This window comes from Ictalurus furcatus, chromosome 1 (assembly GCF_023375685.1).
Source record: "Ictalurus furcatus strain D&B chromosome 1, Billie_1.0, whole genome shotgun sequence".
In the NCBI taxonomy this organism is placed as follows: domain Eukaryota; kingdom Metazoa; phylum Chordata; class Actinopteri; order Siluriformes; family Ictaluridae; genus Ictalurus; species Ictalurus furcatus.
This window is the reverse complement of record NC_071255.1, coordinates 29167110-29311288: the sequence shown is the minus strand read 5'-3', so window position 1 is coordinate 29311288 and position 144179 is coordinate 29167110. Positions and strand designations below refer to the sequence as shown.

Here is a 144179-nt window from a genome sequence, read left to right as displayed (position 1 = left end):
CCATCTTAGATCACTATCAGAAGTCCTACACAAAGTTCAATATAAAAGTAAACTCCAAGAAATATCCCTGGTTTGGATGATGATTCCCTCACGGATGTCATGAAAAGGCAAAATGTAATCACACAACTACTGATAAAGCAAAGTGCATTGTCGCAACTTCCACAAAGAGAAATCTCAGTCTTTCATGGAGACCCACTACAGTTCAGATCTTTCATACAATCTTTTGAGCAGACCATCGAAGAAAAAACTGACGATATGCAAAAAAGGTTAAACTACTTGGAACAATACACATCTGGAGAACCAAGAAACCTTGTCCGTAGCTGTTTTCATATGCCACCAGAAAAGGGATATAAGGTAGCTAAGGAACAACTTGAATGGCATTTCGGAAATAAAGTTAAAATCACATCTGCTTTCATGGACAAGTCACTGAGGTGGCCTACTATAAAGTCAGAAGATGCATCTAGTCTGAGGTCTAGTCTGCACTCTTCTTGAAAAGTTGTCATAACACAATGAGGGAGATGGCCTATGTAACAGATCTTGAAACACCCTCCAATTTAAAGATCGCTGTGTCAAAGCTACCATTTAGGCTTCACGACAATTGGGGAGTAGTAGTCTGCAACATCTACGACAAACAAAAGCAGAGAGCGACATTTGGAGATCTACTTGCATTTATTGACAAACAATCACGAATGATGCTGGATCCAATATTTGGAGAGATTCAAAGCCTGTTGAAGCAAACTTCTGAATCAAAAGGCCAGTACAAAGCCTACTCCAAAGCAAATAGTAAAGCAAAGGGCATAGCAGTTTCGCTATGACTGTTTCACCAGTGTCAAAGTCTGATCCATCAAAGAATGACAAGCAAAGTGGAAATACCATGAATGGTTCTGATGCATTTGTAAAGCCTTGCATGTTCTGCAATAAAAATCATCCAATGGAAGTATGTGAAGTATTTCAAAATAAACCGAACAAAGAAAAGGTGGAATTCTTGAAAGTTAAAGGACTGTGTTTCGGGTGTCTACAAAGAGGTCACATGAACAAGAATTGTAAGAAGCGGATGTCGTGTAATGTGTGTAAAAGGGGTCATCCAACCATGCTACATATACACACAAAGGAAACCCAACAGTCTCAGGATCACTCTAAAGAATTCTCTGGTTCCAATGCAGTCGTTTCTTTGGCAACTGGTAGCCATACTGGGGCCGGCACAAAAGAAAAGCTTCACGCCCTCGGTAAGAAAACAGAGATACTTTTGAAAACAATGGGTCAACAGAAACCAATAACTAGTTATAAAATATCTGGCATAGAAGTAGCAGCACTAGACAGTAACTCATTTCTCAAATTGCCTGACGTTTTCACACAAAAATCAATTCCAGTGACACACGACAACATTCCGAAATTGGATGATATAAGAAAATGGTCTTACCTTAAAGAGGTCGACTTGACTCCAATCCATGCAACCATTGGCCTATTAATAGGTGTCAATGCACCAAAGGCTCTAGAACCCTGGAGAATAATTAACAGTGGAGGTTATGGGCCCTATGCTGTTAAAACCCTTCTTGGCTGGGTTATCAATGGTCCACTCGGCCAAGGCAGGATCGAAAATGACAAGGATACCTTTGTTCAAATCAATAGGATATCCGTCGCTAACCTGGAAAACCTTTTGATGTAACGATATAATCAGGATTTCGTGAAAACAGCAGATGACAATCAGGGGAAGGATCTGGAAGAAGTCACTAATACCATCCAGCAGAACTTCTACGTAGATGACTGCCTGAAAGCAGTCAACAGTACAGAGCAAGCAATATTTCTGTATCAACAGCTAACAGAAGTATGCTCAAAAGGTGGTTTCCACTTAAACAAATGGATCAGTAATGATCGTGCCATGCTCTCTGCAATTCTTGAAGAGGATAGAGCAAAAGAAGAGAGAGCTCTGGATTTAAATAAGGAGCAGTTACCAATAGAAAGAGCTCTCGGTGCTCAATGGGACGTCGAAAGAGATGTCTTTACTTTCAGTATAGCAATCAAGTCCCATGAGGTAACCCAGAGGGGCATTTTATCCATCATTTGTTCAATCTATGACCCCTTGGGCTTTTTGGCTCCTATCATTCTTGTGGCAAAGAGGCTCTTACAAAGCTTATGTAAGACGAAATTGAGTTGGGATGAAAAGATCCTGCTCGACGTAGCTCAAACCTGGGAAGAATAGCTTCGCTCGCTCCATCTACTAGACACTTTCAAGGTAAATCGAAACTTTATTCCTAAAGGCTTTGAAAACCACATCTGCACAGCCGCACCACTTTTGTGGCGCTAGTGAAGTAGGTTATGGCGCCATATCCTACCTTCGGCTCACAAACGGTTTGGGTGAAGTTTGTGTGTCCTTTGCCTTTGGAAAAGCTAAAGTTGCACCTCTTAAGTGTACTACCATCCCCAGAATGGAATTGTCAACAGCATCTTAGCTGTATGTATGGATCACATGCCGAAGACAGAGTTACAACTCTCATTATCAGATTCCATCTTCTGGTTAGACAGCATGACAGTTCTGCAAACATATCTCGCAAACACAAGTAAAATATTTAAGACATACGTTGCAAATCGAATCTCAATAATTCATTCTCTATCAAAGGTAGAGCAATGGCGGCACGTCTCTTCAAAGGAGAACCCCGCCGATGCAGCTTCACGTGGCATATCAGTCAAAGCTTTTCTTCAGTGTAAGACATGGATCAAAGGACCAGAAATGCTTCGCAAATGCTCTCAGTGGCCAAAGACACTTGGAGGCATGGATATCATTTCAAGCGACAACACTGAGTTAAATCAGCAAGCTTCCGTTCATGTCACCTCTGCCAAGCCAATGGAAGAATCTTGTTCTACCAGCAAGTTGCTTTCATACTTTTCCAAATGGAAAGACCTCAAACGGGCTGTGGCATGGCTTTTGAAGGTCAAAGAGACACTTAAACGAAGATGTGATGAAAAGTAAAAGACGAACAATACACAATCTGACAAAACCATCCAAAAGAAAGCGTTGACTCACAGACTTTCAGTGGTGGATCTCAATAAAGCCAAAAAGGCAATTGTCAGTTTTGTGCAAAACCAGCACTTTCCTGAAGAAATCTCATGCTTGAGTAAAGGAAAGGTTTTAAAGAAATCCAGTTCTCTATACAAACTGGATCCAACATTTGTCAATGGCATCATAAGGGGAGGTGGTCGGTTAAGCAAGTCTGCATTACCCAAGGAGGCAAAACATCCCATTATCCTGCCAAAGGATTGCAACATCTCAGAACTCATTCTTCGTTTCATACATGAAAAGGTTGGACAGAGTGGAAGAAATTATATGCTTTTCATGCTTCGACGACGGTTTTGGATTCCTCGTGCCAATTCATTAGCTAGAAGGATCATTAGAAAATGCATGACACGTCGCCATCAGCATCAAAGAGAACAGAAGAGAACAGAAAATGTCCGATCTCCCTTCTGACAGACTATCAATGGACCTCCCTCCATTTACTCTGGTGGGAATGGATTATTTTGGACCTATTGAGGTAAGAAGAGGAAGGAATACTGTTAAAAGTTATGGCGCTATATTCACTTGTCTAACATGCCGTGCCGTTCATCTTGAAGTGGCCTATACACTTGATACAGATTCCTGCATTAATGCTATAAGAAGGTTTATCTGTCGAAGGGGACAAGTCAAAGAAATAAGATCAGATAACGAACAAACTTCGTGAGGGCAAACCGAGAATTGAAGCAGGCACTACAGAGCTTGAATCAAACCAAAATACAGAACAGTCGCTTGCTGGATGGAATAAAGTGGACCTTTAACCCACCTCACGGAGCTCACCATGGTAGTGTCTGGGAACATCTCGTACAACAGACTAAAAGGATACTTTGCTCAATCACTGGGCAACAAATGGTTGACGACGAAGCCCGCAGTATCATATTTTGTGAAGTTGAGGCTAATTTGAATGACCGACCAATAACACCTTCCAGTGATGATCCTAATGGTCTTGAAGCGTTAACACCAAATCACCATTTACTGTTAAAAGGAAAGCCCACTCTACCCACTTGTTTGATAAACAAGAAACCTACCGAAAAAAAGACGCTGGAAGCAAGTACAATACATCAGCGACATATTCTGGAAAAGATGGACCAAAGAATATTTCCCCATTATGCAACAGCGTCAGAAATGGAATAAGCCCCACTGAAGTTTCTTAGTCGGAGATCTGGTGCTCATTATCGACGATTCTGCCCCCAGGAATTCGTGGTCTATGGGGCACATTATAGAAACTATGGAAGACTCCAAAGGGTTTGTACGTACAGTACGTGTTAAGACACAATCCAATGAGCTTGAAAGACCTATTACTAAGTTATGTATTTTGCTTGAAGCAGAATGGGTTGTATGTAAATACGATGACTTGCAGGAGGTGCATAATAATGCATTCTGTAATGGATAAATTTGATGTTTAAATGTTGATTTACTCAGTCTATGAATTTTGAATCTTGGTCACAAGCTTTTGCCAACATGGACTATTCGAATGAACATTCTTTTTGCTGGCATCCCCTCTTTTTTAATGTACTATTTGATGGACTCTCTTTTTATACACACACACACACACTTGGACACATGCACTTGAATGGACTCTAATATTCAACCAAAATTTGCTAGCTATAAATCTGTACTGACCCGGTTGTTGCACAATACTCGAATGTTTCATGTTTATTCATGGTTAATGTATGTTGATGTTTGAATGGCTTAAATGTATGTTTTTGTAATTGTTTGTTACACAAAAATTAGTGGCCGGTATGTTACAGCCATTTTGCCATTTTTTGTGGAGTTGGAATTTGGGGTTGTTTTGATCTATTTGTTTGGGATTGTGTCGTGTTTTGTGAGGTTTGGTGGTGTGTTTGCTCCTGGGTCGGGGGTCACGTGTGGTGTGGGAGATGTATATGACGTGGGTTAACCTTCTGACACGGACGGACCGAAATGGAGAGCTGGGAAGCACACCTTTTTGACCACGCTCCTGCACGCCAATTCATAACAAGTAGTTTTCAACAAGTTTTCATTCATCATTTGTTTCTGTCAAGAAAATTAAAGAACTTTTTTATCAACGGTATGCGAGAGAGTGCATTAATCCAAACCTGGTTCCCACGTTTCCCCCGGCATCGAACAAATCGCCGACACACTTACGTTCCCTCACGCAATCTGCGATCGGTTACCGACCAATTGTGGTGCCCAGATACATGATCTGATGAATAAAACTTTTTGTGAAGTTATTGGCAAACTACAAAACTGTATGACCATGACAGATGTTTAAACAATTATTCCATGATTGTATTGAGTCACACAACCAAAGATCCACCACTAACCTTTCTTGAGTAGCCATCGATGCCCCCAAATATTACTAAGCCATATCTAAATATAAAAAAAGACCATTTCATGCACACAGTTACCTATACAGTTTTGATAACAGAATAAGCTATCAACATGTAATGTCAACAAATATAATTATTAATCTACCTGGTCAGCTTGTGGTTTGTGTTCATATGCACAAGGAACAGAGGTGCCCGAACTGAATATTGTCTTCTCACAATATCCAAGTTGTAATATTCTAGCAAGAACTCCATTAAATCTACTTTGTTCATAGAGTCCCAGACTCTGCTCCACTGGACACGATGACCAAGAGCTTTCAAGTGTCTTCTCATCATTCTGTAACTTGAGTGTGGTGATGTTGTTTTGATTGTAGCTACAAGATTGTCTAACTCTTCATCTGTCAGGTGACTGTATGTTCCCCTCACTGTAATGCCAAACTCTTGCATTCTCTGTTCAACTGTTCGTGTTGACATGCCAAGCAGTTTCGAAATGCAAGGTAGAGTCAGACCAATTTCAATCAATTGTCTAAGGTGCTGCTCAGACACAATGAGTTTGGGACGTCCCTTTGGTCCAGCCATTTCATTCACAACTGATGAGGTAAGTGTCCAGTCGACTAGAAAGAACAGAACACAGGGTTGAAAGATATTGCACTACCTCTTGAGGAATATGTTCACGATTTGTGTGTGAACTAATCAATATCATGCTATTTGTGCAGATAAAATATAAATAATCCAGGACCAGAGGCAAGCACTGCATGTCTTACTGTAGTCATGATAAAAGCCTCTCTAAAAGCAGCCTTAGCACTGCCTGTGAATATACACAAAATGTTCTGAAATTATCAAAACAAATTAAATTTAATATATATATTTCCTGAAAAAAATGTTGACGCATTCAATACTTATTTCCCCACTGTATACCCCTGTCACGGTTCTTAGTCACCCAGGTGTACTAAAAAAAAAGTAAAATATCAATGGCAATATACTTTAAATATATATTTCTCATATGGAAATTCATAGGGGTGCCAATAATTATTGCACACTTGCACAATTATTGCGCTGGAGAGCATGTGGGCGCGCGTGCACGAGCAAGGTGCGCGAGCACCTGCTTTTCGTATGTTGACAATCATGACATTGTGTACATTGGACACGTGCTTTTGTTATGTTTCTGTCTCCTCCTTGTTCTGTCATTGGCTGTTATTTCACATGTGTCTAGATTGGGGTCAGCCATCAGCAATTGACGCTGATTATGTTTGTATATATACCGCACGCCTCCCAGCACACGGCGGGGAATATTAGATAAGATAATTTATAGTAGGTTAGATTAGTTTAGATTCCACACGATAGTTTATCACAGTCATAGTCTTAGTTATTGTCCATGTTATGTTCCATGTTAGATTAGTGCACTTAGTCCACGCTGGTTTCTCCGCTCCCAGTTCCCGCTATAATTTATGTTTCTTGTTTTGTATATCGATCCTGTATTCCGTGACCGCGACCTTGATTCCTGCTTTGCCCCGTGTATGCCTGTTTGCTGATCGCCTGACCTTTGCATGTTTATGGATTACGTTTCTGATCACGATTTGGATTTACCTGCCTGTGTCTCATATTTAATAAACTGTTAAACTGCAATTGCATCCGTCCCTATCTTCGTTACGTCTCGAGACGTGACAAAAAGGTTCAACATTAAAGAATTTTTTAAAGCCTTCTTTGCTCATATTTTCCAAGGGTGCCAATATTAGTGGAGGGCACTGTACTATTATTTAGTGAGCACTGCACCCTAATTCCCTCCTCTTTCCCCATTCCCCTCCCACCCAGATATCAACCATAACTGGTGTAGTTTGCTAACATTTTGTGTCCATTTCCAAGATGAGTAATCAGGAGGGGGTTTCCCCAGTATTCAAGCTGGTAAATCTTGCTACAGAGTCCACTGCATCATCAGTGTAATACACAAGTGGGCATATTACGGCAGCTGTATTGATGGTTAAATTTTAGATTTTGGCTTGAATGACCCTTTAACTGCAAATTTGTAATGCTTTTTTGTTAAAATGTATTATAATGTTAGTTTGTAAATACTACAAGACATTTGGCATCAACAGTCATGATTTTGGAGTTTAAAAAGCAGGGCATGGGGCTTAGGTCTGAGAGGTGTATTTTGTGTTTTGGCATTGTGCTGGTATTTGGCATGGTTTTTACCTGGCAACAGTGTAATGATTGTTCACCTGGCATAAAAACAACAACAACAACAACAACAAAAAACATAAAAGCTCAATTGGACGTAAAACAAAAATATTGGGGGTGGTTAATAATTAAACTGGGATGCATTATTATAGGTGGTATAATTTTTATATTAAATAATTTAGTTTTTAAAAAACACTACTTAAGCATGATTTTAAGAACTCTATGGACTTATGTGGTTCTCCACATAATCAGAGTAATCAGAGTTAGAAACAATAATAATGTTAAACAGTTGCTATTTATAAACAGCTACTATATATAGTACCTACTTACTTACCTATCTACCTATCTACGTACAGTGCTGATAAAAAAGTATTTGCTTTTGATTTTTCTGTGTTTATGTATATCTCATACTAAATTGCCTCAGAAATTAAAACCAAATCTAAGATAAACCAAAGGCAACCTGAGTAAAAGTTGTCCAATACCAACCGGGCCTGTGTGAAAATGTATTTGCCCCTGTAATTACTAATTCCCCAAATCTACGAAACTGCATTCATAATGGGGTTCAGCCGTACTAGCCGCAACCAGGCCTGATTACTGCAAACCCTGTTCAATCAAATCAACACTTAAATAGAACCTTCAGCATGAAGTTGCAACTCAACAGTTAAAAGGTCTCACCCAGTAACACACTATGCCAAAGTTGAATGAACTTCCAGAAATTATGAGGAAGAAGGAGACTGAAATACATCAGTCTGGGAAGGGTTACAAAGCTATTTCAGAGGCTCTGGGACTCCAAAGAACCACAGAGAGAGCCATTATCTCCAAATGGAAAAACTTATCACAGAAGTGAACCTTCCCAGAAGTGGGCGACCTTCCAAAATTCCTCCAAGAGCACAACGAGTACTCATCCAGCAAGTCACAAAAGAGCCAAGGACAACATCAAAGGACCTACAGGCCTCGCTTACATAAATGAAGGTCACTGTTCATGACTCCACTATCAGAAAGACACTGTTAAAAAATGGCATACATGGAAGAGTGGTGAGGTGAAAACCACTGCTAACCCAGAAGAACATTAAGAACCTCTGAATTTTGCCAAAACACACCTTGATGAGCCTTAAAAAGAACAGCATACCTATGGTCAAGCATGGCGGTGGAAATGTGTGCTGTTGTGCTGCTTCAGGACCTGGGCAACTTGCAATAATTGAGGGAAACATGAATTCTGCTCTCTATCAGAAAATCCTAAAAGAGAATGTCCGGTCTTCACTACGTAAGTTGAAACTTAAGCACTGGATTATGCAGCTATACAGTGATCCAAAGCATAGTAGTAAATCCTCATCCTAGAAGTAAGTGAAAGACTGATCTCCAGGTATCAGAAGTTGGTTGCAGTTATTGGTGCTAAAGGTGGCACAACCAGATTTTAGGTTTAAGAGCGCAATTAGTTTGTCACATCAGTGATAGGTGCTGGATAATTTTATTTTACTTCAATAAAAAAATTTGAAACAAAAACAGTATTATGTGTTTACTCAGGTTGCCTTTGTTTTATGTTGTATTTCGTTTGAAGATCTAAGACTATTTAGTATGAGATATACACAAACACAGAAGAAATCAAAAGCAATACTTTTTATCAGCACTGTAAGTAGCTAGGTAGATAGGTAAGTGAGTATGTACTATATATAGTAGCTGTTTATAAATAGCAACTGTTTTACATTATTATAGTAACTGCTGCATAGGGGAGAACCGCATAAGTTAGAACCGCATAAGTCAGTCAAATAAAACAGAAGAAATCATGATGGGGCAAATTCTTTTTCACAGCACTGTACCTATATGTGACATGTATGAAATAAAACATGACAGGGCATGTTGTTGAAGGAAAATAATCAACAGTGTTTTGGTGTGGTGAGGCCTGATACTCTTACCACCCAGAAGTTGTTTATTTTCCAATATCACCATGTCCTAATGTATTTGATTCCTCTTATACAGCAGCAATTTTCCAAATATCATACATTTGAATGTATTAATGAATAAGACACCATGAGATCAAGCATTTACATTGAGTGAGTGAGTGAGTTATTACTTTTTCAACAGAAATGAAATGTTAAAAGGGAAAAAAAGGCTTGTGTGTTAGTAAAATAGTAGCATATTACTCTGCATAATAGACCACATTTCAGAGAAAACATAAGGAAGGATTTCAGGGATTACCTGCAAAAACAGAACAGCAGCAGTCAAACTCTCTAGAAGAACCATTCTCCAGGATGGTTGAAGAACTTAGCAGTCAATTTCCTTATTGGAAAAATGTACCTGAGCCTACTAAGGCATTTTTAAGGTCCACAGGTTTTTTATCAGTTATTCTACATTATTCATTTCTCTTTGTCATATAACAACACATTTATAATCTGTTTATTTCTAGATTTAAATTATCCATCATACGAGTCCCTGTGATTTATCCATTATTATAGAAACAATAATTTATTCGATTGAGCACATTAATATAAAGCTGTTATTTGTCTTATAGCCAGGACTACTGGAAGAGCTGCTGAAGAAGAATTCTACAGTGATGTGGTATAATTACATTTTAAAGGATAACTATATAATGTATTTGGCCTAGAGTACATTTTGGTTTGTAATTTTCTGGCTGGCTGTGCTTCCTCAAATATCACTCAGTGCAGGCCAGCTGGGTGTGGAAGCATGTATGCGTGAAGTGAAGCCTTGATCCCATAGCATCTGTTGTTGTCACCTGAAAAAGGTCATGAAGCAGAATATTGCACTTATTTTAAAATATATATATTTTTCTGTCTAAAGCTCTAGGAGACAATTGGTCATTAATATGAGTATTAAGGTGGGAGGTTGGGTGGACAGCTGTTGTAAAGGATGACTTAAACATGACTTAAACAAAGGATGGCTTAAACATGGTTATATATATATATATATATATATAACCATGTTTAAGCCATCCTGACAACTATAACATGCTCACTGTATTTTTTGTTAACTCTATGTTAACTCACTGTATTTATAGCAGTTGACATAGAACAACTCAGGTTTAAAAATGCAGGAATAAAATATGTGGTAAAAATTTATAGTGTAGCCAATACTTCATAAAGCGTGTCATGTCTTTTACAGAACATTCAAAAGTACTTTTTAATGCATAACAACTACAGGAATAAAATAAGCAGCTTGAAAAAAAAAAGAGAAAGAAATTGGATCATGATGTGGTATAATATAGAGACAATCTAAGCTAAATCCAAACTTTACACTTTTGTCTTTAATTTACTACTTTGGCATACAGTCAAGTGCATCTCTCACCTGAGTTTGAATAAGGGATCCAGAGCAGATTTAGAGATGAGATAATAGATTAACAATGCATCCAGCTGTGGATTTAGTTTAATCCTTCCCACTTGGTTTGTTTGAAATTAAGCTGTTGTAGATGTTTAGGTGTGTGTTTGTGTGTGTACTGGAAATCTAACAAACATATTGCTGAGAGCATTGTGAAATATGAAAGTATGACATATTAGCATTCCTTATAAATTTTGCATTTCTATTTTAGTTTAATGTTGATATTTTATTAATATGCACAAATCTGATCTTAAAGCAAGTGTTCACAATTATTGCTTTCATCTTTGGTGTATCTGTTTGATCAAACCCACATCTGATTTGCAGTTAAATAATCAAAATTAATATTAATATCATCAATAATTACTGTAATTATAGTAATAGAAGTGATAAATACAATAAACTCATTTTGATAATTACAACTGCATACACTTAAATATAGATATATAAAATATAGGTAATTAGGGTTAGGGTTTAGTGTCAAATGCAATCTGTAAATGTAAATCAGTTTAATTGAGTAACGTACACATTAGTGTAAAAGAGATACCATGAAGCTCTAACCTGGGTGTGGCGTCTTGGATAGACGGCTATTCAAAGACAGTTGGAGATCATTACATGTGTTTTGATGTTATTACATAATTTCATATCAATGCTAAAACATACTAGGTGTGATGTTCATTTTAGCAGTGGGTTTTTATTCAGTGATAAATTTGTTTTGTTTTTCACACAATTCCTAAAAATAGACAAAGAGAACCCAATTAAACAAATGAGACAAAAATATCATACTTGGTAATTTATTTATTGAGGAAAATGATCCCCTATTACATATCTGTGAGTGGCAAAACTATGTGAACCTCTAGGATTAGCAGTTAATTTGAATATGAAATGAGAGTAAGGTGTTTTCAATAAGTAGGATGACAATCAGGTGTGAGTGAGTGCCCTATTTTATTTAAAAAAACAAACAAACAAAAAAAAAAACAAAGGGATCTATCAAAGTCTGATCTTCACAACACATGTCTGTGGAAATGTATCAGGACAAGAACAAAGGAGATTTCTGAGGACCTCAGAAAGAGTTGTTGATGCTCATCAAGCTGGAAAAGGATATAAAACCACATCTAAATAGTCCACCAATCTACATTCAGACAGATTGTGTACAAATTAAAGAAACTCAAGATCACTGTTACCCTCCCAAGGTGTTGTATTTTGAATTGAATGCAGCTTTCTGAATGGTTTACTTTTATAATACCTGCATAAAGTAATATAAATTACAGTAGAAGTACACTGCCTGAGAAAAGTTTTATACTTGGAGTTTACGTTTTATTACAGTATAATCACTATTATTGCCACAGACCAAGTAAAATGATACAGAATAGCATATTAAATAAGGAAAGCTAAATTTTTGTGGAACTTATTAACTGGTCACTCTCATATCTTTATGTGACTCTTAATGAGTGCTTTATTAAAGGCAAGAGGATAAACCTGTTATGCCTGTACATAAAAGATTCAGACAGCGCTAGTATTAACTGTAAAACATAAATATGTGCTGTGCCTTATTAGAGCAATAAATAGAGCTACCGGTAGATTGTTCTAATAAAATATTATGATTTATTTTTACATTTAACTGTTCCCAATTCACTTAAGCATATTGCTTGGTTAGATTTTAAAATGTTATGGTATTTAAAATAAGGAGGTTGTTTACAAACAGCTAAAGCTGATTCATCACTCAAATCTCCAGTCATTTATAATTTTCATGAATTAGACACAGAGACAGCAGAGATAGTGGCAGATGCAGGTAGCTTTATTTAAAAATGGCATACAAATCCAAAAAGTTAGGCAAGGTTATAGACACAAAACAGGCATGTGAGGCCATGTACAAACAGGCTGAATCAGGCAAGACAAGAGAATAAAAAAACAGAAAACCAGAAACCAGATTAATAACCAGGATATCAGATGGGATGTAAGTCTTGGTAATGTCAGGTGGACACTTTGCAAAGAACTGCAGGCTTGTGTGAATTTATATAGGAGTGGTTATGATAAAGTCCATGTTTGTGTGATTAGTATGATGGCAGCTGAGAATGTGACAGGCCCCAATGCATTTTGGGGATTGTATAGTGTGATTCTGCTTCTGGTGACACATGTCCTTGTGCAAAGATTATTAATTACACAACAAAATCTAGAGCAGTCAACAAATCATAGTCCTTTGGAATTGTGGAGTGAATTTGTGATCCGTGAGACCAGTCTATATGTAAAATCTTACTAATATGTTTATACATGTATAAATGTACAGTGGGTGTGCCAATGAATAGCCATATAGTAAATAAATATAGAGTTGAACACTAGGAGAAAATAAAACAATTTTAATTTCCTGGCATTTATTTTCTGTGTATTTGTGTTTACTGAAACATTATGTTCTGTAAAATAGATTCAAAAAACAAAGCCAGTCAGCAAATTAAGTATGTAAAATGTTTTATGTGTTTAAGCTTACAAGATGTATTAATGGAGGTTACTACATTAATAAGTTCAAAGTTATTTTAAATACAGCTTTCTTGCAGGAAGTATTAATGTGAAAAAGCTGGAGGCCAGAGGCCAACAATCTAATACACATAAAATTAGAAAACAAAATTACAATGGATTGAAAACTATCATACGATCATAAAATGTTACCAGTATTAGTATATCTACAATCATGAAGGATACTATAGTATAGTTAATGATGCCACTGTTACAAGAGTATTATTATACTCAACTCACAACTCTGGATGCAATGTAATAAAAAAAGAGATGTGTTAATTTACTGTTTTATTTTATTTTTTTTGTGTTGTGAACTCTAAGACTGATGTTTACCAACACCTAGAGGGAAGGATTTGCTTCTCAGTTTGAAGCTACATGTACTTGAAAAGTCATGTGTACCTGCTAAGCTGATGTGAAGTCTTTTCCCTGTAGATGTTCAGGCAAATGTCAGCTTTGTTTTGTAAAAAAAAATAACGTTGGTTCATCTCCCATGTATGCTTCTAAACAATGTTTTGATAAAATTGGATTTATATTTTGAATTGCCTTTTTTTCCTAAGCAAATTACAAGAGCACTAGAACTTAGTGTTATAGCACACAAATTATGGGTTTCAGTTATTGTAATAAACACTTGAAATAAGCAAAGATTATCTGCTAATAGATTAAGATAATTTCCAGCTTGAAATTAATGGGCATGTTCAGAAATAGGCTTATAATATCTTATATAATAATCAGATATTTTTGTGACCCTAAGGGTCTGTCATCATGAAGAGCTGTTATGAAATATGGAATATCGACAGTTTTGAAATTCCAGCTAAGAATATTCTAAAGAAGTTTAAGCTACAATTACTGCTTAACAATTACTACTTAAAATCTGTCTGAATACAGATGTATAATCTTGGGCAGCACAGTGGCGTAGTGGGTAGCTTTGCTGCCTAACAGTTTCAGGGTCTCCAGTTCAACTTGGGTTACTGATTTGGAGTTTTACATGCTGGTGTCGGTTTGCTCATGGTTCAATGGTTTCCTCCCACTGTCCAAAGTCATGCAGATAGGTGGATTGGCTATGCTTAATTGCCCCCCGGTATGAAAGTGTATAAGTGTGTAAGCTTATTCCAGTGTTGTTGAGGCATTGGATCTTCCATGACCTTGACCAGGACAATGATAAATGATGTATTATTTTGTAAGCCACACAGTTATTTGGCATGCTAAATATCTGGAGCTGTCGGGAGACTCCACATCCTGTGGTGTGAAAAGTGTCATCACTGGCTGTGATTGCAGGGATGAGCTTCAGCCAATGAGAGAACAAGACATGGGGTGAGGTCACTGTGAGGAAGGGAAACCCACAAAACCTTTTTACTCCCCTCCAACTCTCTCTGTAGCACACACAATCCCTGCTGCCCATGTGCTAATGCATTCTTTCACCCACTTTCTTTGTCTTTTCCTTTTTGTGGTTCCTTCAGCACAAATCATTGAGCAAACAGCTCGTACCGCTTGTTTCTGTTCTATGTCCATCTTCAAACAAACAACCTGTATCGCGCATGGTTTTTGCATCATAAGAGCCTAAGAGTTTCTTCCTTGTTTGATGGCCAAGGCCTTGTTGGTTGCGTATTCATCAGAGCTGATGATTGCCTAGCAGGAAGGACTTATACAAAACCAGATTTATCTGATTTTTTTAAACTCAAGTACATGCATACATGCAGTCCTATAGGAAGGTATTGGGACAGCAAGGCCAATTCTATTTTTTTCACTATACATTGTCATTCAAGTCATTCAGGTTTGAGATCAAAAGAGGAACAACATATAAGAAGTTCACCTTTCATTCCCTGATATTTACACCTAGATGTGTTAAACAACTTAAAACTTGGCACCTTTGGAGGAAGACCACACAATTGTGTGCAAAAGTATAGGAACAGCTAGTCTTATAGTAAGCAGTGCTTAATATTTGGTTGCATATTCCTTGTTTTCAATAACTGCATCAAGCTGGTGACCCTCTGACATCATCAAACTGTTGCACGTTTTGTTTGTGTTGCTTTTCCAGGCTAGAACTGTAGCTTTATGAGGTGAAATGCATGATCAACTGGGTAAAGGTCTGGTGATTGGCTTGGCCAGTCTAAAACCTTCCATTTCCCCTACCTGATGACATCCTTTGTTGTGTTGGCAGTGTATTTTGGTTCATTATCTTGCTGCATGATGATTTTCCTCGCAAATGGATGCATTTCTTTGTAAATTGTTTCTGTAGAGTTCTGAATTCACTTTGCATCATGGTATGACCTTTATATTTCTGCACATGAAGTCTTCTTTGAATGGTAGATTGTTATACCTTCACCCCATGCCCTGTGAGGGTTGTTGGTCATGTCACTAACTGTTGTTGGGGGGGGGGGGGGGGGGGGGTTCTCAGCTGTCACAATGTTTCTGTCATCAACTGCTTGACATCAACTGTTGTTTTCCCTGGCCAACCTGTTCCATGTCTGGTTATTAGTATACCAGTGGTTTCTTTCTTTTACAGAACATTCCAAATTGTTGTATTGCCTATGTCCAATGCTTGTGCAGTAGCTCTGATAGACTTTCCCTTATTTCCAAGCTTCAAAAATGGATTCCTTTTCTTCCATAGACAGCTCTCTGGTCTTCATGTTCATTTTTTTAAACAACAAATACACTCTGCACAGGCAAAACATAGAGCTTAAACAATCAATTTAACAGCTGTTCCAATACATTCAGAGGGGACTGTACATTCATATATTTATACATACATACATACATACATACATACATACATACATACATACATGTGTCACAATTAGTCATATTATGATCTAATCATGAGAAATATTAGATCAATTTCTCTTATTCAAGACATTTTACTTCCTAAAATATCACTTTCTGCAGTGCAGGGATAGGATTAGTTTTATATTAGGATTAGATCTAGGGCTATGGATTAGAAATAGGGTCATGGTCTGCACAGAGTAAGAGTAAGTAAAAAGAAGGGCTTGAAAAGAAAAGGATTTATTGTTCTAACCAAAATGCTAAAAATGCAAATCCCCTCCATCGATAGAAACACTTGGATCACCTGAATTATCAGGCACAGGATTTATCGCGCTAGGACCTGAATCTGCTATAGCAAACGTATGTTCTTCATGCTTATTTCTGTTGAGGTAGTCCATGGAGCATAATTCTCCATGCAGGAAAAGGTTCACAGAGGATTAAACTCCCCTAAAGCTTTCCATTCCCGAGATGAAGAGAACAACCTTTTGAAATATGACCATAATTATTCTTTTGAGTTCTTTTGAAAACCATACTAGGAGTGGGCACATTTTATTTGTGAGTTGATAATGGTCAACCAACATTAACCTCTGATTTGAACCAGATTCTGGATATAGGCAAGTGCTGTAAAGTGTAGACTCTAAAATGATGAAAAATAAAATGACTTTTTGGCTCTTAGTATTGGATTATATTGAAAAAATTATGTATACTGTACCTATACTGTGCCCTATACTGTATGTGTTGACCATTTAGAGGTGAAACTGTTTGTAACTGAGGATATTATGAGTTACAAAAAGCAGCATGACATCTGTAGGGTTGTTACCTCCCTTTCCCCAATTACCTCTTTGTTCAGGGACTTGGGCTTGTGTTGGAGTGGAAGTTGGTTACTCACTTACTTACTCACGGTGAGATTGTAGCAGCTGGTCAATACCTTTCACTCTAGTTCAGATGCTACACTCCATTTCTACCAAAAGTGTCCTCGCACCAATGGAAATTCATTAGCGCTCATTTACATTATCATACTCTGAGGCCTTGCACGGCTTGTGAGCTTATGTATAGCTTGAGTATTTTGTGTGAGAGGAATTTATAGTAAAAAAAAGAACTGTTCCTGCTTCTATTAGTCACTTATAGATTCATTTAAAAATGCAACTAACAGACAACAAATTAGATCATTAATGTTACCACTGTTTGTTTCTGTATCCTGTGAACACATGTGCATTTATTTTAATGTTTATTGTTCTTGGATAGACTATGGTTTTACTGTTCTGTGGTAAAATCCTAAAATAATTCCCTCCATTGTATATTTGAGCCTCATTTACTGAAGTGGACGAAGGATGACCTCTCAGAATAGACCAAAAGAATAATGCTATTATCTGACCCTCTCACTGAAATTAATATAATTTGCTAATGTATTCCTTTCACAATAATATATGCCACAATTTTTCCATCTCTTAATTGGCCAGATGACATGAATAAATTGTTTAAGTTGATGCTACACTCTGAAAACCAACTAACCATTTTTTTTTTATTTTATTTTATCTGCAGCTGATAGAGTGCATTGTGTTCACACAAACTGAGTTCCAGTATACAATATATCTGTTAGAACAAAAAGCTTCAGAGTAAACATAATATTTTTTGGAAGGTTGTTCATTTATTTGTTGTGTGTGGTGTTTATGCAGAGGTGTGCTTATACTGTAGGGTATATTTGACATGGTATAAATGCAAACTTACTTCAGCACTGTAAGTTATTTTGTCCTCACACTTCTCTTGACTCTTCATTCAGTGTATTACAAAAAGGAATGCTGAAAGAAAGTGAATTCACATAATTTTATGTTTGCTGAAGACGTATGGAAAGACAGTGATTTAATAAAAGTTCAATACAGTGGCTTCATGCATGTAAAAAGGCAAACATTTACATGTATATGATCAAAAAAATGTATTATGTTTATTAATCCTGTTTTACTGTTTATATAGAAACCAAAATGATATTTATGTATTTGTTTACTCATTCATTCATTTATTCATTCATTCAATTACTCATCTTCAGTAACTTTTAGCCTGGTCAGGGTTGCAGTGGGTCCGGAGCCTATCCTGGGAATACTGGCCACATGTTGGGAATGCGCCCTGTATGAGACACCAGTCCAGGGGATTCAGTGTCTTGCCCAAGGACACTTCAGCATGTGGAGTCATGCAGGCCAGGAATCAAACCGCCAACCCTACGATTAGTGGACAACCCGCTCTACCACCTGAGCCACAGCCACCCACGTTAACAATGTTAACAATGTTAACAATAACATGTTTGTAAATGACACTCCATGTATGTAAACAGTATTGCTTAATTATTTAATAGTGAAAATAAAGAACCCTTTTATATAATTTAAATCTTAAAAATGTATTAAAATGGCACTTACGTTGTTACATGTGTGTACACACTTTTACTAGATCATTAACAACTATGAACAAAAGTTATTCAAAAGGAATGACAGTCCATGTAGTTGCTCATATGTGTACTTATGATTGCAATAGCCAGGCTTTCCTTTACTCTTACAATTGATTTATTTATTAATAAATGACCAGTAAAATATTAGTACATATTGAAAAACAACCAGGGAGTAGTATAGCTTTTATCCACTGTATGTATTTGATGATAAATTACTTTTAATGGCTTAGTTTTTAAAGTTTTTAAAGTGCTTGTATTGTCAACAGATGATTGTAAAATAGATATCTTTAGTTATAGTTATTTCTGCAGTACATTTAATTCAGTAGTCATGACCTTTCTGGAGTATCTCAAATGAAAGCTGCTTTTGTTTAGGTTCATAAAGAAATATAAACTTTATCTTTTTCTATACAAATCTTTTAGCAGTATCTAATCTAAAATTGAACTGTTTTTGAATTTGTTTAGTTTACATTACACATGTAGTAATTTCAGTTAATCCAATAGTCGAGACTTAATTGAATCAACAACCTTTGATCCCAAAATATTACAAGTGAAATTTGAACCCAACATTTCCAAAATGTCAATACATAAAGAAAAACAAAACACACTGGCTAAATATACCTTTGTGCATTTGGACATACCTAACCATACATGACAATAAACAAGCACTCAGATATACATAAGAATATAACCACCAGTGACATTATTGGTGGTTATACATATACATATTGGATCTGTCTGATGTGAATTTTATTCAACACATTTAACGTGATGTAGATTTATCAAAGTTTTACATCAGACTGGTCTTGTTTATCTTGTCATACACTTGAAAATGTCTTCATCCATAAAGTCCCTTGCATTAGCATGCATTTCATGCTCAGACGTCTTCTCTGTGGCTGAGAAATCAACAGTCTCATTGGACTTGAAAGTGTTCACCTTATGTGTGTTATTGCCTTGTCTTCCCCACCACACACACACACACACACACACACACACACACACACACACACACACACACACACACACACACACACACAGATAACCAGTCAAATGTTTGGAGACGACTGCATTTCAGGGTTTTCTTTATCTTTAGATTTTTTCTACTTTTTATTATAATAATAATGAATACATTCAGACCACACTCTATGCCCAAAAGTTTGTGGATGCCTGACCATCACACCTATGTGGTTCTTCCCCAAAGGTTAACATGTTTTCCTCACACCTCCAGGGTTGGGGGCTTGATTCTCGCCTCCGCTTTGTGTGCACAGAGCTTGTATGTTCTCCCCGTGCTTCGGGGGTTTCCTCCAGGTACTCCCGCCTCCTCCCCCAGTTCAAAGACATGCATTGTAGGCTCATTGGCATTTCCAAATTGTAGGTTGGCACCCAGTCCAGGTTAAGCAGAGTCTAGTATAAGCAGTACAGAAAATGGATAGACCTAAGGGGCCCAAATCTTTTCCAGCATGACAGTGCCCCTGTGCACAAAGTGAGCTCTATGAAGACATGGTTTATGAATTTTGTTGTGGAGGAACTTGAGTGTCCTTCACAGAGGCCTGAACTGAACCCCACTGAACACCTTTGGGATTAATCAATATGCAGACTATATGCCAGGCCTCCTCAACCATCATCAGTGTCAGACCTCACTCTTGTGGCTGAATGTCATGCTCCAACATCTTATGGAAAGCCTTCCCAGAATTGTGGAGCTTATTATAAAAGCAAAGAGGGACTAAATCTGGAATGGGATGTTCAGGAAGCACATGGGTGTAATGGTCAGATGTCCACAAACCTTTGGCCATATACCAGACTGAGAGATTATAAGCTAAGGAAACTTTTGCAGGTGTTTTGATTTAATTAGCTGATTAGAGTTCTTCTCAGATCGACATTTCTGTAGTATAATTTTTTTATTCTAATATTTTGAGTTACTGGATTTTTGATTTCCATGAGCTGTAAGCCATAATCATCAAGATAAAAAAAAAAAGATTGTCATATTTCACTTTATGTGTAATGAATCTAGAATATATGAAAGTTCCACATTTTGAATTAAATTGCAGAAAAAAATAACATTTCAACGATATTCATATTTTTTTAGATGCCCCTGTACTGTTGGAAATATCACACATAGAATTATAGAGTGAGCAAGAAAGGTGTTAAACAAGTCTGTGATGGACAACTGACACAACTCGAGACAGCAGACCCGGGGAGTAGTAACAATGAGCTTTATTACTTCAAACAGGGAACACAATGATAAGAAACAAAAGCTTGGCTGCTTTCCAGCAGCAGTTCTGTTGCTCTTTTTTTCTCTCTCTCTCACACATGTGCCACTCACTGACAGAGAGAGAGATAGAGAGCTTGTTAATATAAGCTACAAAACAATAAACTACAGGTGTGCCATGGTAATCAGCCATACACCGATGCTCCCACTGCAGACTCCAGCTAAACCATTACCCCCCCCAGTAAGTCTTAACAGTATTCCTACTGAAGTTTTCCTCACAGTCATATCAAATAGGTGTTTTACATAACAGAGTTAAAATGACTGTAAACTGATAAATGGCACTAATGTCAATGACTATGTAAAGCTGTACATTAAGGGAAAATAAAAAAATAAAAAAAAAACCTTTTAGCCACCAGCTTCTAATGTTACCATGACACTTATTGCAATACAAAGAATCCTTGTCACTGCCCAGGCAAACAGAAATGCAAAGAACAAACCAATTTCCACAATCTTTAGGTGTTTTCAAACTCTGGGAAATGCTGAGATCATGTAACCTGCCAGGGATTTCTTCTAAAAGATATTTTCTAAATTCTTGTTTTTAAACTGTTCAGTTTAGTTGAAATCTGGTGATAGGCTAAAACATCCGATTTACAGGATGTCATTTCACCTTTCAATGAACCCGCATGCCCTGTGTATGGGGGCAGAGTCAGCAGGATAAACATGCTTAAATCATAGGGTAAAGATGATCAGTCCGAGGAATTTTGTATTGATCTGCAGTGACACTACTGTCAAGGGGACAAGTGGACGCAAGTAATGTGAGCAAAATGGCTCCCACAACATAACAACAACCATTTTTTATAAAATATATGTACATACATTCATTTGAAAAAATAAGTACACCCCATGGAAATTGTTTCTGTTTTTGTTGTTGTTGTTGTTGTTGTTGTTGTTTTTGGTTTGTTTGTTTTGTACATATTTAGACAAGCAAACATTTGATTCTCTTTGAAACACTGGCTATTAATAAAGGTGATTCACTATCAAATGACACATAAAATTTACATTGTGTAGAAATTTTCACAGTTTATATAAACAAAAAATCTGATCAGTCACATGGAAAAAGTAAGTACACCCCTACACTTATCACACCTTCAAATCCATCAAATTTGAATCAGGTGTTCAAGATTGCGTGCCAGTGATTAGAACCTGTCTTATTTACACCCCTCTCATATCTCGTGTCTGGTGTTCCCTTTGCTGCTGAGGTGTGTGGTGTCATCATGCCAAGATCTAAAGTGTTCTATAAGGCCTTCAGAAAAAAGGTTGTGAATACCTATGAGTCTGGCAAGGGATTTAAAAAGATCTCCAAATTATTTGAAATACATCATTCCACTGTAAGGAAAATCATCTACAAATGGTGTAGATTTCAAAAGACTGCCAATTTGTCCAGGATTGGCCGTCCCAGCAAATTCAGCCCAAGAGCAGACCATCTGATGCAAAAAGAAGCCTCTAAGAACTCCAAAATTTCATCACAGGATCTGCTAGTAAGTCTTACAACTCTTGGTGTCAAAGTGCATGCTTCTACAATCAGAAAGAGATTGCCCAAATTTGATCTGCATGGGAGACATGCCAGGAAAAAGCCTTTGCTGTCTACAAAGAACATTCGAGCAAGACTACAGTTTGATGTATAGGCATGTATGAATGTATAGGCATGTATGAGCATATAGGCAAAGACCAGGATTTTTGGAATAATGTGCTGGACAGACTAATCAAAGATAGTTTTTTGACCACAGTAACAGCAGACTGATGTTTGGCACGGACCAAAGACAGTTTTTCAGGAGAAGCACCTCATACCAACTGTGAAGCACAGTGGTGCAAATCTTATGGTTTGTGATTGCTTCGCTGCCTCAGGGACTGGACTGCTTGCTTTCATTGACTCAACTATGAATTCTGCATCATATCAAAGAGTGCTTGAAGATAATGTGAGACCATCTGTCCAAAAGTTGAAGTTGAACCAAATGTGGACCTTTCAACAGGATAATGATATTAATCACACTAGGAAATCCACCAAAGAATGGCTCAAAAGGAAGAAATGGAGTGTTGTGGAATGGCCTAGTCAAAGCCCAGATTTGAATCCCATTGAAATGTTTTGGGGGATTTTAAATGGCCAATACATGCTAGAAAACCCTCAAACATTTTACAGATGAAAGAATATTGCATGGAAGAGTGGTGAAAAATTTTGGCAAGCTGATGTCATTGACTGGTGGACAATTATGCAAAACGTCTGCAAAAAATTGTTTCTGCTAGAGGGGGAACTGATAGATTCTTAGGCCAAGGGTGTACTTACTTTTTCCACAAAAGAATATTACATCTATTGATACTTCTGCTGATTAATTGATTTAAAAAGTTATTTTTCCCTGTGGTTTTGTTTCAAGTATATCAACTTCAATAATAGGCACCGTTTCAAAGATGATCAAATGTTTGCTTGTCCGAATATGTCAAAAATGCTAAGAATGATTTTTTTCACATAACTGTATGTATGTGCATTGTACATTAAGTGCAGTGTATTAACAGTATAACAAAAGAGAAGGAGATAAAAATAGATAAATGTTTCTTTATATAGAAATACAGTTATAGCATTATTGCATAATTAAGTCCAAAGAGCAATCAGTTTAATTTTCAGCATTTACCAATTTGGATATTGGTGTAGTTTAAACTGGACCTCTTTATAAATCATTAATGATTTTTCTCCCCAAAAAAGAGCACTATTTCCAGTTTTTACCTTGTTCTGGATTAACCCTTCCCTGCATATTGTGTTGCTTTCCTTATTGGAATCCAACACAAAGAATCCAACTCTCAGCTTATTAACGTGTTTACTGAGTAAATATAAATGCATTAAAGAAGTAAAAACACTAACCTGTGAGGGAGATTTACTGTCCGAATCAAATTCGTCTATCATTATATCACTCTGCATTGCATTTATATTAACTATTTGCCAAATATGTTTTTGTTGCTACTTGAACCCTGCTTTAATATTTAAGTCTGATAAATGAATATTAGCTTATTATATGAATATTAGCTTAGCCTATTAAAGCTCTTAACCTTGATGGTTATTGTGTCCCTCTCAGCTACAAGTTTGCAATACATGCTGGCCTCTTACTGTCAACCTAACTCACCTAAACACTCATGCCAGGTAATACACCTTCATCCCATCTGCCATCCAAATAGATCACCGTATGCTGGATGCCTTGTCACCACTTATTTCTACCTCAGCTTTGCCAAACACCTGTAGGCATAAACCAAGGGCACCTTTCAGACAGGCCGAGTGAGGGAGAGGGGTCAACACTCAGTATGAATCGATTAATCATTAACATCCACAGGCATGTGATTCACTCCCAAAGGATGTCACTATATCTGCTAAAAAGTGAATGTTTCTGCAAGGAGAACAGCTGTGACAGCATGGATAAATATCATGTCTGAGACACTGTAGTACACATGATGACCTGTATTATGATTTTTATTTTAAAAAATGTTGTGGTAAAAAGCTATTTATTTTACTTTACCTAACTATGTATTATTTCATGAGTAAATATGTGGTAATAAATAGTGATGTCGGCTACATTCTTTGCATGTTAGATATTAAACATATGCTACATAGTAACTTATTCAATATTCAGAGATGAGTCATCATTAAAGGAAAACCCCACCCTGAAGCATGTTAAATATGTTATATTCAAATATTTGTGACTTGCTTAGTGATTAAGGTTCTTTTTGGTCCAATTTGTTGATTGGTGCTGTATATTCCCATGTGCTTGGACTCAAAGTTCCAGAATTACAGCAGACTTGTCTTGGCTAGTTAGCGATCAACTAGATGGCAAGCATGATAGCATTCATGGCAGCATTATTAGCATGGAAGTTGAAGCTTTGGAATCAACTTTTTTGGAGAGCTGGACAGACTAAAAGTCTAAAGTGCTGCTGCATCAGTCTCTTTAAGTAGAGATGAAGCAAGTGCTTATTCCCACTGTCTTTACTATCACAGGTAGTTGAAGGAATTGTGGGTTATTTAGAAAACTGTTAAGCAAAGTAAGATTAATATGCAAGTCGTACAAGGTGGATTTTTTATGAGTACTAAAATTACACCCACTGGCATTCAGATCTCATCCACTACTCTTAACAGTTGCTCTGGAGATGCATATGAAGTTGCTTGGGAGATTTTGTCACAGCACAATATTTAAATACACTCAAATATACTTGAAAATATGGATTGCTATTCAAGGGCAATATTATAATAATAGTAAAATGAATTCATTAATTGTAATATATATATATATATATATAGAGAGAGAGAGAGAGAGAGAGAGAGAGAGAGAGAGAGAGAGAGAGAGAGGCCAGCAAATGAGAAAAATGCATTCTGAGACCTCTACACATCTTGCAGCATCTTGGAGCTGTGAAATGAATACGAACTGACAAAAAATTTCAAGTAAAGCACCTGTGTAGTGTCACTCTTTCCCTGCATAAATATTGATGTAACATTTGATCTTAAGCCAACTTAACTTGCCAACTCTGAATGGCATCTCTGCTTTCTTCATCTTGTTCTGCTACAGTGGAATAATTACCCACAACATATTAAGTATACATGTATAGATTTTAGATGTAATAACCTGGTGCACACGTCATACAGTAAGTACCTAGTAAATAATGTGAAAGAATACCAGGTACACTTCAGCACTATGATCTATATTATCAATAATAATTTTCTTTCAGGTGAAGGTTGAATAATTACAGAATGCTAAAGACATTACTACACATTTGTCATCTATAATGAACTACTCTTTTCAGTCAGATATGCATGTACTGTATATACTAAAGCATTTTAGTAGGATTGTCACTTCTTCTTATTTATTTATTTATTCAGGGACAGTGTCCATTTATAAACAGAATCAGATGTCATGATTGGAAAAGATAATAATATACAGAAATATGTCCAGCCAAAAACACACAACAAGCCATGTCTGATGCTTATGAGCTAACAAGTTACTACTGTAGAGCAAGACCAGAGGCAGGACATACAATTTAATTTTACAATCATAAAGTTATCCCTAGATATGAATCATCACATTTTTTCTTTGTTTTCCCCAAAAGTGATGAATTAGAATATTTTAATGAGAATATCTCCAAAACAATTTGTATCTACTTATTTTTTATATTTATTTTTAATATAGTATGTCAGTGCCCATTGTAGTAAGGGACAGATACAAAAAGCTCTGAAACACCAATGTTGATGTCAGGGCCACTTTAAACAGAAAAACCAGATAAAAATAACATAATTCATGTGCAATGTAATGAGAAAACCCCAAATCTCGTAGTTGGCCAAACATTTAATGTGTTACATTACAAACTTTTCACAAGTTCACAAGAAGTAATTCACATGTCAGCAAATTTGGTAGTTGTACAGTGTTAAGATTCATAAATAAGTAAAAGTATAACCTCTCAGGAGAATATCCCCTAAGGGCATGTCCGCTTCATGGCGCACAGCTAAGCAATCTGAGTGAAGATGTTGATAGTTCTGACACAGATCCATCCTTCCTCTTTATCTTACAGTATATAGGAATATAGGTACCCTGTCGACCTCTTTGCTATCGGGGTTTTATTTTTAGGCAGGGAGTGTAAAAGCCATGTCTGACCTGCAGTCTGTTTATGTTAAAGGTCAGGCATAGCATGAACCAGGCATTACGAGTTAGCACTCAACACCAATTTAGTAAATGTGAAAATTTGAGTGAATGTGATAAAAAAAAAAGTACAATTACCTGTGTGTGTGTGTGTGTGTGTGTGTGTGTGTGTGTGTGTGTGTGTGTGTAAAAGTGTTGATTAATTTACTTCTCCAGAAACAATCTAAATGCAAATTGGACCTCTCTCTATCTGTATGTTCCAGGACATAATGAGGTTTGCATTCAAATGGCTTGCTTGTGTTTCATTCGCTGAGAGAACAAAGTTAAAATTTAAGGGAATACCTCATGACAAACTGGAATTGTTGCCATGTTAGATCAGAGCAATGGTCATATATATTGTCATAACAGTCAACCTAGTCTTGCATATTAGTATGCATATTGAAGGTATTAGCTATTCCTCAAGCCTGGATAATTGCCTACAGTATAAATTTCAATCTGTGGAAATATAATAAATAAATCACATTATCAATTTTTATTGTTTGTGCTTGGTTTTTGTTTTCCACTACTGATAACTGATGCTGCCCCCAAACCCACAAATAGTTATTAGTCCATCCGGTCCTTATTAGATACTGACATATTAGATGAATTTTATTCCCTGTGCTTTCTCTCCCTGAAAATGTCAATGCTTAAAACATGAAAATTCAAAACCCTGTCTAGTATTTCACCCTCAAAAGCTTTAATGTATGCTTAACCAGATTGGTGAGGTCAAATCCAAAATTTTATTAGATTTTTGTCCATCTATGAGAGTAGTCCATCTCTGAAAAACCTCTTAACTGTGTGGGCGTGAATGATTGTAAGAGTCTGAACCCTTATGCCAGAGTTCAGCATTCAGGCCACATCCAAAGCGTCACCTCTGGCTTACTCACACCAGTATTGATGTTCAAAGCAAAGTGAGATGAGAGCTTTTGCACCTCGGTCGACTATACAGAGAATAGAATAGGTGAATAAAGTTAAATGTCAGACACACTCTTAACATGCATAGACTGATAATCTAATCTAATAAATAGATGTACCAATAAAGAGATGTAATAAAGAACCAGGCTGACATTTAAAAAAATTTGATTATATTTGAAGAGGATAAGGGCAAATAAAAGAGCAAATGTGGCAGTAAAATCTTTCTCGTCAGTACTTGAAAGACACATTTATTCACAGAAAATTTGTCATTTACAGGAAGTAGAACACAAATATGAATATAACTGCAATAAAAAAGTAGCAAGACTTCTATAACATCCACTAACAGGTATTTAGATGTCTTGATTTTAAAAGCAACAGCTATAAATTATAAATATCTCTTCTTACTTTTTAATTCCCATTTTCTATACTTTCACACCTACACCCCCACACATAAAGTGCTTGAATTGACGTTCAGAAGCAGAGAAGTGTCCACTTTCACAAATTACACTCTATTTTAAAGTGGTTTTCTCATGCAGTCCATATTTAACTTACAAGTTTTAAGGTCTATTTTCTAAATCTGAGCACTACCAACGACTCCACTACTGCCAGTAATGTTCCTAATCCAGTGCATACAGAAAAGTTATTAACATGAGACAATAGAGTTTTTCACACATTTTAAATTGTGCCTGCTCATACTGGCAATGGAAATAAACCAGTAGGGAAAATGCCTCTGGATATGTTAGCATTTCTATTTGTTCTGCACACAAACCATAGCCTCCAGACACCGGTGGCCTTCTTAGATGACAACCACAGACTGTAAACCCCAATTGCAATTATACTTGATAAAGTGTTCATGTCCAGAAGGCCATGTTACCTGCAAAAATGCAATAAGTGAAGAAAAAGTGAGTGAAAATGTCACTAATGCAGCATTTAGTGACCAAAGGGGAACTCTATAAATGGCAAAATCTCCTAAAATGCCATTTTGATCCCCAGCAGGCATTTCTTAACCCCTCACTGAGAGGGGTTAAGACACATCAGCCCTTAGGGCTGCAAAGAAGACTTTTTCTTTCAGCCAGAAAAGAGCACTATATCACCAGCATACAAGTTTATGCTAATCTTTTAATTATGTATGAATAAAGTAACATATTTGAAATAGTATATTTAAAGGAAAATACATAAAATTTGATCAGTGAAAAAGTTTTAAAGATAATGCAACAGGAAAGCAAACCATCTTCGTTCCATTATGTTTCTCTCCTCTTTCATACTACAGTGCTAGTTATTTTTGGTGACAGTGAAGACCTTCCACACACCACAAAATGTTTTCAACTTCTAGCCCAAAGGCATCATCAAATAGCACAAGCCACTGGGAGGAGAAAGTAACTGCCTGATTCTATCTAGATGTCCAAGCAGATGCCCTGATTACTTGGTGGATCACTTAAAATCACTCTGACATGCCTCCAACCTAATAAGTGCAACCAATTTCACTCTCAGGAATGATAAACCTCAGGCAACTAATGTTATTTTAAGTGAGATTTGTGCTCACCATGACTTTACTAATGCTGGGTTTTGGGGACTGTGAACCAAATGAGAGATTAATTACTGCACATACACTATGTGGACAAAAGTTTGTGGACACCTGACCATCACACCCATATGTGGTTCTTCCTCAAACTGTTGCCACAAAGTTTGAATCACACAATTGTCTAGAATGTCTATGTTTGCTGTAGCATTACAATTTCCCTTCACTGGAACGCAGAGGGTCAAACATGTTACAGCAAGACAACGCCCCTGTGCACAAAGCGAGGTCCAACCCTCAACCTCACTGAACACTTTTGGGAGGAACTGGAACTCCAAAATCTAGTGCAAAGCCTTCCCAGAAGAGTGGAGGTTTTTATAACCGTAAAGAGGAACTAAATGCTCTAATTCAAATTGTACAAACTCATTCTGTAATAATAGCTAATTCACAGGAACTTGAATGGTGAACGATTCACGTGATCTATGCCTACTAAGTCTTCTATATGGAATTGTTATGTATTCATGGGATATTTATGTACTGTTTGGAGTCTCCAGTGTCGGCCCTTTGTGTCAGTTAGAGAGGTAAGGCTGTTAAGTGATCACATGAACTAATTTGTTCCACGAATGTTCCATTAACATTAAATGGAACCATGAATGGTTAAAATGTATGATAATATATGATTGTGAATGATAATGTAAGAAATGTAAGCAAACTGCAGTAGTATAAAAGGAATAAAATGCTTCAGAACATAATGCTTACATATAACACTTTTCTTGGTCAGTGTACAATCCATATGTGTTATTTCATAGTGTTAATGTATATGTTATTATTCTAAAATAGAAAATAGTAACAAAAAAAAAAAAGAATAATGATAATAAATAAATAAATAAAATCCTTTGTATTAATTTTATTGAGATGCCAGTTTTAGTAGTGCCATTTGATCAACTGGACATTGTATTTGGTAGATGATTTTGTTCACATTGTTTATAGTTGCTTCTTTTTTCTTTACCTTCATCTGAATTTATAGTTTTGTATATTTATGTTTCTTCATGATATAATTACAAATCAGCTTAGACATATACATGCATAAACAAAATACACACACTGTGAGCATTTCCTATATTCTCTTCAGCAGCTGAAATCTGTTCGACTTCTTCCTCTTTCCCTTTGATGCCTCTGATACCTGTCTCATGGGTTCTGTCCACCCTCTCTCCATCCACTAAAGATTAGGCACCTTCATTAAAAGATGATGTGAAGACTCTGCCATGGGAGGCAAACTGACTGACTTCTCAATTCATCTTAACTTGTTCTATTCCTGTCTGAGAGCCAGATGGGAGCTGCAGGATGTGGTCTGATTCTCTAAGATTGCTCATGTTGTTTTGTAAGAGATATTAAGATATTACAGATGTTCATTTTAGCAATTTTAGGCATTGTTCTAATTCAGATCAGTTTAAGTTTTTAATGGCTATGTAAGATAAAACCATCATTAGCTTGCTATTATTTACAGTATACATATTCTATAATGTTTCTAAAACAGTTTTTGACCCCTGGTGAGATCCGAGGAATAATCTCTGTTCCACCTTAAAAACAGTATTTGCACCATGTGGGAAATTGATCCACAACTGGGGTTGGGCAGTGAGTAATGTAACCACCTACACTTGTACTCGGTCACATTACTTCCTATTTCAAGTTTTACAATGTTGCAGAAAGGTGTGTTGTGGTCTGCAGATGAAACAGAAGGCCTTCTAGCAAATACGTCATCAATTAGACCCCAGGTGACTGAAAAAAAACCCCAATTCTTTATGAATTCTATGTGAGCGGCGTTGATTGAGAGGCTTTATCTAAAATGCAGTGTTGAGCTAAGGTAAAGAAATGCTAATTAAACGAATGATCCATCAATATTGTGGCATGGTGATGCAGTAGGTGGCGTTGCTGCCACACAGCTCCAGAAACCCTGCATCAATTCTGAGCTCGGGTGTGGATTGGCCGGTATGGTATTGGCCGGTAAATTCCAATATGTGGATTGGCTATGCTAAATTGCCTCTAGGCATGAATGAGTGTGAAAAGTGTGTGTGTGTGTGTGTGTGTGTGTGTGTGTGTGTGTGTGCATGGTTCTGTATGGTGGACAGACGTATTCCCACCTCATGACCAGTGTTCCTGGGATAGGCTCCAGATCTACTGTGAAAATGACCAGGATAAAATGGCTATTGAAAATAAATAAATGAATTAATTATTGTTGCATGATTTTACAAACATTAGGAATGCTTAATTCAACCACATCTATGAGGCCATTATCTGTTAAATCAAACCTGCAATGATGGCATGTTCCTTCAGATGAGCCCAGAATCAGGCATTCAGACCACTTGTGAAACCATTCACAATCACCCCAGTTTAGATAATCTCAAACATGTACTCCAAAATAATTGAAGCAAGAAGCTGTTTTAAGACAGTGATATAATATGTAACATGTACACGTACCAGTAAATGTACCTCACCATATACCAATAATGTAACAGTACACGGTTTAGTTTTCACATGAGCAATAAATGGTCACTGCAATAAATTACTTATTGGATACAAGGTAGACTCTTATAACGTAAAACACTGAATACACATTTCAGCGCTGCCATAAACATAGACTAGGTGCACTAGGTGACATAGGTCACATAGACTAAGTATGACACAGTGAATGAGAGAAAATTATACTGGAGTTATTAAGTCTTACACATGGGTCCTTAATACCAAGTGAAATTCTGTAGCAGAGCAGAAACCCCATCAATTCAAAAAGAAAATAAAAAACCTCCTGAAGGAAAATCCCTGGAGACACAGTGGCTAATTGCACAGAGACTTTGACCTGCTGCAACCCAAGCATATAATGATTTAAACATATAATTGATTGTCTTTATATTCACAGAAATGCAGTCTACCTGTAGTTTTGCCCTTAAACACACGTACACACTCTGCTTTGGCTATCACACCTAAATAGTAGTGTAAGAGTAGTATGTTTGTGAGTAGAGATGCCTCCTTGTCCAGAACGGTTGAATGTTGGTAGTCCACATATTTTTTTCCTCCTCCTCTTCATGGAGCATGTGGTGCCACAGAGACCTGAGTTCCACCTCCAAGCACATATTTTATTAAAAGCTGCCAGAATGTGAACCAAATATTATAAAAAAGTGTCCTGATTTAAAAATCACCCCCCACACACACCTTCAGTGGTTTGTATTTAATTATGCACATATAGTATCATTAAATAAAATAACCTTAAGCAGCAAATTAATCACATGGAGGAGATAAGCTAGTGCACATTCATGGCTTATTGGCATTCAAGCTATGCAGCATCATGAAGCCATGGATACTCACCATGCTTAAAAGACAAAACAAGTTTATTTTTGGTGCATTTTAAAAGGACTTAATGCTAAGAAAAGCATCAAAGAAACACATATTTACCATAATGATGTAGTGCTGCTCGATTATGGCAAAAATCATAATCAAGATTATTTTGGTCAATATTGAGATCACGGTTATTAAACATGATTACTCATTGACATTGGAAACATCATGCATTTATTGAAGAAAAAAAAAGAAAACTTTTCATTGTATTTTTCACATTGGATTTCCTTGAATATAATTCAACTGAAAAAAAAAATATGTACATAAAATGTACAAAGTATTATAATATGTACAAAAATAAATACACACTTAAATAATGTAAAAAATAAAATCGATCACTATGCCTCAATGCACTAATGCTTGTTTTCTTGTTCTTGCAAACAAGTTTTTTTTTGTTTTTGTTTTTTTTGTTTTTTACATGTACTTCCCTTACTTATTCAAGCTATGGATAGATGCTTACATTCGTTTTTTATGCTTTTGCACATAATTTCAGTGTTTTCAGCACCTCTTTTTACTGTATTGATGTCTCTCTTGTAAGCTAGCGGAGCATGTCACGTGATGCATTTCGGCAAATTTTTCGCATTGCCAGAAATTAACTTTAAACTTCCCTAGCCAATGAAATTCTGCCTCCTGGTTTAGATTGGCCTGTAGTTTCTGCGTGAGCTCTAGAAAGGAAATTACCATATTTAGACCAGCTGTCATGATGCTAGAGGAAATTAGCTTTCCAAGGAAACCAAACGTTATTTCTTTTTGTTCCACATCGGACTCCTTGAACCCAAATTGTTTCCAAACATCTGAAATGGTTTTATCTTTCTTGTCGACCAAAGGCTCTCTTTCTGTCAGCTTGAACTAAAAATGCCACAGAGCGAGTTTGGCCTTTTAGGGAGGGGTGAAGGTACCGCTGTAAACAAAAATGGTATGCAGTTTTTAAAAACCACAAGACGAGAACGCTGCAAAATGGAATCGTTTAATGTCAATTCTTTTGTTTTTTGTTTTTATAATTGTCAGAGGCTATAATCAAAATTGAAAATTTGATTAATCGTACAGCCCCCTAATGATGCATTAACATAATTAACACAACCCCACACGCAGCAAGGAATCCAGCACTCATATAGTTAATTACCATGCAGTATGAAGCTTTAGCAAGACCACACTGCCTGACCTACACAGAAATAATCACAGAATGAAAAATAGAATATATTCACAAAAGAGAAATACCAAGAGTAGTATTCCAGTCTCAAGAATACAGCTGTAAGATTTCACCAACATTGTACTATCCAAACCAATAATTGTAAGGGGAAAAAAAACAGCATGGTAATATTGATGGGAGAAGTCTACTGTCAAGCATGGTACAAGCTGGCAAATGGGATACTGTATTTGGAGACAATTATTTTTTTCAGCCCTAATTGTAGTTAATGGTATTTTAACTGCTTATGTATTTAATATCAATTACCTGACTTATGAAATAGTCTCTTTTCCATTCAATTAAATTTTATTTGTATAGTTCTTTTAAAGATTCTTTTAAAGACATTCTTTTAAAGACATTTGCACAAAGCAACTTTACAGAAATTGGGATGTAGACTTAGATGATGAGCAAGCCAGAGTTGACAATGACAAGGAAAAACTCCCTGAGAAAAAAAAAGTCAGTGCTTTCAAAAGGACAAAACTGAGCTGAATAAATACAAAAGTTTTTTAGCAGCACATGGTCCATTTTTTTGTGTCTTCAGTAACCTATGATGATGAATGACAAAGAGATTTAAAAATTGTACATGTGCAACCTCATATATTTTTTTCACCTTTTTTTTAAAGACAATTTGTTTACATTTCATTTTAATGTTCTGTAGGGGTGGCAGTAATGCTGGAGATGATTGATGCTTTAAAAATGTACACGAAGAAAAATCAATACTTAATCAGACATTCTAAAGTTTGTTCTTCTGTCAAAGAGCAATGGCAGACTGCACTCTGTAAAGTCCTGTATGTCTTTCATATTTAAAAGTGAATTATTTAGCTTGCAAGTAGCCCATATTAGATATTATTGCAGACAATTTTTATAGTTCAATTTGATGACTAAACACTTTTAGATCTAATTTTGCTTTGTTTATATATAAGAAAGCTACAGTCCCACCAGTATTGTTTTTCTTACTTTGCAAATATGAACTCAGTCGATTAATGTTATGAGTCAGTGTTGTTCAATGTTGTCCTTGCCAGTGGCTCTTAATGCACTCCTGCATGGTTATGAATAACACTAGCTGTCAGTCACAGGCTCTGATTCACAGTTTCCCTTGCTGTCAGCAATAAAACAGCAAGATTCCTTTACCTCGCTAGTCCACCCGCCCCCTCTCAGCCTGAATATTTCAGTAGCAGGTGTCATATAAATCAATGCCTCACTTAAGGAAATCAATAGCATTTGATTAAGGTGGGGAATGAAGAGGGATGTGTTCAGGCTCAGTGTGCATGGCATACATATTTGGTTATCAGTTTCCGGTTTCTATGGTAGATTGAGAGGTGTAGGTCTGTAAATAAAACATTCATGAAAGTTATTTTAGCTTCCATGGCCTAAGAAACATTTTTACCATGCGCCTAATATTATGTTTGAACAGATTTACATCTACATTTATTAATTCGGAAAAGAAAGTTTTAGCTCAAGCAAGGCAGAATAAAAAAGCCAGTATAAAAATTACTGTGAGAAATAGTTAAGCTACCAATAATGTGATAGTGCCAAAAGGCAAAATACTACCTACAAGTCAAGTGTCAAGTCAATACTTTATTTTCATTTCAACCATATACAGCTGGTACAGTACATAGTGAAACGAAACAACATTGCTCCAGGACCATGGTGCTACATAAAACACAGAACTAAATAAGACCTACACAGGACTACAGAAAATGCTCATGTGTAAACAGCACAAGATAAAACAATAATTACTAAAACAGGACAAAAGGCACAGTAAGAGACAGTGCAGTGCCTACCAAAAAGACTTCTAAAATTACCCACAAATCATATAAAGATATAATATAGGTCATACACTGAAATCATTGTGAAACAGGACAGAAACTGTTAGTAGATGAAGCTCTTGGGAAGCTCAGCCTGGAGGATCTCATGGCACTGGCTGGTGTGACAGAGCTATAACTCACACTGACAGCAAGCTGGATCCCCTTGCCTAGCACTCTGTGGGCACTGAGCCGACTGGTGCCAGTGGCAAGAGTGTGCTCCTCCTCACATCAGCTCAAGCCAAGCAACAATATGGTTTAGTGCATCCAAGGGACACAACAGTTATTCTGGCATGATGCCCCATCTGCATAGGAGGATGTGACACTACTAAGAAACAATACAATATTACATTCTCATTTCCAGGAACACATTATACTTAGATATACTTATAAATAATTCCAAGAAAAAAAAAATCTTCTCTGCTACAGATTATATCCCTGTGCTGCTGAATTCTCAAACATCATTGGTCATAAGGTGTTGATTAATTTGCTATAACAGCAGCTCTGACAGTAATTCAAATTGCAGGTTTAATGTATACTAATGCATCCATTCTTATACATTGCTCTTTATATAGTGTCACGAGTCGTGGTCGAGCCAGAAGCAGGTGCAGATAATGACTTTTATTGAAGCAAACGTACTAAGAAACAGACACTAAGACAACTTGAAAAAACACTGTGGCATGAAACAAAACACTGAGACATAAACAACATGAGTCTAAGACAACGAAAGACAAGCAAACAGTGCAGACCAGGACTATATATACACACATGAGCGCTCATTAATAAAACGTGAATCAGGTGCAGGTGGTCATGTGACGTCTAGTGCAGTGCAGTGGCTGATGGGAAGTGGAGTCCAGAGTTTCTAGATACGTGACATATAGTAACAACTAATTCACAGGGACTTTTATAATAATTAAGTTTTATAATAAACAGATTAGAAAAATGTGTTGTAATTTAACAAAGAAAATGTTATAATTGTTGATAAATAGTGACACTTTCTGAAAGGAGTGGTTTATTTCACATTCAGGGAAGGAGTCTAAAGTGTCAGCATTTTGTAACAGTCAGTAAGTTTTCTGCAATGGAAAAGTCTTCAAGACAGAGGATTTGCGCATGACAACACATGACTGTTTTTTTTGTTTTGTTTTTGGTCTTATTAATGTCGAGAGAGAAAGAAAGGGAGGCTGATGAGGGAATTGCTATTTATAGATGCAATAATGTAAGTGTTATGTTACACAACATTAAAAGTAACTTTTAAAAGTTAAGAAATATGACGTTCTTTAAAAATTAAAATTTGGGCTGTGGTAAAAGAGGAAGAAAACACTTCAGGACATACTGTTCTAGAAAAATAATCAACTTTGGGGTGGTAAAAGTAACTCCACTTTACATAGGGCTGCATCACAACACCCTGGCACTGATGATTTTCCTATGAGAGCATTTCCCAAAGTGTTTTATTCTATCCTTATAGATCAAAACTAGGCCTATATCTACCTCAATCTATCTACCTGTGTGCTTCAAATCAATTTTGCATGTGTGCACATGTTAAACTTGGTAAACTTTTAACTTTTAATGATAATTTGCATTCATAAGATGGAGGCACTGTACCCCATTAATTGTCCAAGACAATATGGTCATGGTGCATTTCAAAGGCTGAAATAAGAAAATGTTCAAATGCCAAGAAAGGGCTTTTTTGGGTAAAAAAAATAAATAAATAAAAAAAATAAAAAAGAAAAAAGAAAAGAAAAAAAACCAGTTATTTTATATGCCATAAAAATATAGCCTTGGGAAGCAATTAAATCTAAGTGGGAAGTGTTTTATACCCTTTTTTTTATATAGGACAGTCTAATTATTTTGAAAATGATGACTTGTGCATGTCCCTGTTGTAAATCAACATGAACTTGCATGTTAAATTACAATCCTATTCCATTGAAAAATATTACTGTGCATTTAAGCCAAGAGCAGTTAATTCCTCGTAGAAATAATTACTGTGGGTATTACTATGAATAGATCTGGGAGGGTCACAAACTAATGTCACAGATTTCTGTACTGATGATACTACTTTCAAAAATCTAGATTTTAGCTTTCCATAGCTATAAAAAGAGGTGCATTATGGGGGTCCATTAAATCAGTTGCCTAACAACTTTGATGTAACAAGTTGTAAACAAGTTTGGTGTAAAACAAACAATTTATGATGTTATAAACACAAAATGTTTGAATTTATGTAACCAATACGCAGAAACTTGCTTGGGTCTAAGTGCTGACAAATCATACCAGCTGCCATGGTTGGCACATTAGCGGTACTTCTTCGATAAGAACAGCCTCTGTCATTTGTGTGGGCCCTCAGAACTACATTATGGCTTTATGAAAAGAACTGGTGTCATTATATTGCACTTTTCATTTTTCTCAATCAACCCCTCCATCAGGAATGTATTCAGCCATCTGAAACGCCATGTGGCCTGCTTAACAATCCCACCAGGACCACAGGCACACTTTTGTGCTTCAAGTAATTAATTTCTCCGAAAAAGCAGCGAACTCGATTGAAGATGTACGGAAAGATAGATTAGTCTTTTGTGCAATACTGGCGAATGAATGTATGGCCTTTGTTTTTGATTTGACTGAGATGAAGCCAGCTTTTAGAATTCATTGAGTGGGTAGATGAGGGCAGCTCCATCTATGCAGATAAAGATGATAGCGTTGTTTTAACCTCTTCAAAACTGCCTTTCTCCTCACAGGAATAGAAAGGAGAAATGAAATATATACTACAAAAGATGTACTTCCAAACCTGAATCACTACCCAACCTCATAAATATTATAAATAATATTTGGAAACATTTAATGCACACAGCAATTCATATACTTCAGCAAGTCAGTGTTATAGATGAATATTTCAGAATATTATTTCAATACAGTATATTGTGTAATGTGACAATCTATAATAGTACAATTAAAATTCCAATATGTATTTATTGGTTTGGTTGTTTGTTTGTTTATTATTCACTCATCTTCTGTAGCCACTTTATGCTGGGCATGGTTGTGGTGGATAGGATCGGGATAGGATCTGGATGCTATCCCGGAAACACTAGGCATAAGGTTGAAACAGACCCTGGAAGCATCACAAGTAACACAGAAGGAAAGAAAGGAAATGAACGAACGAATAGCATGATGCCACATTGGGTACACTGCTGCCTCACAGCTCCTGAGCTTGGGTTACTGGTGTGAATGAGTTTGTGAATATGTGTGTGAATGGTGCCCTGTGATGGACTGGTGTCCCATCCACCATCATGAGTTCAGTGTTGCCGGGATTGGCTTCAGACCCGCAACCCTGATCAGGGTAATGTAGTTACTGAAGATGAATGAATGAACAAATAAATAATTTTTTCACATATTATTATTATTATTATTATTATTATTATGAGTAGTAGTAGTAGTAGTAGTAGTAGTATTTGTTTGTTTTATATTTGTTTTTTTGTTCATCATAAAGAGTAGCTTCTGACATAATGAAACTCAATGTATACATTTTCAGTAAATTATATAGTTATTTAGAGTTATTTAAGTATTTGCCAATTAATAAATCGTTGTATTTAAAAATCAGCAACTGTTACAAAATTCTGAAAACCTGGAATGTCATCAAATTTACTAAAATTTCTGTATTCACACACAGAGTTTGCCACACATGTTATATCACTGCAACACATGCTGATCATTTATATGAGAGAGAATCTTTAGGGGAGAGTCTAAGGGGAATGATGATATTATTCATCAATGGGCATGGACTGCTGAAAATTCCCTTATAACATGCAGCTTCACTGCAGCTGGCAGCAGACATGATGCTGCATGGCCCAGACCTCATCAGCCTCAACATTCTCTCCTGTCTCAGTTTCTCACCACAGGCCTGCCTCCTACAAGACACACTCAAGAGGCAATGTTAAGGCAAACCATCATCTGTCAGATTTCCTCCATCTCTGCACTCCACTGACTACAAAGCAGTTTAACCTTGGGTTCAGAGTCCTTCAGTAAATAGGTGTAAATGCTGAAGAGGCGTCTACACGTTTCGCTGAGCAGTTTTCAGCATGAGTGCAAACGGGCCACAGTGTGCCAGCTTCTTGTGTCTAATGTTTTTTATTTTCCTGGGCTATGTGCCGTTGCTGATGATATCTCCTTTGTATGTGTGTTGCTTTGGGTTACTTTCTGAATACATTACCAAATCCTTAGCTCCCCCACATGTGGCAGATTGCTTTGAACATTACCGGCCAAAAAAAAAAAAACCTGTCTAACATGATCAAATGTATTGCCTGCAGTCTTTGGCTCTCCAGCAAATTTTCCCATCTCCCAACCCTGTATTCTATTTCCAGCTTAATATGCAAGAGAAATACATATTACACATGAGACCTGTTCAGATGCCACTGCGCAGCCAATATGTGGGAAAAATAGCATTTCATCCGACTCCGGCATGCAATTGTGGATGGAATGTCTGTGAAATGTGTAAATAATGCAATGGAGTATTCTTTGGACTATCATCAGTGTTTAATTGGATATGTAGCATGTATGGTCGATTTGTTCGGTTAGTTATCTTGTTTATTGATTGAAATGGCAACTGTTTCAGCAGCACAAATTTCTATTTTTCTTAGGTAACCTAATGGAAATTTGATGGTGGAGTTTTTCATTCAGGCTGCTTCCATCTGTCGCTATGTAAGAGAAGGGGTGGAGTGGGTTGATTATTTCATTTCCTGGCAGATGCTCCATGTAGGGCAGTGGCCGTAGCTTACTTTCAGCATGTTACACCCCCTTCCCAGGAGTCTGAAGCTTTGGAGGCATGGCCTGGCTGTGGGCTGCTGCTGCTGCTGCTCCAGGCTAAATCAGAGCAGTCAGCCCTAAAGATGGCTGGCCCATCCCTCTCTTTTTCCTCTCATCTAACATAGTGACAGAGCTACAGATCAATCTGTATCTTTGAAGGTAATCTTTGAAGGCAAAGCTGGAGAGACAGCCTCATTCCCCCCTCAATTCTGCACACAGCACTCTGCCAGGCCTAGAATGCATCTCCAAGCTGTCTCATTAGTCGTTGAGCTTCTCCTCAGGTCCCACAGTGCAGGTGGAACCAATTTCCAGTCACTGGCATGCTCCAGCAAAAGTTTTTACCAGCCTCTTCACTTGTGTCTAGCTTGTCCAATTTTTTGCAAATAACATGTGAATGCAAACAACATTCAAATAAAGTTCCAAAATTCTATAATTACCCTAAAAGAAACCAATCAAACAGCCCCATGAAAGGATATTTAACATACAGGTGCATAAATGTGCTTGAAGTCTTTGTGTTAAAGTAGTGATTGATGTCTATTTTTAGGGACTACCAAGGTTATGTGTGCCTACAAACAGAATGTAAACAGATACTGTGAGATTAACATGTAATACTCCTTGTGCACATACTGCTTTGATAAAATATCTAAATAAATTCCTAATCGTGGTCTTTGCAGTTTGGGCTTCGGAAACATTAATAACAAAGGCAATTATGAAAATTGATTAACTTTCTCTTTTCATTTAAAATTATTAGTAACCCTATATTCATGCTACTGGGCATGTAGTGACTGACTTTTTTTTTTTTTTTTTTACTTCAAATCACTATACAATTTATACACACCACTTTTGTTTAAATTGCATTTAATCTCTACACTATCTCTACACACTCTGCTTCCTCTTGCTAATTTTTTTTTTTTTCTCTGCACACGTCTAATGAGAGGACATACATCACTTATATATGCCTTTTATTTTTTGTTAATTCGTCAAAGAGTAAATGTGAAGTAATTACAGGCAGGAATTGAAATAGAATTAAACTTCAATGTCATACCTCTTTTGCATAGATTTGAGAAATTCCATTTAAATGTTGCTTGTCGCTTTGTCGCTGACAGCTGTCACTGAAATCATGGCTCCGTCTGTCACATGTACAATGAAAATGGATGGTTGCCTGTCACTTTGTCTCTTGATATTGTGAACATACGGTTAAGGTAAGGCAGATACTGGACTTCAGAAATGTAATTACCAGTGACATTGGCAACACCCTCAGCTTTCACTGTGTTCCTATCTTTCCAGAATCCTAAAAGTATCTTCTGACATGATTAGATTGACTATAACACACCCACCAGATAAATAAGTGTCCAAAATTTGTTTAAACACCACTCCACTGAATGACATTGCTTAAAAAAATGTTTGTGAGTATCTCTGCAACAGAAATAAAAATATATCTTTTGGCAGAATGAAATTGTAAGTGCAGGAAGTTGTATTTAGTATGTTTGTCATTTTGTCTGCTAAGTGACCTATCACAGAATGGAAAGATCCCTGTAAGTTTAGCAAATTTCCTCAGGTGTGTACAAACTGCTGAGTGAATGTCACCTCCTGTACTCTTTGCCTCTGGGACCTTTGTGGAAGTAAGCTGAAACAAACAATTTGTTTCTCTGACCTTTTCTGATTTAAATTGTGATTCAGAACAGGGCACACACTATTGCATGTATGAGAGTTTCTACAAGAGGAATCAATGGGAGGAAACGAGCTTAGGGACTGTGGTGTTAAGAGGGCCATGCGGAATTGCAGTACAGTGATGTCATGAACCAGACCCCAATGACACACTGTGCACTTACCTGGTAGGTCGAATGAATGATTTGGAAAATAAATAAATGGAATGCTCAATAATATTTAATTTAAAATTAAACATTATTTTGATTTACTTTGCTCTTACATTTTTTATATATATTTATATGTATGTGTGTATGTGTGTGTGTGTGTGTGTGTGTGTGTGTGTGTGTATACAGTACTGTGAAAAAGTGATTTCTTCTGTTTTTGTGTACATGTCATACTAAATAGTCTTAGATCTTCAAACTAAATGCAACCTGAGTAAACATACAATACAGTTTTTTGTTGTTGTTGTTGTTGTTTTTTAGGCAAAAAAAAGGTTATCCAACACCTATCACCCATGTGAAAAACTAATTGCCCCCTTAAACTTAAAACCTGGTTGTGCCACCTTTAGCAGCAATAACTGCAACCAAACGCTTCCGATAACTGAAGATCAGTCTTTCACTTACTTCAAGGACTAGGATTTACTCCTATGCTTTGGATCATTGTTTTGCTGCATAATCCGGTTGCACTTGAGTTTCAACTTACAGACTGAAGACCGGACATTCTCCTTTAGGATTTTCTAGTAGAGAGCAGAATTCATGTTTCCCTCAATTATTGCATGTTACCCAAGCCCTGAAGCAGCTTGTCTGTAGGTATGATGTTCTTTTTGTGGAATTCTGTGTTTGGTTTACGCCAAATGTAACGGGACCCCTGTCTTCCAAACAGTTCCGCTTTGGACTCATCAATCCACAGAGCATTCTCCCAAAAGGTTTGAGGATCATCAAGGTGTGTTTTATCAAAATTCAGATGAGCCTTAATGTTCTTCTGGGTTAGCAGTGGTTTTCACCTTGCCACTCTTCCATGGATGTCACTTTTGCCCAGTGTCTTTCTGATAGTGGATTCATGAACAGTGATCTTTATTGATGCAAGAGAGGCCTGTAGTTCCTTTGATGTTGTCTTTTGTGACTTGCTGGATAAGTAGTCACTGTGTTCTTGGAGGAATTTTGGAAGGTCGGCCACTTCTGGGAAGGTTCACTACTGTTCACTGCTATCTCTCATTTGGAGATAACGAGTCCCAGAGTCTTTGAAACAGTTTTGTAACCCTTCCCAGACTGATGTATTTCAATCACCTTCTTCATCATCATTTCTGGAATTTCTTTCAATTTTGGCATAATGTGTTACTGGATAAGACCTTTTAACCAACTTCATGCTGTTGAAAAAGTTATATTTAAGTGTTGATTTGATTGAACAGGGTTTGCAGTAATCAGGCCTGGTTGCATCTAGTCCAGCTGAACACCATTATAAATGCAGTTTCATAGATTTGGGGAATTAGTAATGGGGCAAATATATATATATATATATACACAGGCCCAGTTAGTATTGGATAACCTTTTTCCTTCAATATATAACATTATCATTTAAAAACTGTATTTTGTGTTTACTCAGGTTGGCTTTGTTTTTATCTTGGGTTTGATTTCATTTCTGAAACAGTTTAGATATACACTGTCATGTATCAGAGAGGGAACTTTGAACTACAGTTCCCAGCAGCCACTGCACCTCAGTACATCACAGTCACCTTCCCTGCTCGGTCGGGGAGGTCGCTCCGCCTTCGCTGCTCGGTCGAGGAGGTCACTCCGCTTTCCCTGCTCTTCCTACTTTATTAAAGTAATTCTGCACTTGCATCCATCTCCGTCTTGAAAACGTGATCTACACAAAAACAGATAAAATCTGAAAAATACTTTTTCACAGCACTGTATGATAGGCCTATAATGCCACTGAAAAGCAAAGGTAAACATAATTTCTCCTGCAATCCTTAAATTATAGCTTAATGTGCTAGCCTAACGCAGTGCTTCTCAAAGCACTTCTCAGAGACCGTAGAGGTCTGTCAAGCATAGTTAGGCATTCCATGATTTAATATTTTCATACAGAAAATCACAATCCACCATTATGAAAGTCACTGTTATTGAGTTCTTACTGTTATTAGCAGGTATTACTGGTGATTTCAATTGGTTTAATCCAAACCTAAGTAACTGTAAATGACACAGGCCTATAAATAATGTTCACTTGGGTTTATTGTGGTGTTTTCTTAAATAAATAAAAAATTCTAGTTCTCAGATAAATAGGCAGAATATGACTGTACACATTTGAATGACAAGCCTAATAATTAAATAGTTGGATTACTATGTGCATTAAAGTTTGAGAATCCCTGGCCTAATGTAGCATAGCCAGCAAAATGGTCAATGGGGTCATTCAGTTTTTAATGATAAACAGACTAGTGTAGTCAGGTTAGATATGTCAGAAATAATCTAATTAGCCTAATGGTTTAGCAGATAAACATCATTAGCAAATTACCACTGTATGAACGTACAGGAATTATGTTTTAAATAAATTAAATACATTTCTTAAAATATTTTGGCAGGCATAAAGGTAATTGGCACAGAATTCCCTAAAGTGCTGTATGATTTGTTTTGTCTTTGTTTTGCCCAATTTTTATTTATTTATTTATTTATTTATTTTAATTAATGGTGTATTCTTGTTCATGGGTAGCCAGAACCATGCACAAAATAATTCAGACAAGGAAGCCTCTTTGCAGAGAGATTTCAGATTGCACAATAAGAGCCCACTGCATTCACAGAGCTATATACATATATAAATATAGTGTGTGTGTGCTATCAGGGTATAAAAGCAGTTTAGCTGAAGCGGTCTAAAAATTGCTTACAGGAGCAAGCAGCTTACTCCATTGATCCAAAGACAGCAGTTATCTTTAAAGAGGCCTTAGAATGTCTTATTGACGTATGTATAGGAAATAGTTCACTTGGCTCTAGAGTCGAGCATTTCCCAGGTAAATTAAAACTGCCATTATAAGCCCATGATTGCTGAAACACGTGACTCTAGCCTTTTAAATATATATATATATATATATATATATATATATATATATATATATATATATATATATATATTTATCCTCTCACGCAATCTGCGATCGATTAGCAACTGACGTTTAGTAGTTCCCACTCAGCGTGGCGCAAGGTCCTTTTCCAGAACCTTCACTCTAACTGTTCCTCAGTGGTGGAATGAACTTCCAACCTCAATCCGGACTGCAGAATCTCTCATCATCTTCAAAAAACAGCTTAAGACCCACCACTTCCATGAACACCTAACCAACTCATTAAAAAAAAAAAAAATGGCACTTACACCTCTACTCTGTGCACTTTGCTTCTTCTGGAACTCAATTAATGGATCTTGTATGGTAGCACTACTTGTATTGTTCTCTGCTTCATATATCACTTTGCTTGTATTTTTCTCATTTGTAAGTTGCTTTGGATAAAAAGCGACTGCTAAATGAATAAATGTCAATGTAAATATATATATATATATATATATATATATATATATATATATATATATATATATATATATATATATATATATATAATCTTTAGGTTGCAGCTCTCCAGTGGTGGGAATGCAAATGATTGTTAGGAATAATATTAGTGAAATGTATAAGAATATAGAAATGCACTTTCTTTCTATTTATTTAACAAAAGTAAGTGAATAATTATTCGAATCAAAATTATTTAGACTGTTTTGAGTGTTCAGTGATATTCACATATACTGTACATGCAAGTACATATAGATTCCACTCTTTGGAAAATCCCTTCCTTCAGCAGCTCCTTAGATGGACATTCCAGCCAAAATCAAACATTTAACCATCAATGCATCTATTGTAAACATGCCTACTTGTGTCTTGTAGCACTGATGCAGCAGGCTTTGTAGCAAGAGTTCCCAGTTTGAATACTAGGGAAACCTCTTGATTATGCATCTTGAAAATTTGACAAACTTCAGTGGTTATGGTGGATATTTGGGTGGGAGAGAAATGGGGGAAGAGGAGGGAATAAAGTGCAGTGCCCACTATGTTCAGGGAAGCCAGATAGCTAGTTGGCTACTCCTAATAGAATGGTGCAGGAATGAGTCCTAAAACCCGAAAATGGGTTAGAATTTTAGCACTTCTGGTTCCATCATCACGAATCAATGGGATTGTTTAAATGGGTTTTTGGTTAAATGCCTGAAATAAAGTTCAATATATTTTCACATTTTATTCTACAACATAAAATACATCAGTTATACCCCACTTGTGATTTAAAAAAATAAAATAAAAAAATTAAGCTTTTATGTGTCTTGAAAAAGACGGCTGGTAACAAGTGGCTAAACGGGACTACGGCGGTTGTCGGACATTAGAAAACTCATCTACTACAACCTCATTGTGTTTATACTTGTGCTCTTGCAAATTATTCCAATTTATAGATTAATTTATAGTATTTTTATTATTATACAAAAAATTACCATTTTTATTTTTAAATAAAGATTGAAAGAAGCTTAGTGGTGGTGACGTTGAAGACATGTGACCGTGGTGTAGTTTGTTTATAGCCTTTTTATTAGCTTTTTCCTTCTGGTAATTGTATTTAGGCTTCAAAATTCACAAAAATTGTGTTCATTTGTGAAGATTACTTTGATGAGCAAAACGTGTAAGAATCATAAACCTTTGTTGGTCACAGAGCTTAATCCAAAAGCCAGTGGAAAAATCCTATTGGATTTTTACCAGGGGAACCAGGGTGATGCTAACTTCTGCATTGGCCTACAACAATACATCATCCCTGCAGCACTCTATAAGCAATCACTTTGGTTTGTAAGCTAATTTTTTCAGTGGAGCAAATAGAGAAATGACTCAACAGATGAAGATTTTTTGAGTTACCGTTACAGTGGCATCCAACCATACACTGTTGAGCCAGAATATACCGAAGAAGAACTGCACCAGAGAGAAGAGTAACAGGAGGCAAGCGGAGAGCAACTGTAGGTCTTTCAAAATGACACTGAGTTAAATAACTGAAGTTAGCAACAGCACAAGTAGCTACTATAATGTTGGCTAGTCATGTTACATGATTATTCACCTTTTGTGTTTCCAATCTTACTAGCCATCTTACTAATAGTTATATGCAAGCCATGCATTTGTTAGCAGAGATTAGTGAGCTTTCCTACCCAAGTTTGGTTCCTTTTGTTCTGGACATATGGAGCTTTTCTGCTCCTTATTTTGTACTAAATACAAATGGAATTTTTTTAGCATCTGCTTCAGCACAAGACCCAGTAACTCTGCTTCCTAATCTCTTTTATAGTCTTCTGGTTTGAAGCACTGTTTGCACACTCGTAAATATGTCATTTATCGGTGGTGTAGAGACATCGGCTTTAGTGTTTGTAAACAAAAGACTTCTAACCTGGGTAGAAATACTTGCTTATAACCTGACTGCAATATCTGTTGAGGATTTAATTTAGGAATCAGATTGACATCAGATGAAATCTTATCCACATATTATGGATTAGCACTACAACAAAGTCCTTTCTGTATATAAACAGTAGCTGTGATTAAAAAAAAAAAAAAAAGATTGAGATAACTGAGAATGTGTAAGTATGTTACAGTTACCTATCCTAAACTATTCATGATAGTGTGGTGAAAATACCATGCAGGCACCAACAAATTAGCAATAATAATTGAATTAGCATTTAGATTAAAAAGATGAGTCATTGTTTATCCATAAAGACTTAATTGAAAACTAAATTATTATGGGGTTAATTCAATTTTGACACTTGAAATTGCCAATTGGACATTGAACTTGGTATGTAATCCTGGAGATTGTTTAGTTACATAAAGAAAAAACATAAAGCTGTATATATTCCTACATTTTCTTTTGTAGAGAAGAAACTGAAATCTAATAAAAAGAGAATGCCTCCTTCAGGCATACATGTTTATCCTCCTTGAAAGACTTCACTGCCTCACAACTTAAAGTGAAGCTTCTAACAAGAGCTCAGTCACTGAAACAAATATCTTTGTTCTCGAAACACTTAACCTAAAAGCGTCTTCTGTCTACATCTAATGTATTATTCATGTGTGTATACCACATTTTTTTGTATTTTATTCAAAGTTAGTGCACGCTTTCAAGGAAGTTTGATATTGGGGGTCTTAGCAACTGCTTTTATATTGTAAGTAACTATGGGTGCAAGCATTTGATATTTGGGGGAAGTTAATGAAACATGTTAAATATTTCAGTGGGTGTGAGTGCATAAAAGGCACAATTATCTGCATATTCCCCACAGTAATCACTAAACACACTTTAGCTGCATGTTGCAGGGTTGTTTGTATTCAGAAGTACACTCTCTTGCATGTAATGGAGCCAGGGGTGAGGAATTGTTTACACTACTCCCATGTCTTGCTTTGTTTCTTCCATCAATTGAGTTCAGGCTGCTGTGATGCTATAAGTGGCATCAGGAAATATCATATATTTACCGGAAGACAGCAGTTGGATCGAAGGCATCAAGCAATATTTGAGCCCTGTGGAACACACAAATCAAGTTTCAAACTCATTCCTCGTTGATGTGTAAAAGTTCAGCCTGTGACTCAGATACAGTGTGGAATTGATCTAGACATTTTAATTGTTTCAAATTTCTTTGATTATAAAATTTATGTTAGTTAACTAGAAGCAGATTAGAAAAGTGCATTGAAATTACTGAAAATCTTTACACAACAGACATTTATGGTATCTTTATTTCTCACAACTATACTTATTTTGAAATTTGTATATGTATTTTGAGGAAAATTAAACTATGTGTCTTAAACCACAAACATTCTCAAAATAAATAAAAAATATTTTATGTGTTTTTTTTTTCTTTTCTTTTTTTTTTTAATAACGAACCTTGTTGCTCATCCTCTACTGATAAACAGTGGGCAGAGCTATCACGTTGTGTGTACTGTCATTGTTGTACACAAACAAGAGAAAATTGCATAGACATGCAACAAATTATTCATAGTTTTACTTCTTTGTAAATTAATTAATAGGTGGGTTGAAGGAATTAAGGAAGGAAGGAAGGAAGGAAGGATGGTTGGGTAGATGGATGGATGTAAAATACAAATAAACTTAGCTCAACAGCTGACCAAAATGGCCATGTTATAGAGATATTTTTTGTTTATTTTTATAATTCTTTATACATTTAATATACTTTACAGCTGAGTGGAAATTGTTGTTTTTTGTTTGTTTCTTTGTTTTGTTTTTGTTTGTTTTGTTGTTGTTGTTTTTTTTTTGGGGGGGGGGGGTCACAATGGCTTAGGGTTAGCATGTTTGCCTTGCAGCTCCGGGGTTGGGGGTTTGAATCCTGCCTCTGCCCTGTACAGTATGCAATAAGCTTGCATGTTCTCCCTGTGCTTTGGGGATTTCCTCTGGGTACTCCGGTTTCCTTCCCGAATCCAAATACATACATTGTCAGCTGGTTGGCATTTTCAAATTGTACATAGTGTGTGATTGGGTTTGCGATTGTGCCCCAAGTTCTCTGGGATCCAGGCTAAGTAGGATAAGTGGTACAGAAAATGGTCTGCACTTATATAGCGATTTTTTAACCTTAGTGGTTCCAAAGCACTTTACACTGTTTCTCATTCACCCATTCACAAAAACACTCACACACCAAGGGTAGCAGAGCTGCCATGCAAGGCGCTAGCTTGCTATTGGGAGCAACTTGTGGTTCAGTGTCTTGCCCAAGGACACTTCGGTATGTGTAGTCATGTGGGCCGGGAATCGAACTGCCACCCCTACAATTAGTGGACAACCCACTCTAACACCTGAGCCACAGGTGGTCATTCTTGAGTTAGATAGAACCATATAATACAAATATCATGATTTTTCTATTAAAAATCACCCAAAACCCATAGCCTGCATATCTCAACATAACATAGTAGGAATCTTTTTGAGACAACCCTTGTGGGTTTACATTCATGAGATGACAATTTTGCTATTAGTACTCTGCAAGGAAACAAGCATCCAGGAGCACACTATTATTTCCAAAGGAACCTGCACTTGTGGTCTGGAACGAAAAGTAAAATATCATTCAGAAACAGAAGAAGCATAGACAAAAACATTGGAAGAAACATGAGTTGAAAATGCCAGAGAGATTTGCAAACGATCCTAAACAAACAGTAGGAGAGGCAGAGGAACACAGCTGTCAGAATGTGTGTGGTGGTGTCAAGCTTGTACACATAAACTGGTGGGAACTGCATGGAAGAACATGTAATTAATTATTTACTGATGTGTTTATTTACTTTACACTTTTAGGGTGTGCAAGTGAGAAATGAACTGTATGTGGCTATACAATATACCAAATTTTGATGTGAATGAATGAATAAATAAATAATTTTATATAAGTATAAAATAAACAAAATCATTTAGTATGGAATTACTCTATCCATATTGTTTTATTCCTGCTACCTTTAACCGCCATCATACAGCTGTCTATAGTTACTAACCTTTATTAGTGCCATTAGTCATGTATGTCTTAATTCATACAATATACATATTGAACTTTCCTACTGCTCTGGATGCTGTGAGCTGTCTTTAATTTTTCATCAGTGATGGTAGCAAGGTGACATAAAACCCAAAATGCTGTCAACATAAGGTTGTGACACCTGGATACTCTGATAAATGCATATTACTCTGAATGTCTTCTCTGAACAGTAGTAAAGGTGCAATAAGCATTGCACTGACTGGAAGTACTAAAATGCTAACATTTTTGAAGTTTGAGTAAGTTATTTAAAAAAAAAAAAAACTTTTGTGAAATGTTGTAGCAATTGGAAAAGAAGCTGTAAAAGCAATTGGTTTTTATCAGATAATCATATACCACCAAAATCCTAAAGCATGCTGAAGCGTTTAATCCCCTGAAGCTTGGATTGGAGCTGGCATCATGTGTTACCCACTTCAGCACAGGGGGTATGTTTTCATTCACTCTAGCTATTGCCAGGATTTTTAAGGCACAGATAGTTTCCTTGTATTATACTCCCACTTATGTCTGGATGCTAAAAGCATGGAAAGTGAAAGCGAGGCACTGATTGATGTGCACAGATGCCCAGCAATGCTCTAGTCATTAATGCTCTATTGATTAATGTGTGTTGCAGGCCTTTGTGGTAAAGGAGTTTGAATGTGTCTTCTTTTAGAATAACAAAACAGGATTGGACAAGTCAAAAACATGAGCTGGATCTATCAATGAAGGTTGGTCATGATATTATATGAGTGGGCTAAAATCTAATCTCTATTAACAGCTTGGCAGTTAAAATATTAGGGTTGAACAATGCATTATATCAGAAAGTCTCACTGGTAGCATAATAAGAACGATGTTGGGCAAATTGCTTCACACATGTAAAGACAGATTGGTAGCTGCATTTTTTATTTGTTTATTTTTTCAAGTCTTTGATGCCCTAGTGGATTCCTCCATGTTACCAAACATGGTACACCGAAAAGTTGTAACCCGTTCATTGACACAAAAAAACAAAAAAACACTGAATATATAATGGTCTGTCTGTCTGTCCTTTTTATGTAATTTGTGTTGTAAATTATCCACCATACTATATTTCACATGTTTTCACTGCTAGTGATGTGTTATGTGAAATGGACTGAAAAATATCAGCCCAAACAGACATTCAGAGATTCGAGGTGTATTTGTCCGGTGCGTATATGTATCCGGTACAAAAGTGCAGTGAAATGAGATACAGCTACTCCAAAGGTTGTGCATATCAAGCAAGAGCTCTAAATACACTATACAGACAATATACCAATGGGTATAGGGGTAAAGGAGTAAGGACTCTGTGTGTGTGTGTGTGTGTGTGTGTGTGTGTGTGTACGTGCTTGCGTGCATTCATGTTACATGCAGAGGAGCTGAAGAGAGTTGGTGGACAAGATCTATGGGGTGTTTCACTCTATGTAATAGGTTGTATGAATCTACAGGCTGGGCTAGACAGAAATCAGCCCCAGCCTTGTTTGTTCATACCATTTTTATTACCATCAGAGGTGCTCTTGCACTTGGTTCCACAAAAGTCCAAAATAATCTGATGATGACAAAATTAAACCTTATATTGATATATTTTTATCTTCAAAACTCAGGCCAGGCTTGGACCTTCTAGTACAGTTATTTCAGTTCAAGTTCAAGTGGTTTTATTGTCATTTCAACCATATACAGTTGGTACAGTACACAATGAAACGAAACAATGTTCCTCCAGTACCATGGTGCTACATAAAACACTAACCACATGAGATGACACAGAACTAAATAAGATCTACACATTTCTACATAAATTGCACGTGCAGACGTGTGCTAAAAACACAGGACAGTACATTAGCTACTAAAACAGGACAATAGGCACAGTAAGTGACAGTGTAGCGCCAAGAAGTACACAGTTTTAGTGTGGAAGTGTCTGATATAACAGGTAGTGCAGAAGATAGGTGCCAAGGAGTAACAATAAATAATTTAAAAATGGTATCAATGTAAACATAACATGCTATGACTGAGTATTCAGTAAATTAGCTTATACCAAATATGGACATAGCAGTTATTGCGGTAGCAGCCAGGTAAAGTGTATATAGTGACAATAAATTAAATACTATATTTTTATAATACAGTAGCAGCAAAAATGCAACAGTGTCAATGCAGAAATGTGAAAATATTTCATTGGGAAAGGGATGGTGTTTATTCAGAGTGTGTGTGTGTGTATGTGTGTGTGTGTGTGTGTGTGTGTGTGTGTTTGTGTGTGTGTATGTGTGTGTGCGCATATGTGTCAGTGCAGTCTCTGAGTATTGAGGAGTCCGATGGCTTGGGGTAAGAAGCTGTTACACAGTCTGGTCATGAGAGCCCAAATGCTTCGGTACCTTTTTCCAGATGGCAGGAGGGTGAAGAGTGTGTGTGAGGGGTGTGTGGGGTCCTCCACAATGCTGGTGGCTTTGCGGATTCAGTGTGTGGTGTAAATGTCTATGATGGGGGGTGAGAGACCCCGATGATCTTCTCAGCTGTCTTCAATATCCGCTGCAGGGTCTTGCGATCCAATGAGGTGCAATTTCCGAACCAGACAGTGATGCAGCTGCTGAGGATGCTCTCAATAGTTCCTCTGTAGAACGTGCTGAGGATGAGGGGTGGGAGATGGGTTTTTTTCAGCCTTCGCAGAAAGTAGAGACGCTGCTGGGCTTTCACGGCTATGGAGCTCGTGTTGAGGGACCAGGTGAGGTTCTCCGTCATGTGAACACCAAGGAATTTGATGCTCTTGATGATCTCTGCCATCGATGTTCAGAGGAGAGTGGTTGCTCTGTGCTCTCCTGAAGTCAACAACAATCTCTTTTGTTTTGTCCACATTCAGAGACAGGCTGTTGGCTCTGAACCGTCCGTTAGCCGCTGCACCTCCTCTCTGTATGCTGACTTGTCGTTCTTGCTGATGAGACCCACCACAGTCGTGTCATCTTCGAACTTGATGATGTGGTTGGAGTCATGCATTGCTGCACAGTTGTGAGTCAGCAGAGTGAACAGCAATGGACTGAGCACACAGCCCTGAGGGGCCCCCGTGCTCAGCGTGGTGGTGCTGGAGAAGTTGTTCCCGATCTGGACTGATTGAGGTCTCCCAGTAGAGAAGTCCAGGATCCAGTTCCAGATGCAGGTGTTCAGGCCCAGTAGGTTCAGCTTTCCAATCAGGTGCTGAGGAATGATTGTGTTGAATACTGAACTGAAGTCTATGAACAGCATTCGAACGTAGGTGTCCTTCTTGTTCAGGTGGGTGAGGGCCAGATGTAGGGTCGTGGCAATGGCATCATCTGTTGAGTGGTTGGTGCGATACGCGAACTGCAGCAGGTCCAGTGAGCAGTGTCTTGATGTGCCTCATGACGAGCCACTCGAAGCACTTCATGATGATGGATGTGAGTGCAACGGGACGGTAGTCATTGAGGCAGCCACTGGAGACTTCTTCGGCCCGGGGACAATGGTGGTAGCCTTGAAGCACATTGGAACGATGGCGCTGCTCATGGAGATGTTGAAGATGTCAGTGAAAACATCTGCTAGCTGATCTGCACATCCTCTGAGCACTCTGCCAGGAATGTTGTCTGGTCCAGCTGCCACTGGACTGTATTGATATACAAAAAGATACTTGCATATTCACAGAAACATCTTATCGCAAAGTTCTAACAGTAAAATCATCGGAACCTTGCAAATCTTTAGATCTAGTAATGACCTAGTAAATGTGATGCTACATTCCAACCTTTACCACAAAAACAAACTTTTGATGAAAGAAAAAAGGAATAATTCAAGGAAATGTCTATGATCAGAATATAAAGGGAGAGCAGTGAAAGTTTTACACACAAGAAAAATAATCAGTGTTTTGTTGACTCTTAAAACCTCTGATACCAAATTCACCCTGTTATTGCTTCATGCATTTATTGATTATGTATCACAGTGGAGACAGCACGTAATATTCTAGCTGTTTATTCTTTGAGGTTAGTAGATTGGCATTTGATAATAAGGCCTGTAACAAGGGTCATAAATTATGGATAGCCAAAGCCTGCAGATAAACAAAGCTACAGCTTACCTTGGAGGACCCTGAGTCATAATGATGTGATGATGTGTCTGATACTTTGCCATGGCTCATCCAGATCAAGTTTCTGATCCAGAGTTGTAGGACATATAAGACATTAACGATGAATCAAAGCTGGGAAATATGGCTGGAGAATTTATTGAGAAAATGTGGCAAAATATTGTGACATTTGCTACTTTGTGAATATTTGGTACTACACGTCTTCATCTAGATGAAATTTAATAGAATAAAATAGAATGTATGTGTTATATACTATATTGGACAGCATTTGGTACTATCACTGGCTCATAGCAGTACCTTCCAAGCTTATTAAAAAATCCCTTATACACAGTTTGTATGCACAGTTGGTACATGTCATTTCTCAGTATTTTAAATTTCCGGCCTTAAAGAAATTGCTTGCTGGGTCATTTGCCTCCTTAAGCACATTCCTGGTCGTAGGCAGGTATTGTATATTTGCTTGTTTGAAAACAACAAAGTAATCAATACAAATGTTCCAAACATTAAACTATAGAATCCTACACTTTAGAAACTACAGGAACCTTGTTAGATTATGTTTTGTTACAAAGCTAGGTGTATCATCTAGTATAAATCTGAAATGATTTGTCCTTTGGAGATGATACAACTGAGAATTGAGCTGCTATACACACTGCACTCCATCTGGCCCAGCCATACTCTAACAATAAAGCTGTATTGATTAGAATTAATGATGCTTGTCACACACTATATAAGTATATCAACAGCAAACAAAAGACCCAGTCGAAGTGATGTTTGCTAGTGAATAGCCCAAGGCATTTTGGCATATTTTAGCGAGAGCTAATTCAAAACAACTACATGAATTGTTGTAATATGTATAGACTGCTGTAATATGAATTATATGTTATATGTCTAACTGTTAAATAAAGAATATACTCTAATTATTTATGACAGGAGGTCAGTCCTCTAGATTCTTAATTGCCCCTAAGTGTGAATGTGTGTGTGCATGGTGCCCTTGCCCTTGCCTTGCTCCCAGTGTTCTCAGGATTCACTATTATACTAACCAGGATAATTTGACTACTGATAATAAATGAACAAATGAAGTATATTCTGTAGTGACGTAACGCCTATGTGCTCAGGTCTATGCCCACAGCATTCTCATTTCCCGGAATGCTCAGACCTTTTAGTTTCTTCATATTCTTAATGATTTGCCAGTGTCTACAAAAAAATCTTGCATGTTTTCTTTCATTCCATTCACCAAGCAATTATACTACATTTGTTTCATTTTTGAATTTGCAGTGTTGAGAGAAAACACTTTTTTTTATTATTACCCTGTATTTAGACTGTATTTTAGTTTTCAGCAAATTGTCCAAAATCAAAACGGACTGAGAAGAGAAAATGAGAGAAATGTAATGCACTTTAAGAGTTAAGAGTGCAATTAAATACCATTGCGAAATGTATACTGTTCATTTAAGCTGCTCCCCTTTTCTTCTAGAGACACTGCCTTTCCAAACAGAAGTGCCCCTTGAAGTGTCACACTTCTGTGGATAGCCATGTTTATAACCCTATAACGTGGGATTATACAGCCATGGTGAACAGCAGGTGAACAGCAGGTAAAAGAGGTGCTTGCGAGCGACCTCTCTCCAGCAATGTCAGCAAAATCAAGGGGGGTCAGCTTTGCCATCCAAGCCATGTAAGACCACCTTGGCATTGGTCGGCAAAGCCTATGCAGAAGCAGGTCTTGCTTGTGGGTCTCAGCATACAATGGCAGTGTGGCAGGCCTACCAGGTAGACCTGCTGAACTGTGAAGGAAGTTCAGAAGATGAGTGTGGCAGCCCACCTCCCCCTGCAGAAAGCCAGAGGACCGGGAAGCCACAGTCACAACCTGCTAGTAGACTTGATTTAAATGATAATCAGTGCTGAAAAGACAACAGGAAGTGGTCCTAATGGGCCGCGGAGAGAGGTATAAGGGGACGAGAGGTTGTTAGGGCAGTTAGCCCCCAGTATTACTGTAGGCCTCCCCTAGCCAATGTCATCCCAAGTTTTCAGTTTCTCTGGTCAAAAATCTGATGTTTTCCCTCAAACAAAATGTGGAAAGTTAAGGTCACTAAAGACCATCTGGCAGCGTGAAAGCTACTGCCAAATGTATCTCCATGGATTCTATCCTCCATAGAAAAGGGGACCGGGTCCAGTTCATAGCTCGACCCCTCCCCCCCTTGCTCACCACCGTAGTCAACACAATGCAGAGCCTTACATTGACCCAGGAAGTAGATCTCTCTTGGACAAAGGGGCCGTAGAACATGTACCTCTTCTCTGAGGGAAGTAGGTTTTACAACCTATTATTTCCTGGTCCACAGAACAGACAGGGTATGCGCCAATTTTAGATCTGCGTCATCCCAAACCGTAGTCTTCTGACATACAGGATCAGGATGTTGACGCTCAAACATATCATTCCACAGACTCCATTTGAAGATTGGTTTGTGACGATAGATCTAAAAAAGATGCATATTCCATTGCCCATTCACAAAAGGGGTCTAGCTTTATCCCCTTGCACCCTTGCACCATCACAAACTGCATGGATGCCATGTTGGCTCCTTTGCAAATCCAAAAAATTTTTGTCAGTGGGTGCAGCAACGTACATTCGGGGCAACCGGAATGTGGGGGTAGACATCCTGTTGAGGCAGGGGATGAGACCCGGGGACTGGAGGCTCTATCCACAAGTGGCAGAGATTTGGTTGACACCTCAGCGGAGACAACACGCTGCCCGCTGTGGTTTGCTCTCACTCCTCCCACACCAAAAAAAACAAAACAAACAAAGGTTAGGGCTACACACCATGGTACACAAGTGGCCAAGGTCATGTCTATATGTCTTTCCCCCAATTGCTATGCTCCCACAAGCTCTAGCAAGAGTTCTCCAAGCTCGTGCTATGTCTGCTGCTAGTAGCACCAGATTGGCCAGCTCAAATTTGATTCTCTGATATAATATCTCTGCTGGATGGCACTTCCTGGGAGATTCCCATTTGCAGGGATCTATTGTCTCAAGCCAGAGGGTTGGAACCCTCAGTCGGAACGATGGAATCTGTGAGTCTGGCCCCAGCTCATAGATTCCAGTCTTCAACCAAGATTGTAAAGACCATGTTAAATTCTAGAAACATCAGTTAGACCCAATAAACTGTGCTATGGCTGCAATTCCAGAGTTCTTACAGGAACCTTTCTCAGCAAGGCTGTCTCATTCTACAATTAGGGTCTACGTGGCCGGCATTTCGGCGAGCCACGCCCCTATTGATGGAGCCTCTGTGACACGCCATACCCTCAGTATGACTGAGTGGGTATACTCGTTCCCACAACGTGAAGCTTACGCAATGTTAAGTTTCCATTCCCTTCTCAGGGAACAGGGTGACATGTGTAACCCAGACGTTTTTGTTTTTTTGTTTTGTATTAAAACATCAAACACAGCAGGCGACAGCCAGCAAAGAAAATAGATAGAGATATTAGAGATATTATTTTTACAGAAGTTCTGAGTCAGATGGGGTTTTTTGTTGTTGTTGTTTTTGTTTGTTTTTTGCATGTGTATCTTAGTTCTAATGGCATGCCAGCAAAAATTATTTTCAAGTGTTAGCATGACCAGTGATGTGCCATTTGCCACTCACAAGTGGTTTTTAAAGCTACATCGAACAACACTGGAACAATTTTGGTTGGTTGTGTCTGATGTAGAATCAATAACTGGTTTAAAATGAGGTTAAAACATGGGTCAGTCATCCAACAGTATACTTAGAATAGAGTAAAGTAATGATGTTACCCTATTATTATTTTTTTTATGCCTGAAGGCCTACTCTAACAAAAAAATACCTCCTGTGCAAGAATTGCCTAGTAAATCATAATACAGAAACAATACGCCAATTGGGTAATTGAGACGGCTGATTGCGGAAAATACAGTGGGAAGAGATTTGTCCGAATACAGATTACATAAAAAACACTTACCTAACTATTTTAAAATGAATGACTTGTGGCAAATCACTTGAATGGATGGAGAGTAAGAACTACTAGCTAATTCTAGTACACCAGAAGGAGCTTGTAAGAATCTGAGAGCAAAAGAACAATAATACAGTATAAGCATAATAGTTGATAACTCTGCAAGACATAAGTTAGCGAAAGGTGTGTCATTTCAAGTACACGTGCGTCCTCACTTTTAATATTAAAGCAATAACTGATATGAAAGGATCTGGGATGTGGACAAGTTTAGAGTTTATAAATATACTCAATAAGAATTTATCGCAGGTGGTATACCATTAAACTAGAGTGATTGCTTGTCCTATCTGATTCACTTGTTCCAGGAATAATCTGTGGCAGACATATTCTTTCTTTATTTTTATGGCAAGTGCTTTAGATCTATGGTTCTCAAAGTAAGGTCGGGGGATCCCCACTGGTCCATGAAGTATAGTCTGGGGGAAGCATAGTCAGTGGTGGAAATCACAACCCATGATTATCAAAGTTATTATGCCTATAAATAATGCATTATAAAATTTAATAAGGGGAGCATGGTGGCTTAGTGGTTAGCATGTTTACCTCACACCTCCAGGGAGTGGGTTTATATTTCCGCCACCGTCCTGTGTACATGGAATTTGCATGTTCTCCCCGTGTTTCGGGGCCTTGCTCCAGGTACTCCAGTTTCCTTCCCCAGTCCAAAGACATGCGATGTAGGCTGACTGGCATCTCTAAATTATCTGTAGTGTGTGGATGTATGTGCGATTGTGCCCTGTGATAGGTTGGAACCCCACCCAGAGTGTCCCCCTCCTTGTGCCCCGTGTCCCCTGGGATAGGCTATAGGCTTCCCGTGACCTTGTGTAGGATAAGTGGTACAGAAAATAGCTGGATAGATGGAAAATTTAATGAAATGTTTTAATAAAATGGATTCTATGGGTGAGAAAAACAAAATCTGACTCCCATAAATAGCCAAAATATTATCTATATTTGTGCACCTGATCAAATTTTTTGATAACATTGGTTGTGCTTTGCTCTGCTCTCTGTATGGATTAAGCTAATAGTTGAATTTCAAGACACATTTAAATATTTACTGATGCTACTTTTAGGACATGGCCCAAGCATTTGAGAGGAAATAGTCGCCTGCTGTCTCCTCACTATGACAACAGTGTTATATCAATGTGTCAATATTAATGAATACTACGGTGATTTCCAGAAGTATTATTCACTCCCTTGAAGTTTTATAGATATTAAACTTCAAAAACAGGGCTGACTACTTATGCAATCACAAGTTTTACATTTTTCATTTGTAATAATTCTTTTCTTTTGCAAAATAGCAATCTACAGTATACTGATTTTTTTTTTCCTCATCATGCCAATAATATGAAGTATTTTGTGTAGCTTCATGATGTGTCTATTTAAATTCCAGGTTGTAACACTACAAAATGTAGACAAGTTGAAGGGGGTGAATATGTCTGAAAAGGTGAAAGATCATTCATTCATTCATTTTTCTCCATATCTTCTGGTGGGGGTCACTATGACAACAAGCTGAAAAGGTCAGTCCAGACTTATTTATCCTCAGCCACACATTCCCTATTCCCATGCCAACTGTGAGATATAAACTCTCTTGGGTCTGGCCTGGGGTCTACATCCAGTGGGACTTACCTGATACAGCTCTAGCAGGAGTCAACCGGGGGCAAACCACAGGTTTATCTTAATTCAAAGGAACAGCCTCTCTATTCTGAAGCTCTCCTGGCTTGTCAAGCTCCTCACCATATAACGGAGAGTAAGCCCAGCAACCGTGCAGAGGAACCTCATTTCCATCTCCTGTACTCGCAACCTTATTTTTTTCAGTCACTACACAACAAAATCACCAGTGTTGATTTAACACCAACAGTGTGGAATTCACACCTTTCAGTGTTTATATGAGTCCATTGGACTCATATAAACACTCTGGGTGTTAATTCAGCACTAGGGATTTTACTGTGTATCCACAGCTTGTGACTATATCTGAGCATAGGAGTGTAGATCGACTGGTGAACAGCAAGCTTTATCAGAAAACCTCTGCTTCTAGGTGAAAGAGCAGTGTTTTGTTGGGCAATCTGATAGTGTTCTACCTAGCAAATGGTAGTCGGCTGGCTCACTACTATTGGCTCAAGTTTGGGGCACGATGGCATATGATGCATCTTCCACTGATTTTTGTGAATTATTATACAGTCTTGCAAAGGTGATTCAAAAATTCCATGCCATCATTTCCTGCCATCATTCAAAGATAAGGTTATATATATATATATATATATACACACACCAAAAAAGACCCACTGCAGCTTTAAAAACTGAAGAAAAAGATGAAAAGCATGGCTTTTCTACAGATCAACTAAATGACAAATGTTCAGACTGTACAGTACAGTGTATGCTGTTTTATCCTCTATACTTATTAAAAGTTTTATACAGCCCAGACCATAATTCTTTTTCAATATCCTTTAGACTGAATGCACTTCTGATAGACAAAATCTATTTTTCAGATCTCACCATTGTACAAAATCACATTATTTCTACAAGCATATACATTTTTTCCTTTTCTGTTAGAGTACAAAATGGATGTTATTTTAACCTCTGGGTGCTGCATTAAGCGAGAGATTGTAGATGAAAACTAAGTGGGGGAAGTTCTAAAAATACAAATATTATTGCATTATAAAGTACAGAGGAGGAATCTGTTGAGCTTTTTCTTGCACTTAAAACTTTTCTTTTATGTACACAGCACACAGCTCACCGCATTAACTACAAATCAGACCTCTCCATGGTATCTGCATGCTTCTAAAAAATAATATGAGCAAAGAAATCCTCTTATCACTTAGGTGTCAGGTTTCCTACCCAGCATGTCGAACTAAGTACTCCATTATAACTGATGTTTAATTGCATTCTGGTGATATTTTGGCAGAGGGCAAAGACGTGTAGCTTGTGTATTATTAAAAAGGCTGCATCCTTGTGTGGTGTTTTCCATGTGGAGTTGCAAGATGTTTTAAGCATCGAGAGACATTTGAATGTCAGCCAGTGGCTCACAGTAACTCAAAACAACAATGCGGTTTTATATTTTCTGCGGCGACTCAATTATACCACAATGACAAAGGTCACATTCAGCGCTACTTCATTCCAAACAACTGGCACCTCCCTCGAATAAGTGAGGACTGTTTGTCCCTGCACCCCGGAGCAATGAATACATTCCCTGACACCATTTTGAAATACTCCCGCCTCTGCACCAAGCCACCTTAATGATGTCGGAGATGCTGGAAAGATACCTCAGGCCCTCAGGCAAAGATTACCTATTTGGAGCTGGCCTTTTCAATATTTTTTTCCTTTTGCATATAACACGTATCATGTTTTAAACATCACTTATTGTGAGTTGAAATCACAATGAGGGGTGAGATAAACACTCACTGATCTCAGTAGTAGTATATAATCTCATTTATCGACTGTGTATGGTCAGAAATTCATGCATTAAGCTAAAAGATCCCTAATTTCTTTTGTTATGTTCTACACTATCCACTATAACCAATAATATTAAGAACAGATTTTATTAAGTAATAATTGATAGAGAGGTTTTTATTGCAGGGCTTCCATAAATCTAGGAAACACCCAGTAGAATAGTTTCTTGTCAGAACAGTACTAATAATTCACAGTATAATTGATTATTTTGTTTGTTCTTTTAAAACACCACCCTGAAGATTACTAGTCACTGACTAGTTTCAGAGCTCTGCAAACTTTCTCCTTGTTTCCATACAAAATAGTGACAAAGGCATGCCATCGACAGCTCTTGTGTTTAGTTTCATGGAAAAGTGGGATTTGGGGATAATGTGTTATTTAATGGGGAACTCTCCAGCTGAACGATCCTTTAGTATGTGAGACACCAGACAACTGATCACAAGTGGTTGTGGTTGTGTGGCAAATGAGCAGTACAGCAATTCTGAGATTTGAAAGTCGTGTAGTGTGCACTCAGCCTAAAGCACAGCTGCATCTCTGTCTCTTCAGATAGAGATAAAGCAAAGGCTAAATCCTACTGGCACTACTATCAGCAGGCAGTCAAATGGTATTGTGGGTAATGCAGCAGACAATTAACCAAAGTAAAAATAGGCCAACATTACATTGAACAAAGATTAAAAACATCAGTTCACATTTTCATTACAAATAAATATTGGACACCAATGAAGAATACATGTTGATTATAAAAATTAATATTCAAGTCATTCAGAGTATGACAATCGACCTTTTGACTTCAAGTGCAGAAATATAGAGGCCATACCACAAGATGTTAACCACTCATGAGCAGTAAGAATCAGAAAGCCAGATTGGGATTTGCAAACAAATACAGAGATGAGCCACAAAAGTTCTGGAACCAAGATTAACCTCTACCAATGTGATGGAAAGGTTGGAGAAAGAATGGACCAGCTCACGATCCAAAACATAGAAGCTAATCAGTCAAGCATGGTGGTGGTAATGTCATGGCTTAGGCTTTCATGGCTGCTTCTTGAATGGGCTCACTAATCTTTATTAATGATGTATCTCGTGATGGTAGCAGCATTCTGAATGAATTCAGAAGGTTACAGAAACAGTCTGTATTCCAATTTAAAGACAAATGCATCCAATCTAATTGGAGGAACTCCATCAAGCAGCAAGACAATGATCCAAAACACATTGTTAACTCAATAAAGTGGTAAAAAAAAAAATTAAAAAAAAGTGGTAGTGGATGGTTTTAGATTGGCCAAGTCAATCAGCAGACCTTAACACAGGTGAGCAGCATTTCACCTCCCGAAGAGTAGATCCAATAAAAAGCAATATTTTGGCCTCAAAGAGGGAAAAAAACACAATGCCAGAACACATTTTAATGGCCTCTGTCAAACAATGTGATTATTAAAAATTCATATAATGTTCCCCTAAATGTGTCATAATTTGGTAGAATATTTGTTTAACATCCTAAAGTTGTACCTCAGCCACAGCATAAACAGTGCAGAAGGAGTAAATAAAATGAGAGCTGAGTGCTGCCTGAGTAGATTAGCAATTGAGAAGCAACAGTGAACCTCCACATGTCCCAGTTAACTCTAACACAGGGATGCGTGACAGCTATGATACATCACCGACGGAAACCAACGCTACCTGAAAGCGATCAATCTTCACTTTAATTCAAAGCTGCTCTCTTCATCATATTGTCTAAGCGCTTGGACGCTTAGCGTAATGCCCAGGCGCACTGTTGGCTAAAGCAAGCCGTTCCTTGAAAAAAAAAATGATTGATAATCTGAGGGCAGAAAAGCTGTCACTGGAATCTTCTCATTTGTTAGAATGCTAACGATGACTTTGATTAATCACTGTTGACATTACACAAGAACCAAATTTCACTCAAAGTGAAGGAAGGGCCTGAAGCATTATACTTTTGTCTCACTGAGGATCTCCACTGGTGTTTATGGTGAAACATTTCTGAGGCACCAACATTTACAAACTCCCAACAACTGTCTGGTGAAATCGGTCAGATGTCACTGTGGCTAAATTCTGGCACACATTTTTTGTTTGTTTGTTTGTCAACATTACACTTATATACAAAATTATTACTTTAAGAAAGCATAAACGACAGGGAAATTGTTTTATTTAGGCTACTTTCTTACCAAATCTCATAAAATCATATGTTGTTCACAATAGAACATAGAAAACATATCAAATATTTAAACTGAGGAAACTTACCATTTTAAGAAACAAATAAGGTAATTTTGAATTTGTTGGCCGCAACGCATTTCAAAAAAGTTGGGACAGGGCAACAAAAGGCTGGAAATGTAAGTGTTACTAAAAAAGAAACAGCTGGAAGCAACAGGTCAATAACATTATTGGGTATAAAAAGAGTATCTTAGAGAGGCAGAGTCTCTGTTCGTCAATGTAAAATTGCGAAGATGATGAATATCTCATTATGTACAATACATAATATCATCAAAGGATTCAGAGAATCTAGAGAAATCTGTGTGCAAGGGACAAGGGTGAAAATCAATATTTCATGCCCGTGATCTTCGGGCCCTCAGGCAGCACGGCATTAAAAACAGACATGATTCTGTAATGGAAATCACTGCATGGGTTCAAACACCTCCAGAACTCACTGTCTGTGAACAAAGTTCACCGTGCCTTCCACAAATGCTGGTTAAAGCTCTATCATGCAAAGAAGTCATATGTGAACATGATCTAGAAATGCTGCCATCTTCTCTGGGCCAAAGTGCATTTAAAATGAACTGAGGCAAAGTGGAAAACTGTTCTGTGATCAGATGAATCAAAATTTTTCATTCTTTTTGGAAACCATGGACACCATGTCCTCTAAACTAAAGAGGACTAAAGAGGAGAGGGACCATTCAGCTTTTTATCAACGTTCAGTTCAAAGGCCTACCGATATTTGCATGTTTATATGCCCAATAACCGATATGCAGAACCGATATTTATTTATTGTTTTACTTCTGTTTTTGAGACAATAATAACAACACCACGGAACCAAACAAACCATTTTATTTATAACAATTTTGTCAATTTCTCTTCCTCTTTGCATACAAAACATAAAAAACCCTCTTATTTATACACCAATAAATAGAGGGGTCTGAAAGAGTGCAAGAGTGTTTCTATTTCTTAGCACCAAGCAGCTTAAACTACATATCAAGCATTGATGTTACCCATCTCACTTGTACATCAATGACTGTTATGTTAAATAAAGTTTATTAATTAAACCAAAGCAAGTATACTTTATCTGTGGACACCGTTGTTGACCCGTCTTTCCTCATGTTTAGTGCCGCAATAGCGCTCCTGCGCTCAATTCTCAATACGCCCACAAGATGGCATCATTTATAGGTTTTCCGATACTAGAAAACCGATAACCAATTTTGGAAAATGCTTAAATATCGGGAAAAATATCGGTAAAACTGATAATCGGTCGATCACTAATTAGTGCCTATGTAATGGGCTGCTTGCACATCTGGAATGGCACCACCAATACTGAAAGGTATATACAGGTTATAGAGCTTCCATCCAGATTCCATCCCATCTTTACTTCTGAGAGACTCTGCCTCTCTAAGATACTCATTTTATTCCCAATCATTTTACTGACCATTTGCCAATCAACTTAATTAGTTGCAAAATGTTCCTCCAGCTGTTTCTTTTTAGTACCACTTACTTTTCCAGCCTTTTGTTGCCCTGTCCCAACATTTTTGAGATGTGTTGCTTCCATCAAATTCAAAATTACCTTATTTGTTTCTTAAAATGGTAAATTTGCTCAGTTTAAACATTTGAGCTGTTTTCTACATTCTACTGTGAATAACATATGGGTTTATTAGATTTGGAAATCATTGCATTCTGTTTTTATTTACATTTTACACAACGTCCCAACTTTTTGGAATTGGGGTTGTATCATATCAACACCACAGAGAAAAGTGCTTACACAATCTGTACAGATGACAGTGGACAAAGTTGTAAATGGTTAAATGACCTAATAAAATGTTACTACTAACAAGAAATGAATATGTAGGCATAGGCACAAGAAAGAACTCACTGCTCTGTTCAGCAATAATTGCCTGGAATAAAAAACGCATACTTCTCTGTCATCTTGAAACGTTCTTTTTTTTTTTCATCACTGGAACAACATTTCATCACTTCACTTATCAGATATGAGAAAATAAATCTATGAAATCCCCTTTCTTGACGAGCTGCCTTTTGCTAAATAATTTACATAAATGCCACAACAAAGGACCTTCTGCAGAAGTCACATTGGTTCATATTTGGAAAACTGGTGTTGCTGAATTATGATAATTTTTTCCATACATTCTGCTTTGGTATTTTTTCAGGTGTTCACTTTAATCTGCTAAAATATTTGTCTGGGTCTGCATCCAGACTGCTGAACGCCAGCTGACGACCCCTGATGTATGGGATGAATGAATGAGATTTACTACTGTTTATGGTGTGTGAGGAACCATGCTCTCTCAAAAGACATGATCAGCTCCACTGAAGCAGGCTTATAGGTATTAAACAACAGGAGAGACTCCAACACACCATTTAATAGCCACTGCCACCCATGGAGAAAATTAGAAGATCTGAAAATTGTTCAACATTATTAACTGATGGGAAATTTAATTGAGAATGTGAGATGAGAATTCTACACAGTGGGATCGTGATTAATGTTTTATTTGCAGAAGTTCTGTGATGTAATAATAGAAACAAGTAATAATTCATAATAGATGTTGTTGTATATTCTACTTTGAAATCCTGGTAATAGTCTAGTGCAAAATAATAAATCACACAGTTTCTTAACAGTTGCGTCAGACTTGATGTCAAAAAGAAATTTGGAGTGAGTGAATGGGTTTGAGAGAGCTTATGTGTGTCTGTGTTTTCCTAAGCCACAAGCCCAGAGCACAAACTACTTTAGTAAACATGCGGTTGATTTATTGGTTCAATCATCCTTCATTTCTGTTGGTCTGATCAGCAGTGTAAAATATTCAGGAACGTAAGGCAGCGTTAAATATAATTTAGCTCGGACAGGAGACATAAAGTGTCTGCTCCACATTTTCCTTACTGAGAGATGGCATGTGACTCATAATGGAACGGTTATGGCTGAGTACATGAATTAATGCTCACATGACTGAATGTTCCTTCATAAACAGTTTGTTGCTCTCAAAAGCCTAAAAGGGGAAGAAAGAGTTTGTACTGTTGTTTTATACCGTTCATTTTCAATTCAAGTCAAATACTATACAAAATTCAGAATACAAGAAGGTGTTGTATTGTGGATTTTGTATAGTGACACCATGTGCAGTCAAAAAGAATTGCTTAAAATATTTGGCAGTGGCAGTGAGATGCAATGTTAAAGAATTATTTCAGCCAAAAAATGTCATTTATTCTTACTTCCTAACAGATCTTCAAAGGCTTCAAAGTCCAAAAGGCACTACATTTCAGACAAAGCATGGCTCTTCTAATGTGAAAGTCAGAACATTAGTCATTTGAAGCCAAGTTTAGCCAAGTCAATGTAACATAGCTGTTTTTCATACAATAAGTATTTAGGGATGTTTCATTAACAAGAAGTTTAATTTGTAGCTTGAGTTGTTTTGAGTCATACAAGTGTTTTGCTTTAAATAAGGTAAAAGTAAATGTAAATGCCTTCGAATAAATGTTTTCCATTAGACAGTGTAATTAAATATTGTTCTACTTATATATCAGGTGAAACACTTGCTGTAGTAACTTCTCTCTAAAAAGGTTTTGCTTGATACCATGCTTAGTCCCTGACCTGTTAAACTAGCATGAGGATATGTTTCTGTTGGAGACTGCGAAGCACTTCTGTAAGGTACTCTGGATACAGCAGATGGCATCTGCTAAATGCTGCAGTAAATGAAACACTGCCAATTTATTGGAACAAACAGCAATAAAATGTGTTCTTTCATATACTCCTTGCTATTTACTAGCCTGCTCTTCTTTATGGCTGGACAGCTAAGGTCCTTATCCTGTTCTGAACCAGCATAAATGTTCATGGCTTTACGAAATTCATCTCATGTGTTTCAGAAGCCTTTCCAATGAAGCATAAACCAGGTATAATAAGTAGGGATGTAACGGAATACAAATACATTATTTGGATTCAACAGATCATGTGTTCTAAACAGATACAAATACAGAAAGACGTAGGAGGTGCACTGTTTTTTTGCTTGTTTGTAAAATTTGCCAGAAAAGTCCAAGGGGTCATCTGTGTGAGAGTAGAGATCCTGGACACAAAGAGTCATGCAAGCAGGAGGTTTTTGCTTTCATGTAGGCATAAGCGAGCTGTCAGGTATGAAGCTCAAATAAAGACCATATTATTAACAAAAACATGTGTCGGGCCTTAGTGACAGCCTGGTCTGGGTCAAGGTGGTTTAGATTTGGCTACTGGTTTGTTTATATTGTGGGAAATAGAATCAACTAAAGATTTGTAAGAAAATATCATGGGTGAGTACAAACCAAAAAAAAAGATTATAAATAAATAAATAAATAAACAAACAAACAGACATGCTAATATATCTTGAGCGAAGTTGAGGAACTCTCAGAGCTATGATTCACAGTCTTCTTATGGTCTTACAACCTTGTATTGAAAACCATTTGTTAACAAACCACCTGACATCCTGGTAATGTAGTTGCATTGGACTTGTTATGTTATGGTGGGAGTTTATTTACTCCTTCTTTAAAGAGCAAAAGACTCCAGAGTACTGCAAGAAGAATTGAGTAAGAATAAATAGCAGAATTTAATAACAAAAAAGAAAGAAGTTGACGTGTGTGTGTGTGTGTGTGTGTGTGTGTTTAAATCTGACTCGATATGTTTATACCCAGCACATGTCCGCATGGTTCTGCAATAGCCTAAAATCTTTTAGCTTTGTGTGTCTCCACAGCATGAGCAGTGTGAAAACAGGGGTAACAGATGAGATTGTAAAAATAAAGAATTAGAAGCTCTGTCAAGTTGTGTTTGTCGTAAACACCAGAAGACTGCAGGTTGTACGTGCTCACAGAGGCTGACTGGGGCCGTGAGGAAACGTGTGTGTGCCAAAGTATTGCGTGTTGTGCCTACAATGCCAAAAAGAGCCCATTTGAATGATTTATCCATCACTGGTTTCTGTCCGTAGAGAGCAGGAAAAAATGTGTCTGCACAACCACAGGAAGTGCTGCATTTAGCTGACCTTGGAAAGCCAGAGTTTTAAAAATATTCTAGATTGATGTGGTGCTACTGTGCAGCAGTGTGTCTTTTAAGTGACAGGCCTTCTGTTCAGAGTTGGAATGTGCTGAGAGACAGAAAGAGAAAGGGAGAGCCAGAGAGAGAGCTTGATTTAAGCGAATGATTCATCAACCATTTTGCAATACATTGTATTATAAAATATAAGATAGTGAGGCTTATTCCACAACCTGTAGGTTAAAGTTATCTCATACAGTATGTTTATGTGAGAACATACTGTACATTAAGAGCACACACACCAACTGTATGAAATTTAAAATCAGTGGCACATGTGAGTGTAAATGTTTACACACCTTTAGGATAAAATAGCATTTAGTGTGTTAATGTTCATGGATGTTTGATACATAGTATAACCAGAGGTGGAAAGTAACAAACTACTTTTTACCAGTACTTGAGTACATGGCTCACTAAAATGGTAGTTTAATTTTTAAATAATCACTTTTACTTGAGTTTTTTTTTTTTTTAAGAAACTATTATAGTGTAACAAATGATGCACTTAACCTTGGTAGACTGTAAGCCAATTAAAAGACATATGCATGTATGTGCAAATTTTAAATCATTTCATTTCAAGACCCAAACAAACATAAATTAGTATCCAGCTTTATTTCAAGCACCAAATGCTTAGTCAGCAGCAATAATGTCTGAGACAGTGGAGACAGATATGCATCCCTGGCCCACTCGATCAAGGGTCTTCAGTTTTAATGTTTCAAAAGAAACATGATAAATATCTGCTAATTATGCAAGCCAAAATCTGTGGAGATATCGGCATTTCACAGCTCAACATCCAACTTGCAGATGCATCTACAGGAAGCCCTTAGCTAGCTTAATGAGCTAGACTAGCTGACCAGATCTTATGATGTTTTACAGTATGAGAGCTTTGATTAGTAGCAACTACATGTTGTGTTGAATATACAGTATTTAAGTGCTGCTACAGCCTATAGCTAATGCTCAGGATAATCTGCAAGTGGCATCTTTGCTACATAGCCAGAAACATTTGTGAATTAACATGAGCTGTTTAGCTCACAAACCTAGCAAGCTACTGAAACCTCAGCAGCAAGCTAACATTGCTTTTCTTGGTAACACCTACACTAATACCTAATATTCATGTACTGTAATTGTAAAGTGTTACACCTTTTTTATATATACGTTTCATAGTTTACTTGGTTAGTTAACATAATTGTTCAAAAATTCATTCCTTGGATATAGAATTGCATTAAATTATGTCAATAGACATATGAAAAAGTAATTTGTGAAGTAATTACTTAAGTAGGTTTTCAACAGGTTACTTATTTACTCTTATATGAGTAATTCTTGATTGTTACTTTTATCTAAAGTGGATTATTACTACAATAGCAGCACTTTAACTCAAGTCACTGTGTTTTGTACTCTTACCACCGATTATAACCCAGTGTTTTAATTGTTGAACAGCATCAAGTGAAACAAATCCTTGTGCTTAAACATTCACTGTATACTGTATTTTTATTTATTTATTTATTTATTTATTTATTTTATTTATTTATTTCTGGCTAAAGTAACCTATGCATTTGATTAAATAAAAAAACAAAAATCTGAAGTGATTTCATTTTTACCCATACCCCAAATATAGTCAATCAGTCAAGATAGGTTTGTCGTCTAAAATCCGCTTCTTTCGTATTGCTATGTACCTAAATCCATGTAAAGACAGCTTTACTTCACAGACAAATGCATGGACTAACATGATGACCTGTGCCAGGCATTAATTGTACTGTTTTGTTTGTCCACAATGTAAAACAAGTGAAAGAAATGAATGCAATTCACAGAAGTAGCACAAGATTGAACATACTGGATAATGACACTTAAATAATTCACTATATAAGAAAAAAAAATCACTATCGTGTGCTACTTTCAGTAAGTCAGTTAATTTATTTAATAACTTGCTGTATAAATAAGGAATAATTACTCTGTACAAGTTGTTTCTTCATTAAAATGTATCAGTAGAACTGTAATATTAAAAAAACTAATTTCAAAGAGTGCCTTGCGGATAAACTTTGACCCTTTGTGAATTCTCTTGGCAAAATATACTGCCTTGTGTCAGACATTAATTAACAAATGCGCAACAGCACAAAATGTACATCAAGCCCATAAAAAACAAGTTGTAAAAATATGACTTAGGTGCAGTATTTGGGAGCACATCCTACTAAATCAATACGATCAAGATGCTACGTTAGGAAGGAGAACCATGCAATGCCTTTTCTCATGCCATAGGACAGTCATTGTGGAATTTTACAGGCTATCTTCTTTATCTTGTATATAAACCTGAGAATGTAGCAGAAAAAGATGTGGCCATTTTTGAATTAGTATAACATGCCTGCAGGTAAAACGGCTGATTGAAGCTCGCCTAAGTCTTGGTGAATCTCAACAAGGTTAATTATTGTTTGTGACCTCTTTTGTCTTCTGTTATAACATGCTGACACAATGGTGTTGTTTTTGTTGCTAAATATCTGCCAAGGTAAATTGGAAAAAAGTTATTTTCTAATATACTACCACTACAATCAAATGGGACACAACGCAAATGTTTATTAAGAGGAGCATGGAATTTATCTTACTGTTATAGTGTGTGTGAACTGCTAATTGACAATACACCCTTATGCACACATGCACACACACGCACGTACACACACACAAACACACACCATGATATTTGACAAGTGAGAGTGTTAAAGGATATGCAGTGTTGCAGTTGAATCTGCAGTTGCATTTATTCTTTAAAAATGTTGGTGCAATTGGTATTTTATTAGTTCAGCAGTACCCAATAAGCTTTTTACAGTTATTTGGAAGTTGCATTTCAGGTATTTTTGCACTCAGATGAGGCCAGTTGACAGATGGTAACTTGTTTTATACTGAGCACAGCTGTGCCGTCTATCCTGTGGCATTTTCAGTATGGTTCTTTGTTCTTTATTCCTCTAACTAATTATCAGCAGCTCTCAGGTGCCTCATCATCACCATGCACAGTGATTTGCTCAACGAGTGTGTGAAATGTATAAATACTGCACTGACAGCGGTTGTGGATCCGACTTTTTCCATAGTCATAATAATAATTCATACTCAAGGCCAAAGTATGACATTACAGTGGTGCTTGAAAGTTTGTGAATTGAGAATGTTCTATATATCTGCAAAAATATGACCTAAAACATCATCAGATTTTCACACACGTCCTAAAAGTAGACAACGAGAACCCAATTAAATAAATGAGACAAAAATATTATACTTGGTCATTTATTTATTGAGGAAAATTATAGAAATTTACATATCTTTGAGTGGCAAAAGTTTGTGAATCTCTAGGATTAACATTTAATTTGAAATTGAAATTAGAGTCAGGTGTTTTCAATCAAATGGGATGAAAAACAGGTGTGAGTGAGCACTCTGTTTTATTTAAAGAACAGGGATTTATAAAAGTCTGATCTTCACAACACATGTTTGTGGAAGTGTATCATCACTTGAATAAAGGAGATTTCTGAGGACCTCAGAAAAAGAGTTATTGATGCTCATCAGGTTGGAAAAGGTTACAAAACTGTCTCTACAGAGTTTGGACTGCAACAATCCACAGTCAGACAGATTGTGTACAAATGGAGACATTTCAAAACCATTGTTACTCTCCCCAGGACTGGTCGACCAACAAAGATCACAACAAGAGCAAGCTATATAATATTCCGCAAGGACACAAAGGAACCCAGGCTAACTTCTAGGCAACTAAAACTCTCTCACCTTATCTAATGTTAATGTTTATCTGACAACAGGAGAACAGTGAAAAACAATGGTGTGCATCTCCAAAAAGAACACTGCTGTCTGTCTGCAGTTTGCTAAATATTACGTGGACAAATCAGAAGGCTATTGGAAATGTTTTGTGGATGGGTGGGACCAAAATAGAACTTTTTGGTTTAAATGAGAATTGTTATGTTTGTAGAAAGGAAAACACTGCATTCCATAAATGTAAATATATTCCCAATTCCATCAAATATAAATTAAGATTAAATAATTAAGATTATTAAACTTATTAAACCTATTTATATACATTTAATACTCATTTGTAGTATTCTTGTTCTGTTCTACTGGCAGATGATTTTGCTCATTTTAAGCATTTATTTATGGAAAGAAACTAAATATTCTGCCAAAAGTACAAGAAAAATGAAAGTTTGAAAATAGTTTTAAAAAATCACTAGAAATGTGTTTAATAATATTATATTTGGTTAATGGTAATCTTATAAAAGGAAATACTAGATAAATTTGACTACATTCAAGATACTTGCTAATATATATTTTTTGGCAGTGTATTTGTATTTTTTTTTTTCTTCCTTAGTAATAACTTAGGCTTGTTCATAAATAATTTTGCTTATTATGTTGGCTCAGCCCCTGGACTTTCAAAGGAAAGCGTAGAAAAGGAACAGGAACACATGTAATACTCTTATTTCCACGCTACTGCTGGTGTAATTTCCTGGTTAATACTAAATAATTGTTAATTTGTTCACGCCTAAAGCCCAGTGTGTTTGGTTTGTACATAGTTGCTATTTTAATAATCATAAATAAATGTACTGCGCTGCAAACAATGCGATCTCAGCATGTGGATATATCTTGAATATAGTCAAATGTATCTAGTATTTCAAGGTTGCACTAAACCACATATACGATTATTAAACTTATTTTTTAGACATGTTAATAACTTAGATAGAGCACGTAGCTGATAGTTTTGTTTCTTATTTGGAAATAAATGCTAAAAATGATCTGAAAATAGAACAAGACTATTTCAAGCTTGTAAAAAAATGCTAGAAATAGAAATAGGCTTAATAATCTTACATTTGGTTTAGTGTAATCGTATAATAGGAAATAATAGTTAATTTTTTTTTTTACTATATTCAAGATATTTCCTCTTGATAAAATATAATATTTTGCAGTGCTTACGTGCAGTGAAGAAGCACATGACAGTCGATATCTGCCAATGCAATGATATTTTCAGACCAAATTTTGGCCAAAACATGAAGGAATTGCCACCTGCCGAGATCCCATCTTAGACACCTTCAGAGGCAATGCTAAAATTGCATTTGTCTGATTTCAATTTAAAATCTTATTTCTTATAACTTGTTGTTTTTTTTTTTAAGACATTGTTTATATTCCACTAAGTAAAATGTTAGTGACAGGGAAGACAGATAAAATTTATTTCTTATGTAAATGTAGCTCTGTGATCCGCAGATAATTATGTGGGGTGGTGAGAATGACCTGGATACTTTTGTTTCCATACTCTATGTGCACGCATAGTGAGACCTTATTTGCAAGTCATACAGCCATATCTTAAGGCTAACAGGAAAGGTGTATGGAAATGACCATCATACTCAATCTTCTTGAACAAACTATTCATAATGTGGCATGTCCTTATAGGGACCAGACATCTAGCCTGCTAATTGCTAGCGAAAAGGCTGCTTTTAAAGGGAGATATTTTATTTCATCATCTTGCATGGGCTTTTAAGGATGGCCTTAAGGGACAAAGTGAAGGTCTCAAGTCAGACTCTTGGGGAATTGTGGCAGAAGGAGGCACTTCGCCCATTTCAGAAAGGTCATAATAAGTTTATGAGCCTTGAGGGAGGATATACACAGTGCTGTGACATGATGCAATTTCTCCAGTTTGTGTAGATGCACAAAGAAAAGTTTCCCTGAAGAAAAGTTAGTGTTTTGGAATAAGGCAGTGCAACAGATCCTGTTGATGAGATAGTCACCATCTGTGGAACAACCCACCTAAGCTCATACAAACACTGTGTACTAGGGGTTCTTAAGTTCAGGAGTGCTAGATTGTATGAAAAATACACTCACCATGGCAGAAAAGATGATAGGAACCTAACGGCAGCTTTGCAGGACAGGTTACCTGTAGTCACAAGTTGATACGGACAGCTCCATGTAGTGTATATATATGGCCTCAGCATGTGTGAGCACATGCACATGAAGATGTCCAGGTGAATAATACTAAATAACACTAATAACAATATGTGAATAATCATGCACTTATACTAATACTTACCTAAATATGAATGTATTTAATAAAAATAAGTTGAGGCATGTTATAATCATGAACTAATCAAGTGCTAACCTTATCTACAACGTTAGTCTTATGAATTTATGTGCAAATAACAACCACTTTACTGTAAGTACATGGTAGTGCATTTTTCTTAATGTATAAAAATAAATCAAACATGCTCTATACGAAAGAATATAAATCCAGCATGCATAAGAATATAGATTAAACGTGCATCATTTTAAATTATTTGCTGTTACTGTAAAATGTCACCATTATTTCTGCTACATGAGATTTTAGTTGATCTGATCACAGTACCTCATGTACACACACATCTTAATAATATATTAATTCAAATCCCATCCATTTTTACAATTGCAGTGCTCTGTGCCAGGTTATAGCATGTGCCAAAAACTGCTAAGAATGTATCATTTTATACATTATTACTGTAATGCACTGCTGCCGTTATCACAAAAAATATGGCCCCAAAATCATATAGTGGAGCCTAAATTGCTTAAAGCCAAATTTATAAATGTAAAGCATTCAATGCACCACATTTTAACATGATGTTCATCATACTATACAGAGGTGCCCAAGAGCCAGAGGAGCAGGAAACAGTAAATAATCCTATATAATTCATTGACACATACACTCAGCCCCTGAGCACAACATAACCTCTTGTAAGTGTTGTATTTTATATGATGTTGACATGGCCATCTTTATAATAATCAAATAAAAATGAGTTACAACAATATTGCCAAAATGCTTAAATTTCAACTTTAAAAGTTGCCGAGACTTTATTAAAAGAACAAAATGAACAGTGGCACAAGTTTTCCTTAATATGAGAGAATGGATTTGAAGAAATCATCATCACACGTTGCAGCATTTGATGACTATGTTGAAGATAACTTTTATTTTTTATTATTTTCTAGTTGTTGCCTCTCCTCCCACTCCCCGACAGTCCTGACTGCAGTGCATTCAACAGTGAAACTGGCCCATCATTGCTTTGCCTTAGGATCTTGTGTGTCTCTCAGGCCCATGCGCAAACTAGTGCAGACTTCACACAGCCTCAGGAGACATACATATACTTATATCTACAGGCAAGAAGAGACCTGATTAAAGCATGGCTTGTTTCTGTATACACAAACATGCCTGAGGAGAGAGGCTTTTTTTTTTTTTTGCCTTTTTTTTCTGTCTGTTCTAAGCTGATTGTGGTTTTGCACTGAAAGTGCTTTTTTTGGGGAGAAGATCATCTAAATGTGAAGACAGTTTAATGAGTTCTAAGTATTAGGATGTAAGACTCCGTATATCACTTCAATAAAAAAGTACAAGTGACACTACAGTAAAATGAATGAAATACTTACAAGCAAGTCTTGGCAGCTACAATAGTGTGCAAGCATGCAAGCAAAAAAATGATGGTACAGAGATATTTTTATATCTTGTTAAAGAAAGCAACATATTAAGTAATAGTCCACTGATTCAGATTAAAACTTAATTGAGGCTGTCTGAGATGGTAGCAAGTGAAAATAAATGTCTGGTGAAGAGCTATAGCAGCTTTGCACAAGCCAATTTCTTGAATAACTGTATTACAGTCTACCCAGAATTAAAAAAAATAAATAAAAACTTTAATGAAAAAGGTTGCTCACACCAAATATTCCTTCATGGTTTTTTTTTTTTTCTGTTTACTGGTCTTAATAGTAGTTTTTGATATTAAGAAATTTCATCACAGTATTTTTGAAAGCATCTTTGCTTCGTAGACTTATACACATACATATGCCTTCTAGAAATCTGTTGCCCCACTGTCATCTCCATTTATTTTGTTGATGGATTCCCATCCATTGTTGTTGTTATAAGCAGATGCTGATTGTCACAATCTGAAATCAGGAAGACCAGAGCCAGATTGCAATCACAGACTTGATCAGAATAAAATCTGATGAGCTTTAGGGTGATAACCAGGCTAGCATCAAACATGCTGTGCATATCAAACCATAGCACCAAAGCTTGAGCCAGGGGCAGGAGTTTACCCACAAACAACAACTGATGAGGTTCTGAGCCGAAAGAGTGAGCAGGTTGGTTCACTTCAATCACTGCACTTTGCCGCATCTGATTTGTGTAAATTTGAGCAGCTCAGATGATTTATCTCCAGATTTCTTTCTACTGTAGCTTTTAACCGCATTCATGCATACATGCATAATGTATTTGTTTTAATATGGCTTGTTTCTTGCCCATTAATAAAATGAGATTGAATAAATAAATATAAATTTTATATAAATTCAATTTGAAAAATAAAATAGTATTTTACTGTGTTAGTCGCTTCTACTTCTGTCCTTGAGTAAGGCTTTTTAAAGCGCCACCAGTATATGAATCATCTCTAAAATGTCATTCAACTCCATTTATCTTCAATTCCAAGAATCTTCCACTGACGTTCCTGGATGCGACTATTTGTGGTAACTTGTGCCACATCCATCTCTATCTGTCCATCTATGTATTTTACATGTGGTTTCCATATCCACTTACTAACATTACACTTCATATCTATGTAGCATTGCTTAAGCCAAATATATACCTGTCAAATGAGAAAATATCGCGAAGAAAAATTGCTAAGCTTTAGTCACTGAATGAACCTGACCTGCTATTGTAATGGAACACTGATGGAGTGTGGCATGCAGATATGCCTGTATAATTTTCTCTATATGCACATGTCAGAGTCCTGAAAATTGCTTTTAAACCAGTAGGTGCATTCTTTTTTTTTCAGTGATTCTTAAGAAGACGAGAACCCAATCGTTAAAAAAAAATAAAATAAATAAAATAAATATTTAAAAAACCACCTCCAAACCAAAGGGAAAAAGAATTTTTAAATAAAAAAAGCTTAGCGCAAGAAGCACCTTGGGATCAGGATCTGAGTGGAAGAATGAGCTGAACATGAAATTGCAGTGCATTGTGAAGCTGCAGGGCACTGTGCATGTCAAGGTACATGCCACTGTAATCCCATAATTAAGTAAAAATTCGTTTAGAGAAAAACGAGGACAGCACGACAGTTCTATTATAAATAAGGAGGGACTACATTAAGGTGAAGTGAGCTCTCCTTTTGTATTCATTCAGAGGGAAAATTTGATGACCTTACTGAATGCTGGTATGCTTAGAAATGCTGTCTTCAGCAGAATTAATACAATCATTTGGATTTGGGGGGGTTCCCAAATGTACTGTGCAAAAAACACTCAATGCATAGTTATGACAGACACAACATGTTAATGACTCAAATACATATCACTTTAATTTAAGAACTGCTGCTCATGCTCTGTCACTGGGCGGCGTAACACATACTGAAAATGTTTTCAACAGACTGTACTGTTTACTATCTGGTGTCACCCAGAACTGAGCTCCCTTTTGAGTCTGGTTCCTCTCAAGACTTTTTTCCTCATGTTGTCTCAACGAGTTTTTCTTTGTCATTGTCACCCATGGCTTACTCATTAGAGATCTAAATCTACATCTGGATTTCTGTAACCCACTATACAAACAATTACAAACACAAACTGAATTTAATATACCTCAACCATAGTCCTAAGGCCACATTGCTTTGTACAATTTCAAGTTTCCTCTGCTCAAAACATTCCTCACACCCGATAATTAATCAACTTTATATTATTTTCTTATGTATATGTATATCTGAATATGATATGAGCAACTTCCCAAAATGAATATGTAGAACCCTGGTGTGGGAGGACGACTCAGGAAACAGGTGGAATTTTTTATTTTATTATATACATTTCATTGTTTAATAAAAATGTGTGCTAGATTGTAGGTTTTACTGTATTATCAGTATTTGCCAGGATAGAATCAGAATATTTTTTTTATATTATTTTGATGCTAAAATAAACAAACTAGGAGTAAATTTATTGGAAGCAGTGCTGAAAATTTAAGAATAAAGGTCTAAACATTAGCTAGTAAAAGATCCAATCAAAAACTTAATCTCAATAATATAGACATTGAAAACTTGTTAAAATAACACGTAAATTACATATTACTGTTCCCAGTTCCTAATCGCTGGCAGCCATGAAACAAATTAGCCCCCCCAACCACCCCTACCAACTCCTGAATATCAATTTTGCCCCATGAATATGAATATAGAAAAAAAAATCTACTGAACCGCACCCTATTTACGTACAATATATTTCACCAGACCTTGTAATATATGCTTTGAATTCATACATATATTTGTGAATGCTTCTATCTTCACATTTGTATATACATATACTGAATATTCAGATAGCACCTGTCCTGTTATGAGGAAATCATTTGTGAAAAAGATCACTTGAAAAATGGCACAAATGTGGGGGAAACTGTCATCACTCTAACACCTGAGTACAAAAAGTGTGTGGGTTGCAATTTACCATTGACAGTAAATGTTGTGGCAGCCTATTTGTGACAGTTCTGGAGATGTCTGTACATTGCTTAGTCAGTAGGACATTGCTTTCCAAATGATAGGCCTTTTGCCTAAGGGCGGTGTGTATGAGCAATCCAAATGGGGAACACAAGTTTATTGACATAGTGGAGTTGCAGTTTCTGTAGCTTTCCACGCACAGTGTATTTATGAATCTACATCATATGCTTTTTGGACACTGACTGGCCTGAGACACTTTAATCAGTTTTCCCTACATTTCTGGAAAATGATCTCGGCCAAACAGTGCCGTTTCCTCACACCTTACATGACTTTGCCTTATCAACCAAAGTACTTCTGTACTGGCTGAATGATTCAGCCTTACTTCTGCTTCCTCTGTGTGAAGTTCCCATATTGGATACTGCCCTTACTTCTGGTTCTCTCTGCTCCTGATGGGTTCAGTTCCCATTTTTTTACCCTTAGATCCTGTATGTAATCAAGAACAGGAAGATATATCAATATCCGATTGTCCTTTGTGTCACACGCTGTGGTTTACTAACTGCAGTGGTTTGGTTGTTTTTGTAGTTAGGAAATATGTCGGTTATAGAGAATGCTGAAAATATATATACGAGAGAAATAAAATAGAAGAAATAATTAATAGGAGCTAGCATTGTAACAATGTTTAACCATAAAATTCAATACACAGTGCTTCAGAAAACAAGATAAAGTTGAAAGAACTCTCCCGGCAGCATAATACATTTTGTGCAAATGCAACATTCAGTTAATTAAGTTACATGAATATGTTAAGATGGCACACCAAACCCTTACACTGTCAACAGAATGCTGTAAAGCTGTCAGCTTTCCTAATTAGGACAAGTTAAATGTACTGTTTTTTTGATGATAATTGGACATATTGTAGCTTTGGAGTAAATATACATCAACAGTGAAACAGCCACATGACATTAATTTGGATCGGTCAAACCTGTAGCGATTTGTTTTGCATTATGTCCAAATCAGACTGCATAAACCATGGACATTTTAGATTGGTATGTCATTTTCATTGCACACTCATTCACACATAAGCACAATTTAGAGTTGATAATCCTCCTACCTGGTTTGTGAGAGGAAACTGGTGAACACAGAGGAAAACAGTAATCTGAGGTCAGGATCAAACCAGTGACCCTGGAGCTCTGTGCTGCTCCACCAGTCCACCCCATAGCTTCTGGTGTATCAAGTATAAATACTGAGTGTATGTGTTTTAGAGATTATTCAAACTGATGATGTAACAAAACAAGACCATGTGGCAGGAATCGTCTATGTACAGTATATTGCACAAGTGTGCATTAACCTTGAGGACATGAGTTGAGAAATTTCAATTAGTAGTATGGCCAAAAATGAAATGAAACCTATTCTCTTATCTATGCTAATACAGTATTATTCACATGTGATGTACTTATCAAAAATGTGTACTCACCATATGCAATTTAGTCTTGTTTAGAGAATGTATACTACCATATTCTAAATCTACAAATGCAATGAACTCTTATATTACAATATTGGAGTGAAACTTTTACATTGTTCTCTCTTTTTTATGGGTTATTTTTTAATTAATGAAATGTTATCATGACCATATACAGATTGTGTTTAATCCATTAGACAAATACTGACTGGCAAATTTATAAATTCATGACATTAATGCACAAAACAGGTACATATCTATTTAGGAGGCAGACATTTTCATAATCATAATCATAATCACGGAGTTATTCTCAGTCCACTCAGTGTTGATATGCAGTTGCATTAACTTATGCATAATGAACATTAGACAAACACACTGAGTAAATGCAGACATCTTAGTGACATTTTATTTACCGTTTTTCTTATATATGTGAGCAACATTAGTCATTACTAAGTCCCCCCGCCCGCCGTTTTGATAATTACAAACAGAATCATACAGTAATTGAGAAAGAAACAAGAAAAAAAAAACTGGTTCATAATCTTTCTACCTTTTCTGTATGGCTAAATAATAGCAAATAATGTAAGAGGGAAATTGACTCCATTTTGCCTTGTTTCTCCATATCCCATGGTGTCCTTGCGGAAACTCAAGCCTTCCACAGATATTATCCAAAAACTTTAATTAGGCAGTCTGTATTATTAATTCAGGGTTTGTGGTATGATCTTCCTACACACATGGTGCTACACACAACCTATCAGTTTGTTAACCAAACTTGAATGTAGTTAGTTTTGAATGTGAATTGGGCTGTAGAGATACATGGGTTTGCCAGAGGTAGAAAACAAGTTAATAAAATGCATGAATTTTAAAAACATTCACTAAATGCATTCTGTGTGAAAATAATTAAAATGTTTTTTACAGTTGGTTCTTTGTGGAGAACTCTTGTGTACCAGTGTGAAGATTAAACTATTTAAAAAAGTGTCATATTGTACAGTGATGAGCAAATAATTTTGTTGCTGTAACATACACTACATTTTTTTAAATAAACTGTTCAATTCATTAATTTTGTCAAGATTTTTTTCACAAGTCTGAAAATATGCCATATATTCCTATACTCTAATGGTCATATTATGGCTATGAAACTGCACTAAACCACATTACAGTGTTATATTTCCCTCATTTATTCTCCCGTAAACGTTTTGCATTCCCCCGTAGACGTTCTATCTAGAGAATGATCTGCTGCTTTCACTTACATCCAGATGATTTTTTAAACATGGTACCTGATCCAACAAGAAGCGGTGCACATGGTTCTGGAATTTTCTACCCAAAAAAGTATAGAATACAGGGTTGATACCGAAGTATAAATTGGCAATGCTGTGAGTGATATACTGCGGATAGACAAGACTGTAATCACAAGGGTCTCTGTTATCATTCTCTCTTATCACTAATATGACATTATATGGGGTCCAGCACATGAACAATAGAACCACAATGATAAAAATCAGCTTCAGAGGCCTTTGTTTGCTCCTCATTCGAGTTGAGAGAACCCTCAAGCCGATCCTGATGTAGCAATACAAGACAACAACTAAGGGGAAGATGAAAAAAAGTGCAACCTGGGAATAAGTGCCCATTATCTTATGTTGAGGGTCACCCATGTCAGTACAGGTTAACCCCTGAACAATGTCTTGTACTATGTCGTGATTGAGGAAAGTCTCCAGACTAGTGAGGCCACAAACAATCCACACAACAGTGGCTGAAATGTAGGCGTAGCAGCTCTGTCTCCACTTTGCGGCAGCAACGGCATGCACTACGGCCAGGTAACGGTCAAAAGTCATGAGAGTGAGGAAGAGGACAGAACTGTAGAAGCCAAGGTGGTAGGTGCCATTCATCAACTTGCATCCCACCTGGCCAAATGACCACTCCGAGGTATGGTACACAGCTTGGAATGGGAGACCAATTGTAAAAATCAGATCGGAAGCCACCAGGTTGATGAGAAATATATTAGTGACTGTGTTGGGTTTTTCAAACTTGAAAAGGATATATAGCACCAGTCCATTTCCCAGCACACTGATAATGAATATGACACTGTAGAATGGTGGCAATAAATGTTTACTAAAATTAGTTATGTCCGTCATGTCACATGGTGGCACATAAGTCATCGTAGAATTGGTATCTTCGTAGTCAGACATGGTTGATGTGTCAAAGTTGTCCATATTGCATGCAACCTGCTGTGAAGAGCAATTTAATAGTTGAAAAGATGTCATGGAAAATAATAAAAATAACAGCAAAGCTAAGGAAGGCCTAAGTGGCCATGCATTTTTTTTTCTCGATATTTTTTTTTTTTAAATCAAGCATACAGAAAAATTAAGTTGTGATCACAAGAAAACAAGAAAGAAAAAAAATATATAATGCGTGACCGCTTAGGGCTTTCAAACAAAGCAATTTAGAGATAATAAAAAAATTAAGCTTACCACAGAGATGTTCAGACTGATGAGTTGCCTTGTGTACAAAACAAGACTGGTTTTGGACAAAGGACTAGACTGACTAAGGTTGGTCAGTATAAAGCTAACTAGAACTATGCTGCATATAGATGTGGGTTGTGTGTGTGTGTAATTTTGACTCATTCCATGCATCATCTTCTTCCTTAAAAATGTTTATTTCACAATTACTCCCCTAACACTACTACTAACACCATTTTTCTTCTAAATTTAGTTTCCGAGTAGTGGTGCTGATTGCACATCACATACACAGTCATGTATTTGAGCAATCCTCAAAACTGACATACAAACTTAACAGGACAAAAAAACAACATTTTAATCAACTCCGTTATTGCAAGAACCTTTAACACAAAGTAAAACGCCATGGTGTATAAGAAAATAAATACAGATTTGACTAGAGAATGCATGTAAGATTTATCTGATTATACCTTTAGAAAAAAAAAAAAAGGGTTCTTCAAGGGTACTTTAGAGTTAGTTTAAGGGTTCTAAGCTTAAAAAAAGATTCCATTTGGAACAGAAAAGGAAGCTCCCTGTGAAGAACCTTTAAGGTTTCCCCTGAGAAATAAAAACTAGAGAACCCTTTTAGGTACTAGATGGAAAAAATGGCTCCTAAGAGTTTATGATCAGTTAAACAAAAATGTCTATTTGTTCTTCATTCATTGTTATAAACAGCAATAAAATACAGAATAAATTACATTTGTCAAAATTGGATTACATTTCGAATAAGACTATGGCATGATTTTTATACTACTTAAATGAATAATGAAGACATTTGAAGACATTTAAACAAGCTGCATTTGAATACACATCATTATTTTATAAAACGATTAAATACTCTTAGTATAATGCATATCTCTTTATAATGCATGTTCACTTGGAGGTAGCTTCTTCTTGGCAGTGCGTACCAGAGTCCAAATATTTGTCTTTTAACAAGTCAAAGTGTAGTAATTTTACTGAACTGCCCTACAATTTAAGTACCCTTTAAGCACAGTGATGATCTTACCTTGTCTTCAAAGCACTTCAAGTGGGTCAATCAAGTCATCTTATGTTGCATTCAAGCTTGATAGGTGGGTGACCAAAAAATGGTGTCTCCAAATGCGATACATACAATTAACACTCTCCATATAAAAAAAAGGCCACTGAATATGCTCTGCTCTGAATTTCTCAGCATGCCATTGTCTTTACAGTATTACTGCATGTATAAGGCCATTCATCTAGAATTGGTTTCAACCCTTTATAATTGTTCTCCTGAATGCCAATGAGTAAAGGACTGATCATGTGCAGCTCGTTGAGATGCTTCTTATATATAGTCTGTCTGTGTGTGTGTGTGTGTGTGTGTGTGTGTGTGTGTGTGTGTGTCAGAAGTTCGGGCCTTTGCTGTAGTGCTCTTCCCTGAGGTTGTAGGCCGCGTAGCAGATGGACATGTCACATACTCCAGCTGGCCCTGGGGCACCTCGCTTGCCTGGAAGACCTGGTGAGCCAGATTTGCCCGGTGTTCCCGGAGGACCAGGTAATCCAATTCCATCAGTGCCATGCAGACCCTGGATCCCTGTTGTTGCAAGAACCAAATGGAACCGGGTTAAATAAGCTAATATAATTTTGTTGAGTATGCTTTAAATTTTTCTTTTGTTTTGTTTTAATTTTAGGGGTGTCTAAGTCCATTTGTGGCGATCAGCTGTGTTTTAACTCTAATTTAGAGATATGTGGAGTAAGGGTTCAATTCAATTCAGTTTTATTTGTATAGTGATTTTAACAAAGGACATGGTCACAAATCATCTTTACAGAAAGAAATACATTCAGAATATAAATTTTAAATGTATGAATTTATCCCTAATGTGCAAACAAGGAAAAACTCCCTGAGACAACATGAGTAAGAAACCTTGAGAGGAACCATATTCAAAAGGGAACCCATCCTCATCTGGGTGACAACGGATAGTGTGATTATAAATAAATCCCTGCTATAACTGTGTACTACATGGTCAAATGATGCAACTGTGTAACCAGGAAATTCATTACAGTTTTCACATGAAGTCTATTTTTTGAACGTATCCACTGTTCACTGATGGAGACGTCAGTGCAAAACTGTTCATGTCTAATGTAGTCCTAAAGCTATCATAGCAATTGTAGTCCTAAGTCATCATAACATAACTGTTCATATGAATTGTGAAAGGATCTATGCTATGACGTAAAATGCAATTGCAAGCTCCTTTCAAAAGCATATTTCATAATGTGTGAATTCATGTGTCATTCACCACCAACATGCTGTAGATTAATCTCTCAGCTGCAAGTTTACACATTCAGAGAGAATTCAGGGCCGTGTAACAAACCACATAAGTTGTATGCCTGAATTGTAATGGGACCAATTGTGTATTGGCAATCTATTTAGTATGGTAGTATGCAGTTTTGGATGGGACTCCAGTGTCTCTGAAGACATAATTCAATTCTGCCATTTCCTCAATATTACAGAAACACTGAGATTTAACAATACATTGTTTTGCATATTAATGTGACTGTCACAGTTACTGTGTCCAGTATCTCAACTATAATCTCATGGCATCTGTGTTTAGTTCTCATCAATCTGCATGGGAGATGGCTCCACACATCTACTAAGATAATAGACCAAGTCTACTTAGCTAGCTAAAATAACGAGAAAAACTATCACATCCGGTCGCTCCTGATGTGTGTTGTCATAGATTTCCCCTCACGCAGAGTGCTGGAGCACGCAGCATGCTCTGAAGCCTGAGGTGCGACAGCGCACGCTTACAGGTTCAGTGACATTGAACCGACCGGGCGGCCTCAACAGCTCAGGTCCAGACCCAGGCTGACCAGGCAGCCTCCACAACTCAGGTCCAGCCCCGGATTGACAGGACAGTGAGGGAGGTAACACAGGCATGCAAGACCGAGGGTTGCCATAGAGAAGCCCAACCACAGTGTCCAACATGCGTTAAACTCAGGGAAACACAAATCATATTTCTGCTCCCAGGCATGTTTCAAAGGCAGCTGGCGTACCCACAAATGGCTCCACAAGAGAGCAAGAGCCGAGCTCCAGATTGAGACCAACGAGGTGGTCTCACCTGCTGAGCTCCAGCCAGAGGTCAAAGTGGTGACCTCAACTCCAGAGCTTCAACCCATGACCCAATAGGTGGTCTCACCTGCAGAGCTCCAGCCTAGACCCAGGAGGGGGTCTCACCTGCCAAGTCTGAGGTCGGCAAGACAACCTCCCAAGCCATGTTCCTGTCCAAGGTCAACAACACGGCCTCCCAAGCCATGTTCCATGTCTGAGGTCAATGAGACGGTCTCCCAAGCCATGTTCTTGTCCGAGGTCAACGAGATGGCCTCCCGAGCCATGTTCCTGTCCAAGGTCAACGAGATGGTCTCTTGAGCCATGTTCCTGTCTGAGGTCAACGAGATGGCCTCTCAAGCCATGTTACTTTCTGAGTCTGCTGACACAGCCAACAAGGTTGGCTCCAGAAGTGACAAAGAACAATGTTCAGCTTCCCTGTTCCACTGAGGACGTCGATCTGCCTTCCTGTTCCACTGAGGACATCGTTCGGCCATCCTGTTCCACTGAGGACGTCGTTTGGCCATCCTGTTCCACTGAGGACATCGTCCGGCCATCCTGTTCCACTGAGGACGTCGTTCTGCCCCCATGCTCAGTCGAGGACATCACTCCACTTTCCCACTTCACTGAGGATGTCGCTCTGCCATCCTGTTCCACTGAGGACGTTCCACTGAGGACTCTGCCTCCGTGCTCCACCGAAGACATGATGTCCCAAGCCTGGATTCTGCCTAAGAACCATAACACTCATGTCCTTGCCCAGCAATCTGACCCCAGTGAGACTATCGCCAACCCACAGCCTACTTTCTGCCTGAATGAGCCAAGTCCACTCTCCAGCTCCTCTGGGAAAGGACCACATCATAATCAATACCTGCCTCAGGTCCTTGTATTTGCCGTTGACATTCTGCCCAGAGGGGTCAGACCACCACAGGGGCAGTTTTGTAAGGTGCATCGGAGATTTCCCCTCACGCATAGCACTGGAGCATGCAGCGCGCTCTGAAGCCCGAGGCACGACAGTGAGCACTACCGGGTTCAGCGACATTGACTTTGTTTACTTTCAACACGCGTGTTTGTTATGGTTTATGTCATGTCTCCACCCCTGTTATGTCATTGGTTGTCTCTTAATGTGTTTTAGGTGTTTGTTTCCCCCTTGATTACATTTGTTATTTCAACCCCTTGTGTGTTTATGTTCGGAGCAAAGTATTGTGTGTTTTCTCTGTATCAAGCCTTTATCCTGTGTTTACATTTCTATTTTGTCCTTTTGCCTTGCCTTATGCCCGATTTGCCGATTGCCTGACCTGTGCCTGTTTTTGACCACATTACTAATTCACGTTTTGGATTTGTCTGCTTGATTTCCATAATATAGCCCTTTACTGCACAATCATCCTGCATCTCCTCCTTGATAATTGTGACATGTGTATTCTATTACCCAGAATTACTATCACAATCACAACTGGGTGTTGAGGATAAATTATCTGACTACAATTTAATACAATTCATATTTTGACCAATTTAGAGTACAAATAAATGCATTACTTTTTCAGCAGCCAAAGCTAAAATTCCACCAGTCCTGAATCCTTTTCAGCTTATAGTATAATATCACGCCTTCTCACTTACAGACTCTTGTTTAATTTGTTTACACAATCTCGCTCCACTTTCTCTGTCTTGTCATGGTTATCATATTACCATATATTAGAAAAAAGATCCATGCCCTGTAGCTTTAACGCACCTGATCCCTATTAATTAATGCTTTTAGAAGGACTAAATGTTAAAGTCAGGCGTGTTGAAAATAAATTCTCCAGCGTGGTAGATCACAAACCCAGACTTTGACAGCGCTGCTATAAAGAATTCAACTAAAATGCCAGAAATTTAGTGGTATAAGACTGGCATATTGCTAAGTTGGTTGAGTATAAATCCATTTTATCTGTTCATGCCTAGTTGCCATTTCCGTGGTCATAAATGAACACATCTGTTCTGATAGGTGGAGCAGTGCGCAGGAGGATGTGATATTTGAAATATGGGCCAAAATTATGCTAACTTTCCCACCTGCTGAGATTCGTTCCTATCACAAACATAAAGCTAAAAAAGCCCTGTCCTAGTTCTTACAACCTGGCTATGTGAATAAATATTATTACAGTGCCCTAAATAGGATTTACCCTAATTCTCTCTCTCTCATTACACATATATATATATATGAAAATTGATTGAAAAGCTAAACACAATATTATCAAGATGTGTGATTAATTGATATACAGTTTCACAGAGAGATGAGGAACCATGCAATAGAAAGTCTATGATGATAATGAGCTTGACAAATTTGTTTTTAATTAGTTCTGTTGGACATCTCAAGATTACTTCCTGCACAGTCACAAAAAATGCAGAGAATATATTTACCACATCCAGACACACCATGTTCTTATATGCCTTATTTTTTGCATTTGCAGTATTATATGTATCACAGCTATAGCGTGTGTAAGCTGAGTTGATCTCTTACCTCTTTCTCCAGGGGGTCCAGGTTGTCCCAGCCTGCCTTCCCCTTTGTTGCCCTTAAAGCCCCTTGGTCCCATGTCCCCTAGAGAAAGTTACACACAGAATATGCATGTATTCTTTATGAGACCTCATACACTCTCAATCCTGTCTGTCAGAGAATTAGTAAGGCTCTGGTACCTTTGACCCCTGGGGGCCCCTGGAAGCCAGCTGAGCCTGGGTAACCCTGAGAGCCTGGCCTGCCTGGATAGCCCTGTGGTCCAGTGGAACCTTTAGGACCCTGAGCTCCAGGTGGACCCGGCGGCCCTTTCACCGTCTCACAGGGTTCACAGCTCCGAGGAATCATTGTCTGTATCAGCTGGGAGAGCTCCTCTGAGGGACATGAGTGTGCAAAGAAGAATCCTGAACATCTTTACCTTGATGGGTCTGGCAATCACAAGTTATACTTCTTCTGGAGTGAAGACTTTTGTTTATTCTTAGCAAATTGTATAATAAATACATTTGGTTTATTCAGCATGATTATACACATTAAATAAATGAATCCTTTTTTGTTTTTGCTAAGAAGTATGAGTCATTACTAAGCTCACGTTTTCAAAGCTCTTTACACAGTTAGAACAACAATGCGGTATGTGGACCAGAAGTTAAAAACATTTTTAATTGCTTTCACACAAAATGAATATAGTGAATACAGTCATCAAAATTGTTGTGTATCTCTACAACCCAATTTGCAAATGTTTACAGAGTTTCTGACAAAATCCATTTCAGTAAATTTACTATTACAGTATTTAACCACTCAGTTGTTCACCCACTTTTTTTTTTTTTTGGGGGGGGGGGTATATTCGATATGCAATAGGTAAAGTATTCTTGTTACAAGAACGCTAGTGTTTTGGTGAAATTAGTATATTCAGAGATGTGTTTGCAGTGTTTTATACAGGGCATATAATGAACTGTGTATTATTGCAAATAGGTGTGAGAAAAGTTCTGAAAAAGTGAATGTGATACAGAGAAAATCTAGTTAGCACTAAATGAGGAAAAAAAAAACTTGTAACACCCATTAGCTTGTATTGTTATTCTAATGGCATCACTTCCTATTCTATTGTTTAGGCACAGTTATCAACATCCTTCTTCTGGTTACAACACCAATTGCAACACTGCATACACTGATGTTATTAAACGTATAGCTGTCCAGCCTTCTCTTGTGAAATGTGTAGGTTAGCTACTTACGTCTTAATGCATCTCCACAGAGCTTTTTTAAGTGTTCCTCAGAAGGAGATTTCCCCTGCAATACAGATAAAGCAGTTGATAAAACTTGAGTTATTTCCTCTGTTTCATTTAGCATTAAGGAAACATAACTGAGATCCTGATTTTTAAATTTATTTTCTGTCAAGGAATACTATCCTTAAACTACTATTTTATAAAATGCAACCACAATTCCAAAACAGTTGGGATAGTATGGAAAAGGAAACATACATAAATAAATAAATAAATAAATAAATAAATAGTAATTTGAAAATTCACTTCATCCTGTACTATACAGAAAACACATTATTAAACACATAATTTTATGTTTTATTTTGTGAATTTAAGTTGTTTTTGAAAATATACACTCATTTCAAATCTGATGACTGCAACACACTACAAAAAAAAAAAAAAACAGTTGACTGTTTACCACTGTGTAACATTTCTTTTAATAACACTTATTAAGCATTTGGGCGCTGAGTGAACACACCAGTTGGTTAAATTTAGCAAGCAGAATTTTCCCCCATTCGTCCATTATACATTTCACAGCTGCACAGTATGGGGCCTTCGTTGCCTTATTTTGTGCTTCATGATGCACCGCACATTTTTACTCGGAGACAGGTCAGGACTGCAGGAAGGCCATGCTAGCACCCGCACTCTCTCCTTACACAACCATGCGCTTGTAATCTGGGCAGAATGTCAGAACAGTCTCTGGCTTTTGGACCTGATGCTGATAACAGCTTGGATGGTCCTTTTCCTTTTTGGCCCGGAGAACACAACAGCTGTTTTTTCCAAAAACTATTTGAAATGTTGACTTGTTGGACCACAAAACACGATTCCACTGTGCTACTGCCCAGCTCAGATGAGACTGAGCCAAGAGAAGTCAGCAGCACTTCTTTACAGTGTTGATGTATGGCTTCTGCTTCGCACAGTAAAGCCCTAACTTGCATCTGTGGATGCAGCGGCGAATGGTGTTGAGTGACAAAGGTTTACCAAAGTATTCCCAAGCCCATGTCAGGATCTCCATTACAGACTCATGACGGTTTTTAAGACAGTGACGTCTGGAGGTATCGGAACTCACGTGCATTCAGAAGTGGATTATTGGCCTTGCCCTTTTTATGCAAAAAGATTTGACCAGATTCCTTGAATCTTTTAATTATATTGTGTACCATAGAAGGCGAAATGCCCAAAATCCTACCGATTTGTCTTCGGGGAATGTTGTTCTCAAAGTGTTGGATTATTCGCTGATGCATCTGTTGGCAGATTGGCAAACCTCAACCCATCTTTGTTCTTGAAGTACTAGGCCTTTTTTGGAGGCTCCTTATATACTGTGATTAGACGATTGTCCCACCTGTTTCAAATCACCTTCTTTTTTCAACTTGTCACATCACTATTAGTCCTAAATTGCCCCTGTCCCAACTTTTTTTGAATGTTTTGCATGCATCAATTTCAGAATAAATGTTTACCTTCAAAAAACACTATGCAGTTGATTAGGTAAAACATCAAATACTTACTCTTTATACATTTTTGTTTGTTTGTTTGTTTGTTTGTTTAAATACAAGTCAAAGTGTATTTACAAAATCACTCATCTTTGTTTTTATTAGCATTGTCCATACTGGCCCAATTTGTTTTGGAATTGGGGTTGTATTACTACCTTGAAACAGAAAAAGGTTATAAGTAACTTCTCTAAAGGTGCTTTATTCATTTCAGTGAAGTCAGTTAACTTTCTAATTATTCTGCTTGCATGTCTATTCAACAATCTGTTCAATCATCTTCAGTAATCACTTTATCAGTGGATCTGGAACCTAGGCAGGGATATACACCTCACATGGCACACTAGTCTTACATATCTGTGCAACATTGCAAATCAGAAGCAAATTTATATTTGGAGATGTGTACTGCCAGAAAACTCACAGGTTTGCCAGGATATCCTGGAAGACCGGGATGCCCTGGTGACCCGTCCTGTCCTGGAAAACCACGTGGTCCAACTACTCCTATGTGTCCTAGGTCTCCTTTTTTCCCATCAGGCCCTCTATCCCCAGGATCTCCTGGAGTACCTCTCTAGATAGGAAGAGGAAAAGGCTTTCCTGTTACAATGGAAAATCTAATGATTTCATCTCGTTTTTTCCTCAGGTTGGGGAGCTCCACTCCTTGATCTAGGGTACAGTTTCACAGTGTCCCGCCTCACTCTGGGATTTTTTACCGAACTCTTTAATAGCATCTATCAGTATAATTTGTATTATTTGAAAAAGTATAATATTGAACAGTATACACAAAAATCCTTGATACACTATTTGTCTTAACATCATTAGTATTGACATTATTTTGGGGAACTGCAAGACCAGATTTCTATATATTAAGCTTTAGCAAAATTATTACCAGTGACTGAACTTTATTACATTTGCTTTTACTTACTGGTGCAATAAAAAGAAGAAAACACACTGTTTATCTTTTTTTCTTAAATGACGGGGTTTTTTTAAACGGGAAAGAAAATAATCATAATATCTTACATGTAAATTTATGAGCCATAACTAAAAGAAAAAACACTACTGTTCTTGAAAACCTCCCTGCACAATTGCACTGTGCACATTTCACGATCCTCTTTTGTGCCTCTTTATGCACTTGTCTAAGGTTTGTAGCTTGTGTAGCTGGTTAAACACACTCCCCTCTCAAGCCTCACAATCTGACTCCTCACAGCTTGTTTAGCTTCAGGTCAGGTGACTGGACAGGGAGTTTCATTCAGCACTCCCTCCATCCTCTCCAAATAGCTTTTTCACTGCTTTGAGGCATTTGGCTCATTGAAACTCAAACATAAAAAAAAAAAACAATAAAAAATAATTTTAAAAATGTGTCTCCAATGGTTTGATGTGCAATCTAAGTCCCATTCATTCTGCCTTTTTTCTTTCAATGTCACTGTAAGTGATGGAATAGCACTAGTGGCTCCAGCCCTCCATGCACCCTGCACTACAGCTGAAGCTCACTCATCCTGATACCTGTCAACCTGTCAAATATAAACACCCCCATGGACACGACTATCACTCCTCTAAAATGCATAACTATCTTGTTCCTTCAGCAGGAGGAGACAATGCTGCTTCCTGTGTAAAACGAAGTGGGAAAGATTAAAATACAATTTGTGAGTCTAATTCTACAAACCTCTCCTTTGCCTCCCCTGAGTCCAGCTTCACCCTGGTAATGGCAGAAAGAAGGGGGGGGGGGTGGAAACCCTGCAATTGTTAACAATTCTAACATTAACATCAAAGAGACAAAAAAGACAGCATTTGAGTTGTCAATGAGATTGGAGAAGAGGGGGAGAAGAGAGAGTGAGTTGAAGGTTATGTAACAAAAAAAAAACACTTTCCTGTATATGTCCATTGCTTAGTTTACAGTCTTTCATTTTGAGCTGATGAAAGTGGTGTTTTTCTAATGATGCAAATGAAAGCTATGTATTGATTATTTGTCACAAAGAAAAAACTTGTTTTCTACACCTACACAGCATGTATAAGGCCAAAATATATATATAAAAAAAATTCCAGTTGTGAACTAAAAAGCTAGATGTTAATAACTGTGCTATAGGACACATACAGTAAAGAGATCATCTTTCCATTTTCAAAATATAGACTTTGAATATGTATTTTCAGTATTTACTTTACTGCCTCACTGATAAAAAATCTCCAATTAATACAACTGATTTCCCAAAGCCCATCTCTGTGACTAAATCATACAATATACCAGCTTTTGTAATGTAATGTAAAGTGATGAATCTCATCCTCTCTCTTCATCAGTGTCCAATTCACATGCATTGTGCTGCCCCCTAGTGGACAGATGGTATGTGCACTCTCACCGGTGGACCAGGCACACCAGGTGTTCCATCACTTCCTCTTTCACCCTGAAAGAGAATGAAAGGTGGTCTCTGTCAGGGGGTCTCAGATATGAAAAGGGTATCATTAGCATTTAATACTCAAAAGCAGCCTGAGGCTAAGAGCAACATTTGGGAGAGCATGCTGTGACATACAGTGCAGATTTAAATTGGTGCCAATAATACAGATCGTATCACAGGAAATCAGCACACTGTTAAAAAAAAAAAAATCAAATAAAAAAAAAAAGGTGACTTAACTTAAAATTTCAAGGCAACTTGCTGCACAGCCTTTTTTGAGTTTACTCAACTCAATTGTTAACCTTGAGTTGAGTAAACTCAAAAAAGCTGTGCAGCAAGCTGAAATTTTAAGCTAAGTCAACTTTTCTTTTTTACAGTGCACAAATCATCGCATTTCAGTTCTAGTCTTTTGGTTTAATTATATATTTTGCTATTTAGCTGAGATTGTTTTAGCTGCCACTGGATTCATAAAGGTCAACTCATTTTAACCTCGGCTGAAAAAAAGTGAAATAAGGATCAAAATGGCTTTACCTGAGCGCCCATTGGACCAGGTTCTCCCATATCCCCCTGTGAAACAGAATTAATATTATAATGGTAGGTCAAAAGAGGTGTTATCAGTCGACATTTTAGAATAGGCTGTGCATCTAATCACTGAAGTGCAAATTCTATAGCACAGCTCATGCAGACTAAACGACTGACTACTGAAACATCAACTCTGAGCTCTGATGATTTCTCCGAAACTTTTTATGATGACTTACCTTATGTCCTTTAAAGCCAGGAAGACCAACAGCACCTTGTAAACCTAGAAAACCCGGTTCTCCTTGTGAGCCCTGTCAAAAGTTTAAACATATCTGAATGAGTTTGAGGACCCCAAATCTCTCATCTTGTACATTTAGCCTAAGTTAGACTCTAGACGGAAAGTTTAGAATAATTACAATGAAATGATAAAATAAACCTTTTAATTAAACATAAGCTGTGTTCATTAAGCAAGAAGCCATATGACTGCAATTAAATAATGCTCTAAGCAAGATATTTAGATACAGACATAGCTATTAAAGGTGAACTTTATCATTTTAAACATGTTTTGATAACACTTTACAACACTGTCCAATGACACATAGCAGGAATGAATGAGTAGTAACACCTGTCACTACTATTAGGCTAATTACTATAGAATACTGGGTAATTACTCAGAAATTAATAGTAAAGTAATAGTTTGGTAGTTCATTATGAACTAAGCAATACTTATTACAGAGTCTTATGTATCTCCTGGAGAACTATTAGCTAAGTATTATGGATCATTAAGTAGTCATATTTTTATTAATATTACGTTACTTGTTATTTATGAGTTATTGAACAGTACTGTGAAGTCTTACTCATATTTCTAGACCTATAAAATATTTTAATTATAAAATTACCAAGCAATGGATATCACTAGTTTCTTAATTTTACCCTTTATTTGCATTTTCCATCCCAGAAATTAGGAAGGGTGGTATGTTATGATAAGTATTTAAGATATGAGGTTTCACCAGAGGGGGAAAATGGAAAGCTTCTTAATATGTTAATATTTTCATTACAGTTGTAATCCATCTTACAGACATCAGAAAGCTTTAAACATTCCCAACTGCTCCATTAAAATAATTCATTAAAATAAATTAGAATAAATTAAATTTCACCTTTTCGCCTGGCACACCCGGACGACCAGGTGATCCCTGTTGTCCTGGACTTCCCTATACATGTAGACAGGAATTAATAAACCAAACAATCACACACATATACCCTTGTCATTTATTCTACATGATGTCCACAATGTCCTTACTGTCAGGCATGTGTTAGTAATCTATTTGATAAGAATATAATTTAGGGAAGAGAATTTATGCAATTTACAAATAACCATTCCCATGGAGACAATCAGTGTATTTGCATAATTGCTGAAGGTGATTTTTAATACCAAACTAACCTTAGGGCCAATTTGTCCGTCTGCTCCAGAGGACCCGGGTGGCCCCTGGATACCCTGAGATGTTGAAGCAGAAAGGGCACAGAGTTAAATATTTTGTGACTACTGTGGTGGAAGAAGATAACACGGTCTGCTGACTTCATGCATTACAAGATGGCCATAGTTACTGAATGCAATTATTGCTGCAGCTAAAAAAAACTGAAGGTTGAAGTGGATTATTACATGCCTTTTTTTTTTTTTTTTTAAAACATGCATTTGCTGAAGGTGAAGCAAAAACGTACAGAGAGTCTTCAGAAATCTCATTATAAAATATTCTGTTTTCTGGCACTAGAAATGAAATGAAACATGCAGTAGAACAAGAAGTACCATATCCATATCCATGATCTCCTTTTAAAGAGAATTTGTTCCCTTATGTACAACTCACATGAACTTCACATGCGAATAATCACATGATTCACATGTAAAAATGTACACATTAGGGTTTTAGACACAATATTATTGAATTTGTTGACATGTAATCACATCTTTACTTATTTTACATGAGTTCACACATGCAATTTCAAGGTGATTTTTCAACATGTGATCATATGGAATATTATTCACCTAATCACATGTGAAATGTATGCAATCATTCTGTAAGGATTGCAAGTTAATAGGACTTAAGATTAAATAATATAAGACGTGTAGTGAAATAATATAATAAAATGTCTTTTGTCTGTCGTTTTTGCTTTTAAAAACTGCAGGTCAAGTGTGTTGGGAAATTATGCCACTTTAACATCACACTGTTAAATACTGCAGTATAGTCTCTGACCACCACACACTGCAGCCACATTAAGACATAATTTGAGTCAACTGGATCTGCAGGCAGTAAACACAATTCAATTTGTCACTGTGGCATGACTCTTGGTCTACCTGCCTGGGTGTTCTCTAGATTTTCAGAAATGCAGGGTAGTAATAACATGCTATTATTTATTTATTTATTTATTTATTTTTAGTGCCCTATTTTAACAGTATTACATAGGTGGAAAATTAAATTACACAGCTGCAAATTGCATCATGTATAGAAATAAGGAAGCACATCCCCTTCAGGTTTGAAACCTACAAAACACTTTGTACTTAAGGTGATTACAGCAGACAGTAAAATTTTGTACAATATTAAAGAAAGAAATGGCATGCTTTCAGTTGAAAAAGGACAAACATACATATACATGTAAAACATGAATGCTGCATGAAATTATATAAATCATTTCTCAGTTCATTACAGGCAACATCACAGTTTGTGAAAAAATATTTTTAAGAAGTGTTATGGCATGCAAACAAGACAATATTGCTTATTGCTTAATGAACAACTATTGGATTTATTCATCCAAAGCATTTCATGTTGCTGCCAACAGCGTGTTCAGGCATGTGGTATACAGTCATATTTTCCATATTTTAAGACTAAACCCTGTTTGTAGAGATCTATACCTATAAGTCTCTAACATATACTCCGAATATTTATGTGGTTGACATATTTACTGAAACTGTAATGATTTTTTTTTTTTTTTTTTTTTTTAATTCTCTCTGGTTCTTGTTTGCTCATCAAGTGTTATACTCTTAAAATACTAAAACCTTATCTTAGTTCAGAAAATCATTTGCATTCTCTGAGAGGTGCTGAATAATGACAGACCCTGTTTACACCAGGTTGTCTCATGAATCTTGTATCTGCGTTGTATCCTGATAATTTTATGCATCATCCATCTGCATTTGGCAACCAACTTCCTGTGTTGTTCCTCGTTTCCAGCTGTTTTATGCAAACGATGGCTACAGCAGTTTCATATTTCTAATTTCCTTAACCCTATCATTTTCTTTAAGGCCTAGATTATTCAGTTATTTATCTTAACTTTTACTGTAATTTACTGTTTATTTTACTGTATTTTACTGTAATTGCTATCATTTTTGAGTGACTACTGCGGAGTAAAATAAGTAAAGATCAGGTTTTGGTTGCAAAATGTATACATCCATCCATCTTCTATACCGCTTATCCTTTTCAGGGTCACAGGGAACCTGGAGCCTATCCCAGGGAGCATCGGGCACAAGGCGGGGTACACCCTGGACAGGGTGCCAATCCATCACAGGGCACAATCACTGCAAAATGTATACTTGCATAAAATCTGGTAAAAAAAAAAATCCATTGCTTTTATTCCTGCATTTTTATGTACATAATCCATATATGGATATACTATTGATACCAATGACTCGTGAAACAACTAGGTGTAAAGATTCTCTTAATAAATGCTGCTCATTCCCCAAGTCTCAATACCAAATAAAATAGTTGAACATCACTGAAGTACTGTATTGTATGCAGATTTTAGTATTGCTTAGAGATAACCCCATCATTTAAATCATACAAAGATTATAATTAGATGAATATAACTTCCTTTACTGGTCTACTTTGTTATTTCTTTATTATTGGAAAGTAGAATGCAAAAATTGTTATTAATGAACTTAGGTTTAACCATTAATTATGGCTTCTGCTTCCACCACAAAAGCTCTGGATTTTATCCTTGGATTTATTACTGGTGACTCTTTCTATAGTCATTACTGTCAGCTACACACCTGAAAGTGGCCTGGCCAGCTATAATGAAGAAACAGCATAAGCAGTAAATTACACCAGAAAATACTTTATCTGCCTTTAATAGTTCATCTTTCTTTATACTGTAGACTAAGACATAAATGATTAATTAGCTATTCATTTGGTTTAATACCAAAAGGTTTAATTAGAAACAATATTTATAATCTGTTCTTTTCTATTACTTTCAATTTATTGTTTATGTCTTTATTTTTGTTAGTACTTCACACCTTTTTTTCTGGATCCAAGTATAAGTTATGCTTATTATATACATCCAAACTCCATCATTAAATGCCATTAAATAATTATTCACCTACTTTAAATACAAATGGTGTTCCACAATTTAACTAAGGGTTTTATTACCTAATACCACAAGATGGCAGCAATGAAATCAGTTGAATTCTTTGCATAATCATAAAACATTGTAATATTCTATATTGGCCAATAGATGTCACTATACTCAATTTTTTTTAATTTATTATTTTTTTTTTTTCATTTGTCGAAGCACAAAAGCACGATTGTTGTTTTTAGGTTCCGGTTACAAATTTTGTGTTGGCTATGTACAAATTGCCGTTCTTTGTCTTGTTCCATTGCACTTGTTCTAAGAAGCAGGTTTTAAGCAGACTGGAATGAAACCTGTTTTTTGTTTTGTTTTTTTGTACACATGGGTCAGTGGTTCCAAACAGGATCAGGTAAAGAGGGCAGGTTCCAGTACTCAAGAAGGATGTTCACTTACTGGAGGTCCTTTAGGTCCAGCAGACCCTTTCTGTCCAGGTGATCCTCTAGCCCCCTAAACTCCAGATACAAAGCTAAGATCAATACCGATGTGATACCAATGTGACAGCAACAACAGGGATTGTGTGGACTCACACAGCTACTTTAACGCAGCATTTTTTGTCTCGATGCTCAAAGAAAATCAATAACCAGTGCATAATGGAAGTGCAGGCTTTTCAAGTAGTATGCTTGTATATGGTCTTTTTACATGAAGGTAGCAAAGATATATTGAATAATGTGAAGTGGCATGAGATGTAAATGGTTGTACCTGAGGTCCACTTGGCCCTGCCTCCCCAGGAAGTCCACGAATACCCTGAGAACAACAGAGCAAATCCCAGTTATTGCTTTTACATGCTTGTGTTTTGATTGACAGATCTGATGATGCATCATACTGTGAAGAACAGGCCCCATGATGGCCCTGTCATTAATCACGATCCTCTCCTCTTGTTTCAGTTATTACATTCATTGCCATTCCACTTCATTACCATTAATGACACTAAATTAATTCTATGTTCTGGTTAAGTTATTAAACAGCTAGAAGCTTGCCAAGAAAAATTACAATTACAGAGACAAATATATGTAGTGCATATATGTGAAAGAGAGCCTTTGATTGTTCATCTGGCCTCATTTAGGAAATTTAATATTTTTCTTTAAGAACAAAGTGCTGATGATACAATTACACACATGGACTAGCAATCAGGTAGAGTGTCGATAGAAGGATGTCTGCTGCATAGTGATTATACACACGACTCCAGAATTACACAGTTCATGGTAATGAACAAAAATTCATATGTAAATTGAATCATAAATGCAATTAGTGACAGGTTTGGGTTTAAATGTATGGGGATGATCCATAGTTCTATTTTAACAGTTTTACCAAACATACAGCATAACTTATTATTAAGTAGTTTTTTATTTTCTTGCTGAACAAAAATACTATATATTCTTTAAGAATGTTAATAATTTCACCAGTACTTCCTGAGAAAAAAATACAGGAGTCTTAGGAAAATTATTTGCTAAAGTAACGATAAGTAGTTTCTGCAACTGTTTGATTTATAATTTTGAATAATAATATGTTCGTATAACATAATATGTTCTGCTTATTTTTCTGGCATAATTCTGTAGTTCTGCAATTGATTGTATCCAGCTGAAGTGTTTTGCCAGATATCAAAGTTGTTTAGGTTGCCCTTATAGGAGATATAGGAGATATCAGTGTGTCATAACACAAGGGCTAAAATAGCTATCATCTATCATAATGTAATCTGAAATCAGGCATTAAACACTTGAACAGGCCCTTGAGTATTTGCACTCAAACATCCTTACATGTTCCTTAGTTTTAACCACTGAGGACATCACTCCATCAAGGACATTTAGCAAAGCCACTGTATAAAAAAAAAGACATCAGCATTGAGGATGACTCCTTGCACTTTTCCTACGAACTCTTTACCCTCCTGTCATCTGGTTCACCGCTGACAAACTCTGTAACAGCTTCTTCCTTCAAGCTGTCAGGTTTCTAAACGCCCTGCTCCCAACACCTGACTGAAATGAACTGAACTAAACATAAGCCGCACTATTTACACTCTATAGTAGAGTGTCATCTTCTGGACTGTGCCCCTGTCCTTACAGATGTTTCTGCTTGCTTGCTGCTACTAACTTTAATACTTTAAACTTGCTAATATAGTTCTAATTCTTTGCACAGTTCATTACTTGCTGCTAAATAAATACTGCACAGTTTTGACTGCTACTCAGTATATCCTTATGATGCTCCTACTGTCCTTTTTAGTTTGTATTGAATACTACACAGTCTATCTATTGTATTGTTCTGTTCTATGCATTTATTGTATTGTAACTGCACTGTTTTGACAGTCTAATATGATGTTGTATTCTCTATGCTGTGTTGCCCCATGGCCCTGGAACAAAAAAGACATTTTCTCCCACTGTATGAATGAGATAACAGTAGCAATTTACTTGACTTGACTTCAACTGACACTTGTATTGCATAGTTTGGCTCCTTCTACTAGTACAAATATAGTAACCTACTTTTTTTTTTTTTTTATTAAACCAGCATATGCCTATGGATTCCTGGTGGTTTTGTAATGGTTTGTGTTTTCTTTTTGAACCTATAATGATCCCTGATCTTCAAAATGTCTATCAGAAAACAATAAAGAACTTAAAGCATTTAGATAAAACTAGTTTTCTATGAAATCACAATTCATGCTGTAGAATAAGCAAAAATAATCTATTCATTAATATTCTCATTCATTCATTCTCTCTCTCTCTCTCTCTCTCTCTCTCTCTCTCTCTGTCTGTCTCTCTGTCTGTCTCTCTCTCACACACACACACACACACGCACTATGTGCACTCCTCCTCCCAATTTATTAATTTGGTAGCTCAGTGGTTAAGGCTTTGGGCTACAGGGCTACTGATTGGAAGATCATGAGGTCAAATCCCAACATTGCCAGGCTGCCACTGTTGGACCCTTAAACAAGGCCCTTTACTCTCTACTGCTTAGTTCTATACCATTTCAATTATAAGTCACTTTGGATAAAAGAGTCAACCAAATGTGATCCTGACACACATCTATGGCTCAATCTGTGGCTCCTCTAGCCCACAGGACCTGCCTGATTCATTCTGATGCACTTCTGCTTGGAGCTTATTGCATTTATGACTCATTTTTTGTTGTTGTGGATGGTCTCACATAAATATCCTAAAGATTTCACCTCCCAAAACCAGTTTATGCCCAAAAGTCACCTATGATTCAGCGGATAAACTTGTTTGGGTATTGTAGACTTGTACCTAAAGCCTGTACTAAGAACTTCCTTTCAACACATTTAGTAATATTTGACTTTATATTAAACAGTTTTAGAAAACTAATGCAGAACGAATTGGCATTTCAAAACCAATAAAATTATATATACTGATGAAAAAATTCTTAATTAAATCTTAAGGCTAACTCACAATTTGCAACTAAAACAATGTTTTATTATCAGTTCATTATTTTATATTAAGTACATAAAACTCGTTACATGTATCCAATGCCTGTAGTTTTAATAATTTGTACCTAAAATCACACTGTACTTACATCCACAGCTAGGTGTGCATTAAACGATTTTAATGTGCGACATGACGGCAAAGAACAACCCGACGTGATGTAGAGAATGAATTATTTGTATTAATTATAGTTATTAGAGAGAGAGAGAGAGAAACTGCGAGTGTCAATTATGCCATCTGTCTACTAATAATGAAGTTGTGAGTTTAACTGTTACTATGGTTACAGTTGTTTATAGGTGGAGCATTAATTTAGAACAGTGATCATACTGACCGGAACTACCTGTGGTATACATGGTTTTAATGCACACCTTCCGGCTAATCAGAATCAAGTATTCTGACAGACCATGGTATAATTAATTAAATACATCATTTTTAAGGATGCTTTAAGTGGGCCCAACCTTTATATTTTCAGCACCTGCCATCTATAGTGATCCATCATAAAATGTTTCTCAAAAACAAGGAGTAAATTATCCGTTTAGTTACATGTGGCAAAATGCAATAGGATACACAGGCCCTCTCTGCCCGCAGCAAAGTTTCTAGACCCAGGTTAATTATGTATAACAGATCAAGAGACATACAGTAGTAGGGAGGGTACATCAAGAGTTATATTTGCTCATCAAGCCCTCAGAAATGAGAAGAGGAACAAGGGGGTGAGAGCAGATGTGGCTCTTTGAAGTGATGCCTCCCACATAACGTCTCACTTAATGAGTCATTTTCTGGTGAAAGTGTGCGGATTCCTCTTAAAGCCTTCTCCAAATGAGACGGGATCAAATAGCGAGACTAAAGAGATCGCTGAGGGGAATGATACTGAGAGGTAGTACTCTGTACAAGTGTGATAGTGAGAGAGAGTTTTTAAGGTCAGGAATTCAATTAAATTAAATGAGTGAAATGAAACACACAAGTGTACAGCATATGGCATAGCAATAATAATATTATCATATAGTGTAATTATCAAGACATACAGTATATATGTCTATCACTCATGTACAGCCATGCAATTTTAATTATTTTTTTAAAATTTTCTTAATTATTCAATTATTTTTAACTCCTTAATGCCCATGGTGTATAATTCAGTTATTAATTGTAAAGCATATTATTAAGTACAGTGAAAAACAAACAAGAAATACACTATATGACCAAAAGTATATGGACACCTGCCCTTCATCCTTCACACCCCTAATGTGGTTCTTGCCCAAATTGTTACCACAAAGTGGGAAAGACACAATTATGTAGAATGGCTTTGTACGATGTAGCATTGCAATTCCCATTACTGGAACTAAGGGTGAAAAAATAGCTTGTCAATGCTGCACACAATGTGAGCTCCATGAAGTCATGGTTTGCCAAGGTTGGTGTGGAAGAACTGGAGTGTCCTGCAAAGAGCCCTGACCTCAACCCCACTGAACACCTTTGGAATGAACCAGAACGCTGACTGTGAACCAGGCCTTCCCAGCCAAAATCAGTACCTGACCTCACTAATACTCCTGTGGCTGAATGAGCAAGTGGAGGTTATTAAAACAGCAAAGGGGGGCTAAATCTGGAAAGGGATGGGCAACAAACACATCTGGGTGTGATGGTCCGGTGTCCACATACTCTGGCCGTACAGTGTAGTTAAGAAAATGAGTAATGTAAAGCCAGCTTTACAATGTACAATTTTTGGTCAGATTTTGCTGTCACAGGAAAATGTTCCCAACCAAAGGAAAATCTTTGAGATCTTTGAGTTGAGATCAGTGGTCTTAGAACACATAATGTGGCATGCTCACCAGCAGCCAACTTAGTACCACTGCAACTGAAGACAGCTGATGAAAAAATTCAGAAAATTTTTATTCAAATCTCAGAGTGTGACCGCTAGGTGGGTGGGATCGGGGAGTGGTGGTCGGGGAAGAATACTAATCGACCTCATTTGTGTTCATTACACCTATGACTGTATTTCGTGTGTGCCTTTTCAAAACAAAGTGCCCTAATGTTTTATAAAGACATAAATAAATGTTTCAGACCAATGTATGGTTAACTGTGGTTAAGAAATTACACTGGTAAACATAACATACACATGAACTGTTTTAAGACATTACATTTCTGAAAAGCTTCACAAATACAAAACCTACAGTAGTCCATAAAGTGTAGGGCTGACAATGAAGAAAAAAACAGTCTTGTAAATGTTTCATTTTCTGGTGAACTTCAGTGTAAGTGAGCTGAGCTGAAGGTTTGTTTGCTGCCCTATGTGAGACTGTAAATGTGTTTAAACTTGATTCTGTCTGAAAGGTTTTAAATATTAAAAACTGTCTGGAATTGAGTGAGACTCTGTGCTGAACTCAATCTTGGAAGTCAACAAAGCTAACACTAATTCATAACAGATGTTACCCTAGCCACATCAAGATCACTAAAGCTTAAAGACACTTGCTGCTACCACTGCTCCAAATTAACCATAGAGAGAGCTCAGAATTTGTACAACTGTCACATTTATACAACAGTATTTTCCATTTGGATGCAGCTGTGCCACTATAGACACATTCAGTGTCTCCTCTTTTGAAGAATGCCAGAGTGTGATGCTAAAATGGTACACAAACCTGTCAGTCTACTTCTTATTTGTCATGTGTACAGGATGTTTTGACAAGCCAAGACTTTGAAGGTCCATTAAATAAAAAGCCAGCATGGAAGTGTTGGGGAGATTGGAAAGAAAGATAATACTTGTTGACATGGTGGCATTTGTTGTTGATGTTTACTGTATGGGTTTTGGTTGTAGTTTGCAATTTGCTCTGAGGTTTGGAAAAAGTGGAGTTTCTGGCTGGAAATGCTTCGACACAAAGGTTTGCTTCAGACTTTTATTAATCCACTGCCAAGAAGTTGTATACTGAAAAAGAAGCCTAGCCACTACCATGACCATGTGTAGCAAAAAAGAGGACTGCTTGGAGATAGATACTGTAGATAGAGAGATAGACAGACAGATAGACAGACAGACAGACAGATAGATAGCAGTGTGTGTGGCTCTGGTACGAGTGTATCAGAATCAATAGTGTTGCTGATTTTTGTTTTCTTTTGTTTTTTAACTGTGTAACTTATATCCCACTTTATTACACACATCTACATTGTTGGTCCACATTGTAGGTAATTAGAGTAGGGGTTCTCAAACTTTTTGTATCCAGGGACCCTTTTAACTGTAAAATATGTTCCACAGTCTCCCTCAGTACAGATTTATTACATGAACTGTACGTAAATGTGCACAATTATATTTTGTTCATGTCTTGAGCCATCAAGCTTTCTATTCCCAACCTATTTCTATTCCACATTTCCATTATTTATAGGTCTACTTGTTTTGGGGGTTACTGAGAGACGTATTCTCGCATTATTTCTGACAATGGCTACCCATCTCCTCCATCTTCTGATACTGTTGTGTACAGTAAATAGGAACATTTTAGTATATTTAAATCCATAAAAAAAACTTCATGTCCTGAGCTGTAATAAGTAATCAATTACACATGATGAGGTGTTTGATGTCTGCAGACAACTGGAAAGGTGTGGTGTGACATTTAAACAGAAAAAAGAAAGACTTACTGGTACACCTTGTGTTCCATCTGTGCCAGGCTGTCCATCATCTCCCTTATCACCCTGTTAAAGAGCGATGAGGATATTAACATTATGTATTCTGAGTTTCAAGCACTTTAACCTTTAGTAAAGACCTTTACAAGCAGCACCAAGAGGCATCAACTCAACTCCAATTCAGCTCAACTCCTCATATAGGAACAAAGACTTGACCTCTTAATTTTTATGGATTTAAGAGTGGATTATCCTACTTTAAGCAGATTCTTCAAGTTAATAAAAGGAATAAAGTAGCACACAAGCAGTTAAACAAATCTCTGTTTTCACAATACAGTCAAAAGCAAGAGGCTATATAAAGTACAGACAATTTGTTTCTTTGCAAGATGCCAAGTTTCAGTGGACACATAAAACCAAGTCTTTTACTGTGGGACATAGATACCATGAGCTAGACCAGGATCTTTCTTTCTCCTCTGTATATAAGGACTAAATTATACTGTCACAGTGTTTTAGCTTTGTTAATCCATTCAGACCTGCATTAACACTTTTCTGGTTTTGTGTACTTTTGAGATTTCCCGTTTCATTGCTAAACATTCTATGTTTCACATCATGTGTTTTGTTCTTATTTCTCCCTGTGCTTAATTTACGTTGCTTTAATTTATGCCATGTGTCTTTGTTAATGTTCAAGTTCTGTCTCTGCCCCTGTCTTTTTGTGTTGTTGCCTGATTGTGTTCATCTGTATTGTGTTACAACACAAAAAAAAATCAAATCAAGGCGTTAGAATGGCCCAGTCAATCACCTGACTTGAATCCAATTGAACAAGAGTTAAAGACAATATGTTTAGACGAATGTGCCAAAATCACACCTGAATACTGCGGCCAATTAATTTCTTCATACAGGAAGCATCTTGAAGCTGTCTTTACAAACAAAGGCTTCTCCACTAAGTATTAAATACATTTCTGTTAGCATGTTCAATACTTTTTTCCTGTGTCATTCCACTTTATTACACATAACTTCATTTATGGACTTAAATGTTGTGAATTCTTTATATTTCTGGATTTCTTGGGTTAATACTGATGTCTGGTGAAAATTTCGTATGAATAGCCTCATTGAAAATATATTTACTGAAAAAAATGTTGACACGTCCAATACTTATTTCCCCCACTGTAACTGTGCACATCAGCCTTCCAGGCCAGAATTACTAAGTAAACCACCTTCTGTAATGGGGTTTCAATTCAAAGCAAACTACGGTCAAATCCATACTTAGATATTTAACAATTATACTTGTGTCCTCTTTGATTGCATAGGAATGATAAGTATGTGGGTATTTTCTGGCAAAATTCAAGAAGACTTGCCATTCTCCAGATTATATGGAAATGATCAGAATCGTTTGTACATGTCCATGTTCATGCTGACTACAACATTTGTATCTATGTCTGAGCATTAGCAATAGTTATGGAAGTTAACAATATATATTATAGGCATGTGGATGTTATTGCTATGCAATTCTGTATACTAGAGGTTTACTTTAGACAGTCAGATTTAAAAATTGTCCAGCAAGAGCTATCAATTGAAGATATGTCTGGACTGTCTTTTTGTGTTGTTGCCTGATTGTGTTCACCTGTATTGTGTTACAAAGACTTTTTCTGCGTCTCAATTTGCCTACTTATACTATGCACTAAATATATGTACTCTTTTTGTGAAGAAAAAGTACATACTTTTTGAGTGTGTAGCCAAAGAGTATGCAAGTACGAGACATACTAACACATCATGTTACAGAAGAGAATGTTGTTGCCTATATACGTACACTGTCACCGTAAACAATCTTCTCGTTGCATTTCAGCTTTTCTTCATTCATTATTCCTTATATAACTTATACTATTGTACCATTTTTTCTATCATACCACTAATTTACCATTCTCTCCATTTATTTTTCCACATTTCATTTATAGTATACCTCTCTAAAATGTGTCCTTGACTTCGGTGAAGCAATCCGTCACTCAGCAATCCAGGAAATATTCGCTGAAAAAGTGTCCACAGCTCCACATTTTTAAAGTGGATACTCATTTCAACATACTACAATTTGGTACACAGTAATTATAATCCCAGATACTATTTAGTATGGATAGTAGACAAATTGGGATGGAGCATTCGTCTCTGTGTACCCCTGTTCTAGTTCATCATTGCTTTTGACCATGCCTGTGTACTTAATCTATGAATTTGGATATATGTCTGATTATCCTATCTGCCCCTGCTTTGAACTCTGTTTATGGTATAAAATTAGCCACTAAAAACCGAGCTTACATTATCATTAAATCTTTTTTTTTTTTTTTTATGCAAACCCTGCACATATTTCCATAGCCTATAGTAGACAACCCTTCTTTTCCTTACTACTTACTTGGTCATTTTGCTGTACTAAATCCAGGTCAGTCACACGGGACTATAACATACAACCGGGTGTGTACTGGTGCAGATGCCCTGCTCTTCATGTAAGAAATTGCAGCTCTTTCAAGATGCTCAAGAACAATTCTCCACTGACAAACCCAGAATGTGTCTAAGCATTTCAGAAAAGTTCAAGTGGGTTTTGAAAGCATACACACTTTCCTGACAAACACTCGACATGTTTGAGTGCTGTGCTGGAAAGGAAACTGGTAATTAAGATATCCCATGACGTTGTTTTCTCCAAATTGTTCTGTTTCTCAAGGCACATAAAATGTGGCAAGCTTTTGGAACCAGTGGCCAGTAAATAAAACACACACACACACATACACACATACACTCACACACACACACACACACACACATGTCTTGTTGTGACTTGTTTAAAGCAGCAGTTTGTAAATTGTAGAGCCATCTGTCATCTCTAAAGGGAACTGCAATGAAAATATTTATACTCTAGTTTCCGCCCACCCCCACAAAAACATTTCAGATGGAGGGTTTGTTACTCTAAATTGCCTTTAAGTAGAAATAAGTGTGCATTTTTCTCTGCAATAGGCTGGTGTGTTCTTCTCTCACACCCACATAGTGCATACACAATACATAATCTAATGCAAAAGTCGGGTAGCAAGTTTTATTCAGATGTGGTGTTATAACTGAAATTGAATTATAGTATGTGTATTTTATTTGTGAAAATGTAATAGGATTGTTCTGTTGAAACAAAAGAGTCAGTGAAGTGCAGAAATGACTTCTTACAATGTAATTTAAAAACACTTACTGTGCTTTCTATTAGTTTCATTTTAATGCATTTTAATTTTATACAAATGAGAGAAAAATACATTTTTGCATGAATACTCATGTTGAGCCAATCTTTGGGCTTGGAGGCAACCAGTTTCATTATTTATCCTCTATTATCAGCCCATGCAAGTATAGGCCATAAGTAAATTCTAGCATTGTATAAAAGATATGGCTGCATTTGCATCATGTGGGAATGATCATTTTAGGATTATGGTAAAGTTATTGATATATTTTATTGAATCCATAACAAGGAAGGATAACTTTTCTACTAAATGTTTAAGTTACCATCATCACTGACAATGACTTGACTTACTGTAAGTCCATGTTGCAGTGTGTTAATGTTTCTGTGGGGAACTTTACTCATATTCAGAGACAGTTTATGCAGCAGCTTAAGTCAATTTTCAGGGCTCTCTATTCAGATTATGTAAAGTACCTGTGTGCAGTTCATGTCTGCAAGGTTGCCTTTTTATTTTGTCAGATAGTGGTTTAAGAAGTAGAAGATGGGGATAAATACAAATTGAGCCTAGACTGTTAAACACAAGCACTTGCCTATAAGCCTACAAAAATCAGGAAATAAAAACTTCAGATTGTAGACTGTAGATAGCATTTTTTTTCTTTGCTGTTCAATGTAACATGATGTCAAACAAACACAAAGTCTTAAACTGACTTGCAATGGCTTTAGAGTCTTTTGACAGTGACAAATGGTGTGGCATTCAGCTACTGTGTATTTACAACAATTTGTGTGTTTTTCTATTACATAGAGACAAACATTGATTTTGGCAGGCAACCAGGGTTTTATAATTGCACCCCAGTTCCACTGCATAATACAGCTTCATAAAGAAAGCTCAGTGAGGCTTGGCCTGCGCCTTTCAACAAACACAAAATTTGTGTTTCTCAGTCCAGCCCCAGCATCTGTAACCCAGAAAATGTTTGGTCTGGTCTAATATACCAGACATATTTACTGAGGGGTTTGTTTACATGGCACAGGTGTGCTGAGAGCTGGAACTGAATTAAAATGCAAGCTGTCTATAGAGAAGGTCTCAAGCGCTAAGCTGCAAATGATTTCCTATACAGATGCAGGCCAACATCGACCTGATGTAGGGCCAACATTGACCTGCAATCCATACTAGTGATCAACAAGCAGCACATGCTAAAAATAGTGCACTAAAATGGTAAGAGCTCAGATTATCCACACGCCACACGTGCTTCTGAAAGAATTGTTGTCCAATTAGACGATTGGCCTCAGTGGCCTCAACTGTTTCTCTCAGGGAATCGCGTGTTCTCTTTTACAGTGAAAATATATTTTTAAGTAATTCACAGTTACTCATTTTGAATTATTATTGATGTTATTTAGTGTGTATTATTAGGTATTCCAATATAATTGTACTTTTAATTAAATGGTTTGGGTTAGTAAGTAGTGTTTGCAAAACTGTGTACTACTGTCTTTAATTGATGCTCCATCTGTTCTTCCTACAACTTGCTTCTGGTAATTTGGCAGTTATTCTGTTTTGCAGCACTTGTATCACAGTCTGCTCTTTATTATGCACAGAAAAAACTGACACTTTGAATTTACTTAATGCAAATATATATAAACTAAAACACAACACATATTCATAGTACATATATTATTCACATGGAAATTACTTTATGAATACATTAGAATGAAGTATATTCAGTGCATCACTTTTCACTTTGGATAAAAGTATCTGACAGACAATGTAAATGTCCATTAGTAAAATTTAGACACTAGAAATTTATACAATTTATAACATGTACTTGAAAGGTAGATAAACATAATTTGGTATGTTGTTAAGAATCAGTTAATAGGCTTTATTGTTTAGGACAGTCTACAGATAATGGACAGTTAAATACAGTGGGGGAAATAAGTATTGGATGCATCAACATTTTTTTCAGTAAATATATTTCCACTGAGGCTATTCACATGAAATTGTCACCAGACATCAGTTTTAACTCAAGAAATCCAGAAATATAAAGAATTCACAACATTAACATCCATAAATATAGTTATGTGTAATAAACTGGAATGACACAGGGAAAAAGTATTGAACATGCTAAGAAAAAGCAGTTCTCCAAGGCAAGGTAAACCAAGGAACCAGCTGAAATCCATATGTAATTATACCCCCTATTTGTGCAAATTAATATCAGCTGGGTTAGTAAATTACAAGAAACATCTCATGATGGGTAAAAGCAAAGAGCTCTGCCCAGACCTTTGGAACCTTATTGTTGCGAACCATGTTGATGGAATCGGATACAGATGTATTTCAAAACTTCTGAATCCTCCAGTAAGCACCATTGGGGCCATTATCCACAAGTAGAAGCAACATCACTCTGTCACCAACCGGCCACACACAGGAGCTTCTTGCAAGATTTCTGACCAGGGAGTCTGAAGAATAGTCAAAAGAGTAGCCCAAAAGCCAAGGACTACTCGGAAAGAGCTCCAGAAACACTTGGAGGCAGCAGGTGCCATCGTCACAGAGAAAACAATAGGCAATGCACTCCACTGCTCACACTCACCCCGCAAGACTCCATTACTAAAGAAAAGACATGTTGAAGCTTGTTTAAAGTTTGCTACAACTCATTTGGACAAGCCTATGAAATACTGGGAGAGTGTAGTCTGATCAGACGAGAGCAAAATTTCACTTTTTGGCTGTCATACTACACACCATGTTTGGAGAAGAAATGGCACTGCACATCACCCTAAAACACTATACCAACAGTGAAGTTTGGTGGTGGAAGCATCATGGTGTGGGGTTGGCAGACTTCATATAATTAAAGGAATGATGAATGGAGCCCTTGACCAGAACATTTTTGAGAAGAATCTGCTGCCATCCACCAGGATGATGAAGATGAGACGTGGGTGGACCTTCCAGCGGGACAACGATCCAAAGCATACAGCAAAGGAAACTCTCAATTGATTTCAGACAAAAAAAATCAAATCAAGGCGTTTGAATGGCCCAGTCAATCACCTGACTTGAATCCAATTGAACAAGAGTTAAAGACAATATGTTTAGACGAATGTGCCAAAATCACACCTGAATACTGCGGCCAATTAATTTCTTCATACAGGAAGCATCTTGAAGCTGTCATTACAAACAAAGGCTTCTCCACTAAGTATTAAATACATTTCTGTTAGCATGTTCAATACTTTTTTCCTGTGTCATTCCACTTTATTACACATAACTTCATTTATGGACTTAAATGTTGTGAATTCTTTATATTTCTGGATTTCTTGGGTTAATACTGATGTCTGGTGAAAATTTCATATGAATAGCCTCATTGAAAATATATTTACTGAAAAAAATGTTGACGCGTCCAATACTTATTTCCCCTACTGTAACTGTGCACATCAGCCTTCCAGGCCAGAATTACTAAGTAAACCACCTTCTGTAATGGGGCTTCAATTCAAAGCAAACTACGGTCAAATCCATACTTAGATATTTAACAATTATACTTGTGTCCTCTTTGATTGCATAGGAATGATAAGTATGTGGGTATTTTCTGGCAAAATTCAAGAAGACTTGCCATTCTCCAGATTATATGGAAATGATCAGAATCGTTTGTACATGTCCATGTTCATGCTGACTACAACATTTGTATCTATGTCTGAGCATTAGCAATAGTTATGGAAGTTAACAATATATATTATAGGCATGTGGATGTTATTGCTATGCAATTCTGTATACTAGAGGTTTACTTTAGACAGTCAGATTTAAAAATTGTCCAGCAAGAGCTATCAATTGAAGATATGTCTGGACTGCAATTTTCACAGTCGGAAAAAATTCCTGAATAATAAAAGCGATGTTACAGCTAAGTAAGAAATCAAACATGATGGGGCATGGGGGCATGTATGTAATTCCTGAAGTTGGAGACTACTTCTCCCATGAGCCTCAGCTCACACCCTCATCACATACCTTCCAGTGGAGTTACTGTTGCTATATCAAAGTTATTTTCCAATAACATCAGGTGTTTTTCCCCATTGTATATCAAAACAGTCTGTTTTTTTTTTTTTTCAATATTTTAGTTATTTTAATAATTTTTTTACTTGCATGTAATATTGTGGAGCGATTGTAAAACAAGTTAATTCCTGTTTTCACTTACATTACAGCAGCCAATAATAGTCATTCCCTCACTTTCTCTCGAAGTTATCAAGATAAAAAAAAAATCTGCAGCTTGTTACCAACAACTCAAAGTGCAAGGCCCAGAAAGCTTTACTTCTGACTGTTACAAAGTGCTGACACTGGAGACTTGTTAAAAAAAATGGTTGTCAGATTACTTCACCATATCAATGATTAAACATTTTTCTTTCTCAAATAACATGTTTCAATCTATTTAATATTAGGTTTATTAGATTATGTGGAGAATCCACCATACAGTTCTCTTTAAATTAGCCATTACTATCGAGACCACAACCTATTAGAAAGAGCGCATTACTACAATCCTGTGATTTGTAGCTGCACTAATGTCAGAGCTAAGCTATTATAAAAATTCATCAACACCTTCTGACCAGTCAGAGTTGAGAATTGAAAACAGCACTGCGAAATAAATAATTGTAATGCATTTAATTTAGGTTTAAAATCCTATGAGTCAAATGTGAATTTTCAATATCCAGCTGTACATACATAGAACACATTATGTACAACACAAATGGTATTTGTTCTTTTATAGGCATGCAATGATGTGATAGTATCACTATTGGGGTGCAAAAGGCTATACTTAGGCTACTTTTGTCCATATAACTCCACATAGCTCAACAATAGACAATTGTAGAGAGTTGGCTTATTCTGAGTATGTCAGTATCAGATCAGACTCAAGAATCAGAAAAAAAAATTATTGCATCCCTTTTCACAATTTAAATCCATTTTGTGGCCAATTCTTTATTTCTCACATTTAAAATACGTATACTGTGTAATGAGATATGAGTGTTTGAAATTCTGTGTGTGGTGCCACAGTGCTCCAAATTTTAAACAGCAGACATAGTTGAGGAATTGTGCAGTCCAATGCCTTCTCTGCATGGCTCCTTAAGATTATTCAAAGGAAAGTAATCTAATCTGTTATTTCACACCAGTAAAGTGGTTAAAGTCTTAGTTTTACAGGATTATTTGACTCAGGTACAAAATGACAAATGGATCCAACTAAAATGCCTTATAGTGGTCTATTTAAGATTAAAGCAGAAAAAAAATGCTGAGCCCAGAGCATCAATTACAATGTAATTGTATAAGTGTGTGCAATTTTCCCTGTTTTGACTGTCTTGTCTTTATAACAAGATTAATCTGAACTGTCAGGAATTTACTAGCCAGACATTTTGTGTACATTTGGTGTCTGACTTTGCACTTTATGTATATTTATGTGACTTTACTGTGTTTCACAAGACTCAATATTAAATCATTTGTGAAAGGAAGGATGTGAAAATAGGATTTATGGATGTGTTTTATGGATGTTTGTACATTTCAGTCATTCACATGTGAGTGCAAGGGAGATGGTGAATGTTTTTACAGTCCTGTATTGCTTACTTGCTTGTGTGTGTGTGTGTGTGTGTGTGTGTGTGTGTGTGTGTGTGTGTGTACTAGGCTTGCTTTACGCCTTGGCTATAAAACCTCATCAGGAAAACCAAGAGGCCACATGAAAGCAAAATAGTATAAAATGGTCTAGTTATCTAAAGCCTCTGTTTTATATGCAGATTATGTGGTTTTATGGGCTTTTAACTGTCCTACAATTCCTAAAAAAAAGTACATGTCCACCCAGCATTCACAACTCGAGGTTATCTGATATACTACTTTGATTTCTCTCTATTAGAAGCTCCAATGAAATAAACTATGCCACAGCACAATTTTGCAACAAAAGTGGGTTTTTGTTATGACTGCATTCTGAGAACAAGTCAAGGCTACAGTGACTCAGTGAAGTGAAAGAAAAATCCACAGGAAAAATGGAAGGAAAAAAGAACCCCTAATACATGGATTTCATGTTTATAATAGATGTATCAGATGTTAGTAATCTCTAGAGCATGATTTCCTGTTTGAATACTGGGGAAAATTGATGACATATCTTAAAGGTGCCAGTAACTCTGTAGAACTACAAGTGATTTGAAGAAAGACTGTATAATTCTATTTTTTTGCTAGCTGGTGCCATGGTGGTGTAGCACATAGTGTTGCCACCTCACAGTTCCAGGGTCCTGGGATCAATTGTAATTGTAACTATGCGAAAGTTCACATGTAAATGGTAAATTGTCTGCACTTATTGTCCCTGTAAATGGTAAATTGTCTGCACTTATACAGCACCTTTTAATCTTAGAAGTTCTACAAAGCGCTGCACACTGTTTCTCATTCACACACACACATACCCAAACTGAGTCTCCCTGTGACTGTGCTGGTTTCTACCAGGTTCTAAAGCATCCTACCTCCCAAAAACATGCAAGGCTCTAGCATGCCATCAGGAGCAACTTGGGGTTCAGTGTCTTGCTCAAGGACACTTTGGCATGTGGAGGCATGTGGGATGGGAATCGAACCATCAACCCTACGATTAGTGGACAATACGCTCTACCACCTGAGCCACAACTGCCCTGAGCTGAGTCTCCCTGTGACTGTACTGGTTTCTACCAGGTTCTAAAGCGTCCTCCTACCTCCCAAAAACATGCCAGTAGGTGGATTGGCTACACTAAATTACCCGTAGATGTGAAAGTAAGTGTAAGAATGTAAGTGTGTGTGTGTGTGTGCATAGCATCCCACTAATGATATGTTCAAGCCCAATGGTCCCAGGATAGACAGTGGATCTACCACAATCCTGACCAGGATAAGGAGGTTACCGAATGAATGAATGAACAAACAAATGAACAGCTCACTAGATTTAGCAGAAGAAAGCCATGACATTTATAACTTGTTTGCATAATGCATGCACTGTTCTATATTAAGAGAACATGGACATAAGCACAGCGATACAAAATCTTGAATTCTACCCCAATAAATCAGAGAAGCAAGAATGTTCTGCAGAAAAGAGCTCCTTTAACTTAAACTCTTTTAAACTGTCCCGCATTTTACAGCACAGTCCTGGAAATTTGAAGTTGGTCTCATCCCACACAAACAAAACAATTTAATCGATCATAGCATAAATTAATATAAAATTGCTTTCTGTTACAAATATAATTTCAAACATAAGTAAAATATATATATATTTTTTTTTAATTGAGCTAATACGCAGCCATAAATATTGGTGGAGTCAAAGTAGAAAGTGAAATCCAAAAATACAAAGAAACCGTTAATAAAATTTATTTTAAAGACTTTAACAAAGATCAGGAAAATCAGGAAAGAAAGTATGCTTATGGTTGACCCAACATGCAAGAGAGCACCTTCTTTGATGTTAAGTGGCAATTATGAAAAAAGTAAATACAGTTGTATATTTTTTTCTCATAATTGTGCATCATAATTTATATCCATGTCCATGTGAATTGGGGTCTAAACCTTATCCCCATCCATTTTCCATACTACTTATTCTACACAGGTGAGCCTATCCCATGGAGCTTGGGGCACAAGGTGGGGGACAGCCAGGACGGGGTTCCAACCGACTGCAGGGCGCAATCGCACACATATTCATACACTTTGGACAATATGGAAATGCCAATCTGCCTACAGCATATGTCTTTGGACTAGGGAGGAAACCAGAGTGCCTAGAGGAAACCCCCGAAGCACAGGGAGAACATGCAAAACCCAGCAGTGGGATTCAAAACCCCAACCCTGGAAGTTTGAGGCAAATGTGCTAACCACTAAGCCACCGTGCTCCCCCCCCCACAAACCTTACCCTCATAAATGTAATTTATTACAAGCTTTTATTTTTTTAAAAAGTAAAGATGTAAAATGTAACAAAATATCCTAATGCAAGAATCTCATGCTCATGAAAATGCATGCAGATTAGTACTATATACTGTAATTATGTTTCATTCATGTCTTCACTAATTCAAACACATTTATCTGCACCTTTTGTCATTTAAATCAAGGCAATTAAAACTTGGCAATTGTGGCAATCACTAATTTGTTATCTGGGTGTTCCACATTGACCGACAAAAGCTGTGAACTGATCTGGTTACCCAGCTTTAACTATATGAGGTTTCATGACAAAATGTCCACATAATGATAGGAATATATGATAAGTGTAACCAAGTTGGTACATTTAGCAAGTTAGAGAAAAGGTTTTCCTTTTTCTATCAGCTAATGAGGGTACGGTTAAATTTAGGTGTAGGGTTAGTGTTAATTAGTTCAATTACTACACATGTCAATGTAAAAATTATACAAAGGTAGACGTGTGTGGCAGTGTGTGTCTGTGGAGAGAGAGAGAGGAAAGAGACAGACTGAACAAGACAAAGCAAGTCATTTGTCTTGTTTGTTGTAATGAACAATGAAATTGAACAATGTAGCAATGAAACAAAACAGCAGAGAGAGAAAGATAGACTCACTGGGAGGCAAAACAAGGTGGCACATTTTGTGAGAAAATAACTCCGCTGAAAATAAGAATTAATGCCTTAAAGCAACTCTGCAGCTTTGTAAAAGAGAGACGGCGAAAAGGTAGAGAGAAGTTTAGCTTTAAAGAGATTAATGGTTGGATTTAGATAGAAGGAGATAGAAGATAGAAGGATAATGGAGGTTAGGGAGAGTGAAACATTCTATGTAAGAAGAGGGTGGAAAGATGTGAGATATAATGATAGTGTGGTATGAAATGAGGGTACAAGATAAAGAGATAGCGAGAGGGAGATGCAAATGCAAAGGCAGAGGTATGAAAAGAGGTATAACCTTTAAATAGATGGTGCTCAAGGCAAGACTGTGTAAGTGAAGCATAAAAACCTTCAGTTTTAAGAAACCTCAGAAGAGTGCATTTGGTATTCACAGTATATTTACTGCTGTTATTATATAAGACTCAACACCCAACGCACAGTATAATGCCTCCAAAGGAAATAAAGGACATTTAATTGCTCACATATTGTATCATGATCTCTTGTTAATATTGTATTTCTTGTTAAAATTTGCATTGTGCTTCCTTTTATATATAGTGTTAAATTAAAATACCGAATAGCAACTGCACAAACAGCTTCGGGCCTGTCACAGACATAGCACTGAATTGAAAACAATTAGTTGAATATTGCATCTTTTCTTATACCTGACACTATGTCACTAAGGATGAGGAGAAATTCAATTTTATCACTGCTTAATCTAGACATGAATTAAAGGTACTAGGTTGTATATGTAACATTTCACCATTTACTACTTTCAAAATTTCATATTAAAACACACACACCAGCAACCACATCCACACATACTTCATACCACACCCACAGTACAATGTGCTTTATGTTTAGCAGGAAATTGATCCTAATTTGAAGTGAGTACTAGATGCCAACCGTCAAATGGAAATCAAATGGAATCTAGCCACATTCCTCTAAATTTCTCTCACCAATTTGCATCATAGGATGTGATTTTAATTTTCATATAAAATATCCATTCTCACATCAAAGAAGCTTATCTCGGATAACTATTATAACATGCTGGATTTAAAAGGCCGGTTTAAATAGAACAGAAATGTGTTAACTTTTAACTTATTTAAGACAAGTATGCTTCCTTCATCCAAATTCAATAACTACGAGTAGTCCCTTTTCTCAGCTACAGTAGAGCAATTAAATCATTGAAATACAGCATATATAAGAACCATATTTGATTCTTTTTTAAACAGAGCATATAAATTAACAAATAAATTGGTCTGCACTTATATCCAAAGCGCTTTACACTGTGTCTCATTCACCCATACACCAAGGGTAGCAGAGCTGCCATGCAAGGTGCTAAATTGCCATTTGGAGCAACTTGGTGTTCAGTGTGTTGCCCAAGGACACTTCGGTATGTGGAGTCATGTGGGCCGGGAATCGAACCACCAACCCTACAATTAGTGGACAACCCGCTCTACCAACTGAGCCACAGCTGCCCCTTTTTTGGATCTTTATGATTTTTACATTCCCCCAGGCCTTAATGTCTCAGATTTTTTTCAGCAAGAATCTAAGATGTTTTTTCTTTTCCATTTACATCTATGCCTGATTCGGTGTTGAACTCCACATCCCATTATATCACACGGCTGACAAACATGGCTGCCATGGACTCCAACTACCATCACACATATTCAGTTTCACCTGATTACTGATCACAGTCACCGGGACTCAATTACACACACACACACACACAATAAATGGACTCTCGTTTCCACTCATTGACTGCAAAATATACATTCAGTGTTTTCAGATGTGTCATTACCAAGTCTTGCACTTTGTTAAACTCTACCTGGTTTTTGATCTTGTTTTTTGTTTTCTGGTTCCACGATTATAGTTTTGCTTAGTCAGTATTGTCTGATGACCACATGACTCTAACCTGTTTCCTGTGTATGATTTTGCTTATTGATTTGGTATTGTTGTTAAGCTTACCCTGCACTTGTGTCTATATCTGCTGCCATGACAATAACAAGCATAATCATAAAATGGTAAGATTAAAAAAATACTTTAGTGATTTTTTTTAATGAATCTGAATATTTGCATGATTAAATAAACTAATCTCACTTTAGAATCTATGGGAAAAACATCTTGACCTTTTCCAGTAAACAAAATCACTTTTTTTCCCTTACCATCATCTCATTCAAACATGTAAACAATTTTTTTTAAACAGGTCCTATCTTGGACAATCCAATTTGAGCCTGTACTTCATTAGTGAGTGTAATGTTCCGTGAAACTATAACAAGGCAAAGGCATTTTATTTATTGTTCTTATGTATCCAAGGAGTGTCAAAAAATGGCTGATGGTTTGCAAGTTTAGAAGACTAGGATAACTGAGCTAGACAGGAGAGAGTGCAATGTATACTGTATAGACCAGCTGAATAACAGTTAATTGCTGATAGATGTGGATGTAGAATAAAAAATAATAATAAAAGTTACAAATAAAAGCAAGAAAAAGCATCCAGAGTGCGTATGTGGCAATATGTGCACTCTTCATTACAATATGTTGAAAAGTCATTATTTTATAACCAGACATGTCCATGGACAATTTAGCAGTTAATCTTTATGAATGGCTTAAGTTAGAATAGAGAAAATCTGTGGTCAGATATATAATGTTTTCCTACTGTAGTTCTGCTGAGTATGATTACTTTCTAACAGTAGCACCAGACATGTGCTTTTCATTAATAACTAATACAAAAATGAGAGCTATTACTGTGGTACCTGTCTACCCAGGCCCAGAGACAGTTTCTCCCTCAGGCTGTATACCCCATCTCTCTATTACTTTAATGGAAGGACGAGCACTTAAATAACTCAATCAAGGTACGCTTCTTAACGCACGACCAAATGACCAAGAAATTATTAAATCAAATCAAGACCACAATGCATGCACTACAGATGGACCTAAAAAGTCTTGTGCACATTTTACACTTGGGGGCAAATCCCTCAGATGTGGTTAATTTTACAGCTGTAGTCATTTAGTAAGAAAAATACATCCTAAACTTGAGTAGACATTTTATTAGACCAGAACTGCACCCACACAGTAAATCTGTGTTGAACTGCAGCAAGCCTTGTTTGATGCTAATGACTGTGAAATTACTATCCCAGGAGTCCAAAACTGTCTCGAGTCTCTACAAAATCTTGTCTGCGATCATCATTCACATGTATCACACTGACAAAGTTCACACTTTTATCAACACATGCCATTCTGTCATTTTAATTTGAACCCCTTTTAAAACAGACTGACCTTAGGTCCAATTGTTCCGGCTGGTCCTTCACTGCCAGGGAGGCCCGGTTCCCCCTGTGTGTGGGAAAAGGAAAAAACACTGAGATACAGTTTGCAAATGCAATAACAGCTTACTCTTAAATGAGCCGTATGAAGCACAATTACATGGATTATTCTCTTTGCCCTTAGGATACGAAGTTAGCCAGGAGGAAGGGGAGTAGGATGGGAATAGAATTCAACTACATTCATTTCTCCCACACATGCACCTTGAGTATAAATCAGCACACAGGCAGGTTATTTGGTTCTTTATTTTCCAAGTGTCTGGAAAGTGTGAAAACATTTGTGGGTATTGTGATGAGTATTAAATGCAGTGAAACCTGTTCGTGAACATAAGAAATGTGCTTTAAGTATGCAGGTGTCGGAGGTTTGTTTTAACTGGCACGATCTAGCCAAAGCCACATGTAGACCTTTTTGGTTATACTGTTAACACACTGTTGCTTAATGACAGCTGGAATATATACACTATAGTACATATGTAATGACAGCAGAACATTGCAGACATCACTAACACACTGAATTCAATACACTGAATTCAGAAATTGTCAGTATTTAAATCTTCATTTTGTTTAAAGATATTTTTTTTTCCATTTAGTACTGCCTAAGCTACATAAGATATTTACATGTTTCACAGAAGACAAAATAATTACAGTGAATGTTTGCACATTTTGTAATAGTCGTGTACGAGTCCCTTAAAATCAAATAGCCACTGTTGGAAAGGGGTCAAATATGCAGAACATGCTGGAAAAGCAAAGAATGTGCAGGGCCTGAAGGATTTTTCTAAAGAACAGTGGGCAGTTTAACTGCTCAGGTCAAACAAAGGACTCATAAACAACGATCACAAAACATAAAAATGGTCGTGGATCATCCAAGTAAAGACACATAGTATAAAGAATCAAGCGTATGTAAACTTTTGAACTGGTTCAAAATTTTTGTAAATGGTTGTAAATTCAGTTATTATTGCAACTTGTGGACTACATGTAAACATCTGTTATATGAAATAGCTTATTCAGGGCAGTACTAAATAAACAACAAAATGCTATTTTTTATGATCCCTCTTATTTTTAAAAAAAAATTATTAACATTACTATTTGCAGTTTTGCAAGGCGTATGTAAACTTATGACCTCAACTATATACAAAGTAAATTGGAAGTAGTTGATACAAGCATTTTAAAGGTATTTTATACAAAGCTCATCCTAATTTCTATCATTCTAACCAAGGTAGTTTAAAATTCTGTATTTTATTCTTTTAAAATGATCACGATGCAAAATTATAAATTATAAAACACAGTTTGATTCTTTATGATATACATATCTGAGTTTATGCCCTTTCCGAACATACCAATATTATTTCAAGTTTTAAGGAATATACAGTACAAAATGTTACAAAATGTACGTGTGTTACAAAATGTAAGTGTGTATTTTAGTATGGTTTTCAAGTATTTATACTTCTTTTCAATTATTTTTCTGTTGACTTTTACTCACTACATTTCAAAACTCTATGATCTACATATTTTTTTAAACTCTACCTCATTTTTCTATTCTGATAGCTTCACTTTAATTTTGAGCTTATGTGAAATCAAAAATAACAGTGTGAAGTATTTATATGTACATTTACATGTGTAAGGATAGGGTTTACACTAAATAGGAAGAATTCTTCTCTCCAAAAATGTGATATTGTTATAAATATATGTTGTGATCTGTATTTTGTGCTTGTCTATCCCATTTGTATTGTGACTCCTTATTACTAGCATGTAAGAAAGCTTGTATTTCAGAATTATTATCAGGCTAGCTCATATTTGAGAGATTACACACACAGCTTTTGTCAGTTTGTTAGTTACCCGAAATCAGTGTTTAATTTAAGGCACACACTTCCTGCTCATTTGTGATTATTTATTTACTTTTTTTGTTTTAATTCTTGTAGGCTAACTTCAAGTAAAGCAATTACTAATTAAGCAATTATTTTAAATTTTTAACTTGTGGAAAGAAATGTTTGTTTTTTTTTATTGTTGTTGTTGTTTTTTTTATTATTATTATTTTACAAGACTTAGCACTTTTACTTGGTTACAGAACTGCTCTACTTCTACCACTTCTGGTCAAATGCCTGCCACAGAATGAGAACAAATCAGTTTTGTTATAAATGTACATTTGTGAATAATACATGCATGCTTACCTTTGGCCCAGGCTCACCAGGGGGCCCTTGTTCACCTTTGTCACCCTGAGGTTGCTGTTGAAAAGATGATGAATGATTATTTATCAGTGTATTGTGTAACATGTTTGATTTTTGTTGAGTTGAAAGACAGTAAATTGCTGCTGAATTATTTCCAGGGCCTTCTGGCAACTTTTATTTGATTAAAATAAAGAGCAACTTTTTATGTCACCACTCTCAGTGCCCACTTTTTTGGAATGTGCCACACAAGAAAACAAAACACCCATTTCCTGTCCATGTTTTTTGGAAGGGGACAGACGTTCTGCTTTTTCCTGCCTTGATTCCAGTCGTTTCAGTCTAGACCAGGCTGGCAATATATTAACAAGATACCACGGTGTTGTAAAGATGGGAAAATAACCACTCTAGGCTCCACGGTTCTAAACAAGAGTTTACCTTGGGACCTGGTGGTCCTTGTTTTCCAGGCAGCCCTTGCTGTCCCCTCTCACCCTGTACATAAAAAACAAGTGAGGTGTCACACACTGGAAGTAGGAAAATACATTTCCACAAAGTGCACTTGCCTTAAGCCCTTGCTTTCTATAACATTGATTTATCATACTAACACCAACATTTACACTATCCTTACAGGGCTTTCAGAGTAATTTCAATCGCTATAAAACCAGAACTGTTCTCTTTTCTCTTGATTCTACTTACTTTGGAGCCCTTTACTCCTGAGTCACCTATGGTTCCACGTAAACCAGCTTCACCCTGCCAGGGGAGAAGTAACAAAGAGACAGTATAGCACACAACATACACTCTTTCAGTCTCATTTTCTCCTAATTTGGTCATTTGCCAATTCCTGCCCATTATCTACCTCTCCTCTATCACACAACCGCTACCAAACAGGGAGAGTGAAGGCTACCATGTGCTTCCTCTGTTAAACATGAAGCCAGCCACTGCATCTTTTCAGCCTGCTGAACTTGGAGGAAAATGCTTTCTGCCCTCTTCTATAGTACATGCATGAGTTCACAGATAACTATGATTGTCCAGTGTTGCACTGATTGGAAGGGGGGTAGAATAATGCCATCCCGCCCATAGAGAGCACAGATAATCTTGCTCTCTTGGACGTCCAGTCATTGATTACTATAGCAAGGACATGTCATACTCTACCACATACTATTTAAAAGAATGTTAGATAATATTGAAATCCTACCTTTTGCCCTGATTTACCTGGCTGTCCAGACATTCCTCGCTCACCTTTGATCCCCTTTGGAACAATATTTTCAAAAGTCAAATAGCTACGGTATTACTGTATTTTGGTGTTACAAGGTATTTTTCTTGGTCTTTCTGAATGGAATCAAATTAACAGAGAGTACTTACAGGCTTACCATCATGACCAGGAAGTCCATTTTCTCCTTTTTCACCCTGCAGAGGAATTATTAAGCATTGCATATCCTGTTTACACAGAGTAGTGTTCATAATGTATTAGTGTTTGTGTGTACTAAAACTAAAGCTAGGCAATAACTGACCTTTGACCCAGGTGGTCCAGGGTTCCCCTGACTGCAGTCACACTCCTCCTTTTCTTCAGGCACTTCTCGGTTTGTGGGACACTGAGGGGAGAAGGGAAAACTGCAGCTATGTGTTGATCCACTCACAAAAATTGTTTATATTGGACATGAATAGAAAATAAAAACCCATACCCTCTCATCATCCTATAGACATGGGGAAAAAAAATAGAGAAAAGTAAACAGGTTAGATATGCAGCAATTGTAGTAAAAGAAAATCCAAATGTGTGACCAAATTATTACTGTAAATATCACTTACCACAGAATAAATCTCACATGCAGTTTCTCGTTCACTTTGCATTGGATCACAATACAGCCTTAGTTTTTGGATTCCCAACTAATGGAGAAAAATAAATTAGAAATATTATACTGCTTGGCATCTTGTAAATGTGTATTCTCAATGGACATTTTGTAATAATTTCACTAAAACCTTCTGGAATGTTTAATATAACTAGATTTACAAACATTATTGTCATCTTCCAGACTGTATATTTATATACAGTAGGTGCTGAATGTACTGTACTACTGGGACTTGCATACAATTGTTCTTACATACACTTGACATACAATTGAACTATTACAGTATAATCCAAACTCAGTCCCAAACTCTCACTACTCACAGGAATCGTAGCATCGGCATTGTAGTGTTTGGCTAACTGAGTTTTCCCATTGATGAAAATGGGCACAACTGTCTCCAAATCCAGTTCCTGGATCAGCTGGTCATCCACAAAACAGACAACACGTGTTGGCTTGACAAGAATCTTCAGCTGGTGCCAGCGTCGATCAAAGAGTCTCTGCAATGATGAGGGAAGAGGTCAAGACTCTGAGTGGAACTGGGTGATTTATACAGGATAGCGTATAGTGGAGCTAAAGTATACAGTATAAAGTGTAGAAAATTAAGAACGACAGGTGTGATACAATGTAATATAGTATTGCTATAGTACAAAGTCATTTGTACTAAAAGAAACTAAATTGACAGCATGTGAGTGCTCTTTCTCTACAAAGTGTGAAACATGATGTGCAATACTGTGTATGTTGGGCCATTACCAATTGGTGGAATGACACAGTATGACAATTGTATGTAGCATTCCAGAGTAATTAAAGACTTAAAACTCAAGATCTATGCAAGACAACACCTACATGATTAGTATTTGTAAAGTGGTAAGTACTATATATACATCTGGCTGCTTCAGCAAGCTCCTTACCAGGAAAAGAAAGTGAGAGTATATAATTCCTGTCTTATTCTACATATAACTATTAAGTTCAACACTGTCTACCACACTGACACTGACAAAGTCCTGCTTATGATATCCAAGGGCAGGTACCACACCTTTTTTCCTTATTTACTTACATATCAGAATGAAACCTGTTAAAATATACATCGATGCAAGATATATATTTTTTTTTACATTTCTGATAAAACTGTATTAAACATGTGCTCACTTGCAGTAAAATAATGTGACATCAAGAAGTTATAAAAGTGTTTGTAATCCATAGTTCAATATCTATTATTATTATTATTTATAGACTTTAATTTCTATAATTATCATTTATAAAGGCTTGCATTTCTGTATAGACAGTTGCAAGGTTTGTATTCATGTAATGAACTAGAATTGAATTATCAGTTATGTACCAGCTGAAATTCATCCGATACAGAGGGCTTTTGTGCACTTAGCAAACATTTAACGGAAGCCCCACTTACTCAACTTGAAATTCATTTTATGAAAGACACGTTGTTCATGATTAAACCGCTCATACGGATGCAGCTAAAATCCAGAGTCACACTACCATCTCTGTTCAAATTGATTGTATTGAACTTCTCTTTTCCTAAAACAACCAGGAACTACTGCACATCATGTTCCTTAAATACATTATGAAAGGCTTGTAGTGCCATGAGGAAAAGTAGCCAACTGTTTTCCCTTTTGCTGTGTGAACACTGAGGAAGGGAGGTGGAAACTCTGCTTTTCCATTAATCTTGGCTGTACTTGGCTGTGTACAAGTAAATCAGAGAAGGAACATTCACCAGCATTACAAAAGCATATTGAGAAAGTAAAAATAACTATATGGAACAGAATCAAGAAGACTGTCATGTATAATAATGACAGCAACCAAATAAAATATATTTACAAAAAAGGAAACATTAAAGACTGTAAAAGAAGTTTGTTTTTTTTAAATCTCCATTATGCATGGAAATGGAAATCCACAGCAAGCATGGAAACATGGCTTGTTTAGAGACTACAATTTCACCTGCTTTCATATTCTAAAGCTGTTTGCTTTAAGTAGGGAATAAAACACAACATTGTGTTCCTTGTATACCACACTAATTTGGGAATGATTACAATTTTTTGATTACTTAAAGAACATGCTATAAGTTTTAACAATTTATAGTTACATTCAATGTTGTGGAATGTCCACAAAACAAGTTAGTTCCTGTTATCACTTACATTATAGCAGCTATAAACAGTTGTTCCTTTACCAGCATCTATTTTTCTCTCTCTTGAACTCAATAAAACAAAAAATGCAGTTTGTTATGTTACAGAGAATGAGAATGCAACGCCTTCTGTAATGAAAACTTTATGGTGGTGGAAAACTTCTATTGCTGGCCAAACAGAATCGAGTATTCAACAGCACTGTGGAATAAAAATAAGTTAATTAATTTTAAAAAAGAATCTGTAACAATATGAAATGTAGTTTACTGCATTACTCTGGAACATACTGTATGTCATGTGACCTAAGAGTTTAAAAGGCTTAACATATAGTAACTAGTTATTTTCTGATTTATAGCTCATTTTATACATTTGATCATTCACCTGAGCGTAACTAGGTTTGTGGATTTATGTTGCTTGATTCAAAACGTGAAATAAGTCACTGCAACAGTTGTATGCAACATGTATAATGAAGAGTAAAGGGGGTTATAGCAGTAATTTACAAACCTGAAGGCCTTGCGCATCAAAAGTGACCACCTGTACCCCACTTGCCATGTTGGTGGTGGTAAAGATGACAGAATTCTCCTCTCCGTGTAGCGTCACAGCCACTTGGACTTCTTGATCTTTAGAAAGTACCCTCCACAGGTCAAACTTTTCCCTGCTTGCAATGCCTTTAAGCTGCAGAGTTGCCACAAACACATAGGATGGTGGAAGACCCTCTGGAAAGATCTCCCTGTTAAACAATGTCAAATATTAATTATAATGAAAACATAAATAAAGACAGCATTACTATATGTGGATTGCTGCTTTGAGAAAATGACCGTTGTGAAAAGCGCTATACAAATAAATTGAATTGAATAAAAATGATCTCTTGTATGATTTTATCTACAAGCGATTGTATATGTACACTACCAGTCAAAAGGTTGGAGACACCTGTTCATTGAAAGGTTTTATTAATTTTTACTATTTTAGAATAATATGATGAATCAAAGCTAATTTTATGTTTTAATTTCTTAACAGATGGTGGTGCAGTGCATAGCATTTCTGTCTCACATGTCCAGGGTCCAGGCTTCAAGCTTGAGCTTGAGCTCCAGCATGTCCACATGGGTTTCCTCCAGGTTCCTCTCACTGTCCAAAAATATGCAGGTAGGTGGACTGCTACTCTAAATTGCCCCTAGATTTGAATGAGTGTGTGAATGGTGCCCTGCAATGGACTGGTATCCCATCCAGGGTGATTCTGTCACCTTGTACCTACATTGAATGGGATAATCAGTTACTGAAGATTTTCTGTTTTCCTGATTAAGCTTTACACACTTGGCATCTTCTCAACCAGTTTCATAAGGGACCCACCCAGGATAAATTTACCAAAATGGCCAAGAACGTCTTGGCTTCGCTACCAAGTTGTAAATGAAAGCTGCTTGTTTGAGGAAACTTTTTTTAAGCAAAACTAGTCATTAAAATTGCATTTCAATTAAAAAATAAATCAGTATATGGGCATTAACATTACTATTTGTTACTATTACTATACTGTTTGTCTGTCAAATTTCTACCATATGCCTTTATCAAAATGTATTTAAGACAATGTAAACTAGATACTACTGAACAGTTTTTTTTTGTTGTTGTTGTTTTTACAATCACTAGGACCCATTTCTCAATACCTACATCACGTTTTCAAAACTCTTGACACAGTGAGCACAACAGCAGTCTATGTGGGCTAAACTGTAGATAATGTTTCATTGCTTTGGCACAAAATGCATTCAATGACTACATCATTCAAATGACATGAATTCTTTTCCCACTTAAACACAACCATCAGCAAAACTCTATTCACCTACAGGCCAATTTGCACATATTTACATACTCTTTTCAAAACTGTTAAACTTTACTTCAAAACCCAACACAAAACTGAATAAAACACCAATTTGCTACATTTCTACAGTAATACTGTATTGAAATATATTCCAAAACTAAAAAAAAAGAAGTACTATCAAAACTATTAGCCCAACCACAGCTGATCCCCATTGTAGCTGAACACCTACCGAGGTGTTAGTCTTTCAAATTCATCTATACAAAAGGGGACATTTTAGGAATGAAATGTATGAAGTGTTTTGGTTGTTTTAGTGCATAGTGGGTTTTAAAAAAGTGACCTAAGTACTGAGAAATGGGTCCTAGCGATTGTTAAAAAAAAAAAAAAAAAAATGTAAATGTATTTTTTTTTTTTGACTGGTAGTGTACGTATTTACATGTATTTATATGTAATGTACTTTGCTATATACATATATGTGAGAAGAACATGCATAATACAGCATACAGTATATTCAGTGGGCGAAATAAATATTGGACACATCAACATTTTTTTCAGTAAATATATTTCTAATCAGGCTCTTCACATGAAATTTTCACCAGACATCAGTATTAACTCAATAAATCTGGAAATATATAGAAATCACAACATTAAAGTCCATAAATAAACTCATGTGTAATAAAGTGGAATGACACAGGAAAAAAAGTATTGAACACGCTAACTGAAATTTATTTAATACTTCGTGGAGAAGCCTTTGTTTGCAATGACAGCTTCAAGACACTTCCTGTATGAAGAAATTAATGGGCCGCAGTAATCAGGTGTGATTTTGGCCCATTCTTCTAAACATGTCTTTAAATCTTGTTCAATTGGATTGAAGTCAGGTGATTGACTAGGCCATTCTCATGCCTTGATTTTCTTTCTCTGAAACCAATTGAGAGTTTCCTTTTCTGTATGCTTTGGATCATTGTCCTGCTGGAAGGTCCACCCACGTCTCATCTTCATCATCCTGGTGGATGGTAGCAGATTCTTCTCTAGAATCTCCCGGTGAAGGGCTCCATTCATCTTTCCTTCAATTATATGAAGTCTGCCAGTCCCATGCGATGAAAAACAGACCCACACCATGATGCTTCCACCTCCAAACATCACTGTTGGTATAGTGTTTTGAGGGAGATGAGCAGTGCCATTTCTTCTCCAAACATGGTGTGTAGTATGACAGCCAAAAATTCAATTTTGCTCTCGTCTGACAAGACTACACTCTCCCAGTATTTCATGGGCTTGTCCAAATAAGTTGTAGCAAACTGTAAACAAGCTTTTGGTTAATGATGGAGTGATGTTGCTTCCACTTGCGGATAATGGCCCCAATAGTGCTTACTGGAAGATTCTGAAGATTTTAAATACGTCTGTATCTGCTTCCATCATTATGTTTTGCAACAATAAAGTTCTGAAGGTCTTGGGAGAGCTCTTTGCTTTTACCCATCATAGATGTTTCTTGTGTGACACCTTGGTAACAAAAAGTCTTTTTATAGACCATCAATTTACTAACCCCTCTGATATTAATTTGCACAGATAGGTATTAATTTGCACAGGTATACTTACTTACAGATTTCAGCTGGTTCCTTGCCTTACCTTACCTTGGAGAACTGCTTTTTCTTAGCAGGTTCAACACTTTTTTCCTGTGTCATTCTACTTTATTACACAACTTTATTTATGGACTTTAATGCTGTTCTTTATATTTCCAGATTTCTTGGGTTAATACAGATGTCTGCCGAAAATTTCATGTGAATAGAAATATATTTACTGAAAAAAAAGGTTGATGCATCCAATACTTATTTCCCCCACATACATATACATATACACGCACACACATACAGCACATTGGGTTCCAATACACTTATAATGTATTATGATGTCTTGCAAACTGAAAGTCCATCTGTTGCGTATTAGTCACAAATTAGAAGATTTAGGATGTACAACTGTATACTTTACTGCTCCTTTCCATGTTAATTCAGCCATCTGACAATGTTGCATAAATGGTTTGATAAGATAATTATTCACCTGATTAATTCACCTGATTTGACACCTGTGTAAGTCATCACCCTCCCAAGTGACTAGATCACTGAATAGATATTGACAGAGGAGACCTATCAGGCAAGACATGGCACTATTACAGTATAGCTACACCCTCTTACTTTGTCTCCTCAGTAATGTCCACCCCTTTATCCAGGAAGTAGGCTGTTTCTGACAGCAAAGAGCCCTGTATCTTCTTGGCTTTCTGATGGATTTTCATCCCGAGTATCAGCTCAAAGCCCTTCTCATCTCGAGAGGCCACAGGGATACGTGTGGGACAAACAGATTCTGCAGAACACCATAGGGAAATGTGTTTTATAATCCTCCTTATGGCAGCCTTCCTCTGCATGCCTTCTTGGTACCTGATGATCAAACCATTATGTCTTATAGCACAGAACTACTGAATTCCTGAATCTGATAGGTCAGAAGATGGTAACTTCTATTTTTTTAATAACAGCAGAATAATTCAGTAATTCAGCTGCAATTATGGTAACAACTTATATAAGGCAAGGAGATACTGTATAAGGAGATGTTTATTCAGAATTTATGGAAGAAGAAGCAGTCAAAGGTTAAGCTGCTCCTTGAGGCTTTTAGATATCTTCAGGATGGAGGCTTTGCAGTTTCAATGTAACATGACAAGCTGCATTTTTTTGTCTTATTAACTTCTAGAGAGAAGCAATGAGGCTGGAAGGGAACCACTGTTTATAGCTATTATACCGTAACATAAATGATAACAGGAACATTTTTTGTTCCACCACATGTGGTCTTTAATGTGGTGTTTGTTCCACCACATTAACATAACTATAATGTGTCATGCTTTAATACATAAAAAGTGTTAGTACTGCCAAATTGCTGTGGTATACAAGGTATATTCAGAAAGACAATTAAAAGGTCCCTTCTACATGGAGCTTCCAGTAAGTTTAATTTTTTATATTCATCCCAGAGCAGTCTTGGAATTAAAAAATGCATAGCAAAGAGAAAAGGGTTGTAATTTGTTCATCACTGGGAACCCTTAAAGGTTTTATGTAGAAGTTGAACATGTAGGGTTTCAATTTCAAATAGGGTTTCAAGTACAACCACTACAGGAAGCTGAGAATCCTTAAGGAACCCAATTTTCTAAGAGTGTGCTCTAAGGCATTAAGACACCTTAAAGATATATTTGGGGATTTTGGAGGAAATGTATTGAAGGTAGTGATTTTAAAGCTTAAAATATAAACAAAGTCCCCCCTTTCAGTGTTCCCAAAGCCATGCCCTATACTGCCCAGGCTAGAATCTCTGAATCCTAGTGGAAGTGTTAGCATTCTGAATTGAAAGGCAACTGGCAAATAGAGTTATATATGGTGTGACTGGTTGAATTTTATGGTCCTCAGTTTTTGTGTTTTCTACTGTTCAACAGTTTCTCTCTGAGCTGTGACAAAGATCGTTTACTGACATATGCTGAATTGAACTTCACCAAGTATTAGTAAAGGTTTTCTGACCCGAATTTAAGGTAAAAGACCTGAACACACCCTCACACTTTCTATGCAAGCCTCATATAACATTTCACTAGTTTTCTGTCATTACCAGGCCTCACCTTCACAAAGCTTTTGTTCCATGGAGTCTCGTATGCGATCGATGGTGGTGTAGTCCTGTGCATACAGCACGTAGTAGCTGGATGGTGTGTTAGCGATGGCAATCAGCTCTGAGGTGGTGATCTCTGAGCCCACTCCCACTGCAAATACAGTGATTCCCTGTGCTCGAGCCTCTATACTAGCATCCACCACATCATCCTGAGATTTCCCATCAGTCACCACTATGGCAATGCGATTCCTACTGGTATCACTGCGCTTTGATGAAGCAAACACGTGATCAACTGCAAACTTGATGGCACGCCCTGTCTGTGTGTTTCCTCCCATGTAACGGATGGCCTGGATAGCTTCAATGAGCTCTTGGACAGTTTGATGAGCGCCAAGCGGAATCTCTAGCCGAGGAGTGTCACTGAACTGCACTACAGCCACCTGGGAGTAATGGGGGCCTACATCAAAGCCACTGGTGATGTTGACAAGCCAGCGCTTGGCAGTATCAAAGTCCTTGTAGCCCACACTCCAGGACCCATCAATGATGTACACAAGATCATTCGCAGCTGTACTGCAACCTACACAACATCAGATTTGAGGAGGATGAGTTTTCTTCACCGTGACTAGTATATTTAGAAGGGCAGTGGGTAAATGGCACTGAGTCTTTTCAGATCTTTTAAGATTCCTAATGAACATGAGTCTAAAACTGAAAGGGGGGCTATAAACACATGATAAAAGACTCATAACCACCTATATATTCACACTTAACATTAGAAACATATTTTATTTACAAATACAAATTATTCTGTTAATACTGGAAAATAGACAGAGTTAATGCATACCCGCTCGAATATCCTCCTTTTCTGTGGAATGTATGCATGTAAAGAGCATCAGCATTGACAGCAACCTTAATATTAACATCTTTAAAAGTGCCTTCCACCAATTTCAGATTTCACTTTCCTGCAAAAACAATATTTATGGAAAACATTAAAATACTGTAAAAGTAGAAAGCTGGTGAGTGTAACATGGAAACATGAGTCGTGACACATCTTAGTGTGTTGGCTAGGCAATGGATAATCATGTTTACGAGTATGTACAGTATATGGCCAAATATTTGTAGCACCTGACCGTCACACTCATATGTGCTTGTTGAACATCCCATTGCAGATTTAGTCCTCCTCTTTGCTATTTTAATAACCTCCATTCTTCTGGCAAGGCTTTCCACTAAATTTTGGAGTGTGGCTGTCGAGATTTCTGTTCATTCAGCCACAAGAGCATTAGTCAGATCAGGCACTGATGTTGTGTGAGGAGGTCTGGGGTGCAGTCTGTGTTCCAGTTCATCCCAGAGGTGTTCAGTGGGGTTGACGTCAGGGCTCTGTGCAGGACACGAGTTCTTCCCCACAATCCATCACAACCTTGGCACACTATGTCTTCATGGACCTTGCTTTGTGCACATGGTCATTGTCATGATGAAACATGTTTGCACCTCTTAGTCCCAGTGAAGGGAAATCTTAATGCTACAGCATACAAAGATATTCTAGACAATTGTGTGCTTCAAACCGTATGGTGAAGAACCACATATGGGTGTGATGGGTTAAGGTGGATCCGGAGCTTATCCTGGGAATACTGGGTGCAAGACAGGAACACCCCCTACTTGAGACTCCAGTTTAGCAAGCATTACTTACATAACGATACACTCTTTTAAAATTATTCTACTTCAGACTGAGATCCACCTCTCTACATACCTACATCTTTCTCATACATTTATAGATAAATCTGGATCCCCTGTAGGTTCTTTGGTTTGTCACTCTGGAGGAATTCTTTTTTTTTTTTCTAAGCATAAAGCAGTAAATAGCTGGTCGACCACAAACTCTGGCATGTCAGTTACCTACTACTTTTCTAGTTTTACAGTTACAACCCCAGCCACAGACCAGACCAGTAACATGCTTTATTTACACAAGCACTTTAAGAGGGCCATTTAAGATGAATTACAGTTGAGCACAGAAAACTGGTTAGAAGCAATACATTCTCTCACACATCCATCATTCCACAAGAACATAGTGTAGAACAAAGAAACCAGCAATGCAGGTGTTAACAACATGACCTGAGAGGACATTCATGACATCTCTAACAGCATGCCAACTCTGGTAACCACTCATGCTACAGTTTAATGCCACATAAAGTGTGACAACTGTTAAATACCTAATAATTCTACTCTGACACCAAGGAATGAAGCCTGTGTTAGTAGAGAGCATGAACTTTTGAACAACAAACTGAGAACTAGACAGGACACAAGCATGTACAGCAACAATTTGGCAGCATCATGTAGTTTTAACATTGTTTGTTACATTGTAACTCTTCTCTGAAGACTCCCTACTGAAGACTGAGCTCCAGACATGCACATCAATTTGTCTTCCCCATACACATCTGTACAGTACAGAATCAAACTTTAGTATTCACATCTTTCTCTCTCCTTACTAGCATGACACTTTAAAATAAAATCTTCCACATGAATCCATGAAACTCAATCAAACATAGTACGTAATGGACACAGCGGCTCTTATTTGTCTAAATTTTCATAGCAACAAGTGTACATTTGGTATAACGCACAAGCAAACCTGCATCTGCTTCTTGAAATTTCCACATGACATCAAAACAAGCAGTGATTTCAAGAATTCAAGAATCAGATTCAGCTACGCATATGTAAGCTTCTTCCCACTAATCCATTAATCACATGTCATATGCACATATCACCCCAATATAAATCTCATACATATCTAATTTACATGAAACACACCCTAATATTCTGTATAGATGTTGCCAAGAACATTTGCTTCATATCTCCAAGGTTGGGGGCTTGATTCCCACCTGTGCTTCGAGGGTTTCTTCTGGGTATTCTGGTTTGGTCACCCAGTCAAAAGACATGCATTGTAGGCTGATTGACATTTCCAAATTGTCCAATGGTTGTGTGAGTGTGTGTGCAATGGTATCCTGTGATGGGTTGGCACCCTGTCCAGGGCGTCCCCACACCTTGTGTCCCGAGTCTCCTGGGATAGATTCCAGGCTCCGTGTGACCCTGTGTAGGATAATCAGTACAGAAAATGGATGGATGGATGGATGTTGCCACAGTGCTATTTGTTTAAAGGACCAACCTAGAGCAACCTAGAACATCTGACACTGTACTGATCAATCCTCAATCACAACTAGTCATTCGCATCCATCTTTCCATTTCATTAAGCACTCTGTCAACCCAGCCTCCGGCCAGGCACGGGCTGGGTGGCTGAATACGCAACTGGAATAAGACATTAGCTCGGGCCTTCATCAGACTTGTGACTGTGGTTGGTGACTGTTTGTTTTCATTATCCATGTAGTAATGTTATGCCTACTTTTCTCACTTTCTTTTCTGAGCTTTTCCTGTTAATATTGCATTTGTGAATGATGTTGAAATGCCATTTTAAATGCCGTTTCACCTCAATATTACTAAGCCAGTAATTGTTAATGTTTATAATCTACAGTGTGCCTCCATGGCTATTAAAACCATCTTTTTGAAATACTGTTAGCTAGTCTTATTACTTAGACAATATACTATCAGGCCTATACCCACTGGCAATAAAACTGAATGACCAGAGGGATGGATATCAAAAGTAGAGGCAGGGAAATCCCACAGGCAATTCACACCCAGGCTATTGCAATAGTAAATAAAAAAAAAAAATTCCACAGGAAAACATTCAGCAGCTACATTTATCCAAAATCCATGGAAAGAAGTACCAATTTTAACTGATTTGCTGACTATAATGGTATCATGTAGAAAATTATGGAAGTGTAATCTGGCTAAAATCAGGTAGAAAACTGAACCTCTTTCAAACCTCTTCAACCAGAAGTTATGTAAACTCTTTATCTAAGTTTTTATTCATATAAGAACTCAATCAGCTGGCTTGATCTGAAGATATATAATTGAAGAATTATGTATAACCAAAGACAAAATCTTATCCTGAATCCCCAGCATGTCCAGTCCTTAGGTGCTGGAGTCAAATAATGCTGAGCCTCATAAAATGTCCTACACACTTGTGACTGAGGAGGTGCTGGAAGCCTATGCTAAAAGGGTACAACAGAGGCTGATTTAAATAAACAAATCCTTAACTCTAATAAATGAAACACTCAAAAGCGGACTACCACAGTGAACTAGATCACATCTGGTGCTGATATGAGACTTGTAGTGTCATATCAGAAAACATATGCTTACATCATAGAGTCTTTGAATAACCCAGGTGTATCTGCTCACCGCTCCACATCCAACAACAACTCAAAGCTGTGCTTCAGAAATGCATCTGTTACTAAATTGAAGAACTAATGAGCTAATAAATGTCCACATCTGTGCATCATGATTCACATTTACAAATGTTAGAACTACTACTATAAGATATATATATCTATAGAGAGAGAGAGAGAGAGAGAGAGAGAGAGTCAGCCATAACATTAAAACCACTGACAGGTGACGTGAACAACACTGATTATCTTGTTACAATGGCACTTGGCAGGGGATGGGATATATTAGGCACCAAGTGTATACCTTGCCTATATCGTATTACAAGTGCCCTGTGCTATTTTTGTTAATATTATTTTCTAAATCTTGTTAGAACGTATTCAATAGTTCAAACTGATCATTAAAATTGCTGCTGTGTGTGTGTGTGCATGTGTGTGTGTGTGTGTGTGTGTGTGTGTGTGTGTGTGTGTGTGCGTGTGTATGCTCCAGGTCCTGCACCAATTGACTGTGTCATGACAGATGAGAACAGTAAGATTTGAGAGGCACAAGGATGTGCAGAGGGTGAGTGTACACTGCAGCCAAGTGTACTAGTGTACAACCTTGTGGAAAGTTTCCTCACAGCAGAAAACATCTGGGTTATGGTGTGTGTGTGTGTGTGTGTGTGTGTGTGTGTGTGCGTGTGTGTGTGTGTAGGCTGTGGCTGAGCTGAATGGAAAGGAGCTGAACGTTAAGCAGGTGTACGTGGACTGAGAGTAGACTAAAGCAGAGAGAGAGACCAAACTCAATCACAAGTTTGAGCAGGTAAACATACAGAGAGAGAGAGAGAGAGAGGGAGAGAGAGAGAGAGAGAGAGAGAGAGAGAGTGAGAGAGAAGGGATGCTGACTCTGTATTCTGTGCTGTAGGGTCTGAACCTGTACGTGAAGAACCTTGAGGAAGGAGTAGACGTGAGGACGGTGACATGAGTGTGGCTCAGTGCAAAGAGGAACACCAGGTTTGCCTTGCCCATCACAAAATGCAGATGATGGGAAGCATGCAATGTTACCATACAGAACCAGTATCTACCAACCTTTACCACCTCCCTGCTAGATTGTGGACACAATAACTCAATTATCACAATTATTTAATATTGCAGTTTAAGGGGTCCCTGGCTGCAAAAACTTTGAGCACCCCCTCTAGCTACCCAAAGTTACCATAGCTGGATAACATATATAACTGCCACCTGTGATTCTGATCAGAGAGAAACAAGATGAAATAAAGTGGGTTAACGGCTGTGTGTGTGTGTGTGTGTGTGTGTGTGTGTGTGTGTGTGTGTGTGTGTTACAGGCTCAGAATCTGGCTGCCTATTACACATCCAGCAAAGAGTTGAGCCCCAACCTGGATCTGGACTGTGCAGGCCATCCAGCCGCAAAGTGAGTCACAACTCTCTGATTGTATATCGGTGTTACATTTGTTACAAAGTGTGTGTTCCAGTCTCTCCACAGCTGCATCACAAACCACATACTAGTGTACTAAATAGTGTCTTAGCTTGCTAGGTCAGGTTTTAGCACCTAGACACTCTGACTGAACCCTGCCTGTTTGGCTACAACCCAGAGTGAATGCTAGCATACATACAGTGTGTTAAAGCAGATATAAACTAGGTAGATACCACTTAGCAATCAATGTTATCTTACAAATTAGATAGCTGTTTATCTTTCCATATAGATATCTTATATATAGATAGATAGATAGATAGATAGATAGATAGATATCTATATCTATCTATCTATATATACTGTATATACTGTGTTGAATTATTCGCTGACGCATCTGTTGGCAGATTGGCGAGCCTCGACCTATCCTTGAAGGACTAGGCCTTTTTTGGAGGCTCCTTATATACTATGATTAGATGATTGCCTCACCTGTTTCACATCACCTTCTTATTTCAACTTGTCACATCGCTATTAGTCCTAAATTACCTCTGTCCCAACTTTTTTAGAAGGTGTTGCATGCATCAATTTTAAAATAAATGTTTATCTTTAAAAAAAAAAAACTATGCAGTTGATTAGGTAAAACATCAAATACCCTTTCTTTACAAGTCAAAGTACATTTACACATCACTCCTCTTTGTTTTTATTAGCATTTTCCATAGTGTCCCAACTTTTCGGAATTGGGGTTGTAAGATTGAAAGAAAAACTTGTAAATTGTAAATGTATTAACTCAAGAATATTAACATCTTAAATATTAACTAAAAATAATATTAATAATTGTGGTTTATATGCATGAAAGGGTGAAATTTAAATGTCTGTGAGGAATTTTTTCCTGAAGACCAACAACATATTAATGCCACGGAGTCAAAACTTCATTTTGTTAAGGACATTAAGCTGTAAATGGGTGAGTTAAATAAAGAACAAAGGTCCAGCTTTTGAAGGATTTTGAACAGTAACTACTCTACTCCAGCCAGGCACAATCTCATTGACATTGCTTGACTCCATGATTGCTGAGGCTTTGTCAGGAAAAAGGCAAATATTCTTGAGAATACAGTATAATGAGAATGACCTCTTGAATAGACCGTAAGCAACTTAGTTATCACAGAAATCTGAATTGATCTCATATCTAAATGTACAAAAAAAAATTGGATCATCATTAACCTTAAATCTTAGCATGACCTTGTTTGTTGGATAAATTAAATCAACACTTTTAAATAATATAGGTCATTATTGTTTAGCTGGTGGTGTAAATGCAGCCCATGGACAAATGTCAACTGGACTACAGTTTCTCTATTAATGTACACCGATCAGCCATAACATTAAAACCACTGACAAGTGACGTGAATAACATTGATTCAAGTGTAAGGATCTGAGTGACTTTTACAAGGGCCAAATTGTGATGGCTAGGGTTAGGGTCTTGTGGGGTGTTCCCGGTATGTAGTGGTTAGTACCTACCAAAAGTGGTCCAAGGAAAGACAACCGATAAACCGGCGACAGGATCATGGGCACCCAAGGTTCAGTGAATGCTAGCCTGTCTGTTCCAATCCCATCGAAGAGCTACTGTAGCACATACTGCTGAAAAAGTTCATGCTGGCTATGATAGAAAGGTGTCAGAACACACAGCGCATCACAGCTTGCTGTGTATGGGGCTGTGTAGCCACAGACCGGTCAGAGTGCCCATGCTGACCCCTGTCCACCACCGAAAGCACCTACAATGGGCACATGACCATCAGAACTGGACCATGGAGCAATGGAAGAAGGTGGCCTGGTCTGATGAATCACATGTTCTTTTACAATCATGTAGATTGTCAGGTGCGTGTGCGTTGCTTACCTGCGGAAGAGATGGCACCAGGATGCACTATGGGAAGAAGGCAAGCTGACAGAGGCAGTGTGATGCTCTGGGCAATGTTCTGCTGGGGAACCTTGGGTCCTGGCATTCATGTGGATATTACTTTGACACATACCACCTACCTAAACGTTGTTGTAGACCAAGTACATACCTTCATGGGAACAGTATTCTCTAATGGCAGTGGCCTCTTTCAGCAGGATAATGTGCCCTGCCATTTGGGTCTTCAGTACTTATAAGTCATAAACCTTACACAGATGAGATCATGCTAATTATTCAACACTATCTACCATTCCCTGTTAAATACTTAACCATTTTGAGTGAAGTAATCCTTAAATACATTCATCTGGTTGAAATTACACTCACTATAGCAACATTCATCAAATAACAAATAAACCAAACAGACGCTTTGTCTTTTTCTTGTGATCGTGACTGAATGAGAGGCGCATTTGTCTACAGCTGGTGAACATGTGGAGTGTGCCATTCCTTGCCCTTTTCTTTTTTTGCTCCTGGTCCCGCCCACTGATGGGCTTCTCCACTGGGAGATAACTTGTGGAGTGCTGATATTTCTCTATACCAGATGTGCTGTGGTATGGCAAAGGCTCCTATAGAATGTGCATGGGTATTTTGTTTTGAATTGTTTCCCTTTGGTTAGGGTTTTTTTTTTTTAGACAACTGAAAATAGTCTAAACAATTCTGATTAAAATGAAACAAAACATATACACTTATACACTAAGACTTTGTTTTTCCTAAAGGATTTTTTCATATGTTTCCTACAATTATATTGCATATCATCATACCTGGAAAAAAAAATAAAGTGAGCTATAAAAACTTCATAAAGTGGGCTATATAATTCTGAGATGCATTGAGATGTATAGACAATTGTTTTTTAAGTGAAATTAGTCAAAATTGAATCAACTTGTAAGGTGCCTAGAAATTCCCACCTGCACTGTTTAATACATTTTCATCTGTCCACATTATCAAACACACTTGAAGAACATGACTCATTATCTTACTAAAGAGGCCACACCAACCCATTTCAATCCTAATGAAGAATTTGTATTACAGGCCACTGAGCATAACATGTATGCTACTCTCCTGTGACAACATACAAACTCTCTTCGGTAGGAGCTCATTTATACAATAGACTGCATACAAATGGTGAACAGGTTCACCTCTACCCTTGTTTGAACATGTAGGAGCAACTCTGTTTGATTCTCAAATGCGAGTGAAATTACACAGATAGTTAGTTGTTAGTTGGCTGCAACTTTGAACCTTATCTCCTTCTGCTCAGATAGAAAGCAGGGAGAAAGGAGGTCAGTCATGCTACAGCTCAGATCAGATAATCTCACCTGTTCCACCAGCCAAGGCTTTTTTTATTATTAAATAAAATAAAGCTTTGTGAATTACAGGCAGTAAAGAAAAAGTAAACAAACTGCAGTTTTGGAAAACAAATCTAGTGAATCAAGTAATAAAACACAAATTGTATGAGTAAAATGTGTTATTCAAAAATGTCCATAATGGCAAATATACTAAACCATAAACCAGAAGCAGTGTACTGTAATAGGCAAAGCTATAATACAAGTATATATAAATAAAGGCCAGATTTCAAATGCCAGGTCATTCTGAAACACACTCCCTAAAATATACTGGCAGGAATTCTTTACATTAGAATACTCAGAATTTTATCTGAACTTGTTTATTCAATCCATTGTTATATTATAGTGTAGATCACTTTTAAAGCATTCTTTCAACTTGACCTTTATATGAACACTGAATGTGGATGGCAAACTGTATTTATCTTTAAAATGCAGGCCAAAACCCTTTCCATGTAAGCAATAAGGCACATATTTCCCACACAGTTTGCACTGAAAAAGACAGGCTACTATTTTAGAGTTGCTCCTTTGAATGGGACAAAGTCCAAATTCAGAGGAGTTAGTGAAAGTTAAATGTATTTGTCAGAATAATGTTAATGCCTGAAACTATATGAAAACTAACTACTAACTATAAACATGCTGTATTCAACAGTACAGTCAAATGTCTCAATTTATACCAGTGCACAGTTCAAACGAATCAAAAAGAGAAACAGATATGAATTTGCTAAGAGCAATCCTGAGTTACCTTATACCTTTACAGATTCCCAAAACTGGTTATGGAGAACCTCCTGACCTGTATGTTTTAGTCTGTACCCTACTCAAATACACACAATTCCACTTGGGAAGGGCTGTTAATTAGCTGATTAGTTGATAGATAGATAGATAGATAGTTGCTAGAGAAGGGAAAACACTCAAATGTGCAGAACAGGGGCTACACCAAGACTTCAGGACTTATGAAGGAGTGAATCACCTATCTGCCCAATAGAGGGCGTTACAATCATCCATCCATCTTCAACCGCTTACTCCTTTTCAGGGTCGCGGGGGAACCTGGAGCCTATCCCAGGGAGCATCGGGCACAAGGCGGGGTACACCCTGGACAGGGTGCCAGTCCTTCTCAGGGCACACAATCACACACACATTCACACACTACGGACACTTTAGACACGCCAATCAGCCTACCATGCATGCCTTTGGACTGGGGGAGGAAACCGGAGTACCCGGATGAAACCCTCGCAGCACGGGGAGAACATGCAAACTCCGCACACACAGAGTGGTGTGCCACTAAACCACTAAGCCACCGTGCGCTCCATTACAAGTCAATATCTACCCAATATTCACCAACATCTGCTTGTATGAGCATAAAAATTCCTATCTTTTGGAATTTATATTATATTATATTATATGTATTATATTATATTATATTATATTATATTATATTATATTATATTATATTATATAGAAAAGGCTTTCAAAAATGCCAAAAAGAAGTGTCAGTAATAATAATAATAATAATAATAATAATAATAATAATACCTTAAATAAGAGAGCTTGCATTTGTTGAAATTTTATATTTTGCTGTAAAATTGTTAGGGGACTTTTAAGACATTTGAAACCCTGCTGTAAACTCTGTAAAAGAATAATCTACTAAAGAAAGCCATTAGTAATGGGAATGTCAATCAATCAATGAGTTACCTATAATCCAAGCTCCAGTCCCACACTTAACACAGAAAAACCATATGCAATATTCATGCAAGATTTAAGAACACTTACCTTCTCGCATTGACAAGCTTCTATAAACTGCTGGAGTGATTAATTTCAAAACAGTAGCACAGTGTTGTTCCTCTACATGGTGCAGTTCCGCGCGCTGTCGCTGGAGGAGGCCATGTATCTGCTGCACGCACGCTCTTATCCTGCTGCCGAGTGCTACGTCATCAGCACGCTCCAGGCTGCACACTCCTCTTAGCTCTGCAGTGCTGAAGTGTTGGACTATTGGATCTGTTTGGTGCTGTAGTCTAATAGTCCAAGTCATTTTCCTTTGTATGCAATATAAGATATTAAAATGTAGTCATAATAAAATAATAACAATAACAGCAATAATAATAATAATAATAATAATAATAATAATAATAATAATACATGTTTTATTTATGAAGTACCTTTTCCAAGCTCAAGATCGCTGTACAAGGAAATAATACATAAACACAGCATCAAACATAAATAAATGCATCATACAGTACATACATACATATACACATACATACATATACATAGTAACTAAACAGCAAAACTCTATACAGAGGAGGACTGGAAATATAGTAAGAAAAGATAGGTTTTTAGTTGTGAATTGAATGAGGATATGGTAGAGGTGTCATGAAGAGTGAGTGGAAGAGAATTCCAGAGTTTCTGAGCCACAGCACTGAATGATCTCCCACCCATTGATGAAAGACAAAAACGAGGTAAGCAGTTTTAAGTCAGATGACCGAAGAGAGCAAAGAGATGAATAGTAGTGTTGCAGTTCAGATAAATAATGGGGAGCAAGTCCATGAAGACAGTGAAAAGTTAACAAGAGAATTTTATACTGAATGCGGACAGAAACAGGTGACCAATGTAGATTACAGAGCAAGGAGGTAATGTGATATGTGATCAGAT

General features: G+C 37.0%; 3 protein-coding genes across 3 annotated transcripts; all 3 read right to left on the bottom strand.

Moving 5' to 3' along the window:
• Window positions 1–81055: 81055 nt before the first annotated feature.
• Window positions 81056–83472, bottom strand: LOC128615265 (probable C-C chemokine receptor type 3). Its single transcript, XM_053637242.1, has 2 exons — window positions 83362–83472; window positions 81056–83118 (listed from the first exon to the last, which is right to left on the bottom strand). Exon 2 carries the CDS (start codon window positions 83101–83103, stop codon window positions 82111–82113), a length of 993 nt encoding a protein of 330 aa, XP_053493217.1. The 5' UTR covers window positions 83104–83118; window positions 83362–83472; the 3' UTR covers window positions 81056–82110.
• Window positions 83473–83535: 63 nt separating this feature from the next.
• On the bottom strand, window positions 83536–143516 carry si:dkey-225n22.4 (collagen alpha-1(XXI) chain). The gene is made up of 29 exons (XM_053629439.1): window positions 143301–143516; window positions 133420–133537; window positions 132595–133155; window positions 131144–131309; window positions 127658–127883; window positions 125345–125518; window positions 124922–125061; window positions 124689–124794; window positions 124540–124584; window positions 124373–124426; window positions 123874–123927; window positions 123616–123669; window positions 123187–123240; window positions 120978–121031; window positions 105989–106042; window positions 102471–102548; window positions 99657–99701; window positions 99351–99404; window positions 96007–96060; window positions 95723–95776; window positions 94805–94876; window positions 94578–94613; window positions 94014–94058; window positions 93326–93358; window positions 92087–92233; window positions 90158–90212; window positions 89114–89305; window positions 88941–89018; window positions 83536–84937 (listed from the first exon to the last, which is right to left on the bottom strand). Exons 2-29 carry the CDS (start codon window positions 133496–133498, stop codon window positions 84747–84749), a joined length of 2955 nt encoding a protein of 984 aa, XP_053485414.1. The 5' UTR covers window positions 133499–133537; window positions 143301–143516; the 3' UTR covers window positions 83536–84746.
• On the bottom strand, window positions 120869–124820 carry LOC128614439 (complement C1q and tumor necrosis factor-related protein 9B-like). The gene is made up of 6 exons (XM_053635720.1): window positions 124540–124820; window positions 124373–124426; window positions 123874–123927; window positions 123616–123669; window positions 123187–123240; window positions 120869–121031 (listed from the first exon to the last, which is right to left on the bottom strand). The coding sequence occupies exons 1-6, from the start codon at window positions 124636–124638 to the stop codon at window positions 120963–120965; spliced, it is 384 nt and encodes a 127-aa protein (XP_053491695.1). The 5' UTR covers window positions 124639–124820; the 3' UTR covers window positions 120869–120962.
• Window positions 143517–144179: the final 663 nt, after the last annotated feature.

Excerpts from the sequence above, each read along its gene's own strand:
- LOC128615265 (XM_053637242.1), bottom strand. The coding sequence starts at position 83,103 with ATGGACAACTTTGACACATCAACCATGTCTGACTACGAAGATACCAAT.
- LOC128614439 (XM_053635720.1), bottom strand. The coding sequence starts at position 124,638 with ATGAACACTACTCTGTGTAAACAGGATATGCAATGCTTAATAATTCCT. Across the intron at positions 124,427-124,539 it reads CTGGTCATGATGGTAAGCCT|GGGATCAAAGGTGAGCGAGG; the intron begins GTAAGTACTCTC and ends ATTGTTCCAAAG. Across the intron at positions 123,928-124,372 it reads CAGGTAAATCAGGGCAAAAG|GGTGAAGCTGGTTTACGTGG; the intron begins GTAGGATTTCAA and ends CTCCCCTGGCAG.
- si:dkey-225n22.4 (XM_053629439.1), bottom strand. The coding sequence starts at position 133,498 with ATGTTAATATTAAGGTTGCTGTCAATGCTGATGCTCTTTACATGCATA. Across the intron at positions 123,670-123,873 it reads CAGGAGTAAAGGGCTCCAAA|GGTGAGAGGGGACAGCAAGG; the intron begins GTAAGTAGAATC and ends TTTTATGTACAG. Across the intron at positions 89,019-89,113 it reads GGGGCCCCCAGGGGTCAAAG|GGGACATGGGACCAAGGGGC; the intron begins GTACCAGAGCCT and ends AACTTTCTCTAG.